Here is a 144,179-nt window from a genome sequence, read left to right as displayed (position 1 = left end):
AATTATTTGAGAACGAATAATGTTACATACAGTTATAGAGTGAGCAACCGCCTTGCAATCATTTAAAAAAAAAATAAGATTTATTATTAAAAAATTATTTTTTTCTTTTATGTAAATCTCATATTTACTCACTTTTTTTTAAAGAGATTGCACGGCATTTGCAGACACGACAATAAATATCATTTCTCTTTGACGAAATTTTAGTTTTGCATTTGTCTCTTTCCATACTAATGCTCTTAGACGCTATGTGACCAAAAAAAGCCAAAAATCATGTTACAAAAACGCACAGCTTGATTATATTTTTTGGGGTCTTGCACGCTGGTCTTGATGTGAGGGATGATTTGAGAATAACTATGAATCTTAGCCTCTCTAAAGTTGAAAGAAATTAATATCTAGCAGAGAACCAGAATCACTCTAAATAACATATTTCCCAACTAAAAGAATATTAGCTACCACAATCAACGTGACAGCAACAACATCCGGTCTAGAACTGTTCAATTTGGCTGTAGAGACCTGTTATATGCCCGAGATATGGACCTTGTCACAGGTCTGTGAGTTCGATTAATGGATATGTCTCTCCCCTGTTCCCCCAATCCCTATCTTGGAACAGAGGAAAAACTAGGTAAAAAAAGTTTAAGCCTCTCCCAGGCAAATTTTACCAAAACAGCTTCCAAGATAAATTTGCCTTGCATAGGTTTACAGACCCAGACCGATGGACACTCCAAAACTGACTCAAACAAGGACCAAAACGGAAACTGAAAAATAACAATCTAGACACCAACAAACTCAACTTTAAACAAGCTCAAACTCTCAGTACCACATGCAACCGACATTGAACTCAAATAGGAAACAAAAACTTCAACTAGATAAAACCACGTGAAAGAACACCCAAAGCAAACCACGCATGCAACACCATCGCACTCGAATTGCATTGAGGACAATGATATTAGGTTAGATATCAAGAGAGGTCATATTTAGCTCATTAGAAAGGTGAATTTAGAAATTAGATGGTAGAGAAAAAGCCCAAAAATTTTGGTTATGAAGAGACTCAAACTTGGAACATGAGCTTAAGCCTCGTTTGGTTAAACAACACAAACTATCTAATTTCATCTCATTCTATTTAATCATTACAACTTTCCCAAACTTTCACACAAAATACAATAAACAATTCAACTTTTAACTTTCATCTAATCTCATCTCATTTGTGTAACCAAACGAGGCAAGTTAGAAGAATTCAAACTACTCTTACTTCTTTTCAAGTCTATCTCCAACTCTAAATCTGAACTCCAAAATTTTTTGACTCCAACTATAGCATCGTCGGGGCAGAAATCAGAGTTAAATTTTTTTGGGGATTTGGTCCAATGCACATGAATCAGCAGTATGCGATCAGTGATGAAATATCAATAATAGAAAAATTGTCTTATCACTAGCAAATTTTGACAAGAGTACATGGGGGTAGAAGAAACCGTCATGGAATGGTAAAGTCGGTGCAACAATCAATCAATCTAGGCCATCACTGAACATCAATTTCTAGACAAACCCATTATGATTGAGTTATTAACACATAATTTTGAAACCAAAATTAACACAATATTTGGCCAGAAATCTGCATTCAGGCAGCCATAAACAAAACGTAAATGGAAGTCTAGCCCAAGCACAGCCCCAAATTCTTCACAGATCTAAAACTTTTATACTTAACGAACACCTGTAAATGCCAGCATACAATTTCAGACTTGTAATATAGGAAAAAAGAACCATCCACGAACAAACTTCCATAGATTCCAATTTAGAAATGCATACCCAAAGATCTGGGCCGTAAAAATACGTAAACCCAGAGAACTGAATGAATAAATTGGTATCACATTATATCAATTAAAGAAATATAGAGAACATAGATCCGCCCCTAAAAGTGTCACATGCTATCTAAAATCGAACAAAAGTTCACTGATACAGATACAGATACAGATACAGATACAGAGTATATTGGAAATTAATGAAAATTAAAAAAAAATTGAAACATATTTATTTGTGTACCAAAGTGAAACTTTTAATTGATCCGGATCCATCGAATCAGACGCGTGCAGCGGCAACGACGGGTGCAGCGGCGACGGCAGCGTTGGAGGCGGCACCACCGAGGAAAGAGAGGAATCCGGTTGCGGGATTCTCCTGCTCGTCAAGGAAGAGGTCCTCGGGAACCCTAAAAGCGCCGTGGGCGCAGACAACGGCAACGCCAACGAGGAGTGCGGAAATAAGTAGCGATCCGACGGTAGTGAGGAAGACGACGAAGAGGCTAGATACGGTTAAAATACCGAGGGTTTCCTTGTCGGAAAACGCGCGGCCGAAGAGAACGAGTGGCTGATCGGAGGGGCGGAAGAGGTAGAGGAACAGCCAGGCAGAGAGGAGGCCGAGGAGGACGAGAAGAGAGAAGGGATGGGAGACGAGCGAGAAGGCGAGGATGACGGCAATGACGGAGAGGTAGTTGACGCGAAAGTAGGAGTAGTTCTTGCGGACGCGAAGGGTGGCATCGGAGAAAGACTCGGGCTTGGAGAAGGCGGAACGGTCGGCGAGTTCGGACCAGGGCCGGCGCTGGGAGATCCCGTGGCGGACGGAGTCGGAGATGTGGGTGATGAAGGAACGGAAGGCAGGGGTGGCGATTGGGGGTTGGGACTGGGATTGGGATTGGGATTGAGATTCGGGGACGGAGATGGGGAGCACGGGAGGAGATGTAGTGGACGACATGGGCGCAGGGAATGAAGATCCGGAAATTTTGGTATCGTAAAGAAATTGAACGTTTTATGTTATGTTTATAGAAGCCGAAGGCTTCTTTTACAATATCCTATTCCTATACTCTGAGAAGGCATAAATAAATTTTATAAATTTAAATATTTTTATATCATTCGTCCCTTAAATTTATTTTTATTATAAAATAGATTAAAAAATCACATAAAATTACTTTAAATTATAAAATTATTTTTATATAATTTACTGTAACAATCTTCTTTCATAAAATATTTTACGAAATTATTTTTTAAAGAGTAATATTAGTTAATTTTCATAAAATCTTTAAGAAGTTTATTCCTTAGTCGCTACGTTTACAAACTGAAGTAAAAAAAATAAAAAATAAAAATTCTGGATCTTTCGAGGAAAACTATGCTTTCGGAGTCAAAGACAACACAAGTACGCGGCGTACTTAACATTGCGCAACAAGTCAGCCAAGAAACAAAAAAAGAAAACGAGTGATATTCTATGTGCGTTGTACAGTCACTTTTTCATATTTTTTTTCTATTTTATTAATTTAATTGATTATATATTTTTTTTAATATAAAATAATTATTTAGACCAATCAAATCGTAAGAAAATATGTAAAAGTAAATATATATAAAGTCTTTTAAAATTCAATGTCAAAAAGCCGCGACTTGTTTTCTCTCAAAGAGACAGACCAATTGAAACCGTAGAATTATTTATTGTTTATTACATTTTAAAGTTGGGAGTTGGAAGTTTTATAACAATATTACTACAAGGAAGAAGAAGGGAAAATCCAATGAGGAGGACAGCGTAATTAGTAAGTAGGGCCATCACATCACACGTTTGTCTGCGTCAAACATGATAATGAAGCCCAAACGAACATGAAGACAGAAGAAATAGGCAATTTGAAAATGAATCATTTCCTTTGGTAGACATTAGAACAAGGAAGAGAGTCTAGAATCCCGCATTGACTTGTCTACGAAGAAACAAAAAAGAAACGCGTAAGAAACAAGCCAAGAAGATGCATACAAAGGTTGTCTTCTGTAGATGGTCGACCCCTTCCACCCAGAAAAGAAAAACAGCACTGCTAGAAGGGGCGGCATATTAGCATAAGCTAGACTGCTATTGTGGACATAATTGGGGAAATGGGATTCAGTATGGATGGATTCTTTGGGGAAATTTAGTAAGAGTTTTGCAGGAGGTCTGGTGTAAAGCATTGCAGAAACTGAGCATCATCTTGGGTTTGACTTGCCTAAATAGAAAGAAAGAAAAAATGCAATGAGAAGAAAGAAAGAAGTGGACAGCAAATGACCCTTCTTCTGCATGACAACGAGGGAAGTTGGAGACAGCTTGGCTTGGTGTAATTGATTGAAATTGAGGAATTATCAAGACTTGGGGACATTCAACTTCCTCTCAAGAAATGTGGCAATTGCAGCACTTAGCTTCTGAATTTTGTTTGCACCATCAGGGTCAAGGCCACCAATAATAATGGACACCAACTCTTCAGAAGCTGCTTGGCTGCATAGTATCACATACTGCATATTAACAAGTACCAAATGCTCAAAAGTACCACAAATAACAAAAACCCAAAACTAAAATGAAGAGAAAAGGAAAACCAAAAAACAAAAATATCCTTCGAGCTCCATCAAGCGTGATGATACTCGGAGAACAAAAATTATAGTCTTTCTTAGCAAGCTAAATTGGTTGAGACGAAATCTTCTTCTTCTATATTTGAACAAGAGCAATTATGTGAAGCCTCCTTGACCTTCCACATCATGACTGCAAACAATGGCTGAAGTGAAGCACCTTTTCCCAAGGGCCTTTGTGTGGGTTTCTTGCCAACCCTGACCATCCTTGTAAGTTTCAACCTGTGCTTATATTGCAAATGAAAATTGGCTGTTAAAAATCGGATTAAAAAAAAAAAAAGTAAAAATTGTTCGTGAGAGAAATCATAGCAAAACGTAACTATCTCACCGTGTCAATAACAGTACCGCACATTTTAATTCCTCCAATTACATAGATAGAATCCTTGATAACACCAGCAGCAGAATATCCCCTAGGGTTTACCATTGGTTCACCACAAATCCATGATCCCTGACGTGGATCAAATATTTCAACACTTGGAACCATCGTATTTCCATCATATCCACCCAGAGCATATCTGTAAAATTCATAATAAAAACACATATGCAAAGAAATTGAGTAATGCTGCATGCCACAGTCCCATCCTACTTTCATCTCATTATGTAAAATATAGCACTTTTATCACCCTTGGATCATCCTTTATTTTTTTGAGGAACTCATATTACGAATTATCCTTTATTTATTTATTGTCAAAAGGGAGGGGTTGGATACTTTACTTCCCCTCCCTCTGATCGAATTGACATTTAAATTTCTTTGTATTTGTCTGTATAGCATTACAGAAAACTCGAGTTTGATACAATGATATGTATCAATATGCCCAAGACTCGAAGAAAATCTACTGCATCATCTGCATTTCCCGAGATAATCCATGTACAAGGTCATTGATAGAGTAAAAATAAGTAAATAACAAGAGAAGAACTTACAATTTCTCATTGAAAACAACCAGGGAATGGGAGCCCCTCTTTGTATTCATACTTGCAATTCTTGTCCAAGAATGTTCTCTAGGGTCAAATCTCTCAGCAGAACTGAAGCCAAAAAAGGTTTCAGAAATTCCATGTAACGATCATGTAACAATATAGAAGGGAAAGCTTCCAGATGCATTTATTCTTTTTTAAAAGGATTAGATTCTTCATTAAACCATCATGGGGCATATTCAGTTGTGTAAATAACCCCAAAAAAAAAAAAAAAAAAAATCCACCCTGTTTTGTTCAAACTGCTTGCTTCCATGGTTCATGTCAGCAAGTATTTTGCTGGCCTGAAAACATGTAGAAATGCTCTTATGAATGCATCTAACATTGTACACTTAGATGAAGATCTGGTTACATCTACATAGGTGCAGAAAGAAATGAAAGTAAAAAAGCGTTATCTTACTTCAAGTAATCATTCCCATCATATCCGCCCGTAGCATAAAGCACACCATTCAGTTCCGCTGCAGCAAGAGCAAACCGCTGGAAAAATAAAAGAAACACAACCAAGGACTAAGTTCTGATGAATTTATATGAACATGAAGCACTTGAAAAAAAAAAAAAAACAGAGATGTAACTCAAGGACAAGAAACACAAAATTATGAATGAGGCTCAACTTCAGCAACACAAGTAACTTGACTTGAAAACAAGCAAGCTAAGCAAGATATATTACCTTTTCTAGCATTGACCGTGTTGATATCCATCTTCCAATGTCTAAATCAAGCATTTCAACTTCTGAAAAGCTTTTCATGCCATTCCCCCCACCAATGGCAAATATTTTATTATCTATAGTAGCACCAGCTAGACTACCCTTTTCCTGATTTAGTGGAGGTTGCAAAGTCCACTCATCATTAGCTGGGTTGTACGACTCAACTTCACAGGAGGTGATAGAAATGTTAAAAAAACTTGAATATTAGTAGAAAACATTTTTATAAAGTCAGTAGCAGCGCATACCTGTGTCATACCATACATATCCGTTTCCCCCACCAAATACATAAAGTTCACCATTCAACTGGGCAGCTGAAGAGTATGATCTGACAGAGCTCATAGGCCTCAGAGATTTTATCATGTCCTGAGAAGGATGATATGAATTCAATGATGACAACCATGATTCACCATCATATCCTCCTATCAGATATATTGACTCATTAGGGTCCAAATGGAGCTCATCCAATGAGTCAATAACTGTCTCATTAACAAGTTCCTCAGAAGGATTTGACACAGATTGATCCATATGGAGCTCATCAATAGCCTCAATGATTGTATCATTACCAAGTGTGTCAGAAGGATTGGACACAGGTTCCAACATCACACGATGATCTTTCAAAAGCAGAATTTCCATTTCTGCCTCCATCTGAACAACCAGGGTAAATGATTTTCATTCCATGAAAACAAGCAAAACAGAAAAAGAAGTGTACACCCTATAAACAATTCATAGGTGCATTGGAAGTTGCAAGAACAAAGAGCCATAGCATAAGCTTGAAGCTGCTGGCATATGGATTGTAATTCTAATTTGAAATGAAATAGTGCGGGCATATGATCTGTAAGTAACCAGCATTTCTCATTTATTTAGTACCTAGATCCTGACATATGAAACTTGGTAGACCTGTATGTTAATAGGGCAAAATGTACACATCAACTGCTAAATTAAAGCTCTCAAGATGAACATAAATTTTCTTTTTCTAATTTCGTCACAAAGCTTCTTCAATGTTCATGGGCCTGGAAATTTCATTTAATTGCCTAATCAAGCAATCACTGCAAATTTCTTCCATTGGAAATTATATATATATATATATTAATTTAAAAAGCCATACAAAACCAACTTTAAATTCAATATCATAAATTTCGACAGAACATATGCATAATTGTCATTTCCCTTTGTCTAACAAATTTTGTTCCTTTCTTTGATCTTTTCATTTTTTTGAGTCAAAATTAGTAAGTACAACAAAAGCCAGATACAAGAAGAAAAATCAGGCCCACCATAACAGGAAAAACTACACAACAAATGAAAAAATTAGATCAAACTGAAAACCAGGAAAAAATTAAACTCAATCCCTTTTAAGGTGCATGTGCAGGGCAACATCAACAGATTTTTACAGTGAAATATCAACAAAAGCTTCAAATGAATTTAAAAATCCCATGGAAAGTAAACTCTAGTATTAATATGTACACAACTTCATGAAGAAACTCATCCTTCTAAACAGGGCTATTCTGAAGAAGCAATCATCAAAATCACAAATATTCCAAATCTGAAATGGCAACATTATGTGAAAAGTTAAAACTGCACTTCTGCCATCGATCTGACTAATAACTGCAGTTTTCAAAAGGCCATATATATACTTCTTTAAGTGTCAATCAGAATTGGATCGAGCCGCTAAATTCCCATGGGCTGATCAAACAAACCCTCAGTGTCTATTGAAATTGCTTTATACTTTTTTTTTACAAGTACTTTCTATTTTGCTTATTTAACTACCCAAGATATAAGGGTCTAGAAACAGTTATAGAGAATGGGAAACTTTCACATTAAAAACATAGCAAGGAGTACCAGCTTCTGCTCCAAAATGCCAATCTTCTGAGTTTGTTCTGTGTTAAAAGCCTTTAGCTCTTGCACCTCTTGAATCAACTACATATACGCATAAGAAAATATGAGAAATTTTGTACAAAACCAGACCAAACAGAGTTTCCATGATTAGAATTTATAGAATGTGGAAAACTGGCTTCCTCAAGTACCTGAGTTATGATGGACTGACACTCAGATGATGACTGAGGATTATCTTCATTCTTGTCCTCCGCACCTGTTTGCTCCCTTTGAAAATATTTGTGTTCCAATTGAATACCATTCATAACAGCAGTATCTTCTACATTACGCAATGTAGGCAAGTCTTGATGCTCACGGCAACGAGCCAATTCTTTCAGTTTCATGACAATTACTTCTTTCTCATCTTGCTCAACTAACTTTACATCGGAGTGAGCTTCCGATATCTGGTTGTATCCATCAAATGCATAAGCAACATCCAATTTCTGACTTGAGTGATTAGAATGCTTGATTTCCAAAGTAAGTGGCTTAAACCCTTCACCTTTCTCTACGACGTCATTCAGGGGAAAAGCCTGAAAAATAGCTCTCCACTTTGCAGTATTCCGTGGTACAGAAGTACTTGGAGCAACTGCTAAAGGTGCAAATAAGGACATGAGTCTAGTTGCTTGAGCGTGGTCTAGCTCAAACCAGAAATGTGTCTCAGTGTAGTAGTTGTCAGAAATTATTGGTTTAAACTGATTTTCAGGCAGTGGCTGGCAATGCTTGCGGACAAGGATCTGAACCTAGTAGAATGAAGAAAAATATCAGAACCAGACCCCGATTGTTGATAAAACCCAGCACGTAACTCAAAACAATTATATTACATACAAGAAACTTTCATATGATACCTGTGCAGGATATAATGTTCTCTCTGAACCATCAGTGGTCCAGCCGTAAGGGTTAATATTCATTTGGCCAGGGCTGGCAGCCTCAAAGATTCCACTAAGTTTTCTGTTACTGTAGTTGAATAGGAAGAGTGGTAAGCCAGGATCAATATTCTTCACATATGAAAAGTGCTGAGCTGGTAGGCCTGTCAAAATTGAAGAACATATTTCCTTAGTTCTTGGAGCCAGAATTATGAATGAATTGACAAAGCAGCATTAAGCACACTGCTGAAAAATTATTACGACTAAAAGTTTGTAGTTTACAGAAAATATGTGCTTCACTTGTTCTTCTGATCACGATGCTTTGGTGCTTAGAGAAGCAATGGAGATAGTAGTTGCCATTGTAGCACAATTAATAAATGAACATAGAAAGAAGAAAGGCAAATGCAAATTGAAGTTGCTAGATAAGAAACAAAGGCAGATGACTGACCAAAGAGTTGTTTAAGGAGACATTCCTTAATGGTATTGTTGTTGCAACCAAATATGACCCCGCCCAGGTGATTCTTTCCCAAATTTCTTACAGATGAAGAGCTGCTCACCAGATCTGGAGATGAAGGTATACTTTTGCTAGCAAAAAATGTCTGTGTTTTCCTCCCTGCAGCCATTCTGTAATCCAAAGAGGCAACAAAATAAATAAATAAACAGATCATAAATGAAGATTAATGCCTGCCATAAGATCCGTATTTGTGACACACTACAAAGCTACCACCAATGAATAGAAAAGGGTATGAGGGAATTAAGCTACCACCAATGAATAGATTTTCGTGTCAACTTATCCAAATTAATTATCACTTTGAAGGGAACGAGCTTAGTTTAATTGAGTTCATGAAGAACAACCCAGAAACATATCGCATGCATCAAATGTAGCTCATAAATAATCAATCGGAGATGGTTCAGAACATGACACATAATATGAGCTTGAAGGTTCATCATTTCTCCGACAAGGCCACAACAAGCATTGAAAGAAAACTCAAATACTATGAATCACATCATTGCTTAGATATTAGCCACTGGAATATACAAAAGCACAATTCATGAAAATAAACAACCAAAACTCATCATGTAAAAAATTTTTTAACATATTAGATATAAGACACAAACATCACATTCATATGAAAGCAAATAAAGAACCAATAGATAAGAAATATTCTATTTATAAGCCGGTGTGGATTACACACTTAGTAAAGTACTTGCATGGTATAATTTGATTTGGAAAATAAATTTTAAAATTTGAATATTACAAATAAAATCTTACCATATAAGTGATGTGGATTGTGTGCTATACACACTAGCTTGAAAATAGAATAACTCATAATAACTCAAAATAGGCAAAATAGCATTTAGTACACAGTGGATCAACACCAGAAGTACCAAATGGCTAAAATAATATTACTCATTAATATCAGAGAATGGATGCATCAGAAACAAGGAAAACGCAAGAATATGATAAAAGAAAAGAATGTGACTAAGACAATCAACGAAACCCAGTGGACCAAGACACTAAAACCCATAACTCTGCTACTTGAAAAAAAATGTAAAGGAAATCTAGTTCATCTTCTTAATCAAACTAATCCATTTAAAGAATTCCTTGCCCTGTTTTACTTGTGCAAAAACATGAAGCGAACATAATGAGAGAGAGAGAGAGAGAGAGAAGCATACTCTGAGCGGGTGGATTTTGCCTTTTTGGGAACCATGAGATTCGACAGGAAGACACACAAAGCATGAAATGGGAAAAAACGAGAGCAGAAGTTATATGACAAACAAGGCAAAAGTGAGGGTGGAATAGCCGAGGTTGATGCATTTTTAAGGTATTTAATAGACAGTAATGAGATTAAAGGATTACTAACCAAAAGACCATAGGGTACAAAAGTTAAATCAAAATTATAGGCTTCCCTTCTATGACTAGTAACTAAACCACATTAATGGGATTCGAAATTAAACAATTATGAAAGAAAAAGTTGTAATTAAATTCAAGATTGAGCCTATTTACCTTATGATAATGAGATTACTGATCAAAAAGTTAGAAGGCACAAAAGTTGTAATTTAGTTCAAGATTTTCCTTATATGACAAGTCACTAAACCACATTAATGGGCAACCATAATGAGATTTTGAACAATAGCATGACAAATTTCGATATGTTTTCCATGTTCCCAATTAATTATGACTTTTAAGGGTTTGAGCTTAGTTTGAGTGCATGAAGCACAATCCTGAGACACATAGCATGCAGCTAATGTAGCTCATGAATATTAATTCAGAAATGCTTGGGAACATAGCATGTATTATGATCCTCAAGCTTCAGCATTTCTTATGCAATACAAGAAGGAGCATCATTTCATATACGATTCACAAAAAAAAAAAAAAAAAATACTATGATGCCTTTTGTTGCTGTAGAATATCAGCCACCGGAAAACTCAAAGCATGAGAAATTAGAAAGCATGAAAATCATTAACATATGGCATAGAATGCACACCCCCAGGCCCCATCACATTGGTAAGTAGCCACATAATTAACCAGTATATATGAAATGCGGAATAGGAATATAGCATTCAGTATCCAAAAGTACCAAATGGATAAGAAATTATAACTCATTAGAATCAGAAAACTGACATATTAAAAAATAAAAATAATAATAAAATGAAGGAAAGGAGAGTAAACAAGAATCACATAAACCCAGTGACGAGACTCTAGAAACCCACAAACTTGGACACTTAGAAAAAACAAAGAAACCAACAAACCAACGAAAAGAAACCAAAACAAGTTAATCCTCGTAATCAAACCAATCCATCCAGGAAACTCATTGCATTGTTTTTCTTACAAACCAAACAAAATTTGAGAGAGAAAAGGAGAGCGAGACGTACTCTGAGACTACGGAGAAAACACGCGAAACGCGAAATGGGAGGAGAACAAGTGCAAAAGTAACATAACAAGTACAGGGTGTTTCCAGAGTAAACGAAGTGTGGTGTGTGTACTGCCTTTTCTATTGGGTTTATAGAGAATGTTTCCTTGCTCAGGAGGTAAATTGATTGTGTTTTTTGGGGCATCACACAGAATGTCACACGGTATGTATGTATTCCTGCCTGAGAAAGAATGATTGTACGGATGAATTCCACTTAACTATATTTATAATTGTGAATTGTATAATTTTTATTTAATTATTTTAAAAAATTAAATAAAATATAAGAATTTCATAAAAAAAATTAAATTTTTTAATAATAAATTTTATCCTCTTTTAAAACAATCACATCATACTTCATAATTACACGTAGAATTACTCAAGCTGAGGTACCGAAACAATTCGTATTTGAATTAACACAAGTCTCATTGTCATTGACAAGGGTTAAAGATTCTTTACAATTTTTTCGTCAGTACGCTTGTTCGACAAGGGTATATACACTTATTTCTCTTGTGGCCTTGTCAATGGCCATAATTTTTTTTTATTTAAATACTTCCTTGACAAGGTTCTTTGAAAAGCATTCTTTTCTTCTCGGACATTGACAAGAGGGATAAATTTTGAGGGCGAGTTTAGATCTCAAACTCTTCTCAATTCATCTCAACTCATCATTACAATTTTTTCAAATCTCAATACAAAATATAATAAACAATTCAATTTTTTCAAATCTTAAAATAATAATAATATTAAAAAATAATATTCTAATAATATTTTATTATCTCAACTCACTTTAACATCCAAACTCAACTCAGCTCACTTTAATATTTTATTCTAATAATATTTTATTCAGATAGAAGTGTTACTCACATTGTATGGGACGGAGACACCCCTCCCCGTCCCGATATCGAGAGTGGGGTTGAAATCGTACCCGGCTCAACTCTATGACATATCGGGTATAAAAAAAAATTAGGTCTAAAATTTTAGATCCAAATTATAATATAATTTAAATTATAAATTAAAATTTATACATTAAAAAAAATATATAAACTGGACTTACTATTAACTTGAATTTAACTTCAAATTTTTAACAAATTGTATATATCTATATATAATATATTTATATAAATCATAAAAATCATAATTTTTTATATTAAAAAAGGGAATGGATACGGAGCAGGAGGCGGGGCCCTGCTAGGATCAACCCGCCCTCGCCCCCGCATGGGGTGTTCCATGCCCGCACCACCCATGCAAGGGTGGGGTAGCAGGGGCGCCCCTATTACCCACCCCTATAGTGAGATGAGATGGTTTTAAATGAGTTGAATAAAATATTATTAAAATATTATTATTGTTTTGAGATTTGAAAATGTTGAATTATTTATTATATTTTGTATGAAAATTTGAAAAAATTGAGATGAGTTGAGATGTTTCTATATCCAAACGAGTCCTAAATTTTATTTAGGACTGTTTATTCGATGCAACTCAATTTCAAAGGCCCATTTCTAGCCCGACCCGAAAATTCGAAATTTTCAAATCGCAACCATTTAATCACCTTCCACATTTTTTTTTTAAAGAAAGAAAATTCTTTCTTTTTTAAAATATATAATCAATGATGTATAACTCTGCATGGCTTCCATCTTATTGCTTATGTATTAATTTCTGAAGAATTTTATTTCCAGTCTCTATGACCCTGGAGCTTAGCATCTGAGTGCTTGCATTCTTAACACACACCAATTTTATATTAATTCTTTTGGCAGGTTTCTTTCTCAAGATTTTCTGACGCTTCCTTATGCCTATATTCATCTAATATTTGACTGTCGTTTCCCACTAATTGAATACAAAGATATGGATAAGAACAGAAAGCTACTGTTACTTGTATCTCTTCTCCACTTCCTCCAAGCTCTGAAACTCCTCGTGATACTTCAAAAGACAACATATATAGGTCCAAAGGCTACAAAAGTACAAATTATCCGTACTCAGAACTAGTTTATGCCATTGGAAACCTGGGAATGGAGATGGCCTGTAAATCAGATCTGCAATCACCTTAGAGCTAACTGTTATTCTATTTACTAATGTTTATTCAATCACACGTTTATTGTGTGGATCCTATGAAAAGAATTAAATTGAATTGATCCGTTCTATACTTATGAACCTAAAACCAATCGATATTCGGTTCAATTCGATTTTGGGTTCGGACTTATGTACTTGGGCTGGTTGGAATGTTGTCCAAATGTATAATATTTTAGCTGAACTATTATTTATAGCCCAATATCAATTGTATAATATATATTGTATATAAAAAGAGTTGTACTATACAGAAGTCTTACATTCTGTACACCACTTAATAAATATGTGATTTTATTCTTTCATCCTCATGTTTTATATTTCATATTTCATGAAATACGAGGGTAAAAGAATAAATTCACATATTTTTAAGTAGTGTGAAAGAGTGTGAGGCTTATGTATAGAATTTTTTATATAAAAAAGAGAAATGTTATGAAGAGATCTTACATCACATACTTCCATCTAACTAATATGTGATTTGTCATTTTTATTTTATTTTATTTAAGAGTTTTTCTACTCATCATCATTATACTACATATCTGTTAAACAAAAAAATAAAAAATAAAAACATGTGTTTGATGTATAGATGATGAGTAAAATTTTTCTTCATTTAAATACGCATTTAAACATTAATGAAGAATGAGAAAAATGATAAATTACATATTAATTAAATAGAGATGTGTGGTGTAAAGCTTCCATATAGAATTTCTCTATGAGAAAATATTAAAACCTAACCAATTGTGCATGGTCTCGATTCCCTTCAGTCTGATCTACGGTGAAAAACACGTACTCAAGAACAAACCCAAATTTAAAAAAGAGAAGTAATATAGATACAAAAAAAAAAAAAAATTCACAAAGTGACGTGATTTCATGCAATTTGTTAGATATATTTTACGACAAAAGTAATTTTATAATTTAAAATACTACAACAAGCCACATCAATTTGTAAATTTATTTTTATGTAATTTCTTTATGACGAAAATTATTTCTCTCACTATATATATATATCCTCCTAATACTTAAAAGCATGTATAAGATCAACAGTAGTGAATAGTTCTTAATAGTCATCTCCATCCAGCGTCCTCTTTTTGATTTCTCGTTGCCTTCTATGAAATTTCTTTCTTTTTAGTCAGGATTTTACTCTTCTTCGTTGAGTTAGAAACATCTTAGCATTGATTTATTTTCGTGGTGTGACAGTTAAAATATCTGGCCTCTTCATACAAGAGATGGAATGCAACTTCTCTTGCTTTTCCACCATATGCAGAACAACTTTCAGACTCAATTGGAGGAAGAAAATTCCGTGCTGTTTGAGATTTCTCCTCGCCGTTGGTATGCAATTCTCTTCTGATTTCACCTTTGGCTTCTGCATCTTGTTTTTCTTTTTCCATTTCTCGCATGGCTTTTTTCTTTCTACACCTCAACAACGTAAATTTATTTCTTCTTCCTTTCCGATTTTTCCCGTGCGATTGCTTCTTCATTTCAGATTTATTCTTCAACCTCTGTTTTGTTTTTCGATTTATTTTCGCATCTCTATTTTTTTTCTTCTTCATTTTTTTCTTATTCGAAGACAAAGAGGGGGAGAGAAGTGCCGTGAGAAATGGGTTTCTAGGTACAAATCGCAGTGTGCGACGGAGAGGGAAAGGGAACTTTGTGGTGGCTGGGTCCGCTAGAGGTTGTCGTCGGTGTCAACTGGTGGAGGTGCAGTGGCCTGGGTGGCTGCCTACGGCCTCAGAACTGCACACAAATGGGTCAAACCCATTTCGGTTCGGTTTCCAAGGGGGAGAGAGAGGGCTGCGCATGGGGGACTTCGATGGCGGCTGGGTTGGTCGCCGGCTTGAGGGGGACTCGTCGGTGGTGGTCGTGAGGTTCGGTGGCCGCGTACAGCGGCGCAATATGAGATAAATGGGAGAAACTCATTTCAGTTCTGTTTCCGCGGGGGAGAGCGACGGCTGCGCGTGGGGGACATTGGTGGTGCTAGGGTTGCTCGTCGGCGTGAGGGGAACACGCCGGTAGTGGCGGTGATGATGGCCGGGGCTCGACGGCGCCGGGCTGCACTGGAGGAGAACCGGCCGAGGGGAAGAATCGCGTAGAAGAGAGAGAAAAATTAGGAAAAAAAAAATTTTCTACAAAATTACTATAAAATCACTTAAATATATATATATATATGTTCCTATATTTTACAATTTCTCATCTGAAAAAGATTAAATAATAGTAAATTCCTTTTTTTTTTTTTTTTTTTTTACAACTTTGCTTTTGTCTTTACTATAATATTACATTGTTGAATTTTTTACATAGGTTGAGCTCCGTGACGTTGAAAGTGGAAACAAAATATCCCAACGACTAGCTACTTATGAGAGTGTTGAAAGTATGGATCTTTTAACTTTTTAGTTTTGTACTGTGAATTAATAACTCAAAATTATCAACTATTATTGTTGGAATATTAATAGTTGATGCTTGAAGATCATACACATTTTTTACTTGTCTTAAATAATCTAATTTGCTTCTCTGATTTTAAGATCTTTTAAATTAATTATTTAATGTTAACACTTGAAGAGATAGTAGATGGTTGAATACTAGCTCAATAATTGTTTTGCATGGACTTTGAGTTGTTTTTAACTCATAAAGGATTCAAATATAAATTCTAAAAGAGGATCTACCACATTTATCTTCTCAAAAATAAATAAAAAAACAAACCATCTCATCTCACATTTACATCCAAACATATGCTAAGATAAATCATATAAATGCAAGATGATATTTGTTATAACTTATATTGAACCCACAGGTATATACACTTGATACCACATCTAAAATTATAATTTCGAATTAATCTAAAAATAATACTATATTTTAATTAATGAAATACCATTGCTTAAAACATTCACTAACGATATTTTATTTAATTAGTTCCACCTGTCTTAGTTGATTTTACACTACAATTTTGCTTCTTTTATAATTCCAAAATAAACATAATAGGTTTGCCATTTGAAAAATGACATCAATACTTACAGTGTTACCCATATAATTATACGTAACCAATTATTGAAATGTTGAAAATTTTAAAAATTGAAATTTGAATTAAAGAATTTGATAAAATAGAGTACATACTCAATAAAAATAATATTGTGCATAAAGTTATACTCTAAAAGATGCTTGAAAAATAAAATGAAATAAAAATTTTGTGAATAGTAGTAAGAAAGTTTGTGAATAGTAGAGAAGTAGTTTTGGATTAAGTAATTATTGGATTTTAAGAAATGAGACATAACAGTTGAATAAAAAATATTATAAAATTAAAATATTTTTAAAGTATAATTTTGTAATTATACCTCTTTTACTATTGTTTTACTACTAAGCAATTTTTTTTTCCTTTTGCTATTTATATTTGGATTATGTGTTATATCTTATTAGTTATGTATGCATGTTTATCAAAAAATATTTTTTTACAAAATTGTTATAAAATTGCTGATAAAATTTTATCAACAAAATTATTTCTGTATGTATGTAATTTTACTACAAAATTACTATAAAAATTTTGTAAAATTTTTTTTACTAGATTACTATAAAAGTTTTTTACAAAATTACTATAAATGTTTTAAGATGTTTCCAAACATGTGTCAAATATAGTTGCTTTATCTTAAAGCTTTAGAGAACATATTTCAATTGGTGAGGTTTCCTGCAATTTTTCAAATACCAAACATAATATTTTCCGGAAATAATTCTCAAGCTTTTAGAATGTAAATAATGAAATCCATTTGATTAGTCCATTAGGATTAATTACAACCTTACCATTGCCAAATTTTGTTCTCTATTATTCCAAATATTATAAACATCTATACTAAAACTTACTGTTTATAAACACTTAGGTAAGTAGAAATTTTTATTGCCTGGGAAATTCTGTTTTATTTAATTATGGGCTTCTCTATTATACTACCCTTCCCTAATTGAACACACAGGAAAGGTAACCAACTTATTAATATTCTTATTTGTATTTTAAAAACATTAGATCTTAGATATTCAAATAGGGAGTTACATAAATTTTCTTTTTTATACTCTAAATTCAACAAATATTACAAATTACCATTAGAACATATTTAAAACGGATCTGAAATCGTATGGTTTTCTTGTTTAGTTGTTAATTTTAATATATTAATATATATGGTTTTGATATTTCATTTATTTAGTCAATTAGAAATAGAAAATTCTATACTCACAATAATATCTTTTATATAAGCCAGTACTCTTTCAAATTATAAACTGGCTCATTTTATAAATTAACAATATTATTATTAGATGTAAACACTATATTTATATTTGTTCACCATACTTTATTTATTCTATATTAACATGCTTCTAAATCTTTCATAACCATGCTTAGATTCCAAATTTATTTCATGCAGGAACATTTACCGTATATTCAAAATATTGTAAAATTATATTCAACCAAAAAATAGATCATACAATTGGGTACAGATTTAGATCAACTCCAAAACCAACGTCACAAAAACTTCAATATTCTCTCCATAAATGCTGTGAATGAGGAGAACACACCACTTTGAATCCATAACCCGCAAACTTTACTTTCAGTAACGAAAGAAACAATTATGTAATATTTAGTCGTTTCAGAAACAAACTGTAATATAAATTCGAATGTGTACGTAACAAACTGTAATATTTAGTCGTCTCTCTCACTATATATATATATATATATATATTTGTCTATGTGTACGTAAGAATGTGTGTTTCCGAATAAAAAAAATATTAGGACTAGAAAATTATTTTAAAAAAAGAAACTACAATCTCATTGAAAAATCTAGATTGAAGATTTGAAGCTCAAGACCTGGGTTATGTGACTCTAGGGTTGCATCATCCGTTTATTTAAAGAATGACATTTACGATCCAAAGTTATCTGTATGACTGTATCCCTTGTATATCTTGGTCTCTGCTCTTGTATTTCTAGGATTGAAAAGATCATGATATTCTTGTATGAGACTTGAACAGCTCGTAGTCTAATTCCTTGTGACAAAGCTCATGTATTTCTTCGCATAACAAACCAAGCCAAACTTGGAAACTTCACAGCAAATCTGGAATTAGAGCAGCCCTGCTCTGCCCTGATCCAAACTGCATTATGAAACTTTTGCGTGCAAGTCAAATTTTCTGGAAGATTTTTTTCTCTTCTTTTTACAGGTTATTCGAGAACAAAGTTTTAACTAATCTCAAAGATGCATAGGCTTTCGGCAAGAAGCATCCTGCAAGTATACATCAATTAAGTGTAAAATTATTTTAAGAGACTCTCATAGGCCTCTTAAGTGACGTAAAGACGCAATCACAACAAAAGTATGTGTGTTATAAAACGATTAAAGATCCAGACTTGTAAGAATTCTACGATAATTCGAATTAATCTCATTTAACATATTGTATATAAACCCCAATTCAGTTACGACCAAACAGCCTCCTCATGCCCAACTCCACCTCCTGACTTTTGCGGCCACCTCTTGGAGCACATGAGGTACATCATACATGTAAGGTTGCTTTCTGCCTTATGCGGGCGAGCAACCATGCACCACCCCCCTCATGACCATGCCTACAAGGAATGTTACGACTCTAATGAAATGAGATTCTTTCTAATCTTCTAATATATTTTTAAATTTACTCATTGTCAATAAAATGTATAGAAAAACAAGATCTCGTACTTGTTCATTCACAATTAACAGTTTCCTGCAAAGGGTACATTTGTTCATTAACACTGAGGGCAGGTTTGGAGAGTGAGACAAAATATAAAATTTTCATCTCATATTATCTCATCATTACACTTTTTTCAAATCTCCATACAAAATATAATAAACAATTCAACTTTTTCAAATCTTAATACACTTTTTTCAAATCTCAAAACAATAATAATATTAAAACATAATATTTTAAACTTCAAAACAAAACATAAAATTCTCATCTCACCTCCCAAACCTGCCCTGAGTATCACTTAGTGTGTTTAAAAATACAAATATTTTAAAGTATTTTTAGATATTCGCAAATATTTATTTTTTAAATATCACTCAAATATAAAATATTTTAAATTTTAAATTGTCAATTGTCAATTTTTTCATCTAATCATTACTTAATAATCATTATAATTTTTTTAAATTTTCAAATAAAATACAGAAATTAATACAACTTTTTTAAATCTTGAAATAAAAATAATATTTAAACAATTTTTTAACTTTAGAATATTTTTCATTCAACTTTTTATCTCAACACCAAATAAAACATTTTAATTCAAACTATTTCAATATTGTTAATAGATATTCTAATATATTCTAAGTATCGAAGGAGCCCTTATGGTTGATTGTGTACTAGAATAATGTTTTTGTGTATTATTTTGTTGCTATTATTTGTAAGTGCTTAGTGACTGCGAACCATAGAGAAGTAGAAAATAAGAACATAAACTACTACTGAACAATGCATCAAATATGTCCCTTTTTTTTATTATTAATTATTTAACATTTTGGCCGAAAAAGTCTTCTCCTTTTTTCTCTCAAGGAAAAAGGGGTGAAGTGTGAGTGGAGTAGTGGCACGAGAAGGTAGTTACAACAGAAAAAGATTCTGGTGGTGGTCCAGGGCGAGGGAAAAATTTTCAGTGGGGGAACGTAAGCGGAGTGGAAAAGAACCTGCGAAGGCCACGACGGCGTGGGGTGGTTCATGGACTCTCTGGAGGAGAAATGGAAGGGACTGAGACTTCTGGAAGATGAGAATGCTAGCATTGAGCTCGATGAGGATACCACGACTGAGTTGATCTACAAAGAACAGAGAACTGTGTTGGGGAAGATCTTTTCATCAAGAATAATCAGTAAGGAAGTTTTGGGGTCGACAATGGCAAAAGTCTGGAAGATTAGCAAAGCAGCGAAGTTTACAGAGGTATGCCCGAATACCTTTGCTATTATCTTTGAAAATGTTGCTGATAAAATGAGAGTTTGGGAAGGGAGGCCTTGGTTGTTTGATAACCAGGTCCTAGTGATGAAAGAGTTTGAGGGGTACAAACCGTTACATAGTGTATCCTTTGACTCTGAATGCTTTTGGATTAGAATCCATAACCTGCCTATTTCCTGTATGACAAAAGTTAAGGGTGAACAAATCGGGGGTACGGTAGGGAAGGTAGAGAGGGTGGATGTTCAAGAAGATGGGAGTGGATGGGGAAATTTCTTGAGGGTTCAAGTCCTCTTGGACCTAACAAAACCTGTAGCAAGGGGGAGAACTTTAACTGTGAGAGGGAATAGATTCTGGGCCCCATTCAGTTATGAGAAGCTACCAAAAATCTGCTTCTCATGTGGATGTATGGTTCATGGAGTGAATGGATGCAGTGGAGGTCAAGGGAACAATGAGGAAATGGAAGAGTAATACGGCTCTTGGCTGAGGGCAAAGCAAACTCCTAGACCAAAAAGCTTTAATGGTGCTAATTGGTGGAAGGATGATGATAGCAAATGGAAAAGAGAGAGTGAAAAAAAGGAAAATTTAGAGACTAGGGCTGGAGCAAAAGAAGGAAAAAATGGTTTGGGGAGTGATGAAGATGAGGGACAAACTAGAAAGAAAGAAAAAGGAAGGGAAGAGAGTGAGGGAGGAAAAGATTTGGAGGAAGAAAATGGGGATAGAGAAGATGAAGGGATGATGAGAAGGGGAGAAGAGAGGTGGGATAAGCAGGCAACAGAGGAGGAGTCTGAGAACATGGTGGACAAGGCTTTAGAAGAGACTTATGGACAAATGGTGGAGGTTTCATCAGAAGGTAAAGGGGGGATTGGGGTAGAGGACCATCCAAAAAAGAAGGGAGAATGGAAGAGGAGAGCTAGAGCAAAAGGGAAGCAAGTGGTTTCAGACTATCCCAGTAAAAAAAAAAACAAGAAAAAGGGGCTATGCAGAAAATGAGGAAGATGAGACAGGTAATCTGAAGAAAAAAGGAAAGGGGGGCAATGAGGATCTAGAGGGTTTCTGCTCTGATTTAGTGGCGGTGACTGATTTTCAGTCCCGCCAAACATTATGAAAATCCTCAGTTGGAACTGCCGAGGGTTGGGGAATCCTCGGACAGTTCAAGATCTCTACAATATGGTAGAGAAAAATAAACCCAGCTTAGTTTTTGTGATGGAAACTAAGTCTTTAAAAAAAAGTTTTGATAGTTTGAGGAGAAGGCTTCAATGTGAAGGCTGTTTTGTGGTTGAAGCAGTTGGAAAAGGGGGTGGTTTAGTTCTGTTATGGAACTCAGATGTGAGGGCTGAGATTGTGAATTACTCACAAAGCCATATTAATGTTTGGATCGAAGAGGAAGGGGAGAAAAAATGGTTACTAACCTGTTTCTATGGGCAACCAGATACCAATAAGAGAAAGGAATCTTGGTCCTTGTTGAATTCTCTTAAACCAGCAGCTAATATTGGATGGTGCATAGTGGGAGATTTTAATGAAATACTTACTAATGATGAAAAGTGGGGGGGAAGAGCAAGACCAGAAGGCCAAATGGAATTATTTAGAGAGGTTATGAATGAAGGCAATCTTTATGATCTTGGTTGGAAAGGTGATAAATTTACATGGAGTAATTCTCATGGAGATGACACCTTCACTAAGGAAAGATTAGATAGGGCTGTGGCAACCCCTGAGTGGATGAACATATATAGAGAAACGTGGGTGGAAGTTATGGTGACAAGCACTTCAGACCATAAACCCTTACTATTGCATGTTCTAAAGAAGAAGGGCAGAAACTGGAACAGTCAGAGGGCTTTTAAATATGAGGCAAGCTAGGCTTTTGAAAAGGAATGTGAAAAGGTCATAAAGGAGGCCTAGAAAGGAAACCAGATCAGTCACATTTCTGTGCTATTGCAGAAAAGTGGGGCTGCTTTACAAAGGTGGAGTAAGAAGAAGAGAAGGGGGGTGACAAAGAGATAGAAGAAAAGTCCAAGCTACTACAAAGATTACAAGCTGAAGAGAGCAGCAACAATATCGAGGTGATTAAAAGCTTAAAAGCAGATTTGAACCTGTTACTTGAAATGGAAAATATTAAATGGAAATAAAGAGCAAAGTGTAATTAGTATAAGCATGGAGATAGAAACTCAAAGTATTTCCATGCTTGTGCTAATCAAAGAAGAATGAAGAACTTTATTAGAGAAGTGGTTGATGAGAATGGTAGAAGGGCTGAGGGTCAAAAGGAGGTTGAAGACACTTTTACAGCTTATTTTGAGAAACTTTTTCAATCTACAAATCCTGCAAATGAGGATTTTCAGCAGTGTTTGGTTGGTATGGAAAGAAAGGTTTCTTCTGAGATGAATGAGGCCTTGAGCAGAGACTTCTTAAGGGTGGAGGTGGAGGAGGCTTTGAAACAAATGGCTCCTCTTAAAGCCCCAGGACCAGATGGGTTTGGCCCATGTTTTTTCCAGAATCACTGGGAGATTGTAGCAGATGATGTTTGCAGTGCTGCACTTTCAGTTTTAAATGGAAATCCCTTGGAACATTCATTGAATTATACTTACATAGCCTTGATCCCCAAGTGTAAAGAACCAAAAAAAGTCAGTGAGTATAGACCTATAAGCCTTTGCAACGTTATGTACAAAATAGTGTCCAAAACCATCTCAAATAGATTTAAGAAGATCCTGGCCAGCATCATTTCTCCAACACAAAGTGCTTTCTTGCCCGGAAGGTTGATTAATGACAACATAATGGTGGCTTTTGAGTTGCTTCACTCCATGAAGACTAGGAAAAAAGGAAGGGTGGGAAGCATGGCGATTAAATTAGACATGTCTAAGGCCTATGATCGTGTAGAATGGGGTTTCTTGGAAGTGGTGATGGAAAAGTTGGGCTTCAATGAGAAATGGATAAAGTTAATCATGAGCTGTGTTAAGTCTGTTTCTTACTTAGTTTTGGTTAATGGAATCCCAGGGAAGAAATTTTGGCCTAAAAGGGGTTTGAGACAAGGTGACCCTTTGTCTCCTTACTTATTCATTCTTTGTGCTGAAGGTTTAAGTTCCTTGTTGAATTTCTGTGAACTTCAGAAACTTACAAGAGGAGTACAAGTGGCCAAGGGAGGAACTAGTATCAATCATTTGCTCTTTGCAGATGATTGTATCCTGTTTGGTAGGGCTAAGATAGAAGAATGGAATAGGATTCAGGAGGTGTTGAACACTTATGAGAAAGCATCAGGGCAGTTTTTAAATAAGGATAAAACCTCAATCTACTTCAGCAATAACACAAGGGCAGAAGACAAGAGCAAGATCTTGGAAGTCAGCAACTCAATAGCTTGTGGAAGCTATGAGAGGTACTTGGGTCTTCCTGCTTTTGTTGGAAGATCTAAGTTCAATACTTTTAGAAGCTTGAAGGAAAGAATTTGGCAAAAAATAACAAGCTGGAAAAACACTTTTTTATCACAAGCGGGTAAAGAGATTTTGATCAAGGCAGTGCTCCAAGCCATACCCACTTACACCATGTCTGTTTTTAAGCTTCCTAAGAGGCTGTGTCAAGAGATTAATGTGCTTTTTTCGAAGTTCTGGTGGGGTAAACAGCAGGAAGGTAAGGGTATTGTATGGAAGAAATGGGAGAATCTGGGTATGCAGAAAGGGAAGGGGGGCTTAGGCTTTAGGGATTTGGAGAGTTTCAACATGGCTCTTCTAGCTAAACAAGGATGGAGACTGCTCAAAAGCCCTGAGTCTTTGTCTGCCACGATATTTAAAGAAAAGTATTATAGGTACTCCAGTTTCTTGGATGCAAAGCTAAGTTCCTTGCCCTCTCTTATGTGGAGAAGCATTTGTTCAGCAAGGGAGCTAGTTATTGATGGGATGAGATGGAAAGTGGGAGATGGTAGTAAGATAAGCATCTGGGGTTCAAAATGGCTACCCACCCCTACCTCTTTTTCTATACAATCTCCTGTTTCTTTATTGCAGGAAGATGCTAAAGTGGAACAACTTATTGATAAACAAAAGGGGGAATGGAATGAGGGAAGGATCCGAGAAATTTTTTCAGAAGAAGAGGTGGAATTGATTCTAAGTATACCTCTGAGTAGAGGCCAGGCTAAAGACAAATTAATATGGGGTCCTTCCAAGAAAGGAATCTTCTCGGTGAGCAGTGCCTATTTTCTGCAACTAGAAAGGCTTAAGAAAGAAAAGGGAGACTGTTCAGTAGGGGCTGTTATGGATGAGAGGTGGAGAAACATCTGGAGCCTGGAAGTTCCAAGTGTAACAAAGATGTTCTTGTGGAGAGCTGGGAATAACTTACTGCCTTCAAAAGAGAATTTGTTTAAAAGAAAGGTAGTTGAAGATAAAAGATGCCCAGTCTGTAATGCAGATACAGAAACCATTATGCATGCTTTGTGGGATTGCCCAGCAGCCAATGATATATGGGCTGAGGTTGAAGGTTGTGTGCAAAAATGGAGAAGAACAGAGGAGGATTTCCTGATGTTATGGGGGAAGTTAATGGGAAGGTTGAGCAAGGAGAAGTTAGAAGAGATGGCGGTTCTATTCAGGAGGGTTTGGTTGCGCAGAAATGAGTTTGTTTTCGAGAAGAAGCTAAGCTGCCCTAAGTATCTGGTAAAAGGCAGCTCAGAGAGTTTATTTGAGTTCAAGGCAACTCAGAGTCTCACAAAACAAGGGGTGAAAAAGAACAACACCAATGCAAGAAATGCTATGAGATGGGAGAAACCAGAGAATGGATGGGTGAAAGTGAACTGGGATGCAGCACTAAACCTGAAAGAGAGAAGAATGGGGGCTGGGATCATAGTGAGAGATGAGAAAGGAGAAGCTTTAGTTGCTATGTGTGATCAGAAGACCAATGTTGACAGCCCAGTGATAGCAGAATGTTTTGCTTTGAGAATGGCGGTAGAGCTATGCAGTGAACTCAATATACACAAGGCTGTTTTTGAAGGAGATGCAAGAATTATCATAGAGGCAGTACAGAGTGTTGAGGAGGAAAATTCTGTTTTTGGTTCCTTAATTGATGACATTAAATTCTTATTTCAAAATAGATTAGATTGGAAAATTCAGTTTGCTTATAGAGAAAGAAACATAGTGGCTCATACCTTAGCAAAATCAGCTATAGATCTGTTAGAAAAAACAATTTGGATAGAGGATGTACCCGACTTTGTTGTAAGAAGTCTGGATAGTGACAAAAGTTGTATTACTTGAATGTTATAAATGAAATACAGAGGAATTGTTTTCAAAAAAATATGTCCCTTTTTATTGCTATAATATGGTCAGAAGAAAGTTGGGTGTAGTTCAAAGCTGGTACTTCGTAAATGCAACCACTGCCCAAATGTTAAACCCATTTTATCTAAGTTAACTTATAAAATAAAAAGAGAATCTTACGTGGTTATAAGTATCGTGTATTTATTTTAAAAAATAATTAAATTTATTATTAAAAAATTAATATATTTTTTTATAAACCTCATATTTACATTAAAATATTTTATACATTCGATTACGAAATATCAATTTCCAAAATAAAAATGTCAATATCTTATCAGGACCAGAGTTGAAGAAATCCAATGTTCGATGTAGAGGGGAAAGCAACGTGCCAACATGCATTATGTTGGTCACCTAAACCAAGTTGTGTTTGGTAAGGAGTAGTTAGGTCTAGGCGTCTATGAACTTGGAATGACTTGGGTCCCGAAAACGTTTCCCGCGTCAATCAATCAATTTTCGGCTCCCTTTCAAATATTATTTTATTTTATAATATTTTTATTTAATATTTTCTCTTATTCTTTTTAAAACTTATTAAAATATTTTAATTTAAATTATTTTTATTATTATTTACAGAATTGTAAAATATTCTAAACATCTAAAAAATAATGTTACTATACCGTCTAATTTTGCCCCTTTATGCATTTAAATTTTTATATATATATTTTTACTTATTGATTAAGGAAGTGATTATTAATGTATTAGTATTTTTTTATATTTTTTAAAAATATTTAAAAATATTAAAAATATATAAATTAAAAAAATTAGAAAGGAAATTTTGTCTAGGAGCACGCACGCCCAAGAGTCACTACTGGCCGACATCCTAGCAGCACTCATATCTAAATAAGCTCTTAAATCGTTTTATTTAAAGATTGTTTAAATACTAAGAATATTTTAAAATATTTATGAGTAGTAATGAAAAATTAATAAATAATTTATAAATAATAATAAAATAATTTGAAAATATTTAAGAATAATTGTATTTACAAACACAAAAATATCCCAATAATGACTAGATCTAGAGGTGATGTTTCATAAGCTATTCTTGTGTTTTTGCTCTACATAGGAAGAATAAAGACCCATTTTTCTGGTGGTATAAAAAGTCGGAACTCTTTAACGAATTATCATTTTCATCATCATCTTCTCAATATTTTATAATGTGGTATTAAATAATTATAGATTATTTATTATATTTTCCTTGTAGATCTATCATATTTTTTTATTTTTGGCCAAAAGAAGGAAAGCACCTCTGGCACTTTATTAATAACTTCACTTTTGGTAGAAAAAAATTGTGGTTACAAAAATCCAACTTAATAAACCAGCCAAATAATTCCCAACCATACTACCTACATACTCAGCAAGCCAAAACATCAACAAGACTTCCTATGTCAGACAGAAGTTGTACCCATGCTATCCAACATATACAGTCCCTTGATAGACTGTGGTAATTGAGCAACCTCAGAAAACAAAATACTCATTACCCATAGCACCACCTCTAGCAAGCTCATCTGCTACCTTGTTACCTTCTCTATACAAATGAGATATAGAAAAATCAAAACCTTCCAAAAGAGATAATAAAAGATCCCAAAAATTCCAAAGATAACAAACTATACAATATTTACCCACCAACCAAGAAACCACAATTAAATAATCACATTCTATATCAATGCAAAAAAATCCCAACTGCCGACAGTATTTTATTCCTTCCACGACAGCACATAACTCAGCTTCTTTGTTAGTAACCGATCAAAAAATTTTGAGAAAGTAGAAATTAACTTCCCCTCATGATCACACATAATCCCCTCACCTCCCCCCATACCAGGATTACCAAGGCAACTACCATCTAAATTTAATTTCAATCTACCTGAGGATGGCCTTAATCACCGAACAACCTGCAAACAACCATAATTCTTCATAGAAATTCGAATCCCTAGATTCTGCAATACCCGCTAGTCACCATTCTCCATATTCCTTCCTTCAAAACCTTTTGCAATGACCCTCACCCAGTTTTTAATCGAAGTCCAGACTTCCATAATGAGCTAACTAGCTAAGTCAAGCATGAAAGAGCAAGCCTTAACGAGCCTTAACCGAGTCGAGTTTAATCTAGTATGTGTAATTTACTAATCGAGTGGGTTTCTGTTTACACGATTGAGTTTTTTTTGTTTTGGTTTCACGAGTCAAGCTTGGTTTGAGTTTAGCCAAGCAAGAATCGAGCGAGCAATCGTACGGACTAGTTTATATACAGCCCTAATTTCGAAGCATAGTAAAAGTAGAAAGATTCATCATCGTTTTAGCTAACCACCCGACCTCTTTTATCAACAATTTTGTCACTCTACAATGGCAGCTTAATTGATGCTCCCTCGATGGCAGTGGTCTACCCGGTGTTGCATCCTCAATTATGATCACATGATTTGTAGTCTTTTTGGTCGTTGTTGTTATTATAGTATATTGACAATGTTGGTGCAGTTTGTTTCACCCATTGCCCACAGGCAAGATAATAGACATTGACTTTGAACCTAAGATTGTCATACAGGCCAGGTTTTTTCCCGGCCCTATCCGGAACCTGGATACCTGGATTCTGGTTTCGGGTTTCAGCCAGCTTCGTCGTCTTCTTCTCTCTCTCTTTCTCTCTTATGCTGAAACATTAGCTCATGTCACTCTTCCTCTGCTGATCGAAGATCTATTCCTCATGGCTATCGTCTTCTACTTGACAAAAACCAAATTATATTCTATGTGTTAGTTCTTCTTGACAAACCAAAGGTTCGTATTTACACTTCCAAATATGTTTTTTTTTTTTACAGTGTTTTAGATTTGTAAGCATGTGGGAAAGGATTAGGGTTGTTTTGGGTTTGTTTCTAAATGTGGGCTTTTTTAATTATTTCGGTATGTTATATGTTGTTATTTTGCTAAATCTGCTATTTTTTCTAGTCTTGGCTTGCTTTATGTGATTGGGTTTTTTTTTCTCTGTTGATTTTGGGTTTATTTTTATGTGAATGTTTGCATGGTATAATCTTTGTGTAGTGTTTTTATGGGTTAGATCTTGATTTATGAGACCTAGAAGGGATGAGTGAAAATATCCATAACCACAGAGTCTCCTAATAAGATATGGATCTGGGTTTGTGAGATCTAGATTGTGGGCATAAGTTTTAGATGATTTTGAACCCATTTTCTTATAATAGATTTGATGCTAAACTCGTATGTATAAATTATTGAGACATTTCATAATAAGAACTTGTTTGTGACTTTCTGGTTGGATTTTTCTTTGTGATTTATATGCACACACAATGTGTATGAGAAAGTAATAGATAATTTCCTCCCTGGTTTACCCATGGTTTCAGATGAATTCACTGAGTGTTGATATCAAATCCAATGATTTCACAAAAATATACTACAATTTAAGTGTGATGTTTGGACTCTGAACAAAGTAGGATAGGATAAGCTGAATGTTGTTCTGGCTTTGACTATGTCTATGGTTTTTGGTTTGGTGTGAGATTAAAACCTTGGGATCAATGTTTTGAGAACTTAAATGACATATTGTTGCTCTGCTGATGGTTTAGATATATATTTGACATCATTTTAAGCTAGGCTAATCTTTCATAAAGCTTTTGTTTGTTGTTTTGCAATATATTGGACACAATCTCAATTAGAATAAGAAAGAAAATTATGGCTGTGAAAACAGGAGGTTTTATACTCTGTGAATTAAATGCATTTACTTGGTCAATTCTAAACTGAGAAAGCAAGAAGTTATCTTATAATTAATGTTGTCAAATATAGTTTCCCCAAACAGTTTTCTCAATGGAAGATGTAACTATTGTGGGGAATCATTTGGAAATTTTTAGATATGGAATAATTTTGGACAAGCTTAGTAAGATTAGACATTGCCTTTCTGTTGTTATTGTTTCTTTATATAAATGCACTATGATTGTCCATTATTTGCAGCCTAAAATATTTTTATTGTATAATTTGTTAATATTATACTGTTGAAGTTGTCAAAAGTGCAGCATTTGAGGTATGCAACACTCTCTTTCTTTCATTTGGCATATATTATACGGAGTAATAGAATCTTATACTTCTTAATGCTTTGTTACTCTATAACTTAAAGAATTTAAAAGCACGAGTGATGAAGAAGCTGCAGTTTTAGCTGCATCCACTATTATTGATACTTCTAATTTAATTGAAGTTTCAAGATACGTACTTTCGTATCTAAGCATGCAATACAAATATTGAATAACAATGTGCTGTTTATGAATGCTAGCATCATTTATTAGTTTGACAATAGTTTAATAATACTTCCATGTGATGGTTTCAGGAGTTTAATAGCATCAATGATGAGACAGTGAATCCACGTTGTATAGATACAGAAACTAATGAGGATGAAAAAACCTTTCATGAAATAATGGAACAAGGAGTATAAAAAATAGAAGACCAAGCTTTGTAGTTTATTGTTGTGTATTGGAGTTTGATTAAAGCAATGAATGTGTTTTGTAATATTCTTAACAAATTAATTCAAACAATGTAATATGTAGTGGATTGTATCATGAATGTCTCATGCATTTTGATTTTATTTTATAAAATCATTGTCATGCTACATCAATATCATATAAACAAATATATATATAGGCTTTTCTTTTAAAAAAAAAAAAAAACCAGAATCTGTGTTTCAAAAAACTTGGATTCATCCAGGTTCCGGCCCGAGTCTGACCCACCACTTCTCCCAACACAATCCTACTGCTAAACAATTAGTAAAGCTCAGTGTGTGCTTACATTTCTCCATAGCTCTAGTTGTCAGACTTGTTTCTTGTTAAAACAAGAGATCAGGATCTTCCTTCTTGACAAGGTCGCGATGTGTTTGAATATCCCATGGATTTCCAAACCCACGTGAATTCCACCTAAGTGTTTTCAAGGCTCCTGGCAAGGCTGGAAACCAGCCACTGCCGATATACTAGTTTGATTCTCCATCTCCTGATCATCTTGCTTCTTCTGCAATTGGCTTCTTTTGGTCACTTATTGTTGTTCATCTTCAATCTCAAGCAATCCCTTCCTCTTTCTTTGTTGGAACTCGTTGTTATTGTTCTAAGCTTGTTTTCCTAAGACACAGACACTTTTCCATCTTCTACTTTCCTTTGATCTTGGTTTGCGTATTATTAGAGAGGCTATTGGGTTTTCGACTCCATGCTCTTTAGAGTGGGCCATCACGCCCAATTGGTTTTTTTTTTTTTCTTATTTTTCCTCCATTATTTGTGTTAAGTTCATCTTCTTGCCCAGTTTGAATGTCCATTTATTGATCATCCACTCCAGATTTTTCGTGATCTTTGGGATCAATTTCAGCCAAATTTTTTGCCATGTCTTTTGTTGAGTGTTCAGCAGTTACCCCATCCTTCTCATATGTTTTCGACAAAGCCTCCCACTGTTCACACTCTCAATAACCATGGCCCAATCTTCTGCAGCAGTAGCAAAAATTCGGTAGGCGTTCATAGGAGAAACGAACCCAACAAAGCTTATTAGAGCCAATGTTAATATTCTTACCTCTGAGAAGAGGTTTGGAGACATCTAAAGCAATTCTAACTCGCATGAATTCTCTCCAAGCCATTTCTCCCTTTTCAATAACCACTTCTTCCACTCTGCCAATTTTATTACCTATTAGATTACCAATATATTCGTTCCTGGCAATCAATGGAAGATTATGAATTATTATCCAGAACAGAGCCTCTGTAAGTTGTATTTGGTGCACTTGTTTGTTCCCGTCAATCTCTTTTATCATTACAAAAATTTCGTCAAATGACCATGGACTCTCTCTTATAACCCAATCTTTATCTTTAATATCATCAAACTCAGACTAGTATTAGAATAGATCCCAGATCTCTGAATTTGATAGGCTTTACTGATCTCCAAATCTTCTTCATTGTTTGTTCGAATGCTTCCTTATAATCAAGCATTTCCCTCCTCGAAGCATTGCATCTTCAAGCCTCTTTGTGTCCACAAGAATTTCCTCTTGTTCTTGTTCAGTGAGAGACAACCTCTCATACAATTCCTCCATATTTCCTTGCATTTTATAATGAAATCGTAGGAAGATAGACCAATTTTCTAATAAAATCGCAGTCTATTTTCCCAGTACTGTGACAGTAGGAAAGCCTCCTACTCTATCTCGAAATTTCAACTATAAAACTATTTTTCTTTTAATTTTACGGCTCACTTTTCATTCATTTTATATTCTCAGTTTTGTTTTCTATATCCTCTTTCATTAATTTTACAAAATTTCAACTACGTTTTCAAAATTTGAAATAAAAATAATATTAAAAAATTTTATAATAATTTTATTCAATTTATCCACATTCTCAAAATTCACTAAAATATTTTAATTTAAATTATTTTACGAATATTTATTAATATATTAAGATATTCTAAATATTCAAGCTGACCCTACACTACTAAATCTGATTTGACAAAGAAAATTCTTTTGGTGAAAATAAAATTTAAAATAATATTATTTTATTAGATATTTCTCTTGTAAACAAGTTAGTAATTACATCCCTTCTCATCCATATTTATGCGATTGCTAGGCATAAAAAATAAAAAATAAATAAAAATAAAAAAACCTCTTATTATTGTGTGTGTATATATATATTTCAAAAACAATTAATTTTACACGAATCCCGCCACAAGTAATAATTCTGTCTTAGCTTACTATTTATTTGTGTAATGTATTTCTACGAGCATGCCCATATTCGAATCTTAGGCACTATCTAGATAATTATTTATTCTATAAAAATTTAGTATTATTGACTTGGAAAAGTTTTTAATATAAAAACAAATTATTATTAACTATGAAATTCTAAACCAATAAAAAAAATTAAAAACTTTATGTATAATTATTTTTATATATTTTACGTGATTAGTTGTGTAACTCTTTTTTAATATAAAATAACTGTATTGATTAATCATATTAATAAAATTTATAAAAACTACACAAAAATGAATTTAGTTAGCAAAACTCAAACAAAAAAAAATTAATAATAATAATAAATAATAACTTATATCAACAGTGTTTTTACGGTAGCGCGTGTAGTCACCTCTTGCGTTCAAATGCTCAGGAGTGAGGAGTCTCTTCTTTTCCTTGTCTTTTCTGTCTGTTCGATTTTCTAAGCTGCTTTTGAATATTCAAACTTCAAAGTAGAATCGCTGCTCAAATCTCTCACTCTCGTCTCCCCTTGATTGTTTATTTGTTTCCTCTGGTGCCTGTCTTTTTCTCTTTCTCAATATAAAGAAAGCACTGTGCTTTCGCAGAGAATCGAAAGCAGTGCTGCCTCTGCGCCCTTAAAAAACCTCCGTTACAGTCTAGTATCAACTGAGTTCGCTGGTTTCCTTCTTGAATTCTTTCTCTGACTCTGCATTTTCACAAAAAGAAGCCATTCGGGTCTCGCCCAAAATTAACTCCATTAATGGAAGCCTCATCGCCCATCTCCATCCAAAACACCCCACTACAAGACTTCCCAGAGGCGTCCCCAAGACCCTATAAGAAAAGCTTCGTCACCACACTCATGGCGGCCGCCACGCTTCGCTCTCCTTCATTCAGAGAGGACACCTACTTCGTCTCCCACCTCAAGTCCTCGGAAAAGAAAGCTCTCAAAGAGCTCAAGGACAAGCTCTTGGCATCTGATGCCTCTGATGCTTCAATGTGGGGCATCCCTCTCTTAGGAGGTGACGAGAAGGCCGATGTGATTCTCTTGAAGTTCCTGCGAGCCAGAGACTTCAGGGTCTCTGACTCCCTCAACATGTTGCTGAAATGCTTGGGATGGAGGAGAGAATTCGGAGCGGATAGTGTTATTGAGGAGGATCTGGGGTTCAAGGAGCTTGAGGGTGTTGTGGCCTATATGCATGGTTATGACACAGAGGGGCACCCTGTTTGTTACAACGCGTACGGGGTTTTCAGAGACAGAGATATGTACGAGAGGATCTTTGGTGACGAAGAGAAGCTCCAGAAGTTCTTGAGATGGAGGGTTCAGGTGCTTGAGAGAGGGATTAACCTTCTACATTTTAAGCCCGGTGGGGTTAACTCTATCATCCAGGTCACTGATCTCAAGGACATGCCCAAGAGAGAGCTAAGGGTCGCTTCTAATCACATCCTCTCCTTGTTTCAAGATAACTATCCTGAAATGGTCGCTCGCAAGGTAATATTCCTGTTTTATTTCATGAATTTAAAGAATTTGGTGGAGGGTTTTGGGCCTGTGTGGTTGTTCTAGAGACTGATCTTTGTTTGTTTTTGGCCGCTACTTTTCTGGGCTCAGATTTTTATCAATGTTCCATGGTACTTCAGCTTATTATATTCCATGTTCAGTCGATTTCTAACTCAGCGAACTAAGAGTAAGTTCGTGATCTGTAAGGAAGGGAATGTGGCCGAGACACTTTACAAGTAAAGTCTCTTACTCCCTATCTTTGTGTGTGTGTTTTATTTGGTTGACTACCGGTAATTTATTCAATACTGCCTATGCCACGTTCTTTGTCTATTCTCTGCTCTTCTTTGCTCATTGGAAGTCTTTCCTGGGTCGTTTGGTTCATTGTTTCAGCATCTTCTGCAAGAGCCAAGAGTTTAAAGATTTGGAGACGGTTTTTTTTTTTCCTTGCCCACTCACACATTACCCCTTTTGGTTCTTGTTCCCTTGTTAATGAAAACTTGGTTCTTTCTCTCTGTTTTTCTTTTTCCTGTTTCTGGACAACTCTGTTCCTTATCCCTTTTTTTTCATCTATAGGTAGTAATTTCAATTTCACCTTCATCTTTTGTGCTGCTTGGAGTTATGTTTTTGAGGTGGGTTTTGCTTTTGGGGACAGGTTCATTAGGCCTGAGGATGTTCCTGTTCAGTACGGTGGACTAAGCCGACCCAGTGATTTACAGAAAGGTCCCCCAAAACCAGCCTCCGAGTTCACCGTCAAAGGCGGAGAGAAAGTTAATATTCAGATCGAGGGAATCGAGGTTCATTTACTATATCCTCTATTAATTTGTTTTGGTACTAATTTGCATCTATTGGTAGAAACATTTCAGACATTAAAGTTTAGTGTAATTTCTAACCACATGGTTCGAATTTCAAACTTGGGTTTGATCGTACTGTTTTTGGTTAATTAGGCTGGTGCAACGATAGCATGGGACATAGTGGTGGGGGGCTGGGAGTTGGAATACAGTGCAGAGTTCGTGCCCTGTGCAGAAGGCAGCTACACCATTGCTGTGGAGAAGCCTAGGAAGATGGCAGCATCAGAAGAAGCAGTTTACAACTCGTTCACTGCACGTGAGGCAGGTAAAATGGTGCTATCAGTAGACAACACTGCTTCCAGGAAGAAAAAAGTTGCTGCTTATCGTTACGTTGTGCGCAAATCCACTGCCATAGTACCATCTACCTTCGACTATGCTAATTAATATTAAAATGTGCTTTGGATTTTTGTTTAGTTCCTTTTTGAGGGGGTTTAGTTAATGGTGTCAGTGTTGTGAACGAACTTAAAAGAAACTCTACTTGATAGTACTAGTGTAATGTATAAAGAAATGGTGTTATTATATTGCCTTGTGTAGAAGAAAAGCAGATAAACTTTGGTCATATCAGTGCCCAAAACTGTTTGTCCGTATCCGTGGCTGTTCCACTAGAGAGATTCCTTTCTGGTACAATTAGGGTTTTGATAGAAGAGATTAGCTGCTTGCACAAAGCACCAAGGAAATCTGCAGGGTGCCTGGTCTTGAAAGGGATTGCGTAATGGGTTGCAATCTTTTGTGTGATAAATCGCTATTGTATCTTTTATGAGTTGTGCTACACAGAAGCCTCACACTCTGCACACCCACTTAAAAACATGTGATTTTACTTTTTTATCCTCATATTTTATATTGAATTCAATATAAAATATGAGGATAAAAAAGTAAAATCACATGTTTTTAAGTGGGTTTGCAGATTGTGAGGCTTATGTTTAGAATTTTTCATCTTTTATTCAGGGTGTTTGGGGGGTTAGCAAAAGGAGGACTCTCTGGGTGTCATTGCATGGTTATGTTTTCTTTCTGACTAGTAGATAATTGTATTTTTCCAATAAATTCTTTTTTTTTTTTTAACTTTTTACATCATTAAACATCGTGGATTCCTCTCTCTCTCTCTCTCTCTCCAGCGATAAAAAACCTCTCTCCACCACTTAGGGATTCCTCTCCGTTCACTTGGGGTTTGGAACTTTTGCTCCACCCACCCTCCCTCTTCGCTGGACCTGTTTTTTGTTTCAGGTTGCCTTTTTATTTTTTCTCCCTTTAGTTTTCCGTCCATAACACCGAAATATGCCGATCTATTGTCTTCCGGCATCCTTAGACAGACACATGTCCCACCATTAGACTCTTCCTATCTACTATAAGGCAAAAGAAAACAGTTCAAAAGTGCGACGTGTAGTCTCACGCTACTTGGAGAGCCTGATGCTGCCACGTGCGGCACCCTTGTGACTAGCGACATCAGATCTTCTAGGTCTAAACTATACTTTCACTCCTAGAGTGGCGCGTGAGCTGCACGCGCCACCACAGCCAATGATGGTCTTTCGTCGATAATTCGACACAGTTTCTAATTGCTACTATCATATGTTCTCGCTTTCTCCAACCAATAATCAAGTTGAAGTAGTCATAAAAGTTTTTTTCAGCCAGTCCAAACAAACAAAATGTAGCACACAACTCTTCACTGCGGCTTTTAGCTATAGTATTATAGTCTGTTCATCAGACTATGTAAAAACTGCTTCAAGCTTCCTCTTGCGGAAAATAGGTGAGAGCCAAATTTTTTACTCCAAATCTTTCTTTTCTTATTTCTCATGTTGTATCTATTGACTTTGAAAAAATTGTAGGGAACTCTCACCCCATCGAACTTTGTAACCTGTTATCTTTAAGTTCATCTATAATATGCTTACTTGCTTTAAAAAATAAATAAATCAGGGTACAAAAATGATCCAAAAGTCTTCTTCATATGGGCTTTAATGGTACTAGAAGTATGCCATGGTGGAATATTCATCATGGTAAAAAACAAGCTCCTTTTTTCTTATTCTTGTATGTTATTGAAGACTTCTAAAGCCATAATGCGGACTCAAACGCCAAATGATAAAGAAGGTGCATGCTCGTTGCTTTTATGTATCGTGTACCTTCCAAGGGGCCCTTCTCTGGTTTTTTTCTGCAACAAAGAAAAATTGGTGGAAAGTACTGTCCAAGCTCTATAATTATAGCCCGTGGTGTTGGAGATCAGGGTGGCACAATGGCAGTCTTTGTCTGATTTCTATAATTACAGCATGTTGCTGGTTTACATTTGGTTTTATGATCAGGTTTTAGGCCTTCAGTTGGATACTGATGCAAATAGTCTACCTGCATAAACTCAGGAAGTGGAATGGCATGCCGAGAAAAATGAACCTTTTGGAGATATTTGTCCTGTATGAATCGAAAATGTATCAACTAAATTTATTTCGATAAATATGAGTAAATAGCTATAAAAACTTACTTAGAGTAAGGCCTCATTTGTTTTCAGGAAATTTCTCAACTCATCTCATTTAATTATTTACAATTTTCTCATATAAAATAAAATAAACAATTCAATTTTTTCAAATTCCAAAACAAATATAATATTAAAAAAATATATCATAATAATATTTTATTCAATTTTTAACTCTCATCTCAACTCATCTCATCCAAACGAGACCTTAACTTCATCATTCACCAATGAAAGGGTGTGGTTTTCTGTGTCTTTGGAAATTTATGAAGGAAAAAAAATAGAAGATCTCATAAAAATTGTAAACTGTTATGCTAACTTAACGAGTAGGAGATTGAAGAAATTACAAATGAATATTGTTTTATAGCATTTGTACAAAGTTTCCAAACAAATTTAACAGGAATCATGGTGGATATAATTCTCTCAGATATAATGAAAGGGATAATTTACAAAATCATTTAATGGGGTTCAACTGCAAGAACATGAAAACCACTGTGCAGCGAGCTTCAGCCACTTCAAACGCTCTGTTTGTTCCCAACCAACTCATAAAGCTGTAAACTTTACAAATCTAATCATTTGAGTGTGTTCTACTCAGTTTTAGGAGAGCATTGCACTTTTTGGTCGAGTTTATTACACTAACCTTGCTATTCACAGATTCAAGTCTACCTCAAACCTAGTGGATCTAGAGCCTAGAGGCTAGAAGTATCAAGTTATGAGGAGCAGTTCACACTTCCTGGAGTCACTTCAGAGATGGGCTTGGTTTTGAGGAACAAGCATATGACTGTACAGTCATCAACCTTGGAACTCGGATATTTACATCTCCAGGTTGTAACAGCATGATTTACCAACAATTTGGCTGCCATTGATGGTTTCTTTGCAGAAGAAACTATTTTTATAACTTCATCGTTTGTTAACACATCCCATACCTGCAAAAAAAGGCAGTCCATCCAATGGCTTTAGTTCTTGAAAGTCTGAAGTTTTGCAAGTGTGATAGTGTCCCTGAATTTAACATTGTTTGGGTGAGAACAACAGATTTAAACCTTTTAATTTGTCTTTCACTAATGCACACTAAACCAAGCTTAATTTTTCTTTTTGAATTGTGCTTTTCTAAAACTCTTACCCCATCGGTTGCTAGAACCACAAACTCATCCTTGATAGTCAGGTTCCTATAAGAAACTTCAGGAACTGATATCAGACCACAGTCTTTGAGGCAGAAATCTCCAAAAGCCCTTGACATGGCAAGACCAGGGCAATCTTCATCAGGCATCCATATCCTATAAACATCAGGCTGTCCTTCCACTGCAAAAACTCTGCCTCGACAATTCATTATTCTTTCAGCTTCACCTGAGTCAACATCAGAATTAAAAACTGTGATTTAATTAGACTGAATTTATATAGTTTGCTCATGCTTTGAGGAGAGGAAGATAAAGATGCTAGGTAAAAAAAGACCCACTTGGAACATCTGGTTTCAAGTCAACTGTGAGTTGAATGGGTAGAAGTTGATTATTGTCTCCTCTTGTACAAAGAACTGCTCGAGAATCTCCCAAGTTGGCAATTATCAAGTGGTGACCCTAAAAATAGGGAAATTAATTATATAAAGAACACTCTACTAGAATATGTCTCCGACTAGCTAGGTATGACTGAGTTTGGTTATTTTATTCATCATTCATATACCACATATTTGATAAGAGAAAAAAATAAAAAAATAAAAAAAATAAAAAATTATGTGTAGTGTGTGGTGTGTGAATGATGAGTAAATTTTTTATAATAAAATTGGGATATCGTTATCTTTTGAAAAGTAAAGGTAGTCTCGGATTCTCTTTCTAACTTTGTATCTAACTTACCTGTTTAACTATAGTCACGGCTGTGGTACCACTGCAAAAGCTATCAATGGAGGAATTTAGACAAAGTTCTTCGTCCGTTTCTTTGAAAGATTTAACAAAGGTGCCTTCCCATGAAGCAAGAGATATATTCTGACTAGACGGGTTCCTAGGACGATCTTTGATGTCGACGCGACTGTTGCAATTACCACTAGAATCATCGTCGGTATCGGTAACATCAACATCAAGCTTACTATATTTTTTTTGATGACGTTGTGAGATTTTAAGTGCTGCAGAGAGCTTTGAGGGTAGATTGTCACGTACATGGTGTGCAACTCTGTGACCCTGGGGACCATGACCATCGAAAACACCACAGAAGAACATTTCTTTCTCGCCAGACAAATCCTGAAATATATATCTTGTTTAACAAAACAACATATGTATATATATATATATATATGTTGGAAAAGTGCTAGAACATATTTAGTTTTCCAGAAAACATGCTTGAATACACAGCTTAATGATCATTGTTTCATCAACATTTGGATATATATATATGTATATATATATATATATATATATATATAATAAACACAAAGGATGTCTGAATCAAATTTAGAAAATTTATCAATCACCACAAACTTAGACGACCCAAAAAGGCAAACAAAACTACTTTATAGTATAGATCGTCAGAAAGAAAGAATTTAATGTTACCTCCCAAACTGTCATGGCGTCTTGGTTGATCCCTTTTCTTCCTTGCTGGGTGTACATTGATGTAAAGCTAGAAGATCCTTTCAACCTTATAAGGTCTCCAGCATCTGATCCACGTCGAATGTCAATCTCTTCACCCGCCTCGTCTTCCTTCCATTCCACAAGATCCCCCATGAACCCTCTACACCTACCATCCTTAGTACAACAGGCGCCCATGATTGGAACCCCACGATACAAAAGCACCCAAAATCCAACCGATAACGCATAAACTCTCGGAAAGAACAAGCAGAACAATGGAGGAGGAAATTTCTCAAGGAACTTTTGAATGGATGATGAAGAGTAAAGGAGGAGAGAATTCTGTGGTGAAGAGTTTCATAGTTATATATAGATTAGAGCCAAGAAAACCAGTTTTTATATAGAGGGACGTACAAGAATGGTTGACAAAAGAGCCAATCATGATTTAAATGTAAAAAAACATGTACAATTTAACAAACAAGTGGATTTTAAGAGTGAAAAGCGGCCAGCTCCTCGTTATATGAAATTAACACACAAATGATCTCGACGTGCATGGTCCTCTAAACCCATGGAAAGTTCAAGATCAGCTCTTTTTGCTGACAAAAAGTTATATACATTTGGGAATTTCTAGCTATATCTAAATTTATACACTTAAAGGGTTAATTAATATTATGATTAAAATTCATTAAAATTAAGAAAAAAATATTTCATCTCAAACAATGTGGCATTATATATATATATATATATATATACCACTATTTCTTAATAAATTATCCTGGGTATATATTATACTTTCATAAAAACAAGATTTCCCATCAAACAATCTTCTTAAAATTAATCCATTGTCATTTTCAGGCATTACCAAAAATTCATTATAGTAATTGAAAATAAATTAATAGCTCAGAAAAAAAGAGGGAAGAAAGTAGAATAATTTCTAGTGAAGGCAATAGTTTCTGGCCTAAAATGGGCCTTAATTGCATAAGAAAAATTCATCTCATCAGTTACCATTTACCATCCCACATCTCACACCTTATGAAAAACACCTCCACATCCTATAAAAAACACTCACACACCCTATGAAAAAGTTATAGATGTGAAGTGTAGAAGTAAATAGTAGCTAGTGCATAGCATTCCTCATTGCATAACCTCATTAATTTGATCCCATTTTTTTAATAATTTTCTTTTTCTAAGCAAGCTACTTTAAAAAAATATTAAAAATGCTAATAAAAGATCAGTTAGCTACATGAAGAAGTGGAAGGGAACATTTCCAACAAAAACAACAAAATTGATGAAACGTTAATATATATTGTCGCACATGATTAAGATGAAGAGAGACGAGCCATTTTTGTTCTTGTTTGTTTTTTGTGGATCACACAAAACCCACTCTTTTTCGACCTTTCTTGTGAAAACAACCCCTATATAAATATATTGATTTATCGAGCCTGCATGCCCTTCATATTTCACTGGCATTTTTGTCTATAGCAAGAAGCAAGCAATAAAAAAACCAACTCCCATCAATGCTAGCTTCTCTTAATCGACTGGTGTCGATTGGACAAAGATACAATATTTTTGTCCAATCTAAGAAGGCCACGTAATTGTTTAGCCTCATACAGTCATATTTCAACCATCTAGTACCATTTCTAACTATGATGTAATTGACGAGCAGTGGGCATGGTCAAGTTTTATTCATTTAATATTTATTTAAGCACTAACCAAGCTCGAGTTTATTATTGAGTTACAATATTATTTATTTCAAAACGAGTTTAAACTTTATCACAAACTACTTAGTTTTAATATAATAGATTATTTATATTATATCTTATAACTTTATCTACAATTTTTTAAGAACTAACTTTTGCTTTTGGTAAATATGTTTGTATAGTATATATATATATATATATATATATATATATATGGGTAATGTGCCGCCCAGCTTTGACCGTTCGGCGTGCCTACTAGTATAAATTTTATTTTTTTTTATTTTTTATTTTTACATTTCTTTACATTTTTTAAAAAAATAAAAAAATACACTAATAATCACTTCTTTAATTAGTAAGTAAAAGAAAAAAAATTAAATATATGAGTGGTCAAAATGAGGGGGAAAAATTAGGCAAATAGTAGCATTATTATATATATATATATATATATCAAGGATCATATTCACAAGAATTCAAACAACACTAATAGCATTATGAATATCATTTCCTCTTTTGTTTAAATACTTAATATACTCTTATTATAAAGTTAAGAAAATGCTATAAAAATGATAAAGTTATTTAAATTATACAAGTCAAGCCGAGCAATATAAAACTATATCGTTTAATAACCGATCTTAGTATTGTATTGATAAAAGACTCATTTAATAAACAAATAGAATCAAATTTGAGTTTGGTCAAGTCCATTTTGAATGATTTATTAGTCGTCTTTGTTTGTTTACATCTCATTCCACCAATATACAAGACCCATCCCATTGAAAACGTTGTTGTGAAAGGCCTTTGCTCACTTATCACTTATTTTAGCTTCTCGTAGTTTTTTTTTTCTCCTAAGCAAATAATATCTACTAAAAATGGAAAAAGAGGGGGTGGGGTGTTCCAATATAAAAAAGAAAAAAAGAAAAAAAAAGTGAGAAATGAAGGCAAATAAAATTAAAAATGGTTCAATCTATAAGCTTTCTTTGAGTTGGAGAAGGGTAGCGAAGGCAAATTTCATAATATTTGAGATCAGGGAAAGTGGATGGAATGATGCGTGTCAATGTTGGACAACATGCAGTGGTGGCGCATGAACTTCGTACTCTTATCTTTTTGAATCCTAGCTGGCTCCTCCAATTTTGTAAATCAGTAGCCCACATTTTTCTCAATTGGAGAGATTTTTTTAGACGGTTAAAATAAAGAGTGTTGCTACTTTGCTCCTAAATTATACCAATGAATTTTCTCCCTTGACGTGCCATTGCCACGTGGTGGCCACATTTAAAAAAAAAAAAAAAAAAACTAAAGAACATACATACCCCATTTGAACGAAACCCTAAAACCACTCCCCCACATCCCTCACCCTCCCTCCATCACTCATGTCCCAAAACCAGTGACTTGAGGCACCATCCATTAGTGATCCTTCCATCTGCATGGCATAGTTCCATTTTCAGCAGAGCTCCAGCACCATCCATCGAACCACAAGAGCTCGTTTAGGGAGTGAGATAAGATAAAATTTTTGTAAATAATAGTAAAATAATTTGTGAATAGTAATGAGATAGTTTGAGTTAATTATTTTTTGGGTTTTGGAAAATGAGAGAGAAAAAGTTCAATAAAAATTATTATAAAGTTAAAATATAGTTTTATAATATTATTTTTGTTTGGAAATCTGTAAAAGTTGAATTGTTTTTTTATTTTTTGTTTGAATTTTGAGAAAGTTGTAATGATTAGTTTGAAAATGTTTGTATTTGAATTATGTTTGGAAAGGAGATGAGATGAAATGAGATGATATAAAAATTTTAAGATGAGATCTCTTTCCAAACAAGCCCATAACTAGTACCTATTCCGAAATGAGGATCACTAAGACCTTATGTGGAAGTTTATGTGATGCTCTTGGCCCTTGCTTTCTAAGTTTATCCATTTCGTTCTTGGCTTAAATACCTTTTTTATGCTAATAAATGAAATATCAATACAAAAGGATGCCAGAAAAGGGTGATTCTTCTAGGTGCAAGAGGAATATCAAATGGAAGATGAGCCGGTTATTTACACTTTCTGACCATTTGTAACTTAGAAGTAGACTACGTGCAGAACTGTGGGCTTCATAATGATATGGAATGTAGCCTCTATTTTTCAAATCTATAGAAGTTTTAGCCCCATTTGGATAGTGAGATGATATAAGATAATTTTATATGAAAGTTGAATAAAATATTGTTAAAATATTCTTTTTAAATATTACTGTTATTTTGAAATTTAAAAAAATTGAATTGTTTATTATATTTTGTGTGAGAATTTAAAAAAATTATAATGATAAGATGAAATGAGATGAAATCGTTTCTATATCCAAACGGGACCAAACCGAAAAATAGAAAGTAAATAGCAGTCTTGAGTAAGAGATATGTTATTGGATGGAATCACAGAACCTAGGGTTTCTAGGTCGGGGAGAGGGAGACGTAATCACATAACCTACCTTTGTGTCTCATTTTTTTTGTAAATAATTGCTTAGATGGCCTCCACGTGGTAAGGCCACATCAAGGAGGCAAATCCATCGGTATAGCTCAGGGGCACTGTAGCTTTTTCCTAAAATAAATTTAGCTTCTTGTAGTTACTTGCTAGAGGTATATGCTCATTGCTCACAACAGGGCAAAAAATATGTCCGCCACCTTGACTTGATCATGATTAGGGTTGAACAAAAAGCCCGTGTACCCGACCCGACTTGAAAACTCGACCCATTTGCACATAAAATCGGTACCGGAATTAGCCGACCCGTTTCCTTCTTTTTCCAGGTATTACCCGTTACCCATTTTAAAAACTCAAAACCCTCTCTCACGTCAAAACCTCTACCCTTCTCTCACAACTTCGAAGCTCTCCTGCTCTCACTCTCTCTTGCAACTCCGGCTCTCTCTCCCAACTCGCTCTCTCTTGCAACTCGCAGCTCGCAGTTTGCAGCTCGCGCTCAGTCACTCTACGACCATCCAAGGTAAGGTTACTGTGGCCTGTGGGTGTTTTTGTGAGATTTTTGGGTGTTTATTTCAGATTGGTTTTCATTTTTTTTTGTATACTTGTTTGAGTTTTTAGATTTCCTTATCTCCTGTTTTTGGATCGATTTGTTTGGGATTTTGTCACGGTGTGGCTGGTTTTTGAGTATTTCACTTATTTCCTCAAACTATTCAAAGTGCCTAATCGACACCTCAGAGTCAAAATGCAAATTCTTATTGAGAGTTTAGTTTTGTTGGACCCATTTGGGAGTGTTGGTTTTTGAGAAATTAAATTGGTCCTCAACTGTTTATTAAATGTTGAGGATAATACAAATGTTACTCCCATGGCTGTACAGGTGTTCTCTAGTCTAAAAAACAGTGTTTTTCATTCTTTGGTCCAGAATGTAATAAGAAAAGTTGGCATTTTATGTAGAGCAGTCTTAGGTGCATGTAGACTTGGTTAGGTTTTTAAAACCACGAAGTGAAAATGATTGAAGAAGAAACACAAGACAGTCACTATAATCTTACAACAAAAGGCTAAATTTAAGACCAAGAAAACTTTAGGCATCAAAATAAACCAATAAGCATACCACTCCTGGAACATCTAGAATTGTTGTGCTGGAATCTATGTGTCTTTTTGCAGCAATTGAACAAGCGAGAAATTTAATTGCAAAACTCTGTTCAAACCTCTGTACTTGGTATCTCACATATCTCACTAATATTTATCATACTCGGCATATCTATAAAGTATTAACATATATAACAATTGTTTTATAATTTTCCTTACCTTTTCTGATTCGTATTAAGAATCTCCTTTTTCCCTCATCATTTTTGTTTTGTCCTTTCATAAACTTGTATAAAAAGATAGCTAAAAATAGGGTTTACAATCAGAAAATGAATTAAATTGTCTTCCAATCAGTCAATGACAATGTCAAAATAATTTAGCTCCTCACTTACATGAAGTTTCATTCACGGAATATTCAAAGTCTTCTTTATACGCGTTCTTCCTTTAATGTGCCATTAATGTTTTGTGTCAATTCAGAACTTGGACACCAACTAATTTCGAAGACAACTAATTAATGTAAATGACTTGAGATCAGACTCTTATGAACAATTTTAGGATAAGCATCCAAGAATTTCTTTGTCTTCTTTAACTTAAGTGACGTACTTGTCTTGACCATGAGTTCATGTATGTGTCAGTTTGGGTAGAATTTGAGGACAAGTATCCAAGAACTTCTTTATGTCTTATTTAACATTTCCATAATAGGAGAGATCTTCATTCTCATCATTTTTTTTTTTTTTTGAAAAAAGGCTCCTTGTATTCATGAACAAACACTAGAGTTTTACTATTCTTCTTATCGATAGCTACCAAATTCTTAATTGACTCAAGACCCTCCTCTATCCAATATAGATCATCAGTACAATGAACTGCCAACTTTACGAGATGATGAGCCACTTCATTTCCATCGCGAAGAGTAAACACAACCCTCCATAATCCACTTTGTCTCAACCTCTGCTGCAGATCCACAACCACATGGCCGTGCCAAGAATCGTCATCCCCCTCTCTGTTAATAGCTTCAATTACCTCCTTAGCATCCCCTTCTAGGCAGACATCCCAAAAACCCAACTCTTTACACATTTCCATTACCTCCCACATAACTGAACATTCTGCAATAAAAGGAGAACTTCTGCACTTTCTGTTTGAACATTTTGCAGTCATCACCTCACCATTACAATCTCTGATAACTACTCACAACCCCATAGTCTGTTCTGACTCATTAATAACTGCATCAAAGTTTGCCTTTAACCTTCTCCCTTCAGGCCTCTTTCATCACATTCCTCTTCTAGCTATACTCATCGGTTTTGCTCCACCAGTCCCCTTCCTCAGTGCCAACGAGTATTCCTCTTGACTTATAGTTGCTATCAAAATAAACTAACAAGCATACCACTCCTTGAACATCTAGAATTGTTGTGCTCAAATCTATGTGTCTTTTTGCAGCAATTGAACAAGCGAGAATTTTAATTGCAAAACTCTGTTCAAACCTCTGTACTTGGTATCTCACATATCTCACTAATATTTATCACACTTGACATATTTATAAAGTATTAACATATATAACAATTGTTTTATAATTTTCCTTACCTTTTCTGATTCGTATTAAGAATCCCATTTTTCCCTCATCATTTTTGTTTTGTTCTTTCATAAACTTAAATAAAAAGATAGCTAAAAATAGGGTTCACAATCAGAGAATGAATTAAATTAGCTTCCAATCAGTCAATGTCAATGTCAAAATAATTTAGCTCCTCACTTACATGAAGTTTCATTCACGGAACATTCAAAGTTTTCTTTATACGCGTTCTTCTTTTAATGTGCCATTAATGTTCTGTGCCAATTCAGAACTTGGACACCAACTAATATCAAAGACAACTAATTGATGTAAATGACTTGAGATCAGACTCTTACGAACAATTTTAGGACAAGCATCCAAGAATTTCTTTGTCTTCTTTAACTTAAGTAACGTACTTGTCTTGACCATGAGTTCATGTATGTGTCAGTTTGGGTAGAATTTGAGGACAAGTATCCAATAACTTCTTTATGTCTTATTTAACATTTCCATAATAGGAAAGATCTTCATTCTCATCATTTTTTTTTTTTTTAAAAGCTCATTGTATTCATGAACAAACACTTAGAGTTTTACTATTCTTCTTATCGATGGATACCAAATTCTTAATTGACTCAAGACCCTCCTCTATCCAATATAGATCATCAGTACAATGAACTTCCAACTTTGCGAGATTATGAGCCACTTCATTTCCATCGCGAAGGGTAAACACAGCCCTCCATAATCCACTTTGTCTCAACCTCTGCTGCAGATCCACAACCACATGGCCGTGCCAAGAATCGTCATCCCCCTCTCTGTTAATAGCTTCAATTACCTCCTTAGCATCCCCTTCTAGGCAGACATCCCAAAAACCCAACTCTTTACACATTTCCATTACCTCCCACATAGCCGAACATTCTGCAATAAAAGGAGAACTTCTGCACTTTCTGTTTGAAGATTTTGCAGCCATCACCTCATCATTACAATCTCTGATAACTACTCCCAACCCCATAGTCTGTTCTGACTCATTAATAACTGCATCAAAGTTTGCCTTTAACCTTCTCCCCTTAGGCCTCTTCCATCCCATTCCTCTTCTAGCTATACTCATCTGTTTTGCTCCACCAATCCCCTTCCTCAGTGCCAACGAGTATTCCTCTTGACTTATAGTTGCTATCAAAATAAACTAACAAGCATACCACTCCTTGAACATCTGAAATTGTTGTGCTCGAATCTATGTGTCTTTTTGCAGCAATTGAACAAGCGGGAAATTTAGTTACAAAACTCTGTTCAAACCTCTGTACTTGGTATCTCACATATCTCACTAATATTTATCACACTCGACATATTTATAAAGTATTAACATATATAACAACTGTTTTATAATTTTCCTTACCTTTTCTGATTCGTATTAAGAATCCCCTTTTTCCCTCATCATTTTTGTTTTGTCCTTTCATAAACTTGTATAAAAATATAGCTAAAAATAGGGTTCACAATCAGAGAATGAATTAAATTAGTTTCCAATCTGTCAATGTCAATGTCAAAATAATTTAGCTCCTCACTTACATGAAGTTTCATTCACGGAACATTCAAAGTCTTCTTTATATGCGTTCTTCTTTTAATGTGTCATTAATGTTCTGTGCCAATTCAGAACTTGGACACCAACTAATTTTGAAGACAACTAATTGATGTAAATGACTTGAGATCAGACTTATAAGAACAATTTGAGGACAAGCATCCATGAATTTGAGGACAAGCATCCAAGAATTTCTTTGTCTTCTTTAACTTAAGTGACATACTTGTCTTGACCATGACTTCATGTATATGTCTGTTTGGGTAGAATTTGAGGACAAGTATCGAAGAACTTCTTTATGTCTTATTTAACATTTCCATAATAGGAGAGATCTTCATTCTCATCATTTTTTTTGTTTTGAAAAAAAAGCTCCTTGTATTTATGAACAAACACTTAGAGTTTCACTATTCTTCTTATCGATAGCTACCAAATTCTTAATTGACTCAAGACCCTCCTCTATCCAATATAGATCATCAGTACAATGAACTGCCAACTTTGCGAGATGATGAGCCACTTCATTTCCATCGCGAAGAATAAACACAACCCTCCATATTCCACTTTGTCTCAACCTCTGCTGCAAATCCCCAACCACATGGCCATGCCAAGAATCGTCATCCCCCTCTCTGTTAATAGCTTCAATTATCTCCTTAGCATCTCCTTCTAGGCAGACATCCCAAAAACCAAACTCTTTACACAGTTCCATTGCCTCCCACATAGCCAAACATTCTGCAATAAAAGGAGAACTTCTGCACTTTCTGTTTGAACATTTTGCAGCCATCACCTCAGCATTACAATCTCTGATAACTACTTCCAACCCCATAGTTTGTTCTAACTCATTAATAGCTGCATCAAAGTTTGCCTTTAAGGTTCTCTTCAGGCCTCTTCTATCACATTCCTCTTCTAGCTATACTCGTCTGTCTTGCTCCACTAGTCCCCTTCCTCAATGCCAACGAGTATTCTTCTTGACTTATAGTTGTTATTTGTACAACCTGTGTAGGATTTAAAAATTTAGTTTAAAAAACAAACTTGTTTCTTCTATACCATATATTTTTCATAGTCACAACCATTTTTTCAATGTTATTTTTTGTCAATTTTTCTGTGCATATCATCCCATAACTGGATGAAACTTTGTTCCCCAAACCACCACTTCTTTACAGGACTCCCCTCCTCTGCCCACACATTTGAAGCTGCAGGACAATTCCAAATAGCATGCATCACAATCTCCACATCCATCAAGGAAATAGGATATTTTGATTCCTTCACAATATTCCTCTTCCATAAATTTAGGTTTGTGGAAAGGATATTATTAGTAACCTTCCATAAAAATTGCTTAACAATCCCTGGAGCTTCCAGGGGATTGAGACAGGGGAATCCTCTTTCCCCCTATCTGTTCTTGATTTGTGTTGAGGGATTGAGCCAACTATTTTTAAAAGCTGAAAGAGATGGTGTAATAAGGGGGACAGTAGTTGTGAGAGGGGGTCTGAGGGTAAATCACATTTTGTTTGCTGATGATTGTGTGATATTTGGAAGGGCCAGAAAGGAAGAATGGGCTAGCATTTATGTAACTCTTGAATGCTATGAAAAAGTCTCAGGTCAGATGTTGAATAAACAGAAAACTTTTATCTTCTTCAACTCCAATAAAAATGAGGAGGTGAGAAGGGAAATCTTTAGAGAAGCTGGGTCTGTGATATGTGATAGATATGAGATATATTTGGGGTTGCCAGTTGTAGTTGGAAGGTCTAAATATAATGCTTTAAGAAGCATAAAGGAGTGAGTTTGGCATAGACTTCAAAATTGGAAGAATGGTTTCCTTTCTAAAGCAGGCAAGGAAGTGTTGATTAAGGCTGTCCTGCAAGCTATTCCCACTTATTCTATGAGTGTTTTTAAACTACCTCAGAGATTGTGTCATGAGATTGAAGCTTTGTTTGCAAAGTTCTGGTGGACACAACATAAAAAGGAAAAAGGGGTACACTGGTGGAGATGAGACATATTGGGACAGTGTAAAGGAAGAGGGGGTATGGGCTTCAGATTATTGGAGGATTTCAATAAGGCCTTGCTTGCAAAACAAGGGTGGAGATTGTTGAAGGAGCCTCAGTCACTTGTTGGGAGTATTTTTAAGGAAAAATATTTTAAGGATACTCATTTGCTTGAAGCTCCTCTGGGTAAATCACCATCATTCGTATGGCGAAGTGTTTGGTCTGCTATGGGTGTGATAAGAAGAGGGATGATATGGAGAGTGGGGAATGGAGAGGATATCGAAATATGGGATCAGAAATGGCTGCTTAAACCTAGTTCTGGTTGTGTCCAATCTCGAGTGAAGGTGCTGCATAAAAAAGCTTTTGTTTATGAGCTTTTTGATATGGATGGCAGAAGGTGGAAGGAGGAGCTGGTAAGGTTGATCTTTGAAGAGGAAGAGGCTAACATGATTCTGTCTATACCCATTAGTCGTGGGGGAGCAATGGACAGACTGATATGGGAGCCTGAAAAAAATGGAAAATATTATGTAAAGAGTGCTTACCTTATGGAGCAAAGGGAGAGAGGGAGAATAAATGGTGAATCTTCTAAGATAGATAAAGAGGCTAACCTTCTCATCATTGATTGCATTAATGATGGCCTGAGCATCCCGTTTGAAAATCACCTTATTAAATATGTCGAGTGTGATAAATATTAGAGAATGTCTCACATCAGTTTAACATTTTACAATAGAGATTAAATTGGGACATTCTTTTTACAACTTTGCAATGTACAACCGTCATTTGCAACCGTGGTGCAACCGACTGACATAGTTGGTCCCACTTTTTCTTTTTCTTTTTTCCCGTCTTTCTTCCTCCCTCTTTCTTTCTATAATTATGTTTACAGGCTGTAACATAATTTATCTCAAATTGCAGTTGAACCTTATGGAACATAGTGCTTCTATGCCTTCATCTGGGTCCGAATCAATGCCCAATGTGATTCATTTGGATAGAACTCTACCTCCAACTTTGGAAAGCTCTCTCCCAACAACTAGTCCTCAAGTTTGCCCTCCCATCATAAGAAAACAAGGCAGATCAAATGTATGGCAACACTTTACGAGGATTGAGGATGTCGAGGATCCCAATGAGCCCAAAGCTTCATGCGATTATTGTGATAAGATTTTATTATGTCATCCTAAAAAACAAGGTACTTCAAGGATGAAGTACCATGATTAGACATGTAAAGTCTTTAATGCTAGTGGAGTTGGAAGGGTTAACCCCCAATCAAAAACGACTGGGACTAGGAAGATGGGCATGGATGGTACAACTAGCAGTCCTAGTGTTGGACTTGTCAAGTACAATGAATAGAAAATACGATCGGCGGTAGCTAAAATGATAATCATGGATAAGCTACCATTTAGATTTGTAGAAAAACAAGGTTTTAAAAACTTTATGGCTGTAGTTGAGCCTAGATTTCCAATCCTCTCTCCCATTACTGTTATGCGAGATTGTATGAAGATGTACATGTTAGGAAAAGATATGTTGATGAACATGTTCATGGCATCTGATTATAAGATTACATCACTACTGACATGTGGACATCCATTCAAAATCTTAACTATATATGCATAACAGCCCATTTTATTGATGATGATTGGATCTTGCATAAGAGGATTATAGATTTTTAAAAAGTTCCTGATCACAAATGAATAACAATAGGAAAAGAGATTGAGTCATTTGTACTTAGATGGGGCATAAAAAAGATATTTACAATCACAGTCGACAATGCATCATCAAATACTACGGCCATCGATTATTTAAGGAAAATTGCCAAACTTAAGGATTGTATGGTATTAGAGAATGAACTTAATCATATAAGATGTTGTGCACATATTTTGAATCTTATTGTCCAAGATGGATTGAAAGAAGTTGATAAATCAATTGTCAAGATTCGAAATGCAGTTAAATATGTGAAGTCTTCCCCTGCAAAACTTAATAAGTTCAAGTTATGCGCAGAGAAACAAAATATTTTGGGTGGTGGGCTTCTTTGTCTTGATGTTCCAACTAGGTGGAACTTAACATATCTAATGTTGAGTGCGGCTCTCAAATATTATGCGGCGTTTGAGGTGATGCAAGATGAAGACAATGAGTTTGGCCCATATTTATGTTAGGTTGGACAAGGAATACCAACTTTACATGATTGGGAAACCATTAAAGTTTTTGTACAATTTTTGAAGCTTTTTTATGATACAACTTTACGGGTTTCAGGCTCAGTTTATGTAACTTCAAATTTGTTCATTAGAGAAATATTTGCAATCTATAATCATTTGAATAAATTTTCTATGAGTGAGAGTAATATGTTGAAAACCATGTCGGAGAGGATGTTGTTGAAATATGACAAGTATTGGGGAGATTTTGAGAAATTGAACAAAATGTTGTTTATTGCATCTATGCTTGATTCGCGCTTCAAGTTGGAAGTTTTGGAGTTTTGTTTTAGAAATATTCTTGGGGTTGATCGAGCATCTAAAATTGTTGATTGGTTAAGGAGGATGATTGAGCGGATGTAAAAGCAATATTCAAAATCCAGTGTAGGTTCAAGTAAGAGCCAATCAAGTATTGGTGAGACCCAAAGCAACACTTCTTATGATAATATGGATGATATATTAAGTGCGTTTGAACAATATCAAGCATCAAAGGGTGTGGTAGAGTCTAAATCAAAATTGGATAAGTATTTCATGGAAAGTGTTGAAGCATCGGCACCCGACTTTGACATTTGACTATGGTGGAAGGTGAACTCAATCAGATATCCGATCCTTGCCAATATGGCTCGAGATGTGTTAGCTATTCTCATATCTACTTTTACTTCTGAGTCGACATTTAGCGTTGGATGTCGTGTCTTAGATTCATTTTGTAGCTCATTAGCCCCAACAACAGTTGAATCTCTTATCTGCACACAAAACTGGTTAATGGCCCCCTCCATTAATTATGACTCTCAAGATGTAATAGAAGATGCTGAAAGCTACAAGTTAGAAATTGGTAAAATTATTTTCATATGGTCTTTTCAATTAAGTATATGTTTAAATTTTAACATAATTTTTCTTTTTTTATGTAGAGATAACTTTGAAGAATATTTTAAATGAGGTCGATTGAAAATTACTTGAAGTACTTTTGGATCAAAACTAGCTAATCCAAGAATAAGATCATTACATTTTTATCTTTGCTTGTCATTTTTGCTTGCAAGTTGTTGTGATCAGGATGGATTATTTATTAGAATTGGAATAAGTTCAAGTTGGTCATTCTCTCTCTCTCTCTTTCTGAATTTTGGTGCATCTTGAATTTTTGTAGGCAGAAGTGTGCTTTGGAAACTAGCAGACGCAACCTTTTCAAAGTGTAGACAAAACTTAGAACTATGCTCCTCATAATTCTTTATATTGATACCTGCACATCAAGAAGTTGACTTTCGGGATTGATGGTGGATTTCCAGCTTACATCATAATTGATGGTGGATTTCTATTGATTGCTGGTCCAATTGGTGAGGGATTAGTTATGGATTTTCCTTGTGGATCTTTCGGGATTGATGTAATTAAGATATTGCTCTTTTTGCCTTTTGGTATAACCAAGAAGTTGCCTTTGGTTGGATTTTTCTTTTTGATGTATACAGTTGTTAATTGTGTGTTGAATGTTTTAACAAACAGATTTGTAAATGGATTTTTTCTCATTGAAATGTACAAATGATGATTTGGAATCTATTAAAGTAGGCCAAGAAGAAACATGAATCATTGACCAATTATCTAGAATTTTGTGCATATAATTAACAAAAAAAATTGATTTTTAACCTCGAGAGACATGCAATGCATACAGATAGAAGTGTCCCCATTTGGGACTAGTGAAAGATGAGAGATTTCAAATACCTCTTGACCAATCCCATGTTCATGTCGAAGCATCGCATTGGGTGCTTCCAGACAATGTTATTACTGTTCAAAATCAAAATGTCTAGAAAAATGAAAAGCATTTGAAGATCTTTCTTTTAGTGATTCAAAATCAAAATAACTTCCTATTTTTCTAGATCATAAAGAATTTATTTACCAAAAAAAAATGGGAATAACCGGGTAATTCCGAAATCAGCTTCAGGTCGAGTATCGGGTAAACGGCTAAGCGGAAGTGCACTGTAGCGGGTCGGGTCGGAATTGCTGGTTTCAGGTCAGGTCGGGTGAACAATCCTAGATACCTAATCATGATAGTAAATTCCAAGAGTAAGATGACGTCCAGATTTGGACTCGAGTAGAAGCTATTGTACATGTGGCTTGTTACTTGTGACTCCATCCATATACATATCTTTTTTTAAACTCAATACCACATCTGTACTACTACTTCAGTTGCACCATTCTTGAGCTTCCTTATCACTGGTCAGATTCTGCAGCATCACACGCATTGCCTGCCATATATTGGAACTGGTTGCAGATTGCAACAAGATCAAACCAGATATGCACCTCTGCACTATAGACACTAAAAGAATGTAATGCATTCAACGGGAATCGGAAGTGCAGCATGCTGCAATCCCATAGGAACCTTCTTGTTCTAGTTCACATATAAGGTTGCAAAGCAATCACCCGATGCTTGTAAAGGAAGACAATCTTCATGATCTAATTTTGAATCCCATGTATAAGATCATTCTTATGGCCAAGTTCCCTATAGATAGTGAAGATATGACCAATTTAGGAAGGTCACTGTTGAGAGTGGCATTTCCCAATTGTTAAACAAGCACACACATCCATATAAACTGAGCGTCTTAGATTCGAAATCAGCATTCACACTCTTTGGGTCAATGGACTGAGAAAATTTCACCTGCAATTACCTAGGAGCCTGAGGTGCACTTACGGAAAATTCTTTGCAGAAGCCCCACACATTCCATGGATTAAGATCATTAATACTCGGTGCCAGTAAAAAAAAAAACAATATTTTCAAAACTCAGGCTTTGATTGCCACAACCATGAAACTAAACTGATTCACAAAGGTTTCTAGCTGTTCAAAACGCAAAAAAGCACACCAATGAGTAGTCTTATCAAAGGATATGTGACTTCAGATATATCTCATTTCCAACAAACTAAGGTGAGCAACGTAATACAGAATAAGTTACTCAAGCAAAAATAAACACGATCAGCATTCACCAAGGAAGCAAATATGGAAATTTAGGACTTGTTTGGGATTGTGGTAGAAATCTTAAAAAGCACTTAAATAGGTTTAAAAGCTCTTTAATAAAAAAATTAGGTTGTTTGGATATTACATATCAAAATACTTTTAATCTCAAATAAGCTAAAATGTATGTTTGACGAAAAAATATCATTTGATTCATTTTGATGCATTTCCTGAAAAGTGATTTTCTAGATAATTTGGAACGTAATTCGAATTTTAAAAAAACTGTCACCGGATGAAAATATCTATACAAATTTTAGATAATTACAACTTTCAAACTTTCAGGAATATGGTCATAATTTTTAAAAATCCAAATAATCGTTATTTTTACCTTATAAAGTATTTTTTTAATTTGTTTACAAACAAATATAACATGATTGGAATTTGGAAGTGCTTTAAACAGATTGTTACAAAACAGTAAATAACTTTTTAATAGTAGAATTTATTACTAAGTTATACGCTATAACCCCGCAATCTCAAACATCCACTTAGAGTTAAAAAGCACTTTGAAATTGTGTTTCAGCACTATTCGTACAATGGCTAATAGCCTAATAGAGTAATTTTTCTTTTTTTTAAGACAAAGGCACCCTTTAAAATCCAAGTTCACATAGACTGACAATTGAGGCCAACGAAGAACATTGAACAAATGAAATTTTCATTTCCAGCTACAACCCTCTCACATCAAAAGTAAAATTCTTGATACAATTAAATATAAAAACTACAAGTGTTTCATTTGTAAAATAAAGAAATTTAAAAAAAAATACTGTTAAATAAAGAAACAATTGTTATAAGAGGATTATTGTTCTTACCGGCTACCACCATTGATGAACAAGAACTCCACTTTGCCTGAGCGAAGTAAACAGCTCCAAGCACTGGCCATAAGTTTTCTCATATTTGGAACTCCTCTGACCAGGGCAACATCTCTGCCACCTATTGTAATGACACTCGAGAAATATCTCATCAATCAAGCAGATCGCCCCGGTCTCAAACAACCTCGGAATCAAATCGAATTCGGTCCCTTCGACGTCCATCTTCATCACCACAAAGTCCCTCTCTGTCACCGTGTTCTTCAACCAATTCGCGAAATCAAACCCCTGAATCATATTCACATCCCCACCATTATTACCACCACCACCAGAGGGTTGAATCCTTCCCATTCCTCTACTATTATGATTGCCATTCTTGCCCAGGTCTCGATTAATCTCAAACAACAATGTCTCATTCCTCACCCACGCAGCGTAAGGCAACAGCCTAACCGCTTTCTTCAAGCTATATTCTTCGTGAAATGCCTTATCAGCTTCGACGGCATATACTTCAAAGATCTTATTCTGTTTTGGGTATTGCTTCTTGAACCAACTTCCAATGCTAGACCCATAACTTCTAGCCCCAACATCCACATACACATACCTATTCTTAAAGCTAATATCAGCCATTGACGTTAGATATTTTATATTCCTTATGTTCCTCTTCAACGTGATCCACGGCTTCAACGGCTCTTCCATGATCAACGGCTCCGCGTTCTGAACTAGTTCTTGCTTATGCTCCGGAACCCAGCACTTAGTCTCCGAATCGTCATTGGGTTTGGGTTTCTCATCCCCTCGAAGGCCAAGTATTTCAATCTCCTTTTTCAGGACAATTTCGCGTATATAAGGCATCAACGAATCAAGGCCGTCTATATCGTGGGATTTGATTAACTTGCAAGAGTTGAATAACTCAAGGAAAGAATTCAAACTATACGAATCTTTGGCTTCAATGTGGACCACCGCAAACCCTTCGGGTTTCAGCGTCCGTTCGATCTCGGACGCCAACTCCAACGGCCGAGACACCTGGTCAAGACGACCCCCACCGGAGAACACGAAGTCGAAGGTATTGTCGTCGAATGGGACTCGGTTAGGAAGGGCCTTAATTACCAAAGGCCGTGACGCTTTCTTGAAAATTCCAATCGAGTCCTCAACCCCAACCTGTTTCAGAGCGTAGACGTCCTGTCCGGTAGGGGTCTGTACGCACAGGGACTTCGAGTCCTCCGATAGGTAGCCTTCAGATATCAGATCCTGGAAGACCGAGGAGTAGAAATTGACGGCCTTTATCCAACCCTTGCTGGTGTAGAGATCCGACCCGTTGGTCGTCTGTGTGGCGCCGTTAGCAGCAATAGCAGAGGCTCCAAGGCCGGCACCGGAGATAATGACATTGAAAGTCTCCGGCAAGGAGAAGAAGCAAAAGTCGACGACCTTACACGACTCGCCGGTAATCGTAACAACGTAGGCGAATCGAACGACAATGATGAGAACACCGAACAAGAGCAACCGGACCAGAATGCTCCTTAGGGAGCCGGGCTTGCCTGTGGCAGGCTCCATGACTGCTAATGTTGCACCCTATCTCAAAAAATAAAATAAAAAACCCGCAAAATCGAAGGCACTAGAGAGAGAGAGAGAGATAGAGATGATGAGGTTAGCGAGAGCAGAAGCGAGCGGAGGTGTGGTTGGCTCCGATTAAGGATCTTCGGTGGGAGAGGTGGCTACAGATTGAGCAATGGAGAGCAGAAAAGGGGGCGAAACAGCAATACATGTTTGTTGTGCAGTGAGAGCGGATTCTCTTAAGGGTTAGTGAGGAGGTCCGCGACCATGGCGCTTCCTTTCAGTCGCACTCCAGAAGACTCTGGTTCAGTGTAGGAATTAGGAAAGAAAAAGGTGAGTAGGAGCTGAACCAAGAAGGACACGGAGGGAGGGAGGGAGGGATGACCGGAATAGCCGGTTTCCACGCTTAATGTTCTATATAGTTGTAATCGTTTAAAAAAAATATATTATTATTATTAAAACTTTATTTTATTTTACATAAATTCTATATTTACTCTTTTTTTTAAATAATTACGCGCCGTTGACAAATGCAAATCGCATTCTCATATCAATACTACCACTCCACTTGCAAATCCTGATGAATAAAAAAGATTTTAAATATTTCGCCATTATTACTTCGCCAAGATTATTGGTATTGACTTCTTTAAAAATTAATACATCTTTAAAATTTGAAGAAATATAAATAAAATAATTTATATTGACTTCTTCAAAAAGTAAAAACTTAAACTATAAATTATAGTAAATTTAAGTATTGTTCATCTTCAAAAATAATATTTTATTATAAAAATTATCTCAATTATTTTAGTTTTCAATTTTCATTTTCTACGGTTTTCACTTCTCCCAATATCCTTTTATTTTTATTACTGTGTTCAATTTTGAAATATATGAAGGAATAAATATTATTATTAATTAATATATAGTTAGTATAATTGTAAAATATTAAAAAAAATAAAAAAATATTATTATATTATTATTTATCTAATGTAGAATTATGGTTAAAGAGCTTTTGGATATATGAAAAATATGTATTTTTTATTAAATTTTAAAGATGAATTTGATAAAACCAATAATAATGCTCTAATGAGAAAACGAATTAGCCATACAGATTCAACCACTTAATAGTTAATACTCCAATATATCCTATCCTATTCATGAATTTCAATAATTTAAATATTAGTTTGTGAAATAATCTTAATAGAAAAATATTGTTTATAATTATGATTTTTCAAATGTTGAAAATTGTAAAAATTTTAAAATTCAAATTAAAAAAATATTGATAAAATGGAGTTGTCACTTAATACTCAAATTGTACATACGTGTAGCAGTACTCATCTTAATATATAAAACTTGTTTTACGCTTTTCTTATTTCCCTTACGTCCCTCTCCACATTCTCAAAGGAAAATTACTACACAAGTTTCCAAACAAATTACAAAATCACCAAACAAATCACAAATCAGGAGTCGTCGGTTGGAGAAAAGGAGGAAATGGAGGGGTCGTTGGCAAAAAACGAGGCTGGTGGTGGTGGTGCGGTGCCATAGGGGTAGTTAACGGCGGCGTTACAGGGAGAAACCCGTGCGTGTAGAGGGACTGCGTGCATGGGATTAGGGAGGAGCTACAGGTGGCGGGTTCTATAAAAGTGCTCCACGGCGTGAGGGAAACTCGGTTGTGGTGCTTGGTGGAGTTGGGGCTGAGCCGCGGTGGCGCAAGGGTGGAGAACTTGTGCGTCGAGACCCATTTCGGGTTGCTTGCGTGCGACTGAAGGAGGAGCTGCCAAGAGGCTTCGACGGTGGGGTTTGCTCGCCGGCGTAAGAGGAAACTGGTGAGATGGTCAGTTACGCTGCAGGGTAGCGCACAGCAGCGTTGGGCTACTTGAATGAGGAGATCGGGCGAGAGAGAGGGAAGACGTGCGGCTGAATGGGAAGCAGAGAGAGAGAGAGAGAGGGAGAAAGGGAGAGTGAGGGGGAAAATGTTAGGTTTGGGGTTTTAAATCTCAACTATTCATCTTGAATCCTTATATTTAATCTAATGGTGGATGTTTAAATATTGATTTAAACTATCATAAAATAGATAATTAAAATATAAATATTATATCATATACTTAAAATCAACTTTAATTTATAAAATACTAATTTTTCATCATTAAATAAATGATGAAATTTTGCTGAACATTTTTAAGAGAATAACAGTATCTAATTAATTTGAATTTTCAACATAATTTAAATCTCATAATAAATTATGAACATGAATGAACAGTAATTTTACTCTTATGCATTAGACTATTTTTAATATCTGGAGTCATACTTTATTTTTTCCTTCAATTAGACAGATAGTTTTAAATGAAAATTGAGTAAAATATTATTTTTTAATATTATTATTATTTTAATTACTTTTTAAATAATTTTTTAACCTCTATAATTATTAAAAAATAATTGAGTGTTAATTTTGAACAGTAATTCTGAGGAGCTCCATTTGACAGTTACCGTTGTTTGGATTTAGGTAGACGGTAAACACGCCGCGCAGCTTTTAAAGCTTCAAACATGTCACGTGTATTGCTCTGGGATTGGCATCTTATACTCACCTTATCCTTCTTTTTTTTCATTTCAACTTGTTAAAAATAACAAGAAACTTTGCATACCTTCAACTTCAAGACCAACATTTAAGCATTTAGGCAGCAAATTATTTTATTATAATTTATAAATTATTTATTATTATTTATAAATCATTTCAATATCTAAACGTAATTTTAATTCCATTCTTTTTTAATATATAGAATTAAAAGTTTCTGAGACATCTACAACCTCATTGGAATGGGACACCCTTCCTTTTTATTTTTTAGAGTTTTTAATTTTTAAAGGATGCATTTGAGTTACAAACGTAAAGGATGTGGCAGACCAATGAGATTCGTATAGTGTGTCACTGTCCCTCCCTGGCCTCCTCCCTCGTTGAAGCCAGCTTTTGATTGGGACTTCGGCTTAGACGTAACCTCTCAACCCCATCCCTATCTTATTGCACTAAAATGACTCCTCTCCATTACTCGATCCGTATATTTATAATGGGAAATGTTATATCTCCCGCTGGGAGCTCCCGCTGGAGATTAGTGTATTTTTTATCTGTTTTTTTTTAAATTGTTTTTTATATAGATTTTTTTAATAATTTTAAATATTTTTAAAAAATAAAAAAATTCAAAATATTATTAAAAAATACTTTCTTAATCACGAAGTAAAATAAAAAATCATAAACAAATATTTTTTTATTTTACTTCGTGATTAAGAAAGTATATTTTAATGAATTTTTTTTTACTTTCTAATTAAGTATTTTTAATGATGTTCTAAATTTATTTTATTTTTTTAAAAATATTTTTTATAATTTTTTATTTTACTTCATGATTAAGAAAGTATTTTTTAATATATATTTTTTTACTTTCTGATTAAGAAAATATTTTTTGAATGATGTTTTAAATTTATTTTATTTTTTTAAAACATTTTAAAATAATAAAAGATCTATATAAAAAATTACTTAAACAAAACACATGTAAAATAACACTACACCCCCAGCGGGAACTCCAAGCGGGAGCCCCCAGCGGGGGCTGTAGCATCACCCATTTATAATTACTCAACTTTTACAAATACCACTACTCAATATTAGGACTCAAAACTCAATTAGATTACACCAAAATAAATTTTTTTTTTTTTTTTTTTATATATAAGAATATTATTGGAATGGAATTAAAATACATGAATGGATATGGTTTGAATTGGAACTTGATATAAGTAGTGTCTTTGATTCGAATAATTTCTTTCCAAAGCACGAAAAAAATGGATATTGAGTAACGTTTGTATTCACAGACGAGATGAGATGAGTTGAAATTAAATTTAAAAGGTAAATAAAATATTATTAGAATATATTTTTTTAATATTATTTTTATTTTGAAATTTAAAAAAATTTGAATTGTTTATTTTATTTTATATAAAAATTTAAAAAATTTATAATAAATATATGAAATGAATTTAAAAAAATTATAAAAATAAACGAGACAATAGTTTTAGGGAAAGTTTTTTAGAATTTATGATTATATAGAAAATGAGGATGGAGTTGGTTGTAGAGCGAGGCCAGAAAAAGAAGGGAAAAGCCATGGTCCCAAAGCACTATTAATAACGAGTTTTGGCACCCAGCTGGTAGTGTAGGAAGTAACCCAAATGGCCAAATGCATGAAAAATGCGGCCAGGTCCCCACCATTCCCCAAAAATCCGTAAAATGCAGCCGGTTTCAACGGTCCAATTGATGAGATGCAAAGAGAGAAAAAACTCTGATAGTGGTGAATTTTTTCCTCTTCTTTTATAGAGTTGGGGCTCACTTTCCACTTTCTTTTATAATCACCACCGGTCACGGTTGACTTTTGACGAAGTATCATGTGAAGATTTTATTGGAGAAGTAATACATCCAAATAAAAATTTTATAAAAATAAATTTATAAATTTACATAATTTTATATAATATGTCATATCTATTTTATAATAAAAATAATTTTACAATCTAATATATTATAACAAGTCATGTCAATTTATATATATATTATAGTAGAATTTGTTTATGGTTAAGAAATTTCTCTTTTACACATGCAATTCCATAGCAACTAATATTTATATTCCAGGTACCTGATAAAAATGTTACAAATAAATACTTTTTTTTTTATAAAATGATGTCAATTTACTTAGCTTTTTTTTTTTTTTTTTTTAAATAAAATGACGTAAACCACCCCGTTCAGGATTAAGTTTAACTTAAAACCTAACCATCCGCCTCCTCCCCCATCTCTCTCTCTCTCTCTCTGGCACAGTGGCACTTTCGTTCTCTCATCTCCTATTCTCCTCCTCCGATGGGAGCACCTGCTGATCCTCAGGGATGGTGCCAGGTTACAGGGGCCCAAAATATCCCCCTGCCCATGTAGGGGCGGGGGGGGGGGCCCTATCCTCCACATGTCGACACAATTTCATGTCAACTATTTTGGCCACCACCATCCAAAGCTACTTATCTAACTATGTTGCCACTTTCCTTAACCAAATATTTTGAGATGGAGGAAGTTGATCTATCTTTTAGACATTTTAGAGTAGAAAAATAAAATTCAAAACTATCGACCATCATCTTCAGCAGTGGCAACATAGTTCACTTGGCGGATTGTTCATTATCGTCGCTTCAAAAAGCCCCCCATTTGGATCTTTCAAGAATAATGAAGATAGGTGGAGACCAATTTATTGGTCATACAACCTATATTTTATTTATTTTTTTTTTTTAGTACTGTATTGATTGTAATGAGGTGTTTTTTGGAGAAGTCTACCACCTCCTCATCTATCTTAACCCTTTTGATTAATGAACAACATGTTTAGAAAAGCATTATTCAAGTAACATGTTTAGTATTAGGATCATGTTTTCCTCTAATTTCTTTAAATATTCAATATATTCTCCTCATAAATATAGAGATAATACTATAAGAAATAAAACATATCAAGTTATTCAAGTTAATAAGAACTCATACGAGTTGCTAAACTTTAATTTTGTATTAAATTATTTCGTTTAATAATCAATCATAATTTTGTATTCACGATCGATTAATTTAATATACGACACGAGCCAAACTCGAATTTGATGGAACCAATCTTGAGTGGTTTGCTGAGTAGTCTTGTTTATTTGCGGCTCTAGTCCCGTCAACACAATAAGATATAAGTGATATAAGAATGTAGAATATAACATTTTCCTAACTAAAATCTCTACCGAAAGAAAATATTTTTTATTATTTAATTAATGTATATGCATCAAAACTAAAAATCTCTCAAAGAAAAAAAAAAAGACCAATTGGGATTCATCGAATGGATATGGATAGATCCAATGATGAGACCCCTACTTTCATACCCGCCGATAATGCATGCAAATAATTAAAACATATAATCATGAAGCTCATGAATAAGCTAGCATGTGCATGTAAGCATGTGATTACAATGATTTATGAAATGAAACCAAACCGGCCCTCTTCTACAACATGAAAATCATTAATGAATGACCTATTAGACAGGTAGAGAAAAAAAGTTCAAATATAACTTAATTCAGATTTGAAAAATTATATAAATTCTGTGGCCGTAGTTTAAAGCATATCATGATTGTGATATTAAATATGCATTTAAATTCCATAAATCTCATCTACTGCATGAATTGATGATGAAATTGATTAACATGATACTTATTCATATGATGTGGTAAAAAATCTCAAACTATAAATGTTTAATGGTAAATGAATCACTTAAATACCTTTCTTTGCAAAAGGTATCCATTGATCTAACCATCTTAACTACTATTCTAAGATGTATAAGTTTTGCACATTTTTTTAAAAAATTTTTATAACCCATAAGAAAAAATTAATTTTTTATTTTTTTTTATAATAAATCTCATTTTTTTTAAAAGGGAGTGTATAAAACTTACGTATATCTAATATTATTCTCAACTTTTATGATTAATAAAGAAAGATGAGAAAAAAATACAGAAAAGGCCCACTCTCAAGAATATGATTCTCAAATATTAAAGGAAAAACATGATGCAGTCTCATTATCTATACTATATAATCTTGAAGTAATTATTCGATAATTTTGGCTCAATAATTTTGGCTCATTATTTGATTTTAGAATAATATAAGTTTATCATATAATATCATGTTAATTAAGATTAGTTTATATATAAATAATTTTAATTACATAACATGTTGTAATTATCGGGCATGTTTGAGGGGTGAAATGAGAATTTTGTGTTTTGTTCTAGTGTTTAAAATATTATGTTTTAGTATTATTATTGCTTTGAGATTTGAAAAAATTGAATTGGGATTTGAAAAAATTGAATTGTTTATTATATTTTGTATAGAGATTTGAAAAATGTGTAATGATGAGATGTGATGAGATGAGAATTTTATGTCTCATCCCACCTCCCAAACCTGCCCTAGTCGAACCGATCTTGAAAGAAAGATAATTTAATTTTGTAGACATCATCTAAATAAAATTTGGAATTATGTTACATACAATCATTTTTATACACTCTATTGATATGATTGACTAATTTTTTTTTTTAAATTTTAAAAAAATGATGCAGTCAATCACATTAATAAAAGAGAAATGATAGTTGCAGTCGTGAGTGTGCAAGTGCCGTGAAATCACTTTAAAAAAAGTTAATAAATACGAGATCTACATGAAAAAAAATTAATTTTTTAATAATAGACCATACTTTTTTCAAAGTGATTACATAATATTTATATATTTTATAATTGTATGTAGCATTATTATTAATAAAAGAATAAATATAGATAGAAGTCATTATTGAGAGTATTCATTTTGCACATATAATTTGACATCATCTAGACTACATATGTCCCCAAGTGAGTATTAAGAACAATCAACTAAAAATAACCATACAGTAAGTATAAAGTGTGTACTGTTATAATAACTTATCTCTAATATTACTCTTAATAAAATACGTAAAATTCACTGCACCTAAATTTTTTTTTTTTTTGTAAAATTTGTCATTTTGGAAGCACCGAAACTATAAATGGCTCCACGTGAATGACGAGGCCGGGAGGGGCAGCTGTCGTTGTTAGACGCAGCAGCAGTATATATAGTACAGCTAAGAGCTAACATTCCTCTTGCAGGAGTGGTTGAGATGGATGTAGTTGTGGTTTGGATTACATACAGATTGGGTTGGATAAATCCAGGTTTTTTCTGGACCTTAATTTCAAGGGCGAAGCTGCCATGTCAATGTGCATTGCATTATTCTGGAGCTAGCGTCCAGGCAACAGCCATTGCCTAGCTTGGCCGGAAGGCAATGATATACACAAGACACCCCTGACTCCCTCAATTTGGTCTGCAGAAGTACGTGCACATGATCTTGTCAAGGAGTTTTGGATTTCTAGTTCTTATTGGTTGCTTTGGCTAACTTTTTTTGTCTGACCAATTTGTATGTAACCCATGTGGATGAACAACCCCATATATCTCTTGTTTAGCAAAGAGAACCATGAAAGTAATCCCTATATATGATGTCGTGTGAATAATTATAATAGGAAAATACTCTGACCACAAATAAATTATATAAAAATAATTTAATAAATTGATGTGACTTAATGTAAAATTATTTTTATTATAAAATAAATTTAATGAATCAGATAAAATCATATCAGTTTATAAAATTCTTTTTGTGAATGTTAAGACTTCTCATCATAATAACTTAATGTTGATCAAATAGATTTAGACCTTGTTTAGTTACACAGATGAGATAAAAGTTGAATAAAATATTATTAAAATATTATTTTTTTAAGATTTGACAAAGTTGAAATGTTTATTATATTTTATATTAGAGTTTGAGAAAATTATAATAATTAGATAAGATGAGATAAAATAATTTCTGTAATCAAAAGAAAGTTATAGTAATTAGATGAAATGAGATAAGATGGTTTGTGTAACCAAACCACGCCTAAGTTTCCATGCAAATTATGGTATGTATGGTGCTACAATCATCGGAAAATTCTATCGATTTGTCTCGATAAGGCATTTGGTATATATTTTTTATATCTTCAAATATTTAAAAAAAGATTTACAACATTATGAATATATACTTTCTTAATTATTAAATAAAAAAATCAAATAAAAAATAAAAATATAAAAAGAAGAAAAAATATCTAAATATGGAGACTCACTATGGAGATATGAGCAGCGATAAACACAACATTTTATACAATACTTTTTATAATATATATTATAAAATAAATATATTTTTATATAAAGTATTTTTTGATGAGACATATGATCATGACATAAAAGTTGACACACCATTTTATATTAGCAGCATCTTGAGCAGTTCTATCACATCAATCGATTTTACCAATCTTTGGGTGGGATATATGTCTTCTAATTGGCTATTTGGAAGGCGTATTATAATTGGTAAGGTCTGCAGTAGCAGTCGCCAGCGTGGCTTTCCCTGCACTCTTAACGTTGTCCTTGTCGGCTTTGATTTCGGGATACAAACTATCAACCCAACCAGAAAAGGACGATGATAGGCTTCAACTGGTTTGCAACCGCCAACAGTTTATAATTAAGGGTGCGTTTGAGTGTTGAAAAGTGTTGAGAAGTGTTAAGAATATTTGTGAATAGTTAAGAGTAGAGATTGGAGTGAGTTTATAGGTTCTATTGAGAATATTTTGAGTTGTTTGGATGTGTAAAGTATGTTGAGTTGTTGACTTTTGAATAGACAGTTGAAAAATATGTGAATCCCATAAATATTATAGTGATTTTATTTTAAGTAATAAATATTATAATGATTTTATTATAGTGATTTTTTAATATTAATAAATGTTGTAGTGATTTTATTTTACTTTTATATATAATAATGATAAATAGTATAATGATTTTATTTTTAATTTATATATAATTGTGATAAATATTATAATGATTTTATTTTTATATATATAATAGTTATAAATATTATAGTAATGTTGTTTTTTTTATATATTATAGTGATTTTATTTTTAATTTATATATAATAGTGATAAATATTATAGTAGTTTATTTTTTATTTATATATAATAGTGATTTTATTTTTATTTATATATTTTAGTGATTTTATTTTTTATTTATATATAATAGAGATAAATATTATAATGATTTTATTTTTATTTATATATTATAGTGATTTTATTTTTTATTTATATATTATAATGATTTTATTTTTTATTTATATTTAATAGTGATAAATATTATAGTGATTTTATTTTTTATTTATATATTATAGAGATTTTATTTTTTATTTATATATTATAGTGATTTTATTTTTTATTTATATATAATAGTGATAAATATGTTTTATTTATATATTATAGTGATTTTTATTTATTTATATATTATAATGATTTTTTTTATATTTAATAGTGATAAATATTATAGTGATTTTATTTTTTATTTATATATTATAGTGATTTTATTTTATTTATTTATATTTAATAGTGATAAATATTATAGTGATTTTATTTTTTATTTATATATTATAGTGATTTTATTTTTTATTTATATATTATAGCCATTTTATTTTTTATTTATATATAATTGCTATAAATATTTTTTATTTATATATTATAGTGATTTTATTTTTTATTTATATATTATAGCGATTTTATTTTTTATTTATATATAATAGTTATAAATATTTTTTATTTATATATTATAGTGATTTTATTTTTTATTTATATATTATAGAGATTTTATTTTTTATTTATATATAATAGTGATAAATATTTTTTATTTATATATTATAGTGATTTTTTTATTATTTATATATTATAATGATTTTTTTATTTATATTTAATAGTGATAAATATTATAGTGATTTTATTTTTTATTTATATATTATAGTGATTTTATTTTTTATTTATATATTATAGTGATTTTATTTTTTATTTATATATAATAGTGATAATTATTTTTTATTTATATATTATAGTGATTTTATTGTTTATTTATATATTATAGTGATTTTTTTTATTTATATATTATAATGATTTTTTTTTATATTTAATAGTGATAAATATTATAGTGATTTTATTTTTTATGTATATATAATAGTGATAAGTATTATAGAATGTTTGTGAATAGTTATGAGTAGAGATTGAAGTGGGTTTGTGGGTCCTATTGAGAGTATTTTAAGTTGTTTGGCATGTGAAGTATTTTCAAAAGTACGAGAATACTTGGAAAGTGTTGAGGTATCTCTGTTACCCAAACACAGCCTAAGACAATAGAAAATGAAAACACTAAAGTTAGGTTTGCACAGTAATTTAAGATGGAATGAAATGAGTTGAGATAAAAATTAAAAGTTAAATAAAATTTTATTATAATAAAATTTTTTAATAATAATATTATTTTAAAATTAAAAAAAATTAAATTATTTATTATATTTTGTGTGAGAATTTGTGAAAATTGTATTGATGAGATGATATGAAATGAGATCCAAACCGAACCTAAGTTTAGAGAGTGAGATGAAATGAGAGTTTTGTAAATAATAGTAAGATAATTTGTAAATAGTAATGAGATAATTTAAGTTGAGTATTTTATTGTGTTTTAATAAATGAGAGAGATAAAATTGAATAAAAAATATTATAAAATTAAAATATTATTAGAATATAGTTTTATAATATTATTTTTATTTGAAAATTTGAAAATTTGAAAAAATTAAATTATTTTTTATTTTTTGTTGAAAAGTTTGAAAAAGTTGAAATGATTAGTTTGAAAATTTTTATTTGAATTATGTATGAGAATGAGATGAGATGAAATGATATGAAAATTTTGAGATGAGATCTATTTTCAATCAAAACCTAAATGTACTTAAGAAAAATTTACAAAAATTTTACTTCTCTACATGTCAATCATTATTGATATGTTGAAAATTATGAAATTATGAAATTTAAAATTTAAATTTTCCAAAGCAAACTAATAAAATGAGTCGAAGCCGAATTGCCCCTCCGACTCCAACTCCGAACTTTGTCGGAGTCCGATTCCGATCGGAGGTCGGAGTTCCGAACTCCGATCGGAACTCCGAACGGAGGTCGGATCGGAACTCCGATCTCCGATCGGAACTCCGACTGAAGTTCGGAGGGAGTTTCCAAACGGAGGTCGGAGCTCCGACTCCGAATTAAATTTCCGAACTCAATAAATAAATAAATTTCTAGTTGTTGTTTTCTGTTCTTTTTTTATTATTATTATTTAAATTTTATTGTTCAATTTCGTTTCAGATAGTGAGCAACATATATATATTTTTTAAAAGTGAACCATCTACAAATATTTGGTTTATTCAAGAGTTTTCAATAATTTAAATATTCCTTCTGATTTTGTTACTGAATTTTGATTATATCTTTAATTTGTTTTATGTCCGCCTGAAATTTAGCATTAAAAGTGCTCATGACTCATGAGTTGAAAATTACACAAATTTAAAATTTTATAGAGAAGAATGATGGTACGAATTTGTATAATTCGATTAATTTCAGTTGGATAATAAATTATAAACGTTTGAGAGAAGATGGATAAGTACTAATAGAAATTATAGAATAAAGAGTACTTATCCCACGTCTTTGCTCGGGATATAACTACATAAATATAACTATATAAATAGTTTAAAAAGTAATAACATGTATGATGTAGCTATAAGTTATAACAGTCTCATTTATAACGTAATAACAATATGGCTCAGCCTTGAAATATAACTACATAAAAATTAAACACGAATTTCACTCAAATACTTTTTGTTCCATTGGTCATGCCTGAAATGAAGATAGAAAGTAGCAATCAATATATGAAAAAAAATTGATAATAAAAAATTGAATACGGTAAAAGAATAATTTGATTCTTACCAAGGAATGAGGTTCTCTCAACTCCATCCCAACTCTCAAGTAGCGTCCGTTCCAGACTCTCAATCATCGGTAATTATGTTAGGGTTCACAGTTAGATCTATAAAATCATAAAAAGTAGAAGTTAGAAACATTAAAAATAATTAAATCATCATTTAAAAGCATATAAACTTACCCGATTCAAGCCTATAGCTCTCGGCATCAACGCCAACGGTATCTAGTCCAATGGGCGTTTCACTTATCCAATTCTGTGTGCAAACGAGGGCCTCCACTGTTGACGGTGACAATGAACTTCGATAAGCATCCAACACGCGACCTCCAGTGCTAAATGTCGACTCTGAGGCAACCGTAGTGACAGGAATGGCTAGCACATCTCGGGCCACACGGGAAAGGACTGGATACTTAGTGGAATTAACTTTCCACCAAGTTAATAACTGAAATACATCACTAGGTGCCTCGACAGCTTCCATAAAATATCGTTCAACCTCAGATGTACAATGCATAATGTTCCTTGTTGACATGAGTTGATGATACTACCGTATAATACGATTGCCTCTAACCCCTACAGATGAGTCAGTATCACCTGAGGAAACTGTCGATCCTGTCGGCCTGGAATGTGAGGAGCTACCAACTGCGGATGAAGGCTGAGCACTAGTACTGTAGTGATTATATAAGTCATCAACATCACTTTTTAGCAATCTAATAAACTCTGCAGCCTTCACTTCCCCGATGACGGAATTTACCCAAAATTCTAGAACGGCCAACTTAACTCGAGGGTCAAGGATCACAGCCACAAATAGCAATCTATTTATCTTCTCAATATTCCCCCAATATTTATCATATTTGATCTTCATCCTCGTAGCCATAGTAGATAACAATCCAGTAGAGTCAGTACAACTATTTTCCAACTGGAAGTGAAGCTCCGAGAGCTCGCTGAAAAATGAGTTCGCAGTCGTATATTTGGATCCAGATAGCCGCATGGTTATCTCATAAAAAGTTCTTAAAAATTCAACAAAATAACTCACACTAGTCCAATCATGTGCGTCCGGCGCACCGAGCCCCTATCCTGCTGGCTCCAACAAAGCATACCTCAGGCCTCTATCCTCGACCTCCATCCGCTCGAATGCTTTTTGGTACTTCTGTGCCACATCCAACATCATGTATGTAGAATTCCATCGAGTCGGAACGTCCAAGCACAGCATACTAGAACATTCAATTTTCAGATCTTCTGCTATTGCCTTAAACTTGGCAAGCTTTTGAGGGGAACCCCTCACATATCGTACAATGTTGCGGACTCGGGTTATGGAATCATGAACCTCTTTTAATCCCTCAACAACTATGAGGTTAATGATATGAGCACAGCATCGAACGTGAATAAACTTGTGGGCCCGAATGACATCATCTCTCACCGTCGTGTTCCGTTTAAACCAATCAATTGCTGTTTCATTCGCACTGGCATTATCAACTGTAATACACAACACTTTTCGAATTTCCCAGTCCTTTAAACAATCATCCATCTTCGCCCCAATGGATGCACCTTTATGATCCACAATTTCTTTAAAACCAATAATTTTTTTATGCAAAATCCACTCACTGTCAATGTAGTGTGCTGTGATACATATGTAGCAGATGTTCTGTATGGAAGTCCATGTGTCAGTCGTAAAAGACACTCTCTGGCCAGTGGTAATAAACATCTTCCTCATCTCCTCCTTGTCCTTCGCATGCCTCTTCATACAATCTCGCATCACTGTATATCGTGATGGAATGGGAAATCGTGGCTCAACAAAATTTAGAAACTTTCGAAAGCCTCTTTTCTCGACTGTGGTAAATGGCATCTCATCAGTAATTATCATCTCTGCAAGCATGTCCCTCAGCATCTTCTCACTGTATTGAGGGATGACCAATTTCTTAGTTTGTGTACTATCAGTGGCTGTAGAAGTTTGGTAACTGAGGTTGGTTTGATCAGTGGCTTGCAATCCCTTCGCTATCTTATATCGTTGGCAACCATTTAGATGTGCTATTAACATACTGGTACCTTGCTTCTTTGAATGGCATCCACAAAGTGATCCACAGTAATGACATCTTACTACTGGGTTCGCAATATCACCAGAAATTTTGGTGAAATGCTCCCATGTCCACGACCTCTTTTTAGAAGGTCGTGGTGATTGATCTTGCTCAATGGGGGGCATCTCCTTCTCTTCATTGAACATATCCTCATCCTCTATATCAACTGGGAGTGGGAGTCGACTACTCGCACAAGATGTAGCTGCTCTAGATGTAGCTGCTCTAGATGTAGCTGCCCTAGATGTGGCTCTAGGGGTGGAAGTACCCATCGGTGTAGGAGTTGTAGCATTGGCATCCGCCACATCCCCTTGTGGACATGTATTATTGTATCATAATATATTATTGTATCGATGTATTATTACATCGAGGTTCGGTTGACGTTCGCTCGACTCAGTGGAACCCATCCAGAGAGGTTCGCTCGACGTGCACTCGAAGTGGCGCTCAAGCAGAACCCATCCAGAGATGTTCGCTCGACGTGCGCTCGAGCAGAATCCATACAGAGAGGTTCGCTCGACGTGCGCTCGAGCAGAACTCATACAGAGAGGTTCGCTCGACGTGCACTCGACGTGGCGCTCGAGCAGAATCCATCCAGAGAGGTTCGCTCGACATGCGCTCGACGTGGCACTCGAGCAGAACTCATACAGAGAGGTTCGCTCGACTTCCACTCGACATATCGCTCGAGCCAATGTTCAATACAACGTGCGCTCGACTTGCGCTCGACACCTCGCTCGAGCGCAAGTCTTCAATACAATGTAAAAATCAGGGTTTTGAGCGCCGTGTTGGGACTATATTGAATATTCAATACAACCAATTCACAAGAATCACAACTGCTGGCTCCAATTCATAAGAGACGTGCTTGAATTAAATTTAGGGCTCATAACCTTACTCTCTCACCACAAGTGGAAGCTGAACAGAGGAGCAACGAGGAATGGCGGCACGGAGGAGCAACGACGAACGGTGGCACCCTGGCAAGAAAGACACGAGACGTGAGGCGCGAGACGGCTTCACAGTTCACTGGTTCAGTGAGACGCGAGAGAGAAGGGAGAAGGAAGAAGGAAGCAGAAGAAGGAAGAAGAACTGAAGAAGGAAGAAGAAGGGGGGACGGGGGACCTGGGGCTGCGTTTTGGAGGGTTAGAAAATATGAAACGACGCCATTCCATATTAAGTGGAACGGTGTCGTTCAAATTTTTTTTTTAAACCCAGCTGTAAAACGACGTCATTTTATAGCTGAGTTTAAAAAAAAAATTAGAGTCGGAGTCGGAGCTACCAGGAGCTCTGACTACGACTACGACTCCGAATAGTTATTCGGAACTACTCCGAATTCCGACTCCAAATTCCGACAACTCCGATTTCGTCAGAATCGACGTCGAAGCGGAAGTCGGACGGAGTCGGAATTCTAGGAATTTTGCACACCCCTACTACATATAGAACTACTCATAAAAAATATCTTGCAAAATTATAACATACTTTTCATATCATTTTTATTTATTTTTTATTTTTTCATTATCTAGGTTGTAAACTGATTGCGAGTATAAGGCTATTATTATTCATCAGAAAAGGCATGTACCTGAGAATTAGAGTTATAATTCTGTATATAAGTCTACTATTTAATAAACTATTTAATTTATTATAAAATTATCTATTATATTTATAAAATAAAATAAAATAAAAAGCCAAAACAGCAATACTTTTTTATATAAGCTAAGGTAATTAGCTTCATATCGGCTATGTGTTTAAATATATCAATAAACGTAAATTACAACCATTAGTAATTCCATCGTTTCTTTCATTTTCCCTCTATTTATGTGGTCTTTCAACGGTGGAATAGTGAGTGTTCATTGTTACATTTTTCATAGGGATGTCAATTGAGTCAATTGGATTTGTTTCGGTTGATGCAACCCAATGTAATTATGTAAATAATTATACCCTAAATTGAACTCAACACAACCCGTTAATGTATACAGGTGGTTTTGGTTTAACCCGGCCTGGCACAACCATGTAAGAAGAAAGAGAAATAATAGTTGCAGTTATGAGTACGTAAATACCGTACAATCATTGAAAAAAAAAAATAAATACGAGACTCACATGAAAATAAATTAATTTTTTAATGATAGACTCAATTCTTTTTAAAATAACTACACAATACTTACACATTCTATGACTATATGTAGCATAACTCGCCATCTCATGAACTCACCAATTGATTAGACTCGTCTCAATTAATAATCGGGTCATATTCGAAACTTTAACCTCATTGTTGCTTGTTGGGCTTGCAAAGTGTGTAAAAAATTGTCATCCCTAATTTTTCATTGCTTTACATGCTATGCAGGTAGTTTTTCTTTATAGAGTAGTAGGATGATGACCAGTGAGAGTTCTTGTTTAAATTATTGATAGATAATATTGATCCATTTAATATAAATATGAGACATTTTTATTGTATTTTTAGAAATGAATGTTACCGCCGGTCTGCTACAAATAGATATATAAAATAATCTCATAAATTGATATGATGTTCATATTAATCTGTTATATCTATTTTATAATAAAAATAATTTTACAATTGAATTAACAATATCAAACTACATCAATTTATAAGATTATTTTTATATAATCATTTTATATTTAAAATATTTATCCTTTTAGAAGTGGTTAGTAACTTATATTGATAAAATCACTCGATATTTTGAATCGAAAGAGAGATACATTGTCCTCTGAGTGTAATTAATGAGGGGCATTGGGCTCTAGCTTCCCATCTTGGACTCTTCTGGACAAGGCCTGTTTCCGCTTGACCGAGAATGTTAGGTCGAGGAAGCCCACGGAGTATTTGTTTTGCTTCGCAATGTTAAAGTGCCAACATTTTATTTTGAAGCCAAAATCTTAATATCCGTTTGTACCTTTTTTTTTGGCTTTTATAATTAATTTGATTAAATAAGAAAATTGACCTAAAAAGAATTTGAGATTTTAAAATATTGATAAAATAATTTAAATATTGACGTTATTAGAATCTTAGCCGAGCAAAAAAGTTTAACACTTTCAATTTTTAAGATTATATTAAGAGTTTTGCTACTCATTATCTCCACACACTACATATCATATTTATTTTTATTTTTTTAGTTTTATTCTTCATAAACAAATTGAGTTCTTTTACTCATCATCTATACACTACATATTTGGTAAGAGAACAAAATTAAAAAAAGAGGAATGTATTCATCAGCCACTATTCACTCGCACATTCCACACCTATTACTTTTTCATAAGGTATGGAGTGTGAGATAGTGAATAGTGGCTGATGAGAATAGTTTTTTATTAAAAAATTAAAAAATTATGTGTAGTATGTAGTGTGAGGATAATAAATAAAAATTTTCTTATATTAATCTCAGGATACATTTTTAAAATTCAAACAATCATTTTTAAGCTGAAGCTTCAAATTTATTATTTTCAATGTTCATAAAATTTGTTTTTGTTTGTTAAAAATACTATAAAAATTTTATACACTTTAATTAAAATAAAATATGCTAAATATTATATCTTGCAATTAATCAAAAGTCCTTCGGCTCGGGCCGGCGGCGCGCAATGCACACAAGAAATAAATATTTTCTTTATCCGTCTTTGTACTTAACGGGGATGCCTCAAATATCCTTTCATGTAAAGCCGACCAACTTCATTGCAATCAACCATCTTTTCGCTTAGGAAACTCACTCATAGTTGTCATTTTAATAATTTATTTTTATTTTTGGGAAAAAAAAGACACAGTTTTCATCTTGTCGTCTCAGGAAGAGTAGCCCAATGGTTCTATGTTGTTTCGTGCAGTGCTCTCTATAAATTCTAATTCATTCTTCGCTGAATTATGAGACATTGATCAGATTGAGATAACATGTCGGATTCTGATCATGGAAACCAATTAACTACAAAACAACACGTGGGGTCGCCGACGATGACCCAGCCGGCCGGCCATGATCATCAGGATCCTGCTTCTGAATCAGACATAGGGAATTCGCGGACTGGGTTCATAGCCAATCCCGTCGACACTCCGGACGTTGTTGACGTGGAGAATCTGCACAAGGTCACGAAATCGGAGGTGTCGGATAAGATCGTACGGAGATGGAAAAGAGAGGATTTAATAAAGAAAGGATCTTTGGCTACGAGTGTAATGGCTTTTCTATTTTCTTTGCTGGCGTTTATCATCATGGCCAGTGACAAGCATGGAGATTGGAAACAGTTTGACAAATGGCCAGAATACAGGTACTGGAGTACTACTACTCATGATCATTCAACATATATCATAATTTTATTTTATTTTCTAATGAAATATCTATATATATATATATATATTTATATATAGGTACGTGTTAGCAGTAGCAATTCTGTCCACCTTGTACGCTGGTGGCCAAACTTTGCGACAAGTTCATGAACTTCGGACCAGAAAAACTTTGTTACAACAGCGTACCTCTGCCTTTCTCAACTTCTTTGGAGATCAGGTTGGTCTTTCCATCTTTTTCTCTACGTACTCATGTTTAATATATACTTCATTAATTGTTCATGTCATGTTGAAAGGAAGACAACTACGCATGCATGACATGCATGTGGCTGAAGTTTTTCATGATTTGGTTAATGATCTCCCCTTTCAAGAGACAATTTGGTCTGCAGAATCATGTGCACGTCATTGATCATGTTAAGTTAATGTCTAGCAATGTCTTATATATGCAGATTATGGCATACCTTTTGATATCAGCAGCATCTGCAGCAATACCACAGACTAATCGCTTGTTCCAATATTTAGATAGCGATGATGAGACATATATTGCTGATTATTCAGGAGGTGCATTTACAGAAGCGGCAGCTGCAGCCATCAGCATGGCTTTCCTTGCATTTTTATCATTGGCGGTGTCAACAATGATTTCAGGATACAAACTATCAACGTCTCAAGTACTATAAAAAAAAAAAAGCTTGTTTATTATAAGAATAAGAATAATACCTAACAGTTTGCAGATCAAATCTGTAACCCATTTGATATGCTTTATCTCCTTTTTACTGATCTCTTTAGGTGGCCCCCATCAATGGCCCCGAATAATTCTCAAACTTCAATTGCTGATATAGTTTTTCTTAATAGAATCATGGTGTGATTGTGATTTTGTTTCTAACATTTTCTTTGCTGGTGTTGATCATATTTTCATGTTTGAAGATAACTCGTGTCAGATTTGTTTGAATTTTTATACTTTTAACTATATATTTAGTATCCATGGGATATTATTCGAGAAAGAAAAATGATATTTGTAATTTTTTAAATATTATTTTTATCAGTTTTTGATGTAACACCAAATGATTGCATGTAAATAAAAAAATAAAATAAAAGAATTTTCAATTATTTAATACCACTGATGATAAAATGATATAGATTAATAGACTTCTAATTCAGGCAAAAATAATTTCATTATTGGATATCGACAAAAAACAAGTGAAAAGGTGTGAAAGAATCAACAATATGAAAGTTTAGATTATGTCACATCCCATGAAAGAAGAGTGACCAATCCTGCGCTCAAGAATTGGTAATGGCATGTTGTATGTTCCTTAGACGCAATATCTATTTCTATATAGGAAAATTTAATACACTATATTACCATTTTACTTTCATCATACTAAATAAGATGTGACACATTTATCACTATTAAATGATCATTTATTACATGCTTCTTTATCATCTAATGGTAATGAATGTGCCACATACTATTTAGTATGATCAAAATCAAAATCGGATGAGAGTGTGGTGTATAACATTACTCAAGTTAAAATTTGAATAAAATATTGTTAAAATATTATTTTTGAATATTATTATTATTTTGAGATTTGAAAAAATTGAATTGTTTATTATATTTTATGTGAAAATTTGTGAAAGTTGTAATAATGAAATGAGATGAGATGTGACACTTTTACTATCCAAACATGGCCTTAATGTGATATTCATTCGATAAGTAGAGGCTCTCTGCACTAGGCCGGGTGGGCAGCGGGGTATGAAACCGTCCCACCCGCATGGTACGGGGCGGGGAGGGGGTGCCTCTGCCTTGTAATCCTCATATGTTCTTTAAAATTTTTGAAAATTTCAATATACCTAAAAATGTCTTTCTTCAATTTTTTTGCCTATAGTACCAAAATTTTGTATAATTTTTATATATTATTTATTTTCAAGGATGTGGCCTCACTAAAATTAAATTTAGGGAAAATAATAAACATTTTAATATGGATCTCCAATTTTTTTTGTTATACAATATTAGACTTCTTAATATGGAATCTAAAGTTAAAATACAAGAAAAATCATTTATGATTGATGATTTACATGAAAAATAGTTGAGAGGTTTTATCTTGATCTAGACTTCATTGAGTAAAAAAAAAATATTTAAGGTCTCAATTATAGCGTTATATGCTTAATGGGACACCAAAATATTTAGATTTTGCATGAAATTTGATAAACTAGCTTACATACTAGAATGAAATATGGCATTTTAAAATATCACTTGATAGTTTTATGAAGAAAATAAATTCTAAATATTTCATTATAAAAATAATAATAGATTAATATTATTCCATAAAACATTATCGTCAGAAATTTGAAATATATATTAAGTTGTGTTTTTTAGAATTTTATTTCTATGTATATGTAACAAATTATTGAGATCTAATTTAATATATAGTTATATTTTTATGATTTTTTAGTTTTTATTTTATTTTATATAAATGTGTAATACAATAAAAAAGTTGGCCCCCTTATAAAAGTTCCTGGTTTCGCTACAACAGGTAGCACCCCTACTCTGCACTGCTTTATTTAGATTTAAATTCTTAAAATTCTTGACCAAATCCTAAAATTTAGAGTACGAGGGAAATAAGCATAATATTAGTGATGTCGTAAAGAGAATATAGGAAGCATTTCCTTGAAAATGTTAATGGAGCCACATTCAATAATTCTATTTAAATTCTTCTAAATTCAAGCACAAATTCAAGATATTAAAGAGAAAACGATAGATATAAAACAAGTTTTACACAACAATAAATACATTAAATCGTCCTATATATTTTTTCCCATCAAAATCCTTTCAGATTAGAATAAAAATTTGAGTAGATTTTAATCCTTAAATAAGTTAATATTAACAACCTTTTTGTTAAAATTTTTTTTTTAAAGATAAAAAGTACTGTTACATCCATAAATAATTTATATAAAATAATTTTATAAATTAACGTAATTTTATTTAATCTATTAAATTTATTTTACAATCGATAAACTACATCGTTAAATTTTTTTTTATGGCTAGAATAGTTTTAAAAATGAATGAGTCAACTGTCCCATAGGAAGTGCCAACCGCGTTGGTTGTTTGATGAATTCCAAGCTGATCCACAGGGTCCCACTCTCCAATTCCAAATGTCTCCAAACTATTGGCCACCACAGTTTGTCTCACTTTGCTTAAACCGCATTAACCGAAGTTCGTTACAAATTTTCACCATATTTGTCCTTTTAGGTATAATGATATTGTATAACAAAATAATTAAATAAAATAATAATAATTTAAATAAAATATAAAGTTTTTCAGATGGATAAAACTAAAAGATAAAAGATGCTGTGAGTTGTCATTTTAATATTATAATAATCTTTTGAACAAATAATTTCCATTTTCTTGACCCTTGGGAATTATATACTTTCTTCCTTAGCTCCTACGTAGGTTGTTTCTTTTCACCCGATCCAAAAATTCCTTACTTTTCTCTGAATTCGGAGGCATCGAGTTTGACAAAACATGTCGGGATTCGAAGATCACACGGCCAAACAACACGTGGGGTCGCCGCCGACCGGACCCACTGCCCCTCCCTTGGCCGGCCCCGACGTTGAGAACCAGCACACGGCCACGGGGTTTGGGGTGCCGGAGATATTACGGCGATGGAAGAGAGAGGATTTCGTAAAGAGAGGGTCGTTGGGTTTGAGAGCACTGGCTCTGTTGTTTTCTTTGCTCGCTTTTATCATCATGGCCAGCAACAAGCACGGCGATTGGGAACAATTCGACAAATACGAAGAATACAGGTGGAGAATTTGAATTGAATCGAATATATGTTAGAGATGATTGTCTACTGGAACTTTGATTTCGTATTGAGATTTTTAATTTTTTTCTTTTTGGGGAATGTGTTGAATTGGAACAGGTACGTGCTGGCAATAGCAATTCTGTCTACCTTGTACGCCGGCGGCCAAGCTCTGAGACAAGTTCATGAACTCTGGACCGGAAACCGTTTGTTTCAAGACCGTCACTCTGCCTTGCTCGACTTCTTTGGAGATCAGGTTGCTCTTGTTTTTTTGGTTTATTCTTTCGTTTGAGATTGTCTTTGATTTGGTACGGTCGGGTCTAAGAGCATTCTTATTGGTTTGGCTAAATGTATTTTTAAAATTTAATCAATATCACATTTTTTTGTATTTGCCTATTCTATTTAAATTCAATATCTACATTAGATTAACTATTCACTCTCTATATTTGGTAAATCAATTATGGTTCTCTATATTTGGCCAATCACTATAGTAGAAATCCAAATTATTTTGGAGATGCCCAATCTAATGTGAAGTGTTTTTGGTACAAGTTATCTAAATTTTAGCCATCCTTCAATTTTGACCAAGCCAATGAGAATGCTCTAAAACCAAAACCGTTATTGAAGAAACTACTATTTTGATGATGGTATGTTTTTGGTTCATGTAATCTCTATAGAGTAATAACAATTAAACCTCAGCTGATAATTTTGAAGAAATTTATAGGCTTAACTTTTCTCATAAAACTGGTTCTATAAGAGATAATTGTTAATTTTTTATAAACATATCTAAGACATTGTCTATAGACAATGTGAGATTATTCTTCAACTACAAGTCCGAATGTTAGAGGATACATTTTGTTTTCCAAGATTCTTCCTTGATGTTTTTTTACTTATTACTCGAGAAAGAATTTTTAGGAACCCTTTTTTGTTGAATAACTGTGTTACTCTTTTCTATGATTGCCTATGTTTTTCCCATTCCATTCTTGCGTTTAAAGATATATATGACATGTTGCCAACCTTTACAGTCATGTTCACAGCTGGCTTTAAGATACGAACAGAGGAAATTTCTTCTTTTTCTTTCTTTTTTCTTTTTTTTTTCTTTGGAAAAGAAATCGAATTCAAACTTTCGACCATACATTTTGGATTGGATAATCAAAAGAATAGAAAGAGACATGTCCTTGGCACTTCAGGTCTCTTTCTAGAATTAAATTGGCCTGCAGAACGTGCCTTGCCCGCTATGTTTTACTGGTTTATTTTTTATCCTCTAAATTTGTCTTTCTTACTTGTGTACCAAGTGAACCAATAAAGCTCAGTGTCTAATTAGCAAGTGGCGTTGTCAATTCAAAGATTCCAACCAAAAATAATAACGTTTTGATTCCTTTATGCATAAGATTAAAGGGTTTCCCTCGTTTGTTTTCACAATCATTCTCAATTCATCTCATCTAATCATTACAACTTTTTCAAATTCTCACACAAAATAAAATAAACAATTCAATTTTTTCGAATCACAAAATAAAAATAATATTAAAAAAATATATTCTAACAATATTTTATTTAGCTTTCAACTTTTATCTCAACTCATCTTGATTATGATTTCATATCACTAATTATAATTGAAAGTTGAGATTGATAAACTGTTCCTTGCAGATTATGGCGTATCTTTTGATTTCATCAGCATCTGCGGCAGTTCCCTTGACAAATAATATGAGAAAGGGAGCAGACAACATTTTTACAGACACTTCAGCAGCAGCCATCAGCATGTCTTTCTTTGCCTTCTTCGCGCTGGCGTTGTCTGCAATGATTTCAGGATACAAACTATCAACTCAATCTTATATTTGAGGTGGAGGCTTTTCTTTTTTTCTTTTTTGTCCGCCAATCATTCTTTATGCCGTATGGTTCAATTTGTTGTTTGCTGATCACTATGCTGTGTGTACATTTATATCTTGAAAGGGGTTGGGCATTCACAGGCCTTCACTGGTTGTTGGATGTTTGAATTGGTTCTGAGTGGTATAAGCCATTAGTTGTATATGTTCATACGTGAGATGTATTTAAACTCTGTATATGAATTACATTTGGTCATGCTTTATATTCAAATAAGAGTTTTTTTTTTTTTTTTTTTCTTGGTGGTGTTTACCAAATTCCCAACCTGCATGCTAAATCTTGAAGATATTATGCTCCAAAGGGAGAATGAAACCATGGTAACTGTAACATGGCTTCTGTGAGAAATCACCCAGGGTAAAGATCAGTTCTAAGTTCTTAGGAAGAATCATGATGTATACATCTGTTTTACAATCAGCCAATATGATATTGATTCTTTCGTCTGATTTATTTGAAACCGAGTTGTAAAAAAGGTTGTATATGTATCAGTACTCTTTTATGAAATCCTCGCAACGTTTATATAAGTAAGCAGGAGCGAAAATATGAAGAAAGGGACTAGAATGTTGTCTAGCAGGGCAGAATGTTTCATTTCTATATTACTGGCGAAAAGGGTTGAGACCAGTTATCTGAAAATACAGAAATCTGATAGATTGCTAAAAACAGGAGAGGAAGACAAAAAGATAAAAAGAAAATTGAACTATAAAGAAAGTAACGAAGAATTCTTTAAGAGCAGGTAGTTGTACAAATTAAAACTTAAAAGAATCAGTGTCATATTTCACATTGTTTTCACTGTTCTATTACAAAAATCAATCAAAACGAGGTATTTTTTAAGTTTAGAACGGCCTCAAGGCTCAAATCACTAAAAAAGATGGAAATGCAATCTACTCTACTTATTCCAATCCCTAATATTACACAGCTAATGCCTTCAAGACTATAGACAAAAAAAAAAAAAAAAAAAACAAAATCAGATTCCTATCTATTCATAGTTTGTAATCCTCAGGTAAGGACTCGAGGAATGTGTTTCGTCCTTCCTTGGACCTAGAGAACACACCCTCTGAGAGTTGTGTTTGATCCATGTAGGCATGATTTTGGTTTGTGTATCCGGACAATCCGATGCCTCCCGGGAGCTGCAACATTTGTGGGGTATATGAGGATTGACTCCCTGCTCTTGACCTTGCATTCTGAAAAGAATCCAAGTAAGTAGTCTGGTTAAGATGGGTGGCCATGGCTGAGGGCCTAATTAGCATGGGTGCGTTGCTGGTATTGTTATTAGATGGAGGTCTTGCAATAGCATAATTGCCACTACCCCGAGCTGCAGGAACATCATGGTTGTGTTTCCCTTCATAAGTGGTGATCACAGCCCCCGTGTCTTGGGAGGCTCGTTCAACGTGTTTCCTCACTGGACAACCTATAGTTGTGCATTTGTAGTAGCTCCTACAAATAAGAGAAATGCAGAGTTAGCATCAAAGTTCAAAAAGTTCGTTTTAGAAAGTCAGAAATAGCCAAATTCTTTAGTGACATATGATTAGACTAGCAATTAATGCAACATACTCTATAAAGAACGTGCTGGAAAGTCAAAGGAGTTCAATACCTTGGATTTGGATTTCCCTTGACTACTTTCTGTCCATATTTCCTCCATCTATACCCATCATCAAGAATATCAATTTCACTTCTTGTTTGAACTACAACTCTTGGTTCCCTCACAGTCTTACTCCCAGAAGTTGAAAAACTCTCGTTTTCATTTTCTCCCTTCCTGCAAAAGAGATATCATTAGTATCAGTAGAACCAAATTCAAAACTTTATCTTAAACAACAAAAGCAAGCAAGGCCCCCAGAATAGTACTTTCTGACTTACCATCTTTTGGCCTCAGGCTCATTCTCATTGTCATCACCAACCAGATTACTCGTCGGTGACCCTTGATCAAACTCATCCTCTCCAACTGAGACAGAAGATTCCTCCTGCGTTGTGACAGACTCCATTTTTGTATTGCCAAGAGTTACAACTGACTGATCAGAAATCCCTGAATTAGTGCATGATGAAGGCTGAATTGACTGAGAAGATGATCTTCTATTGGACTGAGGCTTGGGATGATTATGATTTCCTTTATATATTATCTCAGTAATCTGTCCTTCCAAGGATGTCTCAACTTTTTTCTTCATGGGGCAGTTTCGATACGAGCACTTGTAATAACTACGCGGGTTTTCACTGCCTTTCACATTTTTTTGACCATATTTTCTCCAGTTATATCCATCATCTGTTTTTCTCTGCTCTCTGATATATTGAGGTTGTTGAGTGTACTGATTGTGATCAGATGAAGCATTAATACTATGCATTGTTTCTTGGTTTGTAGCCATTTCTGAAGTAAAGCTCTTAACTGGGGCAAATTCTGAATCTACAGCTTCCACCTTCTCCGACGGAAATACTGTTTGATTGCTCGGTTTAATGAAGCTCCATGATGCTTCTTGTCTTTTCAAGGATTCCTCCTGTTCAAGTAGTTCAGCTTAGAGCCAAAAAATAGAACCATATATATATATATAGATATCTAAAAGCAAAAAACAAGAAACCAAGATATATTTGACACCTAACATACTCGCAGCCTCCAAGATTGTTCTGTTTATCGGTAGGGGAATAACATATTTAACTCTCTATATGTTTAATTGCTTTGACATATTTTCTACCTTCTTTCTTAAAAGGGTGAAATCACAGCTTGTCACGAGCTTTGAGCTTTGAAATCAATGTAATTCCTAGATTTTGAAAAGTAAGATTTTTTCCACAAAAAATCATCTGAAATGGTCAATCATGCACAAAACTATGGGCTCGAAAGTATTATTGAATTACGACGCAACTTTTCTTTTTTTTCTTTGCTAGAGACGAGTCACGTCTATTACGACGATGGTCGCGTCAATTATACCTTGATTCTCGCGGCCAAAAAAAGAAAAAGAAAAAATCCATATTAATTAGGAGCACGTCAATCCGCTTATAGATTAAGCAGAGATCCCATCCCACTTTGGCATTTGCCAACTGTCCACCCTCCTATTTCACACTTTTCATTTTCATTACCAGTTTTTTGGCACACGAAAACTACGTCCAATCTCTTGCCGTCTAGATCAATTAATGAACAGTGGAAACTCAAGGTTTTTGAGGAGAAAAACGATCATGGAGAACAGAAAATCGAAAGAAACCAGAAGAAATGGGTGCTCTTAAATTCCTAAACAAACCCCAAAACTCCTTATATGTAAGAAATAAATGAAGAAAAATTGAGACATATATACCACTGTTGAAGAAGGTTGAAAGAAGGATGATGATGATGTGGTAGCAGGCCAATCTGTTTGTGGTTGAAAAGAGAAATCAGAACTAAATTTCTCTTCCTCCTTTATCCCTGCAGCTAGCTGGTTGTAACCAGAATCGGTCATGTTTTGGAATATTGCTTGACCTGAAAAAGCACCAGTGGTTGGAGATGGCAGATTCTGCAATAACCGAACAACAGAAACGAAAAAAATTAGACCCATTAATAACTTTTTGGCTAAAAGAAGCCATGACTAAACATGATATTGAGCTAAAAGAAAAACACTTACAGTATAATTGGAAGCAAACAAAGGTGAGTTCAAGAAATCAGTTGGGCTGAAAGCAGCTGGTGGGAAAGACAGATAAGAAGAAGGAGAAAGGGGCAATGAAGAAGGTGGGAATGACTTGAACTTTGGGATTTCATTACCAATTCGATGATCAGAATATCCCCAGCTGAGTGCTGTATTATTACTGTTAGTATTTTGGCTAATACTGTGACTGTCCATGATGATTTTGTTTTTGCTGCAGTTGTTGTTTGCAAGGAGGTCAGTGAAGGAGTTCATCATGAATTGGGTTTTGAAGAAAAATAGAAGTTTGGACTGAGAATTTATAGGAGTCTTAACTGTGTGCTGAGGCAGCCATATATGTCTGAGAGAGAGCGGGTATTTAATTAAAGTGAAGGGGGAAAAATGCTTGTTGGTGAGACTTGAGCTTTTTCTTGTACGGAGGGCCACCATGCTCCTTCGAAGAAGGTAAAGAAGTTTGACCGTTGAAAACAAGCCCTGGTCAAAGCTTGCGGCTTGACTTGACTTGGTCTTAATTGCCCACGTATTCCTATTTTGCCATTTTGCTTTGTTAAAATCATAAAAGCCCATAATAATGCTTTGGGCCGCTCTATTTTAATTTAACCATCGGGGATTAAGAAGTCCAAGCCCTTCCTTTATATATTATATATACATCAATTTAAATTAATCCCCAGTTTGAATCGAAAATTCATCTCATTTTATTATTATAATTTTTTTAAAATTTACATACAAAATATAATAAATAATTTAATTTTTTTAAATTTTAAAATAATAATAATATTAAAAAATAATATTTTAATAATATTTTATTCAATTCATCTAAAACCATCTCAATTTATCTCTGAATTCAAACATCCCTTTCAGTTGTCAGAAATTATCAACTATGAATTATAATTATGAAACATTACATGCATGGGTGGATCGATCGATCGATCTTGTTATGAAGATGAGTCGGTTCGTAAATGATTCATTTCTGACAACAAAACATCTTCATTTTGTATCATTTTCTAGTTTTTATTTTTTTTCCTTTTACCAAAAGAGCTGTTTGAGCAGGTACTAATATCTGACGATTGACACATCTTGCTTTAAGGGCAAGAGGTTTTGATCGTTCGTTTCTCCATGGGTCACTGTGTACAATGATGTATCTTCTTGATTAATTGAAGCACTAGTAGAATGCCAACGGCCGAACATTAAGCTAGAGAAAAGAGGCCCATCTCAATGTCGGGTTTGAACTTGGCAAAGACCGATATCAAATATCTGGTATATATAAATTGAAAAATAACAAATAGATTTTCAATCATTTGATGTCATATAAGGAGATAATGAGAAAATTGTAATTACAAAGATTATGAGTAGCATTATTCTAGTAAATACCTTCTTATTAAAAAGATATGGTCCCTTTTGATTGTAATTTTTAAAATAGTGCTTCTTTGTTGTTAGTGTTGGCATTAAAAGATCGATCGTTTTAAATGAGGGAGAAACTCAATGGAAAATCCTTAAAAGTTTGTGACTCGGATGAATGTTTTTTGAGCTGATCATTCGAAAACTACAAGACAAGAAAATATAAGATTAAATAGAGATTGTACTTTTTTGTAAAACGGTCAAATTGGTTCCACCCATTAGAGTTCTATGAATAAACCATTACAAAGATTGAAATGGCAGTAGATATGAAGAAATATAACCAATCCAATGCTCCAAGTTGGGCAATATAACAGTAGGAGAGCATGTAGAACATTCACATTGGGGTTGCCTAAAATAGCCATTTCTTTTTTATTTTTATTTTTATTTTGCAACAGTGGCTACTTCTAATTTGATTGGTACAGCACTTGCACACTGAACCTCAGCTGTTATTCTTTACAAAACAATTGACCCAAGAGAAATTGGGGAAGAAGGGGAAGGGGGAGTGCTAGTGAGGGGACTACTATACACGAGCGTGGAGCAGAAAGAAAGAACACACCAGATCACATATATTTTCTATTAACTATAGCAGAGAGAAAAAGAAAATCTCTCAAAACCATTTCAAGCTGGTAATTAAAGTAGTGAAATGCTGTAGTACCGTCGACTTAGTTTTTCAAGCATCACCCCAACTGTCTGAATCATCATCTTCATCACTTCCAGCGAATGCCTATTTCAAGAGCCATCATTTTAATGTGGCGGATAAACATTCAAAGTTCAAACACAGAGAGAGAGAGAGAGAGAGAGAGAGACCTGGCGAATTGTTTTTGCTTTCTCCAAGATAGCAGCAACCTTCAGGTTGGTTTGAGGGCCATGAATGCTGGGTCTCGTCACCGCTGCTGGCTTCAAGTTGAAGGACTGAAAAAACAAACAAGCTCAGCCATTGGTTCATGGAATTGTAAAAGAACAGAAAATGAAGAGGGAGGAGTGCGATGTAACATAACAGAAAAATAAAACATCTGTTGAATCTAACCTTCCTTCGTATCTGTTCTAGCAACGAATCTCTTTCATCTACCTTTTGCCCAATCTCAGGCCGAACCCGTTCAACTACCTTTCTCAACTGCAAAAGGTTCAATATTTCATCAAGCAATTACTTTCCTAGCAATGGAGGAGAAAATTGTGAAGAAAGGATACCAGAAAACGATCATTACCCTGCTTTTGTCATGAGCAGCAACAGCATCAATGAGAGGTTTTGGGGGACGAGAAAGCTTAGTTGCAGGATTTCCATTTGGCTTTCCTACTTCAACGTCTGGTATTTGAGGGGTTTCTCCATCTAGACTCAATAAATCACGCTGAGGCTGTTCTCCTTCCACAGTTGGTGATGGCATGGATGTGTTGCAAGAATTTCGTGACTCCCCTTCAGAATTATAGTGTGGTGTGGGTTGAAGTTTTTGATCCACTGATCCTGTTTCTGGTTCTGGTTGATAGAAAGGCTTGATTAGTTTCTCTTGGGAAACTTCAAGATCATGTCTAGAAGTTGTGTAGTCGATGGTTGGTATTGGTGTGAATGGGACTGAACTAGAGTGGGCATTTTCTCCGTCCAAGGCTGGGAAACCAAATTCTGGTCTTTCAGTTGGTATCAAAGGTGATACTAAGAATGGATTCACGGTTTTAGTTCCCTCAAAAGAGTGGCAACTGGATTGACTATTTGAATCACTAACCATGGTTGGGACTGAACTAGAGTGGGCATTTTCTCCGTCCAAGGCAGGGAAACCAAATTCTGGTCTTTCGGTTGGTATCAAAGGTGATACTAAGAATGGATTCACGGTTTTAGTTCCCTCAAAAGAGTGGCAACTGGATTGACTATTTGAATCACTAACCATGGTTGGAACTGAACTAGAGTGGGCCTTTTCTCCGTCCAAGGCAGGGAAACCAAACTCTGGTCTTTCAGTTGGTATCAAAGGTGATACTAAGAATGGATTCACGGTTTTAGTTTCCTCAAAAGAGTGGCAACTGGATTGACTATTTGAATCACTAAACATGGTTGGGACTGAACTAGAGTGGGCCTTTTCTCCGTCCAAGGCAGGGAAACCAGATTCTGGTCTTTCAGTTGGTATCAAAGGTGATACTAAGAATGGATTGATGGTTTTAGTTCCCTCAAAAGAGTGGCAACTGGATTGACTATTTGAATCACTAACCATGGTTTGCAATTGCAAAGAGAATGGGATCAGTTGTGACAAATTAGTCATCAATCGTTCTGAAACTTGTTGGGATTTCTCATCTTCTATGGCCATGATGGGCAAAAATGGGTTCTGAAGCCGCAAAATCCCTGTCTGGGATGCTGGAAAACTAAACTGAGCTTTCTCATCACCAAAAAGATGCAATGGCGGGAATGCATGCTGACTAGATTCCACCAAATCTCTTGGGGAAGCTAGGGAAGCATTTGGAGCCTTTCCCATCCTCCATTGCATAGGAGGTAGAGGTGGCAGAGGTGGTAGCTCCTCCAGATTAACTTGAGCTGCCTGAGGGAGCATGCCAGAGATAGGAAGGGCAGACTCCAGTGGACCCATTGCTTGCTTAGAACCATCAAGTTTCCAGCCAGCTGACAGTAGGTCAGATTCAGGAGAATCAAAGCATCTTTCCTGTAAGTGATTCGAAGATTGTATCTGTTCACATCTTTCCTGATCTGTGTGGTTCAGAGATCGTATCTGTTCAGATTCAAGTCTTGAAAAGTTATAAATTGCTTCATCTTCTTGCAAACTTTCCACATAAGCTTCAAATTGCATCAAACTCTTTAAAGGAGCCCCTGGCTCTGGGGGGCAGCCAATAGGTGAACACACCTCAGCTTCACTATTCTCTGAAAGATGACTCTGGTTGGGAGTTTTTGATTCCAAATGTTGATTGCTTGGTACACATCTTGGGGCTGTGCTGGCATCATTGGCAGATAAACCATATTGGGTATTATTGGCTGTAGATGATTCATCATCATCACCAGCAACAGTTTTAAAATCGGAATGATTAGAAGAGACTGATTTGCATGGGGTATCTGCACGAGCAACTTCCAGTCGATTCACTATATTTTGTGCCTTGGTTTCTTTAAGATATTCTAGAGAAACTGCATCATTAAACTCCATCTCTTTTGGATGGGGTTCGGCAAATTCAGAAGAAACATCTTGCAAATTTATATGATTCTTGGATGAAAAGCAAGCTCGATCTAAAGATGGATCAATAAAATCACTGGAAACATCATTTGCACTAGTAACAGCAGCGGATAAAGCCACATCTGGTATAATTGGTTCAATTACTACAGCCTCCATGTTTATATAATCCTCATGGCTTGTGTGATTTTGACAACTGTACGGAGGTTCAAGAGGAGCAGCATCACCTCCCACTGCATCCACATTGCAGGTAGATGTACCTATTTTATCTGTTGCCCTTGGAATCTCATCACAATCGGATTTCTCGTCAGAGCACTGGACACCCAATTCTGCAGAAGCAAGTTCAAGTTCTGGAGCAATACAGGTTAGAACTGAGAATTTCTGCTCCTCTATGTTGCATGTCTTTTGAGTTTCCACCACAGGAGTCAAGTATTCCAAGTTGATTCCATTTGCCATAAGAGCATTATTGGCTTTGGAAAATATTTCATCTGTCCCTACAATGTCTGAACAAGTAGCATGTATAACATTTGAACTCGCTTTTACTTCTGGCAAGACCGAGCAAAGTTGCTGCTTTTCTGTAGGTGAAATACTTAAATCTGTTAAACCAATCTTTGCATTGACCAAATTTTCAGAATAATCTTCACCTGCAGATTTTGTTTGAAGCACTTCATTACGAGAATTTTCACTTCCTTTATTTTCAGGAGTCACCTCTGAAACATCTGACAGATGCAGCAAAGCATCAGAAACATTGGGATCTTCACTAGGCGAATGGCTTTCGGCAGAACCTATAAGGTGAATATCATTCAGAATCTGGGACGGAACATCATAACTGACAACTCTATCTTCAGCTAGATTTGTCCCATTTTCATCTATTTCTGATAATTTGGAACCAAGCTTAATTTCGTCAGAGGTTGCTCCCTCTACTTCAGGACCTACCAATGTAACTAGTGATGAGTGTACTCCATGACCTGAAGGTAGTAGGGCAGGTTTGGAATCTGTAAGACATGAACTACATGATGCTTCTCCAAGATTGGGGACCTTGTCTTCCTCAATGCCTGTATCATACAACACTGCAAGCTCATCCGATTTGGCTCCCTGAGACTCATCCATTACCTGGCAGGATGGCATATCCACAGCCTCAGCTGCACAAGTTTCAGTCGATGGGGATACTTTAGCTGATCCATCACCACCAAATGCTGCATTCTCAATCAAACTGCTTAATGTATCAGAGTCGGAGAAACTGGATCTGTTACACTTTAATAAGCCATTCCCATTATCCGATGCAGAGGAGTTTCCAAATGATTGAGAATCAGAAGATCGAGCTTGGAACCCCAGATTTACTTCACCACTGCAAGAATTTCTTAGATGTATACTCATTTTCTGTTTCCATTTCTGACTTCGGTCTATACCCATTTTAGGTGTATATTCATTTTCTGTTTCTATTTCAGACTCTATCGTGGTGAGTGCATCCATATAATTGTCCATATCACTGGTCAAATCTTCAGAATGGTACCCGTCTACACAGCCTTCTGTTTTGACTTCTCCATCAACGGCTAGTTCCTCTTCAGCCGCTACCTTATGGAGGGTGGAAGAAGAAATATTATCTGTATCATCATCGGCTAGTTCCGGCACCTTCACAGTTTTTCCACCAAGGACGTCCTGATTAAACTTCTCTATACATGGTTTTAAAACTACCTCCCGTGCGTTAGGGGAGGAACATGAACTTTCTTTTCCTTGTGATGACTTCTTTGCAGGATTCACAGCAGTGATTTCAAGAACTTCAAGCCCTGATTCACTATAAATATCCCCTTTCAATTTCATGGGTGAAGTGACAGAAATTTCACGAACCTGCTTTGGGGGAGACTCCAGAACTTTATCTAGGTAACTTTTCCCAGCGCTTGAGTCAAATATAGATCCATTCAATTGCCTTCTCTTCAGTTTCACAAGTCGTGCAGGGTTACTATAACCATTCTCAACGCATTCCTTCAGAAACAACTGATGCAATCTGCACTATTTGAAAGTAAATTATGGTTGCCAATAAATCATCTACACAAAAAAAATATGACTCAAACAACCACAAGACAGCCAGATTGCCAAAATAAACCAAATATGGGATTAGAGTCCTCACTTGGCATGTGATGGGGGTAGTACTTCAGGTGTTTCTCCATTCCTCCAGCGCGATCCTTTTTTCTGCAGAAGATGAAATTACATCTCAAACTTTGTAACTACACAAGTTAATACTGTATGGCGATGAGTTGCTGTAAACAAGATAAGAAGCCAATATGCTGATCTGCAGAATTGCTAGCCATGGTGTCTTCATCATCAAAAAGAAAAACGCCCAAAAATAACTGATATGCTCTTGATACAATGAGCATGGAGAAATATATGTAAGCCTAATATTCACCGGTTTCGAAACATATATGCCTACCAATAACCGGATATTAAGCTTCTCCATCAGCTGGTTCCAGCACCTTCACATTTTTTTCAAGAGTGTGATTCACTGAAGAATAATCACATGATCCGTCATCCATATCACCTACACCTGGTTGCATCTTACAGCATTTTTGAGATCTAATAAAGCCCATTACCCAAAACCAATATTCATATATGCCTTAAAACCAATACGAGCCAGCTAAATATTGTGAAACATACTAAGGGGTCATGTTTTGAAACTTTTGATCTCAGAGGAAATGTAATTCATCACATTGAAGGCTACGAAGGCTTACTGTCAAAGCAGTGAATTTCATAATAACTGAGAGAAAGATGAGGTTATGGATTCCATATCTCTATTTATGCCTTAAAAAGGGAAAAATAGCAGAAAACTCTATGACAACTTCCTTGATATAGGTCCCAAGTAGGTTCCCCCAGGCCAAAGTGAACACATATGGATAGATTGGCAGCAAACAGGTTGGCCTTCAAAACTAAAAAAACAAAGGTAAAGAAGAAAAGAAATAATTGACAAATTTCTATAGTTAAAACAGTTGCCACAAGAGAAGTTCATAATATGATGATCAGCTTTTCAATGCAATACCTTCATTTTGCGGATTCTTTTTTCCCTTGGAACTTCTGCTGTTGCTGCTCCAGAGGATGCTGATTCCACTTTAAAGAATGATGGATCAGTATAACGCATTAAGCAAGCCCCAGCGCCCGCAACATCAAACCTGTTATAAGCCATCCAAACATCCTAAATTTCAAACTTATATACTAAAAAAACACATTTAACTTCCTGTTACAACCAATTAAGCCAATGATCAAAAAAATGGGGGAAGGAAAGCCCAAGTAAATAAGACAACCATACTTGTCTAGCAGAAATAACTGTGGAGGGCCCCTGCATTCTTCATAAGAGTCCATCACAAAGCGAGGTAAGTCACCCTGAGTTATCAGATTCTGTTCCGTACGCAAATTAGGATGCCAATCAACACCTGTAATAGAATTGTGTATTTACTTAGCACTTAACTTTGGCATTCATTCTAGGAGCCAAGACTTTAAAACATGAGAATTCTCGAGATTCCAAGTTTTATACAAATTTCTACAATGAAGGAAGCTTATGTGCAAAAGGAATGGAGAATTGGTGGATCATCTCTTACTCCTTTGTGAGATGGCAAAGGCCTTAAGGGATGAGATTTTTTATAGGACTGGTGTTGCTTTGGTGATGCCTACAAGAATGGTGGACCTGTTGGCTTGTTGGAGAGGTACCAGGGTAACAACATTACTGCTGCCGTTTGGAAGATGATTTCACTATACCTAATGTGGTGCATTTGGCTTGAAAGAAACGGCTGTTGCTTTCAAGATAGAGAATGTTCAATGGAAGAGATTAGAGGCTCTTTCTTTCAGACTTTATTTCTTTGGACTTCAGCTATTGTTCTTGATAGGGTTGATTTTCATGATTTCGTTGTTGCTCTTTCTAGTTCCTAGCTTGTAATTAGGTGTTTTCTCTTGTATAGTTCTTGTGTACTTGGCTTATGCCTAATTACTTGGTTTAATAGAATTTCCTTTTACTTATCAAAAAAATCAAGGAAGCTTATGTGATGGATCGCCAACTTCCTCGGCATGATTCTAGTTGTCACCTTCACCAGGGAAGCAAATGACTGTGAGGAGGATCTCTTTTCATCTTTCTTTGTCAAGTTTGTTAGGTTATACTCTTGTAGGGTTGGACAAGATGGTAATGATAATAAAATGGTTTGGATCCCATCCAGGAGAGGCTTTTTTTTTTTTTTATTATTATTATTTTTTAATAAGTCAACGATTATATTGCTATGAATAGGCATAGTCCAAGTACACAAGATGGTATACAAAAGGTCACACCTATTTAGAGAGAAGTAATAGAAACAAGAAAATCATGAAAATTGAGGCCACGACAATCTACAATTGTGGCCCAAAGAAAAAGAGTGCTAACAAAAAATAATCTAAGTTCTTCTAGTGAGTGCTCCTTGTATTCAAATGTCCGGTCATTTCGCTCCTTCCATAGGCACCACATGATACAAATTGGGACCATTTTCCACACTACTGAGATTTGTGAGAGACCTCGTAGATTTATCCAGCTGGCCATGAGCTCTGTCACTGTGGCAGGCATAACCCAAGCTAACTCGATTATATTAAACACCTCATTCCATAACGTTCCAGCCAACTCACAATGCAACAGTAAATGATCCACATTTTCACCATTTTTCCTACACAAACATCACCAATCTAATATGATCACGTATGTTGCAAAAACATCCAACACTGACAAATCCAAGAATGTCGGGTCTTCTCCTTCTTGGGCTGTGCTTGATGCTCGGATCATGTTTTGGCTTCTTGGTTCGATGGAAACACATATTGTCACCAATTTGCGTCCTCATCGCTCTGCTCAATCCATGTGGACTTATTTGAAGAAGGTTTATCATCAAGATAATGATGCTCGTCGCTTTCAATTAGAGCATGCGATTGCCATTTTTCAACATGGCAGTCTTTCCATCCAAGACTATTACTCGGCCTTTCTGAATCTTTGGAATGAATATACTGAATCTTGTTACAGCGGATGTTCCTGTTGCCGTTCTTTCGACCATTCAGCATCTCCACGAGACTAGTCAGCGTGATTAGTTTCTTATGAAACTACGCCTGAAATATGAATCTGTTTGCTCATCTCTACTGAATAGATCTCATGTTCATTCTCTTAATGTTTGTTTTGGTGAGTTACTTCATGAAGAACAACGTCTTAGTACTCAAGCTATTTTGGAGCAATCTCATGGTAGTTCAGGAATTGTGGCTTATGCTGCCCAAAGACGAGGACCGCCTATGCATTCTAAAAATTTGTAGTGTTTTTGCTACAAAGAATTTGGGCATATTGCTGCCAATTGTCCCAAGAAGTACTGCTCTTATTACAAGAAGGGGGGTCACATTATCAAAGAATGTCGTATCCGCCCCCAGAATCGTGAGGCTCAAGCATTTCAGACTTCTGTTATTGCACCTCCAGTAGCACCTTCTGTGGCCAATGGCTCTTCTCCAGGTGATTCCTCTATTCCTGCACCTCATGCAGTGAATTACTGCACACCCGAAATGGTGCAACATATGTTAATTTCGGCATTATCCGCAATGGGGTTCCAAGGTAATAATTCTACTACACTTTGGTATGAGGACTCAGGGGCCTCTAATCACATGACAAATAATCCCACAGCTCTGTGTCATGTTTGGCACTACGCTGGAAAATCTGCTATTCAAATTGCCAATGGCAGTTCCTTGCCGATCGTTGCTGTCGGCGATGTCTCTTCTTAGTTTACTGATGTGTTTCTTGCTCATCAGCTTTCTACGAATCTTAAATCTGTTGGTCAGTTAGTTGATAACAATTGTGCTGTTCATTTTTCTGGTGATGGTTGTGTTGTGCAGGACCAGGTAACGGGGAAGCTGATTGCGAAGGGACCTAAAGTGGGGTGCTTGTTTCCACTATTTTTGCCTGTTCCAGCATTTTCTTCAATTCCTCCTAGTTTTTCCTTTGCTTGTAATAATGTTCCAGATCTTAGTATTGTGTGGCATCATCGTTTAGGCCATCCCCATACTCAGATCTTATCTCATGTATTGAATTCTGGTTTACTTGGTAATAAAGAACATTGTTCTTCCTCTCTTGAGTGTGCTTCTTGCAAGTTTTGTAAAAGGAAAACTCTCCCATTTCCTTTGCATGCTAGTCAAGCTTCTCACTGTTTTGATTTTATCCATAGTGATGTTTGTGGACCTTCCCCGATTAGTTCACATGAAAAATTTAAATATTATGTAACTTTCATTGATGATCATAGCAGATTTACTTGGATGTATTTCCGTCGCTCTAAATCTGAGGATTTTCATACTTTCACTGTGTTTTTAGCACATGTTGAAAATCAATTTTCTACTTCTATCAAAACATTATGCACCGATTCCGATGGTGATATTTGTCTAATGAGTTTCAGGACTTCTTGGCTTTTAAAGGTATTATTCATCAACGTTCATGTCCAGCTACTCCACAACAAAATGGAGTAGCCGAATGCAAAAATCTCTATCTTCTGGATGTGGTACGTATTCTCTTGTTAGAATCCTCTATTCCATCCATGTTCTGGGTCGAGGCTATGAAAATTGCTACTCACTTAATTAATCGTTTACCTTCCCAAGTTCTACACATGAAGTCTCCCTATTTTCACTTGTTTGCTAAGCAGCCTGGTTACGATAATCTCCGTACATTTGGTTGTATATGCTTTGTTCACTTACCTCCTCATGAGCGACATAAATTATCTGCTCAAGTTGTTCGATGTGCGTTTTTGGGATATAATGTGTCAAAAGGGCTTTGTTTGCTATGATCCTACGTTACATCGTACACATTTTTCGGAATGTTATTTTCTTTGAAAATCAACATTTTTTTGTTGTGTCTTCTTTGTCCTCCTCTTCTACTATGGTCTTCCCTTCCTTTGAGCAGCAGTTCTCGGATTATCCTTCTGTCAGCTCTCGCTTTAAACTAGGTATGCTGTATACTAGAAATCCTCGCCCACAGCCTCTTCTGGTGGCTCCCCCGATATCGGATTCTACCACGCTCCAGATTTAGTTAGTTACAATACCTCCAGTGCCTTTGGTACGTTGCTCTCCTCGAGTGTCGGTACCCCCGGATAGGTATGGGTTTCCTTTTTCCAGTTTTGGCAATTCTATTTCAGCTTTTACTGTTGTATTGTCCAGTTTTGATATTCCTACATCCTACTCACAAGCTGCCAAACATGACTGTTGGCGACAAGCTATGCAGGAAGAAATTGCCGCTCTAAAGGCCAATCACACTTGGGACATTGAGCCTTGTCCTCCCACCATTGTTCCTCTAGGTTGCAAATGGGTTCACTGAGTCAAAGTTCGATCTGATGGAAGTTTAGATCTTTCCAAAGCTCGGCTTGTTGCACTTGGGAATAATCAGGAAATAGTGTCAATTATGAAAAGACCTTTGTTCTTATGGCTAAGATGACTACTGTTCGTACTATTCTAGCTCTTACTGCTTCCAATGATTGGCCACTACATCATATGGATGTCAAGAATGTTTTTCTTCACGGGGATCTTAAAGAATGTATTTATATGAAGCCACCCCCAGGATTGTTTCCCTCTCCGACTTCACATATTTGTAAATTTCATCGTTCTCGTTATGGTCTTGAACAGGCTCCGAGGGCCTGGTTTGATAAATTTAGAATCACTTTATTACAATTTTCATGTAAGCAAAGCAAGTATGATATTGCATTATTTCTTCGAAAATCAGACATGGGTATTGTTGTTCTTTTGGTTTATGTTGATGATATTGTGATCACTAGTTCCGATTTTGCTTTACTTGTCCAGCTCAAGACTCATCTCTCAAAGTCCTTTCATATGAAAGATCTTGGGTCTCTTAACATATTTTCTTGGTCTTGAGGTGCATCATAGTCCCTCTAGTATTTCACTCAATCGACATAAGTATGCTAGTGACTTGGTGGTTACAAGTGACCTACAGGAGGCTACCTCTGTTGATACTCCCATGGAATTAAATGTCAAGTTTCACAAAGAGAAGGGTGACTTACTTGCTGATTTCAGTTTACACCGGAAGTTGGAGGGTAGCCTTGTCTATCTCACCATTACTAGATCGGACATTTCTTTTGTTGTACAACAAGTCAACCAGTTTCTTCAGACTCCTCGTCATCTTCATTTGGCTGCTGTTCGTAGGATCATAAGCTATGTTTAGGGCACTTCTGCCTGTGGCTTATTCTTTCCTGCAGGCAATTCTCCTCGCCTTACTATATAGCGATGTTGATTGGGCTGGTTGTGCTAATACATGTTGCTCCATCACTAGTTGGGCTGGTTGTCCTTAGGCGATGCGTTGATCTCCTGGAAGAGTAAGAAGCAAGATAGAGTTTCTAAGTCATCTACAAAATTTGAGTATCGGGTAATGTCTCTTGCTTGTTCTGAATTATTTGGCTTCGAGGTTTGCTTGCTGAGTTAGACTTCTCTGAGGTTGATCCTACACCTTTACACGCTGATAATACAAGTACTATTCAAATCACGGCCAATCCTGTCTATCATGAGCGCACAAGCATATTGAAGTCGACTGTCACTCTATCCGTGAAGACTTTGAAGCTCGTGTTATCACTCTTCCACATATTTCCACTGAGCTACAAATTGCTGATATCTTCACCAAGGCTCTCACTTGCCATTGACATTGCTTCCTAAGTAGCAAATTGATGCTTGTCGGTCAACCCGCATCAATTTGAGGGGGGCTGTCAATGGACAGGTTTGCTGTCTATATTTCTTTCCTCAGCTGTCCATATTTATTTCCTTGATTTACTCTTCTGTACAATTAGCATAATATTTGACAGATTGTATAGGGATAGAATTAGCATATACTTATTTCTTTCCATGTATAGAATTCTTAGTATAGTTTATATAATAAAATAGAAATCTCAAGGCTAGATAATTTGGCCAATTCATACACTTTGATAGCATGTGCATGACATGTGAGGAAACAATGGATCATCTTCTTTTACATAAGCATCCCATGGAGCACGATCTTCGATCTCTTGGGGATCAATTAGGTGATGCCTTCTCGGGTGGTGGGACTCTTGACATGTTGGAAAGGCAACTTAGCCACATTATTGCATTCCTTTGTGTAAGAAGAGGTCCCTTTGGGCATATTATGGTGTCTATGGAAGAAAAGAAACCAGTGGAGCTTTGTGGAGTGTGAATGAATTAAACTCTTTTTTTGTTCTTAACACCTTGTATAATTGGACAAAGGCTCATTATCATGTTCCATTTTCTAATTCTAATTTCCAGAACTTTTTACCCCTTTTCCCTTTTGTTTGTTGAGCGGATCCATATATTTTGTGTACCGGGATAATATCCCTTTTCTATCACTAAATAATTTCACATGTTAATAATGTGAAATCATGATGCCTCTGCATGCATGCATAAGGATCAAACTAAAATCTACTTGCATCTTCACTTGTCAGAGTCAATGCCATCACTCAATCAAACTTACTAAGATCCCCTGATTCATCACGGGGACAATCTCCTGCATGCTTAACCCCATACATATGATACCAAATTAATATTCTCCGGCAAAAAGATAATTATAAAAGTCTTCTCTTTGCTAACTAGTGAGGGTATCTCAGGATGAAAATTGGCCATGTAGAAGAGAATTCAGTAGGCAGAACAGAAATAACTGCAGTTCAGCAACCCAAGGTACCAGAAGCAGACACCGATATTCTAGGACTGAAGCAATGCATTTCAAAAACCATTACAGTGCTGCTTATTCAAAATCCCGTAAAGCATAGTACAGAACATTAAAACTACCATTTTTTATATTTAAGAAACAGAGGTGAATATAACTGGTACATTATTCCTATAAGAAGCATGTTTTAAGTACCAAATATATTCGATTCGTTAAGTTGATTATGGATTATTGACTTTTTTTTTCTTCTTTACTTTCACTCAATTAACATATTTCTATTTTTTCAATCCAAATGATAAAATTTGGTTTCTTTTTTGAGAGTTCTTTTATTTTTATTTTTCCAGAAATAGAATGTTTTTTATGCCCAATTTTTTTTCTATCGATACATTTAGAAAAAAATAGAAATGGAATGCTTTTGATGGCCCATTATTTTTTCTTTCGATAACGATACATTTAGAAAAAAGAATGTTCTTTTTTTAAAAAAAAAAAAAAACTCTTAGAACTAGATTACATTTTTTAAAAAATTTAATTCATTTATACATGCCATGCTATTTTTTTATTTGTATAGTGGGGAAATCACAGCAAAAGAAATTCCAGAACTTAATAATTGGCTTCAAAAGAAAATTTTAAAATGCAAAAAAAGTTTTTACCATTAGTTTGCTGCAATACGGTAACAGTTACAACATCACAGTAAGAGCAAGAAATAAGGTTTAACTAAATTTCATATGCTTACTATCCTATCAAAGTACACTCAAATTTCATTCAAGTTTAACAGGGCAACAAACGTACTTGGCAAGTAATCTAACCTGCATTTGAAAAGAAGAATGAATCACTTGTTTGGGACAGAAATGCCTTCTCAATTGGAGGAACTTCTGCCTCAAGCTGTTGAACACGAACCATAAGATCATGGCCTCTTGCAGCAGTTGTCATTACTTCTTCATGCAAGTCATGGAAAATCTCAGCAGCAAACCTTTTAACAATGACAGAAAAGTATATTATTATATGCAGCTATTATGTGAGAACTTCAAATGATATGTGGAAGCAAATCAAAATACAGTCAAGTGAGATCAAGCGGTGAGTACACAGGACAAATGATAGTAATCTTTTAGTCACCCTAGCAGCATTAATGACCTTGTATGCCAAGCTTGGAGCATATGCAGGGCTCTAATTGTGCGCTCACCTCAAGCCCAATATTAGAACTTCTTCACTCAACAAGCTAAATAACCCAGAGTCAGCTCATGCCAATGACAAAATTTCAACAAAAGTCGGAAAAAAAAAAAAAAAATGAAGATCAAGCAAGACATCAATTCTTCCACACATTATCCTAAAAATTATGCCCGAAGTCCCAAAACCACCACTAGACCATAAACGACAGACTATAAGCTCAATTTCTTTTATAAAATAAGAAATAATATTTTTAACAGAAAAATCTAGAAGCATTCAAAAGTAATCCGTCCATCTTCATGGTCCATAGGTTTCGGTCTCGATTGAAATTAAGTTTCCCAATTCGTCATCTAACTCAAATGCCTGATTAATAATTCAAAATCTATCTTAAGAATATCGATCTCAGCCTCAGCCGGGTCATTTGCCATTCTGGTTAACTCCAAAATTTTGAACTCAATCCTAATAAAGAATAACAAACTATAAAAATAAAGAAAAAAAAAATCACAAAGCGATGCCAATATCAACATAAATTAAATTAAAAATCAAAGGTCACCAAGTCTCAGAGTCAAATTCCAAACAAGCTTCCCAAATTCAGCACAAAAAGCAATCTTCAAAGCCCACTCCATTTCCATGGGGTCAATCCGGTCATATAATCGAATAAAAAGACAGGTTCCATATAAAACCCGCCGCAATTCGACCCGTAGTCGAATCATCAACACAGGAAAACGTTCAGAAACCCCAAGTTCAAACCCCAGTGGCTCAGCATTTCTTATCACCACCGCAATTCACAGCCCAAATCACCCGAATGGAAAACTACACACAACAGAAAAAGAAGAAGCGAAATAACTAAAAACGAGATAGGGGACTAACTCTGCAAGGTCGCCAAGCTGGCGCAAGACACCGACGAGTCCAGCCATGGCCACGCCTTCCAAGAGAGCCTCGGGATCATCTCTATTGGCAGCTTTGTAGAGCTCCGGATCCGCCAAGCTGTACTTGTCCCTTATCTGATACTTCAACAACGGCATTCCTCGTCTTCTTCTTATCCCAAGTCCGCAAATTCAAAACCCTAATTCTTAAGTTATTCGCATTTCCCAGCTCGAGAGCGGCTTAGAACAGGAGCGGATTTTCTTTTGGTTTTGGGAATAATGAGTGAATGAACAAACTAACGAATGAAGAATATACGGTGCTCAGAATGTAGAGAGAGAGAGAGCATTTAATATTACTGAATGAATTTAACAGATCTTTTAAAATGGAAACTACTGTTTATCCGGAAAATGTCCTTTTCTAGTGCTCATCATCATACCCATTTTTATGTTCGACTCCATTTTCGGTCACGGGAGTATGTTTTGGAGGTGGGAGAGTGTTTCTCTCGTTTTATTATTATAATTTTTTAAAATTTTTATATAAAATATAATAAATAATTAATTTTTTTAAAAAATTTAAAATAATAATATTATAATAATATTTTATTCAACGTATATTTAAAATTACATTATCTTTATCTTACTATCTAAACCGGCCTATATCTATTGCTGCTAAGACATCACCACTTTCTAGCAGATCCACTATTCCATCTACAAGAAAATACCTGCAACTCTTCGTTTTCATGTGAAATACTGTGGCTCGGTTTGAATTCACAATTTATCTGAATTTATTTCATTATTATTCAAAATTATTTATCAACTTTAACTTACAAATTTCACTATTATTTACAATCTATTTTATTACTATTCATAACTCATCTCAACTCATCTTCAAATCTAAACGAGATCTTTATCTTCTCTTGTTTGACTCGGATTTTACCTTTTTTTTGACAAATTTTGTCTTGTAAGGTGTACTGTCTAAATAGAAAAAATATATATAAAAGATAATACCAGAGCCACCGCTGGCTCCCGTTGGAAGCTCTCGCTAGGCTCTTTTATGTGTTTCTCTTTTTGTTTTGTTTTATATAGATTTTTTAAAATTTTTTAAATATTTTAAAAAATAAAAAAATTCACAATATTATTAAAAAATAATTTCTTAATCATAAAGTAAAAAAAAAAAAATTCCTAGCAGAAGCTCCAGTGAGAAGACTAATATATATATATATATTTTTTACTTTGTGATGAAAGAAATATTTTTTAATTATATTATGAATATTTTTTATTTTTTAAAAATATATAAAAGTGTTAGAAAATTTATGTAAAAAAAGAAAAAAGAAACATAAAAAGCCTAGCGAGAGCCTCCACAGTAACTCTAGCATTATTCATATATAAATGGTAGTGCAATAGTATTAAATTATTTGTAAATAATAATAAAATAATTTAAAAATATCTTAAAATAATTATGTTTTCAAATAGATTCTATAATTGCATTTGAGTGTTGAGGTGACTTTAAATGATCTGAATTGATCTGTAAATAGTAGTGAGTTAAGATGTTTAAATGAATTTTGTAAATTTATTAAAATGTATTTGAATGTATGAATTAGATTGATATATATATTTTTTGAAAAAATAATAGATCCAGCAGCCAAAGTGTCGAGACAATAGAACCTGTGAAACATGCGAGCTAGTTTTTATTTTTTTATTTTTTGTTGACAGCACCATGCGAGCTGGTTAGATGTATCGAGAGAGTTTGTAAGAGATTCTGAAAGAGATTTTTTAATAACTGTATTAACAATTATAAAATCTACTGACGACATCTTTCTTTCTACAAAATAACCTTGTAATTTAAACACAAGAACGAAGATGACCAATTTTAAGAAAAAGAACTTGATTTTCGGTGAAAAATGCTTTAATTATAAAAGATTTTATATAAATAAATTTATAAATTGATATAGTTTGATGTGATACGTCATATTATAAAATTATTTAATAAAAAATAAATTTAATAAATCTTATGAAATCATATCAATTTATAAATTTATAACTGACTTATTTCAATTACGATATACCTGATTTTTTGTGTTCTTTCTTGCTACTAGGAGTAGGAACATCCAAAGCTTCTTCTTACCTTTAATCGGTTCTTGCAAATATTTAGGTTGTGTTTGGATGTTGAAGTGAGTTGAGTTGAGTTGAGTTGAGATGATAAAATATTATTAGAATATTATTTTTTAATATTATTATTATTTTAGGATTTGAAAAAATTGAATTGTTTATTATATTTTATGTTGAGATTTGAAAAAATTGTAATGATGAGTTGAGATGAATTGAGAGGATTTTTGAAACCAAACGAAGCCTTAGATTTTAATGAGAGGAAAAACATGGTTTGGTAGAGTGGTAGTTAGTGAAGTAGTGGAGAAGTTCTTTCCTTTTAGGTGTCCTGTCTTGCTTTCTGGTAAATGCCTTTTGTTTATCTGCTCCTTCGATTTTCCAAGGAATATGTTGGCTGCTTTCCGAGGATGCTTGTCAATATCATTGACAAACAATCACAGGAGATTTTAATGATGGAACGTTTCTAAAATCTCGTTTAGATAGTTAAAATAAGATAAAATAATTTTTTATAAAAATTAAATAAAATATTATTTTTAATATTATTATTATTGTGAGATTTAAAAAAATTAAATTATTTATTATATTTTTTATAAAAATTTAAAATAATTATAATAAAAAGATAAAAAAATAAAATTATTTTTATATCCAAACAAAACAGACAGTCTAATTTTTTAAAGTCGTGTTTTTAATTATTATATAATTAATATTTTTACGTGTGTTTGAAACATATCTTAAAAATTATATCCCGTGACATAGGCTGATAAATACTTTTATGAAATATAAATAAATAATAGTTCGTGCACTAATATTTGTCTCTATTCAATTGGAGGGATTTGTTCCTATTGAGACCACCCTGCTAGGCAAGTCAACTGTTGGAACTATTATAAACTGAAAAAAAAAATGAAAATCGTGTCCAAATTTCAAAATCAAGACATGATTTGTTCACATGCATGTCACGGATTACAGATTTTAAATTCTGTATACTATAATATAAAATTCTACGTTACATTGACATGTACTAATATTCATTATTACAGTTTTTTTTTTAATTTTTTTTTTCTAAATTTGCGATTTCACGTGATTCTTTTGCTTTATTGATACTTACCTATCATTAAATCTAAACGAATCTTTAACAGTGTACTAACAAAAGAAGTAAATTATTAAAACTAAAGCATAAAAAAACTGAAGATTTCAAAATCAAAATATAGAGATAAATAAGATTAGATACTGAGTTGAGTTCAGTTGAGTTAATACGACAGTTAAAAGTTGAATAAATATTTTTGCTACTAATCATTCACACACACTAATGACTCCACACACCATATTTATTTTTATTTTTAAAATTTTATTCTTATTAAACTAATTAAATTTTTTTACTCATCATCTATACACTGCATATTTAGTAAAAAAAAAAAGTTTGGTGAGAATTTTTCTTAAATAAAATATCGTTGGAATATAATTTTTTAATATAATTTTTATTTTAGAATTTAAAAAAGTTAAATTATTTATTATATTTTATTTGAACATTCAGAAAAATTGTAATGATTATATGAGATGAAATGAGATGATATAAATTGAAATCAACTCATTATCCAAACGAGCAAGAATAGTATTGTTAGACTATTTGAAACTTATCGGTGATATGAATTTTTTTTTACGTGGCACCACTATGTAGTGTCAAGTGGTTGATTAAAAAAAAAAACAAAGAAAATATATTTAAACCAAAAGGGCATTCGAAAATATAAAAAGAGAAAAAATTGAAGCTAAGTTTCCTCCACTCCTTTTGTATTTATGTTCTTTTATTTTTTATAATAAACTACGTGGTGGTGCTACGTCAAGTGCGCTTGAGCGGTAAACTTCAGATGGCCTAGTAGTATTATTATTAAAAAAAAAAAAATTGTATAAACTATTTTAAAATCTAATCTTAAAAAGAAGTAAACGATGGGGTTGATGATATACACGCATATATATAAGCCTAGCTAGGACTATAAGAGCGATGGATATAATGATGTAAACTTACTTAGCTTTAAAGCTTTGGTTGATTGGTTGGTGGGGGTACTTAATTATTTCAACAATCGAAATCGTTCTTCTCTTCCCAAAGTTAACATCTAGGCCAACAACAACAACAACCATGTGGAGAGCGTATGAGCAGCTAATGCAGCAAGTGCATTATATTATACGCATCATTCTGCATAGTGGACATTGAAATTTAAGCACCATCTTACACTATAATGTACCTTCTCTTACTGCTAAGCAAAGTCAATGTGTTATCTTTGGTAATTTTGTTGGGTGATGGATGTAGTTATGGAGCCGGCTGGCTCGTTCTGTTGGTGTGTGCCCCCCCATACACCAACTGCATTGAGTGCCATGATAAAGATTACCCACACTCTTTCTAAACCAAAGCATGTAATTGACATTCTTTTTCTTGGTTGATAACCAATCGATCTACTTGTTGAATAAAAACAAATCGCATTAGGTAATTTCTTTCTTGACTGAGTCAAGGAACCTATGGTTCATTATTGATTTATTTTTATTATTTTACTCATCTCCTTCCGAATACTTTATTCCTAGCAAACCAAATCTCCCATATATCACCTGTGACTATACTTTTCCAGTTAGTAAAAGAAGTGGGAATGTAGCAAAAAATATTATAAAAGTAGCACCAAATAGTCTCACTATGAGAGTAGTAAGAAAATAAATGAGAAACAGCTTTCGAAAAACTAAGTACAATAGTTGCATTTAGAAGCAATAGAGATACCACAATTCCGAATATTGTCATTGTAAGGGGGTTTTCCCCCTATCGGCCCTTAAAGCAAGCCCACAAGGGGTCACTAGGGAAATAAGTTAGAGAGTCCAGCCAAGCCCAATCGAGACCTACGACCTTCCTCCAAAGGAGTCACTGAGTCTCTGCAGAGTACTTGGTCCATTAGCAAAACCCACCCTGAAGTAATTCATGCACAGAGAAAGCGGACGGTATGGGGCAGATGAGACTTGCCTCCTTGACACCATCTCGGTGACACTCTGCTCTCTGGAACCTGCACAGACAGGTAGCCGGGAAATATGGAGAATTCTTGATCTCCTGACAGCAGGTATGAAGAGGCTTAACGGAAAACACCCACAGGATAAAGTGAGTCAAGAAGCCATGCTGTATTAATGGCATCACTGCCCAGACTCCATGCCGCATTAATGACGCCACCCCAGAAGCCATACTGCATTAAAGGCTTCTAACAAATAAACAGTAGAAATGATACTGACTTTGGCATCGGAGACTCCTTGGCCACCACCAATGCCCCTTATTCTTCGTGTTTGCTTAAGTGTGCAGGTGAAAACTCGAAAATCCGAGTCGTTGGAACCCGGCCCAAAGACATGTGAGACAAAATGTTAATAGTGGCGCCGTCTGTGAGATCTCTAAAGACTTCGTGTGTCCTTCTTATACCTGTGACAACCCGTTCTCAGACAATTCAAGGACAAGAAGAAGCAACGTCGACAAACATGGAAGCAAGGCTTAGTGTAATGAAACAATTGGTGGGAAAACTAACTACTGAGGTGGAGACCCTTCAAAAGGAGAACAAGACGCTCAAAGTAACCACCAATGATCCAAAAAATGAAGTGAAACCCAGCAATAGCGAGCACGTGGGATCTAGTAATGCAGGAGAAGGAGGTGACGCAAAGGAAGAAAGAAAAAACATACAGGATGAATTGCGTAACCTCAAAGGGAAGTACGAAGAGATGGCGAGGAAGATGGGCACATTGTCATCAGTAAACCAATTGCTCACCAGTACAGGCCTACCCTACAATAAGGAGGTGATGGCCACGTCCCTACTACAAAATTTTCGAGTGCGTCTCATGGACATATACAATGGGACTAGAAATCCCCTCGAACACCTATAAATCTTAAGAGCCCACATGACTTTGTATGGTTTCCCAGGAGAAGTGGTCTGCAAGGCTTTCCTGCTAACCTTAAGGGGGCCGACGAGAGTATGGTTTAGGTCTTTGACACCCAGGTCCATAAAAGGCTTTGGGGAGATGGCTCGCTTGTAAGCAAGCTAATGAATTGAGTACATTGTAGGGCTTGGCGCACCTGCCCTCTGCTATTTTTGTAAGCAAGCTTGGCTTTCAGTAGCTCCACTTCCAGCCGCTCCTTCTCCTCGCTCTCTCTCCTGATCACATTGCAGGGCTTGGCACACCAGTGAGCGGAGGACCTAGTTCTCTTCTTCAACAGCTTCCTGGCTGTCCACAACAAAGGTGGCCAGTCGAAATGCACCCTGTTGGCAACAAAAACAAAAGCGGGAATAGTCAGCGTATGAATCCTAAGTAATAAAACAATAAAAAAGAACAAACCAATGCGAGAGACCTCAGAGAAGAAGCCCATAAAGGATTCGATCACCTGTTCGAGAGACTCTACTTGAGCTCCCCCTTGTGATATGTGGAGAGAGGACTGACCTCCACGAGGCTCTCTTCCAGGGATGGCCTAGTAGTTGCCCCCACATCTCCAACAACACCCATGACCCTCTCGACAGGGATGATGGAGGGATGGGAGAGAAGGTTTTCCTCAGCTGCAAAAGGAAGTTCTTCGCCAAGACTTTGAGGCCTCCTCTCTCATTGGAGCTCCGCAGACTATCTCCATCGCTCCTCGCCTCCACGGCCACCTTAATTTCCACAGCTGGTGACCCTATGACAAGCATGAGAGAGAGAACATCAATCGTCTTCTCCATAACATGGTTAAGAACCACAACCAACTTTGGCTCCACCCCTTCCCCTCCAGAGGTTCTCCTGACAGGCTCCTCGGTCGGGGCCACTGGAATATCAATGGCAGGGGTGGTAGGAGCGGGGCCCCCTGGAGGCGGTTGGATGCGAAGGGACTGGGGGAAGACATCCCCCCTAACACCTGGACTAGAACCCCCTGTGCAATCCTCAGTAGGACCCTCGATGGCAGACTGTGCCGTAGATAGAGAAAAGGGGACCATCTTCACATTCACCTCAGGAGGAGGCTCCACCAGTTTTGACTGAAGAGAAGTTGGTTCCAAAAGTGCCCCATAGAAATGCGTTGATAGCATATTTACCCCATGGGAAAACCTGCAAGGGCCCTTCGGTGTGGCTGGCACATCTAGGACGGTCGTGGAAGGGGGGCAGCCGGTGCCTCCAGGATGCATGCCTTTTTCCTCCCTAGCTCCTTGGTGGATTTGGTTGACGAATATATGGGGTTGGCCGTGGGGGAGGCACAAATGGCGAAGGACGGCAGCTCTGAGGACTGTCTTAAAGGAAATTGAGGTGGGAAAACTGGGTTGCTGTCGGCACTAGCAACCTCCATGTGAACTTTCTTCCCATTGCCTAAGGGAAGAGGGCTTGTCGAACGCTTCTGAGCTGGGGTGGCTCTAGGCTACATGGGAATGGTGCGGTCATTGAAAACGGTGTTGCCAATAGGAGGCAATAAGACCCTTATGTTTTCCTCCCCAAGTAGAGCCTCTGAGAGGGCATCGACCGAGTGTTTCTATACCCATTCTCTGACTAGAGCAATATGACGCAACTCCTCAGGAGAGGCCTTTGGTCATACCTCTTTGTCGTTAGGGACACTCCCATATGGCCCAAACGGGGAACTCGTAGCGATTCACTTGCCCAACTGGAAATTTCCACCCATAGGTGGACACAAAGAAAAACTTGGGGGTCCAATCCTTAACTTTTCGATAGCAGGGTTCCAAAGAAACAAGGGTGTGCATCGCCCTAAAACTGTAAATATTCTCCTCATGCTTTATAAAGTTATGAGTCAAGAGAAACTCGTGACCAATAAGGTTAGCATGCTCCAGATTTGATTATGACAAAGCTTGCTGCCAGAGGATGCAATAACACATTAAGATCCTCCAAGCATTTGGGTAGAGTTGAGAGAGGGCCAATGCAAGGCGATCTAGTAGGTCATGAACAGGGCGGGGGAAGGATAACTTTATATGCTGAGGAAGAGGGCGGCCTTCAAAGCATAACCTTCATCTTCAACAGCACCCTTACGAGGCCCAGGGACCTCAAAAGCCACATTTTCTAGGACATGAAAGGTGGAAGCTGGTGACGATAAGAACTTGGGGGGGGGGTGACGTTTGAATGCCAATTATTTCCAATGTAGAATTGCTCCACAGTGCGAACCTCAAGTTGGTCCAACTCCCTTGGAATCTTAGGTTGAACGGTCTTCTTGGGAGCCATAAGATTGAAGTTGAGAAAGACAATAGAAAGGAAGAAGAGTTGAGCAAAGGGAATGAGAAGGCTAGAAAAGGAAGAGATGAGGATGTGAAAAAGGTGGAAAAAAAGGGGTAAAGCCATGTTTATATAAAGGGGAAGTGACGGTTGCCCTTCTGTACTCACGTGACAGAACGGGGGATACGAAGGGGTTCAAATCCCATGAAATGTGCGAGACGATGTGATGTGGGAAACTAAATGGCACCTTGAAACATGTCTGAGGAATCTAAGTTGCTAGGATATGAAGGATAAAAACGTAAAAGAAGGCCCCAAAGACAAGAGGGGAAATTTAAATAAACGACACCAACAATTAACATCCTAAAGTCGTGGGAATGCACGTGCCCAACAGAGCTGGCAAGACATAGATGCATCCCATAGCACGTATTGTGCGATGCGACGTGGAGAGAATGAAGCTTTTGACACCATCAATGATGAGATGAATGGAAGGACGCGATCAAGTACGAAACCCAACCGTCAGAAAACATGCCAACGAAATTGGGAGGATAACTATTGCCCGACATCATTGAAATAACGAAAAAGCCATACGGGCATAATCTTGAGCTGGGAACCTTACAAGTAGAAGAGTGGGGAGAGTAATAACTGCCCATTTCTAGGGAAGAGGATCTTAACAACAGAAACAACAGGAAAGTATATAGCGTGAAGATCAAGATGAAAATGAATTCCCATTAGACTAGTCCGATAAGAATTGGAGGAGTAACTATAAGGGAGTTTTTTTTCCCCTATTGGCCTTTAAAGCAAGCTCACGAGGGGTCATTGAGGAAGTAAGTCAGAGAGCCTGGCTAAACTCAATCGAGAACTACGACCCTCCTCCAAAGGTGTCAGTAGGCCTCTATAGAATACTCAACCCACGAGCAAAACCCACTCTGAAGTAATCCACGCACAGAGAAAGCAGATGGTAAGGGCAGATAGGACTCGCCGTCCTGACACCATCATGGTGACACTTTTCCCTATGGGACCTGCACAGGCAGGTAGACGGGAAATATGGAGAATCCTTGATCTCCTGACATCAGGCATGAAGAGGCTTAATGGGAAACACCCGCAGGATAAAGTGAGTCAGGAAACCACGCCGCATTAATGTCATCACTGCTCGGACTCCACGCTGCATTAATGACGCCGCCCCAGAAGCCAGGCCGCATTAAATGATTCTAACAAATGAACAGTGGAAATGATACTGACTTTGACATTGGAGACTTCCCGACCACCACCAATGCCCCTTATTCTTCATGTTTGCTTAAGTGTGCAAGTGAAAATCCGAAGAGCCGAGTTGTTGGAACCCAATCCAAAGGCGTGTAAAACACAACGTTAACAGTCATTAATGGGAATACCATTGTGCCAAAGTTTCCAAACAAAAATGTAAAGTTTGTGTCTTGTGATGCTAATTAAGGAAATGATAAAAACATGAATTTTCGTATATAGTTAAAATATAAACGGTGATTTCACTGTTTATGAGTATGTTCAAGTGTACATAAAATTATGTATCCTTAGCATAACTCTACTAATAGGTCTGTAATCAAGTCGAACCAGTCTTTGGATTGGCGAGCTCAACCCAAAAACAAACTAAAGCTGAGTCGACTCAACTTAAGTTGTTTATTTTTTGGATACGATTTAGTAATTAAAAAATTAGAGAAAATGAAAAAAATTCTAAATTTAATGAAATTTTTACAACTAGCAAATAAACCCTTTATCAAATTAGAAAATTATAAAAATTTATAAATAATTAATATGCAACTAGTTGATATTTATCCACAATAACCATATATTACATGTCTACATAAATTACTAATACAATACACGATATAATAATATATTTCATCATATCTTATATGGTTTTTACATACTAGTATTTAAAACTATTATATCCTACCGACTAACTATCATACAAATTATAAGATAGTTACTATAATTTAATAACTTATGTACTTAAGTAAATAATATATAACTATGGAGTATATTCATATGTAGGTATATAAGTGACTAGGTTGTATACTATATATTTAATTATAAAAGTCACTTTGCTTATATTATTAACTTATATATATATACATACACATTTACCGATGTATGGACAAACTTTAATTGACTCAAGTTAATGAATTGAGTTGGGTATAAACGAGTAGGGCTGAGCATTGATAATGTCGGAGTTGGAATGCCCTACCTCTGACTCCGACTCGGATTTGCATAGCTTCTGATTTGACTCTTACTCCGACTTGGAGTAGAGTCAAATTTAGACTTTTTTATTGGATTTTTTTTCTTAGTCCATTTGAAATTTTAATTTAACAATTTTGGACTCTCACTAATGGCTTCTAGATTTCAATGTTTTTTAAAAAATATTTTTTCAAATTTCAATTTTATTAAAATATAACCAAAATCGAAAATATAAATTATTGTACAAATTAATTTTATTATAAATTAGTATTATATGTTATTATATATTAATGTTTATATATTAGTATTACATGTTATTACACATTGATTATTATATATTACTAGTACATGTTGTTATACTTTAGTTATTATACATTAATATTACATGTTATTCGAAATTTATATATTTGTGTTTATACATAATACATTAGTATTAAACGTTATTATACATTAGTTATTATATAATTAGTATTACATGTTATTATACATTAGTGTTTATACATTAGTTGTTATTATACATTAGTGTTACATAGTAGTAATAGTTAATAGTATGATGTTTACTTATACTAAACTATTATTAGTCAATTTAGTCTATTTACAGAGTCTGAGTCGGAGTTGGATTTTCAGATTTTTGCTTAGTCCTATAAACGAGCGAGCCTTAATGAATCTTAGTCGTGTTGAGTCAAGTTTAACCGGATATATGTCATTTACTAATCGAACATGAATCTACTTTTACAAGTGAGTTTTTTTTCATGAGTTGAGTTCGATTCGAGTTTAACTGACTAAGTATCGAGTGGGCTATCGAACAAATTGATTCATTTACGGTCCTACACTCCTATATACTAATTAACTATCCATAGTTTCATAATTATTTTACAATTTTGGAATTAACTATTTCACACTCACAAATGTGTACTCTTAACATATGAAAAAACTATTATGCATTAATATATAAAATCCGAAGTCAAAGAAACCAAAACTCGTTTTTTGTGCACATTTCTTTTATGTAATCTCCATGTGGGGAGCCTTTGTATTTGCGGTATTAATTTCAAAATTGGGTGTTGATTTTTTTCCATCGTATTTTATTGGGTATCCATAATTATTAGATCTGTTTTGAATAGTAAGTTGAGATGAGAGGAATTGAAATGAAAATTAAAATAGAATATTATTAGAATATTATTTTTATTTTAAAATTTTAAAAAATTAAATTATTTATTATATTTTATTTAAAAATTAAATTATAATAAGGTAGATAAATTAATATGATTTCTGAAAACTACCGATGCCTTAGAGATTTGATGAGGTAATTAAGATAAGTCAAAGCGGCCAACATTAAGGTTAATTCATCTTAAATTAATCATTGAAGAAATTTACTATTTTTTTAATTGTTCATAAAAAAAAAATTAAACTCATATCAATCTATTCCATATATTCTAATCTAAAAATTTAAATTCATTTCAATTTAAAAAATTTAAATCATCTGGATAAAATTTATAAAATATTATAATTCATAGTTTAAATTCACCTCTACACTCAAATGTAATCGTTATCGTCGTGCTATTATCTATCAATAAATAGCTCATTATTGGTGAGGGATTCTAATCAGCAAAAGAGTAACGAAACAGTACGTACGATGGACGGATATTGCAAAGAGAGCTTCTGCACAATTATATATCGATGATTAGGAAAAGTGAGGTACGGAGCAACTTTCCGCTCATTGCGTTCGAATTCCTCTTCTTTGGCTGTATCTTTGTACTTGTTTCGAATCTTTTCTTTTCTGAAAGCCACGCTTTCTTCCTTCGGCCTTTGCGCTTGAGCTTGCACGCATGCCGCCTGCTCATCCCAGAGTGACTCAATTTGCCAAAGCACTGCATGGCGAAGGAATTGTTCCAGACTTTTGAGGTGGCCTCATTATAACTCAAAAGCAAGCAAGTTCTTTAAAGAGCCTAATGCTTATAAGGACTTGGCCCAATGGCATGTGGGTTAGGTTCGGATCACATTTACACGAGGCAGAAGACAGAGAGGGCTTGGAGAATTTAGGGATCGAGCCGCTCCAAATTAAAAATCCCCCACCTTGCTTTGCAAGCTTGTGCTATGTACAGCTTAGTACTTGCATGTGTTTTTAGGCACTCGGGCTGTTGGGCCCATTTTACATTTGCATCCTAGTTTTCCCATATCCGCTCGTTTCTCGGTCTTTTTTTCTGCAAAACGATTCCTCGACAACAAATGAGATTGGAAAATCAGCACCAAAAAGAGATTAACGACAAAGAAATAGTGTAGATCTATATGTCATTGTGATCCACGTACAGTCGGCATTATATCCCATTTTGAACAGTCAAGATACTTATCTATATATGAAAAATGATACTTACAGTCGTGAGTGTGCAAGCGTCGTACAGTCGTTTTGAAAAAAATAAATAAATATGAGACCCATATGAAAAGAAATTAATTTTTTAATAGTAGACCCTACTCTTTTTCAAAACGACTGCACGATATTTACGCATTCCACGACTGTATGTAGCATTATTCTCTATATTTTTCTATCATGCATTATGCACATTTGTATTCAAGAACAATTCTGCTACAGGTACTCGTATTCGGGTACCCGTTGCAGAATCATTAGCCACGTGGAAAAAAAAAAAGAAAGGATGGAAAACATTTGCGCAGAAGAAGACGAGTTCCGTTCTTCATCGTGGGGGAAAGGAAGAAGATTGGGGTGTAGCAGTCTGAAAATGATACTAGCTTCCCAAACTTGCTTTCCGTCCGTTCTCCAAGCAACACAGAAAAATACGAGTTCCGTTCTTCATCGTTACCATTTGCGCTGAAAAGAGAAGCACCAGAAATGTTCTAGCACTGAAAACAAAAGCACCGGAACCCATTTTGCGCTAAAGAAGAAAAGCACCAGAACCCGGCTTGTACTGAAACCATTCTGCGAACCGCGGGTTCATCGTTATTCAAGTGAGTGCCGTCGTACCCATGGCCTGAGCAATTTTTTTTTTTCTTGATTTTTCTTCATCGTGTTCATCGTGTTGTGGGTATGCTCTGTTTTAGTGATGTTTTTTTTTTTTCTATTTTTGTATATTTTTCGCCACCCAATGTGACAAAGCCACGATAGCCTTTCTTCTACTTGTATATTCCTCAAGAAACGACACCATGAGGAGCTTGGATGAGGCCGTTAGCGTCCTGTTGCCGCGGAGTCCCGAGAAGATGAGGGAGTTGATGTGCCTCACGTTTGTTAAGCCCAATTACAGGCCGTGCCCTCTTGCTTTCTCAACGATTTCATCCAAGTAAGTGGTCTTTTATATTGAGACTTGGGGGGATTGATTAGAATTGGAATTTGTATCTCGAGATTACTTCAACGTCGGTTCAAATTTTACAAAAGAAAATTAAGCGAAGAAAATTACAACGTTGGGGGTATTTCATCCAAAGTTGTTTGAGGAGAAGCTTGTGGCCACCCATTGTACCTCCGTGGGGAATCATCTTCGTAGCAAGGGAAGCTTGGAGGTGTGAAAGGACGAAGATTGGGGTGTAGCAGTCTTCCATGGATGTTTTTGTGTTGAGTTCAGTCCTAATCGTCTGAAGATAGTCTCGTCTTCGTGGGTCGATTTCATTCCTCAAGTGTTGATAACAAGCAGAAAAAACGATGCGTTTAACTTAGGATGCAAACGTACCGTTTAAATAAAGTTGACTTGGAACCCGGGTACGCGGCGTGTCCCCGTCCCAGGTGCAAGTAGCTTTTTTCATTCAAGAAATAGTTTTTTACTTGTAAGTTGGTCATGCGGATGGTTAGTACACCTATTATGAACCAACTAAATAAACTCACCCTTAAAAACCGGCTTACAAGGAAATGGTGCCTATGGACTTATAAACCACCAACAAATTTCATACTTAGTCGATGTGAGATCGTAATAACACCTTCCAAACTACTAATGCGATGGAATTTGATAGCAATAGAAATTTAAAACGAGACTCATTTACAAATTAATTAATCGTATCATGTTAAAAGTGTTGATGCGTATTTTCATCTACATGTAAATCTAAGGATAGTAATATGTGCATAGCTAGATAACAAATGGGATTCAATATATATTAGCCTAATTTACACACACACACACACACACACATATATATATATATATATATAGGCAAGTACATATGATCAAACACCTAAACTTAATTAGTAATAAAATATATAAAACTACAAAAAAGACAGTTGAAAATTGAAATTAGTACTAAACATATATTTTTTTTTTTTTTATATAAGAGCCGGAAACCACCTGTCCATTAGCGGCCCCGTCCCAATTTTATAAATCAACCTCACTTATGGCGGAGGAAAACCGTGGTAACAAAACTGACACTCAGGATACAGACCATCCCTTGTATCTAAACCAAAACCCAAAGACAAAATACAAAACCAACTAAAATACAGACCCATACTGGTAAAACGAAAACTGAAAAGAAAACAAAACCTACTTAAACCCACAAACAAAACCGAACGCTGAGCCATGCGAGAAGACACTCCCGCACGGAACGAAACATCTCCGCTCATGACGAAACCCAGAAACAAACCCAAAACTCATTTTATCTCTTCCGCCTAACAGAAGGTAAACCCCATTTATCAACTCTAAGCAACCCCCGAAACAGAGGAGAAACATCCCCCATGCTCTGCCACACCCCATCACCATCAGTTACCCCTCTTTTAGCTAACCAATCCGCAGCCCCATTTCCTTCCCTATGAATATGCATAAACCGTAAATCCATATTAATACTCTGAAATAACAATTCCTCCCAATAATCCTCCAAATACCAGCTACCACAACGTTTATTATCTAACCATGCCAGAACCACTTTCGAATCCATTTCAACATCTACCGCACTAAAATTTAAAATCTTACAATGTTTAATACCCTCCAGGAGAGCTCTCAACTCCGCATAATTACTGGTACCATGACCAATACTTTTTGAAAATGCTAACAACAGATTCCCATGTGAATCCCGGATCACACCTCCTGCCCCTGCCACACCTGGATTCCCAAGACTGCTTCCATCCGTATTGAGCTTCACACGACCTGTCTCCGGCTTAGACCAAGCTATGTAATCATTTTTCTGTTTTTTGATTGGAAGTTGCTGTAAATTAAAACATTTAAGAATGTAAAGGTCAGTCGTATTAAATCTCTTAGGCTTTGAAAACCCTTGACAAATAATGCCCACCCACTGTTTGATAGATTGCCACAAAACTTGACCAGTTTCAGATTTCCCTTCCATACGGGATTTACATCTCCTTGTCCATACCCTCCACGAGATCACAGTAGGTAAAATACCCAAAATGACTCCAGAATGCGTTGCATTAGCAGCTCTCCTAAACCAACTTAGACATGTTTCATACCAAGTCCTACCAAGAGGTAGCCCAAGCATAACTCCAATTTTCTTCCAGACTTCGGCAGCCACTTCACCAGCAAATAGAACATGGTTTAAGTCCTCATAATTTCCTTGCACGCAACAATTACATCTCGAAACTAAAGGAATACCAATTCTTCGAATTTTATCATCCACAGCTAAAGCTCCATGCCAAGCCTTCCACATAAATACCGAAAATTTTTTAGGAAGAATGCTATTCCAAATCCACTTATTCCCCTCAAAATTCTGACCTCTAACACGAACACAATCCCAAGCTGATGTTGTTGAGAACTTACCACTTTCAGTAGGAGTCCAAATTAACAAATCACTGCCTTCTTTGCAATTTGCAAAAACCTCTAATACCCTCTCTGCAACTTCAGACCCGAGAAGCCTCTCTAACCTATCCATATCCCATCCTCTATCCAGAATACAATCTTTTATCTTCAAAAGAGGTTGCTCACTTACCAAAACATTATCAGCAAGAGGCCCCTGATCCAACCATTTATCATACCAAAAAAATACATTTCCTTCTCGAATTTTCCATTTAGAATTACTCAAAACTGTAGGGATGTTTCTAACAATCATCCGCCAAAAACTTGTCCCCTTTTTAGGATCCAACAACATCAAAGGTTTATTCCCCACATATTTTGATCGGAAAAAATTTATCCAAAGAGAGTCTTCATGCAGCAATTTCCAGGCAAGCTTTAAATGAAGAGCCTTTTGCATATCATCAAATGATCGAATACCTAAACCTCCTTCTTCTAAAGGCATACAAATATTCCTCCAAGCAACCCATTTTTTCTTACCCTTACCATCCGTTTCTCCCCAAAAGAAAGCACTCATTAACCGATTTAATGATGAAATAATTAACTTTGGAACTTTTAAAACAGCTAATTGATGCAATGCCATACTAGCCAAAACATGTCTCAATAAAATCACTCGGCCCCCAGCTGAAAGTAACTTCATTTTCCAACCACTAATTTTTCTTTTAACCTTGTTCTCCAACTCTTCCAAATCACTAATTTTCATTCTCCCTGACACAATAGGCACCCCCAAATATTTAAAAGGAAACTTACCTTCTGAAAATCCTGTCAATCGTTTAAGATTCCTTCTTCTAGCCATCGAAAGATGTTTAGAAAAATACATTGCAGTTTTCTCTTTATTAATCAATTGACCAGACCACTTTTCATATGTATTCAAAATATTTAGAAGACACCGAATTGATCGGCAACCACCATTAGTGAAAATAACCACATCATCCGCATACATTAGATGAGATATTAAAACCGTACCTCGAGGTTGAGAAAATTGGCCAAAACTTTTTTCTTCCACCTTTTGTTTTATAAGACGAGACAGAACTTCCTGTAAAATAATAAACAAATAAGGCGACAAAGGATCACCTTGCCTCAATCCTCTACCACCTTTAAAAAAACCTTTTGTAGTACCATTCATTAAAATCGAATACCAAGGCGAAGTAATACACTCCTTAATAAGACCACAAACAGCAGAAGAAAACCCAAAAGAATGAAGTACCATCAAAAGAAAATCCCACTCAACCCGATCATAAGCCTTAGCCATATCCAGCTTCAATACCACGTTACCCCCATGTATTTTTTTATTAATCGAATGGACCATTTCTTGTGTTAGACTAATGTTCTCAAAAATACTTCTACCAGGTATAAACGCACCTTGCTCAACAGAAATCATTTTATGAAGCAAAACAGCCAAACGGTTAACAATCACCTTAGAACAAATTTTATAAAACACCGAGCAAAGGCTTATTGGTCTAAATTTATCAAAACCATTAGGCTTATCCATCTTAGGAATTAAGACCACATAAGACGACGAGTAAAATCTCGACCATTTACCACCTCTAAAAAACTCTTCCACCGCTTCCATAATATCTATCTTAATAATATCCCAGGCACTTTTAAAAAAACCCGAGCCAAAACCATCCGGCCCTGGCGCACTATTAGAAGGAATGGAATCCAGAGCAGTTTTCACTTCATTAATTGAAGGAATAGCCCCAAGAATCACATTATCCTCCAAAGAAATAACAGGAGAAATAATATGAGATAAATCCGGTAAACTATGTTGACTTTCAGATTTTAAGAAATTTGAAAAATAATTGACAGCGCTTAAATGAATCTCCTCAGGGGTTCCCAAATAAATACCATCTTGTAATCTCATGTCCGAGACTTTTTGTTTCCGTTTGTAAGACAAAATCGCATGAAAAAAAGAAGAATTTTGGTCCCCCTCCGCCCGCCATTTAATTTTAGCCAATTGAGCCAATCTAATTTCTTCCCTACGACGCCAACTAGCTAACTCCATATTAGTACTAACAAGATCCTGCTCTATCACCGGATTCCAGTCTTGTTGTAAATCAGATTCCAAAACCGCAATTTTATTTTCTAACCCCTGAATATGAGCTTCAGTTCTACCAAAAATACCTTTATTCCATTCACGTAAAGAAACTCTTAATTTTTTAAGCTTCAAAGCCAGCTTCAGAAGACCAAAACCACCCACCTCCTCTGTCCAAATCCGACCCACAAACTGTAGAAATTCTGGATGCTCTATCCACATCTGCTGAAACCGAAATGGAGAATGTCCATACTTAAAAATATCGGACTGAAATTGAATAAACATAGGCGAATGATCGGAAGTTGATCTCGATAAATAACAATTGATCATATTAGGAAATCTAGTCAAGCAGCTGGCATTAATTAAACCTCTATCCAATTTTGCCCAGCTACGAGCTAACCCTCTTTGGCCATTACACCAGGAAAATCTTCTACCCGACGACTTCATATCTATTAAACCACAACTATCAATCCAATTATTAAAATCCTCCATAGCACTTCTCGGACGCGATCTACCACCTCTACGCTCCGAATCTTCCCTAATAATATTAAAATCCCCTACCACAAGACAAGGTTCATTACCTATCAGTTGACCATTTAGAGACTCCCACAAATCTCTCCTCTCACCCAAATTACATTTTGCATAAACAAAACAACAAATAATTGCATTATTTCCCACACCAACGCGAATTAAAATATATTGTTCTTTACAAATAATCTGCTGAACTGAAATATCATCATGCCAAAACACCCAAATCTTACCAGACTCCCCATCATTCATAATAAACTTATCCATATGGAGGAGCCGAGCGACCTCCTGCGCCTTATCCGATGAAGCAAAAGGTTCCATTAACGCAACAATTTTCGGATTTAATTTCCTAACCAAATTTTTTAATCGACCTCTAGACGTTCCAAATCCTCTAATATTCCATGACAAAATAGGACCAATCATAAAGAAAATTTATTAGGCCGAGAACTTACCCGATTCGAACTACGAACTTTTTGAAATATTTTCCTCGTTCCTTTTCGCTTAACATTAGCTCCCTCATTTTCCGAAGCATAGTCTTTTTGTTTCGAAAAATGTTCCACATGAATCTCCGTATCTGGTTCAGAAACTGTATCCTCCATACATTCCGTATTCTCCTCAGGAATTTTCCGTAGCTCCGGATCAGAAACTATCGGCTCTAAAGCCTTGTCAAAAATCAAATTACTATCCAAATTTTCTGTAACAACATCCCCAGCAAACCTCTCTGCCATCGATCCCTCCCCTACCAGATTTACCAATGCATTCCTTTTTAATCCCTCTGTATCTTCTTCTACTATCTCTTCTACATGATAATTCTTACTAGAGACTTCATTGTCGTCACTCAACCTAACCTCTATTTCTTGACCCTTCAACTGATCCATATCTACCCCCTCCTTTACACCCATTTCTTGAGCACCATAATCCTGAGTTTGGTCCTGCAACAAAATTATCTTATCTGTATCACCTTGAACCATACCAGCTTCCATCATCATCACTCCCTTACCTTTATCCAACGCAACATTATTTTCCACTTGAAACTCTGTCTTTTTTCCTTCCGAATCTTTTACATTCTTTCGAATCCAAATCTTTTCTCCATCACTCCGATTATGCAATTTACACGTACGAGCATTGTGCCCTTGTAGTTTACAATGATTACAAAATGCTGGAAGCGTCTCATAAATGATTTCTTGCTTACGACCCGATCCAGGCATCCCAATCCAGAAATAAGAAATAGGTTCTTTTGATGCGTCCATCTCCAAACATAAACGAGCTCCATCCGTGCGAGTGGCACAAATGGTTGTATTATCTCTTTTAATGAACTTACCTATCGGAGCAGTTAAAATCTTTAGAAAAGCTTCATGATAGAAATTTGGAGGAAGCCCCGGCAGCACAATCCAAACTGGGACCAAAGACGGTTCCTCATCTTCATTAAACTCTGGAGTCCAGTGAAAAACGCGATACGGATTCCCATTAATTTCACAAGATTCACGAGATATTGCTTTGATGAAATCTTGCTCGTTAGTCATACGAATAAAAACATTTCTTGATCTCCGCATAGCTGTAACCATCGGCATGCAAGATAATCCCCAGCGGAGGTGTATAAACGACCGGATCACATCCAACGAAGGTCTCTGTCTTATAAACTTCAGCACAATAGAGAACCGAAAAGGTTCCGCAGATCGAGCGATTTCCTCCTTGGTGAACTGAAAACACATTTCTCCATCCACATACTTTGGCCCACGATGAGGCACCAATAATTCTGGAAGTGGTTGCGGAACCACAGATACCAGATCAGCAAAGGAACGTCGACCAGAATCCTTGGCAGCCATGGCCCCCTAAGGGAGACCACGAAGCCTATCTCTCGTCAACTTCTCAAAATCTTGAACCAATCTTGGAGCAACAAATAAAAAATTATTATTTGGTATACATATTATTTGGTCTCAAAGATGTAAATATTAAATAAAAAGAGAATTTGTACTTTGTAAAGCGGGTTGTCACTAGAGCAACAAAATGGGTAAAGGCATCCTGTCTTGTTCTATTTGTTGCCTACAACATTTTCCCGTATTGGCTTTTTTCAGTTATTTTACAGATCACGATCTTTCATGCAGCTTCTTGATCTTTTGGTCCCTTAATTGATTTCATAATCCATCATTTGCTTAATAAAGAAAGTCATGATCGATCGAGGAGCCTTGCATTGATACCAATGATTTGACTTATAATTGCGTACGTTGATCTTTACATTTTGCACAAATCTTCATGTTATCTGTGCACATATTACTATCCTTGGATTGTCCCTCTCCTAAAATGTGGTAAATATCATAACTAGTATTTTCAAGCCATGCATCGAGTACTTAGCCATCACTCATGATGAGTAAACTATATACGATCGTTCGATTGCAATATTAATTGTAATTCAGAAAGAGGAGATCAGAGAAGTATACATGATAACGATGAAAAAGCTGATATATATATATTAGTCAAAATTATAATTGAAATTTCTAATGAATATTAATAGAAAAATGCTATGTGTAACCGCCTTGGGGAATCCTTGAGAATCAGCGCCAACGTGTATAAGAAACTCACCGTTTCATTTGATTATTCCCTCTCAACCTCTTCCTTTTTTTTTTTTTTAAACTCTATTTCCATTCCCACGAATGACACTTCACAATCCATCATTTGATTAAATGTTGTTTGCTCAAATTTGAGCTCGTATGAAGTAATGCCGTTGAAACAAAAACTCTATTTTTGGGGTAAAATCTAAAAACTTTTGGATCCAAGATGCGTTTTCGTGGATCTTATCTATCATGATAATAATCCTGATGATATTTTGTGTTAAGAATCTCGATTCTTGTTCGAAAGTTTTTGTGTTATGCCTAAGATCTAACAACATGAGGAAGAAGCTCGATGCTCGATTTCTTGCCGCTCAGATTAAACAGATAGTGCAAGCTGATGAGGATGTTGGGAAGATAGTGTTGGTGGTGCCTATTTTAGTTTCTAAGATACTCAAATTTTCTTAGCAACCAGAAGTGTAGAGGAGAAAATAATTTTTTGCATATAATTGTATTGGAAACTCTGCAGTGGAAATGAGTTTGAACATTATCTTTCTCAGATGGTCTTCTTCTTGAAATGGGTTTCATTCGAGGTCGAGGTCGAAGAGCTGTTTGAGAGAGTCGAGGTCCTTGGAACACTCCAAAGAGAAGAACGACTGGTGGGTGATGAAGCGCAAAGACTTGGAGTCCATCTTGTTAGAGAGAAGCACTAAATCAAGTTCCTAAGTTTTTCATCGATTGACGGAAAAATGAAAGAGGAGAGAAAGAGGGAAGAAGAAAGGGAGAAAGTGAGACCCAACTGTGTTAGCCGGTTACACACAAAGGTTGCACACGCCGATTGTACGTAGCAAAATTCATATCAATATAATTAGTTATATTAGTTGCAAGAACTTTATGATCATTTTAAGCAACGTTATAAATAGTGTATTTTTTGGTTAATCTTAATTAGATGACGGCACAAATCAAGTCATTACAACCCATTTGAACTATTTGCGACGACTTAGCTATTGCAAGTAGTCTAGTTTTTGGTTACTAAAAAAGTTTTGCTACTATTTTAGATCTCTTTGTTGCACAAAGGTAAGAGTTATTGCATCATGACAAGTAATTAATTAATGTGGGAAGTTCAAGTTTCATCGCAAATAAAGTATTAATATTTGTGCCAAACAATATTACGTGATATATTGCAAATATATAGTCAAGTTTTTAGCCGAAACAACTTTCTTAAGTGGCCCAAAATTAAAGTACTCGTCAAAGATAAATCTACGGTATTTTTTAGAAGATCAACAAATTAATTAAGCTAAACTCAAACTATATATTGACGTTTACAACCTTTTCAAACTCTTAAATAAAATATAAAATACAATTCAATTTCTTTAAATTAAAAAAAATATTAAAAAATTATATTTTAATAATATTTTATTCAACTTTCATCTCAACTGTATAACTAAAGGAGCTCAATCATACAAACCAAGTTACTTATGATCACCCTAATAATTAACAATGTCGACTTATAAATTTGTAATTTATATTATATACAAGCATACAAGCTGGACACTAAAATAAAAAGGAAGAGCAACGTACGTACGAACTACTTGACGATATTAAACATTAATATATGATGATGAAGTATCAAAAGGGATCGAGTTAAAAATTTTGAATTGAGTTCATTATACATTATATAGTAGCCAATATATATAATAATTAAGGTGAAAGATCTGGAAACAAGCTGCCAGATTTGGTCGTAAACCTGATGCCTTTTCTTCGCTTTGAACACCTCGACAGCCGTATATTCAATTCAAATGCCTAAGGATCAAGTCAAACTGGTAGCTAGCTAGCTAAGTACGGCATTTTTTTTTTTTTTGGGCCAACGATATTTCAGATATATACCCTGATTATTAGAATATTTAAGCGGAGATTTGGATTCTGAGTTAGATTATGAGATGATATGAAAATAAAAAATTATTAAAAAATTATTTTTATTTTAAAAATTAAAAAAATTAAATTATTTATTATATTTTATAAAAAAATTTAAAAAAATTATAATGATTAAATAATGTATATAAAATGAGATGAGTTGATTAATTTTTTCAATAACATCATGTACGTGATTCACTCCATACAGTTAATTTTATTTTAATTAAAACCGCAAATAATCGTATATAATAACTCTCTCTCTCTCTCTCGCTCTCTACGACGGCAGCACTGAATTAGAATCATTGCTCGAAATAATAAAGGTGTCGTTTTGTTTTATAATCAATGGTGGAATGCAGCCTAGCTTGAATTAATGCACGCCACACCACATCGAATGTTTACTGTGTATTTTGATGTTTAGTTAAATTGAATTAAATTGAATAGTGAAGAGAGTTATGTAAGATCTATTTAAATTGAATTTAAAATATATTTTGGATATTAAGATAAATTTAATTATTTTTAAGAAAATTTAAAAAAGATTATAGGTCTTACGTATAAAGATGTTTTAAGTTGAAAAAGATTGTGAGTCTCATGTGTGAGAATGTTTTGAGTTGAGATGAGTTTAATAATTTAAAAGTTAAATATTTAGATATTAGACTCAGTTTAAAGTTAAACTGAGCTCAACTGAATTTGTGATCTAAACGAAGAGACAAGATGATGACAATTATATATATATATATATATATATATATATATATATTTATATATTATATAAACACACACATACATATAACGCCAATATGCGATTAAGCCACCCATTTTTTATCTCTCCTTTCGGCTTAATTTGTGTACTGAATTATTAATCCCACAATTATACAGAAACAAAACTCGTTTGTTTATGTAATCATGTCTATATATGTAGAGGATAGAAAATAGAAAATATAATAGAAATTGAGATAGAGAAGAGAGAAAGAAAGAGAAAAGACATTTATATTTGTTTTATTCTCAATTGTTATTGAATAAAAGGTATATAATATCCTCTTTATAAGGAAATTATATTGAGATAAGATTAAATAAATATCTTAATCATAATTATAAAAATTAAATTAAGATAATATCAAATTAAATTCTTGATTTGATATAATTATTTCCAAACTAGAGAATTCCATAAAAAGTGTGTCCAGATTCACTGAACATTTTGTGGACGGAATCTTAATCAGTATATATGAAATTATAAGAAATACGAGATTCGTAGCAATTAGCTGGGTTTTGAATTTTCTACGTACAAACAAAAAAGTTTTATAAAAGATTTCATTTCCACTGAATGGTGAACTTATACAATTACAAGCTGAAAAGTCATGAATAGCTGGAACTGAGGGACTTTGCGAGGAAGGTACCTCGAAACACAGTCAACTCGAGGAACCCCACTTACCTAACTCATTTATCAGGCTACTAGCAAGCCCACTACTGCCTATAAAACCCCTTCCAATCTCATTCAACGCCACAGCGGCCACACTCTTCGTTACCCTCTCTCTCTCTCTCTCTCTCTCCTCTCTCTCTCTCTCTCAAATTTCTTTTTGTGATTGAGTATGACTGCCCAAGTGATGCCTGACAAACCCCTTCAGGGGATTCATGCTTTAGGAAGGGAAAACACTTCTCCTCCTCCCTCTCATAAAAGGTACTTCCTCTCTCACAACTCTCTTTCTCTTCAGTTTCATCCAACTCGTTTCCTATATATACGTGATATATATCTCACAAAGCTGAATTGTTGGTGAAAACAACGAATACAAAACCAACTAATAAAGTATTTCTTTTGTTATGTTGGTATAGGTTGGAGGGAAAGATTGCGATTGTCACTGGTGGTTCTAGAGGCATTGGGGAAGCAACGGTGAGGCTTTTTGCCAGACATGGTGCCAAGGTGGTCGTCGCCGACGTCGAGGATACCCTTGGAAATGCGCTCGCCGATTCCTTAGCTCCTTCAGTAACCTATTTTCACTGTGATGTTAGCTTGGAAGAAGACATTCAGAACTTGATTGAGTCGACCATTTCTCGCTACGGACAGCTTGACATCCTTTTCAACAATGCCGGCGTTCTTGGAAACCAATCCAAGGCCCACAAGATTATCGTAGACTTTGACATCGATGAATTTGATCGTGTAATGCGTGTCAATGTGAGAGGGGTAGCGCTAGGAATCAAGCATGCGGCTCGCGTGATGATTCCCAGACGAGTTGGGTGCATCATTTCGACGGCCAGTGTCGCCGGAGTCATGGGAGGGCTGGGACCGCATGCTTACACGGCTTCAAAGCACGCAATTGTTGGGCTTACGAAGAACACAGCGTGTGAACTGGGGCGCTACGGGATTAGGATTAACTGTATTTCTCCATTTGGGGTGGCCACACCCATGCTAATCAATGCATGGAAAAGTACTAGTAGTGATGAGGAAGAGGATTTTATGGATTTTGGGAAGCCTCGCGAGGAAGAAGTAGAGAAAATGGAGGATTTTGTAAGAGGGCTTGCCAACTTGAAAGGTCCAACCCTAAGGACTAAAGACATAGCCGAGGCTGCTCTTTACCTTGCTAGCGATGAATCCAAATATGTTAGTGGCCATAACCTTGTTGTAGATGGTGGCATTACCACCTCAAGAAATTGTGTGAACCTGTAACCAATCTTATATAATTTTGTCAAGAAACTAGCAGATCAAGTTGGATCCATTTTTCTAGGAGGCCGGATGTAAATTAATTTCTACCAGCTTTATATTGAGAATCAAGACACCAAAAATGGCGTACTGTTTCTAGATTAATGTTATAATTAAGTTTTGATCTCTTTCTTTCTTGCTTTAATTTCTAGTGTAAAAAATCTTCATTACATATGAAATATTCTTGTGTTATATATCTGCTGCGTACGTATATATGGGTGGAAGTTCTACAAGTTTAAAACCTTTTAATTACCAATCAGTACTGTTCATGCTCTTCCTGAAGATGTTTTATTGTCAGCTTAAGGACAAAAAGGCTGCTTATCTATTTTGTACGGTTGAAATTAAATTCGTGAGGCTGTGGTTTCCGGGTAGCCTTTCTCCTTGTCTGGTTGGCTGAGGTCCAAATCAAATTTCTAAGTTAAATTTTGGCTTCCCAACAAAGTCCTGCCAACCAAAAAAGACTATAAATTATCATATTAAGTTTCATGTCCTATATAATATATATCCGACTCGGACGGGATTAAGTTTCATGTCCTGTAATACTCCCAATTCATCTCAACTCATCATTACAACTTTTTCAAATCCTAATACAAAATATAATAAATAATTCAATTTTTTCAAATCTCAAAATAATAATAATATTAAAAAATAATATTCTAACAATATTTTATCATCTCAACTCAATTCAATTCAACTCACTTCAACATCCAAACACAACCTAATTGCCGACCATTCGAACAATAATCCGAAATAAATATAGTTAATGCGTTGTTATTGGTATTTAGTGTGAGAAATGATATTTTTAATTTTTAAGTTTGAAAGTCTTGCATATTTATTTTAGAAAAATTAGATAAATCTGATATCTACGTAAAAAAAAATTATTTTTTTTTAAAAAAGTATTTGTGATTTGCACTCTCTAAAATTTTTAGATATTTAACATTGCTTATTTAGGTGCTGTTTAAATATTGAGATGAATTGAGATGAAATTTGAAAAAAATATTATTATAATATTATTTTTTTATATTATTATTATTTTAAGATATGATAAAGTTGAATTATTTATTATATTTTATTTAAAAATTTTAAAAAATTATAATAATAAAATGAGATGGTATAAAATATTTATTATATTTTATATGAGAATGTAAAAATATTATTTATTTATTTATTTGATACATGGGAGAGGAAGATTGAATTTTTGATTCTTTTAATGATAAATTAAAGTATTGTCAATTGATTTAAAAGATTTTAAACATTTTTTAATATTATTAAGTATTGATTCGTAACCAACCTTCTCAAGTGGATAGTCTTTAATTAATTGCTTGAACAGTAAGCTTTAGGCTTTAGACGCGACCACTAGCAGCACCATTTTTCCTATTTGAATATGAATTATTCCGAGGAAGAAGGGGAATACTTTGTTACGAAAAGTTGTATAAATGAAGCTGCCATGGTCCCACAAGGTCTTGACCTCTAAATAATAATGGGCTTTAGTTATTGTTGACCGCATTAAACCATTAAAGCCAGGGTTCAGAAGCATGGTCTGCAGGTTAGGTCGACACTCGACAGTACTCAGCAACTCAATTAAAGCCAGGGTTAAAAAAGTTGGTTGAGATAGTCAGGAAACGCATTCATGAACAAAGACCTCTAGCACCTGGAAATTGTAACCTCTGCGAGCTAGCAGCTTCTGGTTTGAAAAAGACTTAGATAGGACGTACATAGTCCGAAGTCCAAGGCCTAGTTTGAGAAAACCCTTAACGTCTCTTCGACCAATATCATTTTGCCCGACAAGTTGGTTGGTTCAGGTCTATCTACCGAGATCTTGTTTGAAAAAACTCGCCGACTTGTTCAAAACTTTCCAGAGCTAAAAAACAAATCAAATCAACTAGTGCACCGATCATCTCCTTTTGAAAAGGGAGGTAAGCAGCCGTTTGAACCGTGAAATGGAATAAAAATGAGTTGAAATAGTTTATAAATAATAATAAAATTATTAATTAAATTAGATAAATGTGAAGAAATTTTCGGTGTTACACTGTTACTATTCCCTGCTGTAATTTTTTAGTCTGCCATGCAAAACTTTAATTAATTACACATTTGATCGGTATGTTTATTCCCACTAGTATTAATAAATTTGAGTGCATTTCTTGTGTTACAATAAAACAATCTCTCCCAATTAACTGGAGCTAGCGAGAGAGATACAAGTAGTCATTGTTTAATGTTTACAAGCCATAATTGGCTATTATTATTGTAGTATTCAAAATAGCAGATCATGTACTATATAATATGTTCTAACTTATTATATATAAAGGCCATGCAACCTTCCGAAGATGATGATCTCTAGCTTCCTCCGGCCTTGCCGAGTTCACGTGACTCAGAGTTTATAGATCAGAATTCATAAGAGTACTTGTATCTTCTAAGGCTGAAATCTACAAGGAAAAAAAAAAGAAAAAGCAAAAGATCTCTAGCTCACTCCCTCGATCTGTCTCTCTACTGTCGTGCAGTACTACTGTACAGACTTAATATAATTACATATATATATATATATATATATATATATTGAAAGGTCTTATGGACAGCTCGATATATCAAAGTATGGAATTCAACAACATCGAGTAACCCTTTTGGATTTGGAAGCTGTCAATGTTGAAATATTATCGTGGCATGATGCATGAGTTGTTCTTGTCTGTCTTCTTCCAATGCCCAACTGCATGGTTGATTAAATTTGAATATATCCAATTAATAAATTAAAGTACTGAACCAATGGTAACGTACATGAGTTGGCTTCCATACATACCAATTAAGTGGAAGACACCAAAGATCCAAACCGGCATACCCAATATTAATAATCCTTCACCGCGTCGGAACAGTCATGTGGTCAAGCGCGCATCGAGTTGCACGAAATTAGGGCAAGTAGCCACGTGCATGCAAGACATGCAAGTATCTTTTATAGTATTGCAATATGCAAGATTACCCAAGATATTATGCCTCTTTTTTTCCACACCTAGTGAATAGGGGCTCATTGACAATATTTCTCTAAAGATATGTTGTAGTCCTAAACAAATTAATTAATGCATGTCTTTGGGTATTTCGAACCTAAGGGTATCTAAATCTTGATTGTACATTAATAATTTCAAGTTGACTAGAAGATATATATATATATATATATATAATGATTGGATGTAATATTAATGATACTGATGAATCTTGTACACGGAAAACCCTGCACAGAAAACGTACCAATAAAGTTATCGATCTATTGCAAAATTATATTATGATCAGCCTAGCTGTTGCAACTTAGTTGGAACAACTAGGCATGGGTCTTTCGAAACTAATGTAGAAGATACTCGTATCATGAAGATCATCGATCATGGATACTGTCCAGCAAAGTTCGTTGGGTACGTAGTCACTAGATTAATACTAAATTTCAACCTACCACTACTGCTAGATCATATTTTCATTTTATACCTCTGTTTCAATCGAGAAAGATTTAGAGGTTGAACGTAATCGGATCGGTTCAATATTAATAATTATTATCATGATGACGTAAATTGTAAAAAATTATTGGCTTCCCCTTCCAAAGAGCCAGATCTGATCTCCAGCTGTAGTACCATTGGTGCAGTTATTTATTTGTGTTGTTTCAAGTTAATTTATTGGTCTCGTGGAGTACCACTACCGGCAGTGTTCGACGGAGTTTTGTGATGGGCTGTACATGGAGTTTGATTTGTGAGTAGAAAAGGTGCAGACAAAAATTTTGCTCAATTGTTGTTCGACTGAAACTCAACTCGTGAGTTTGCTTGAGATGCGCTCGAGTCCACTGCCCAACATTAGACAAATTGTTTACTCGATGTGTGCATGATGTTGGGCTCCAACGAATTGAAGTACTAATCCTAGTATTTGCTCGAGTGGCACTTGACAGGCCACTCAAGTCAATATTCGATTACACAACAAGAAATTTGACATTTTCTAGCGATTTTAAAATTGTCGCAAAAAAAATCGCTGCAAATATAGGTTATTTCTGGCGATTTTAAGTCGCCGCTTAATTTCAGTGCGATGTTGGGAAATCATGGAGGAAAAATGTACAAATTACTTTTTGCGGCGACATTCGTAACTGTTGCGGCGATTTTTGTCGTCGCAACAATGTTGTATTAACTATAGCCTCATTAAATTTCCGTCGATTAAATAAAATCGTCACAATATATACTATTTGCGGCGAAGATTGTCGCTGTAAAAAAAATGCGCCAATTTAAAGTTATTAGCGGCGAGTGAAAAGTGCCGGAAAAGCTCATTAAATTTAAAACTCCCGAGTTAGGTTTTCCCCTCATTTCGTTCCCTCTAGCTATTTCTCCCCCTTCGCCCTTTCTCTACCCAGTCCCTCTTCTCCTTCAAGCCTCCGCCGCTCACAGCCCGTCGCCAACGGCCCCAGCACTCCACCGCGACCTCACCTCGACGACCACCCCCTCCTTCTCCCCCAGCCCCCATGCCAATCTCTTACTGGCCTCACCCCTCTCTCTCTCTCTCTCTCTCTCTCTCTCTCTCTCTCTCTCTCTCTCTCTCTCGGATTTCTCTATATCGCCATCGCTAGGGGCGCCGTTCGCAACCATCCACACCTCGATGCCGTCACCAGTCCTCCGTTGGAGCCCCTCCTCCTCTACGCCTAGCCCAGCAGCCCGAGGCCCTCCCTTGCTCTGTTTGCAACCCACTGCCACCAAATGAGGAGGAGGCGCGGGGAGTAGGCCAGATGAGGCAACTGAGGCTTGCCAATTTTATTGGGTATTGCTGTGATGGAGAGGAGAGGCTGCTGGTTGCTGAGTACATGCGTAATGATACTCTTGCGGAGCATTTGTTTCACTGTATGTACGGTTTCTAGCATGGGTTCTTCTTTTCTTAATTCTTGATTTATTGTTTTAGCTGTGGCAAGAGTTTCCATGCGGGAACTTACTCGACTCAGAAGCTCCGTTCTCTTTCAACCCACCTCCAAAACCAACCTCTCTTGGCCCAGATTTTGCTCTGGGCAGGCAGAATTCTACAGTGCTCTTCGGATTTCGGGGATTTAGATTACACTATATTAATTTTCCAATATATAAATTGGCCAGATAGGTTATGTATTAATACTGTCATCAAGGCTTACTCTAATAGTTGTGTTCCGTTCCAGGCTATGGTGTTCTATTTTGAATGTTTGAGAAATGGATTTTTGCCTAATAGCTATACTTTTGTACCACTTGTTGGGTCTATTGCGAAGATGGGTTGTTTTAAATCCGGGAAGAAGTGTCATGGGCAGGCCATTAAGAATGGAGTTGATAGTGTGTTACCAGTTTAGAAAGCTTTGATTCATATGTACGGTTGTTGTGGGGCCGTTGACCTTGCTAGTAATGTGTTCGCTGAAATGTCAAACAGGGATTTGGTGTCGTGGAATTCAGTCATCGATGCTTACTCTAGACTTGGTGATTTGGGCATTGCTCATCGGTTATTTGATATAATGGCTGATCGAAATGTGGTTTCTTGGAATATTATGATCAATGGGTATTTGAAAGTTGGGGAACCCTGGGTGTGGATTGAAGTTGTTCAGGGAAATGGTTAAGTTCGGATTGAGAGGCAGTGATACAATCATACAACTATGGTTAGCATGCTCATTGCTTGTGGCTGGTCAGCTAGAGTAATGGAAGAAGTTTTCTATAAATCAACCTCTTTATCTGTAATGGAAGAAGCCTTACCAACTTTAAGCCTATCACCTGCCATGTCATCATCTTCTCTATTCGATTCAGTAGAGTTTGAATCCCTATGCACCTTCTTCCCTTTACTATCCTCTCTAGCACCAACATGGAGAACTTAGAGGTTGATGCTCGAAGCCAAGCACCATATTGATTTTGACTGGCCGAATGTAAGGACATATTAGAAACAGCCTTTAGACACCTTGAATTCATTGAAAATTTAGTATAATTCCTCTCATAAAAGGTCTAGTTATATCAATATCAACTTCCTTTACTACGTCTATCTTGTTACCAACCTGAACACCAATTCACCTAGTCATCCCACATAATGGCAGATTATGGAGTTGAACCCATAACGTTTCTCTACTAAAAGGTAAATCTCTAGGGTATAAAGAGCCATCAAACATATGCAAATAGAGTAGGTTACGATCAAAAGACCATGGTTTGCCTCTTTTTACTCATATAAGATCATTCTCATTCTGGAATTCAAATAAAAATAAATTGGCACCAACCTCTCGAAAGTGCACCCATCCTTTTGGTTTCCAAATACTCAACATTGTTGATCTAAACACTTATTTGTTCACTACCTTCTTTGCTATCAACATACCAACCAGAAAAATTTTTCCAAGTTCCATGACCATTTCTTCACCATGGTTGACTGCCTTTATCTTGAGTTTTCATCTTCCGTTAGTTTAAGATTGCCCCAATGTGCTATGATCTCCTCCGACTTGTCTACATGAAAATGAGACCGTGATAACCAAAGACAAAACAAAAATCCTTCTCAACAGACGCCAGAAGACCCCCCTTGCCAAAGAAAGAAAAAAACTCCTCAGCAAGCACTAGGAGACCCCCAACTCAAGACTATTTGTGAGTTAAATGAACTCATTTTGTCAAGAAATAATCATTTTGATAGAAATAACTCAAACAAATAAGCAATTTTCTTATAGTATATATATAATATTTTTTTTATCACTTATCTGAAATAAATGTCCTAGATCAGTTAAAAATAGAAATATAGTTAAAAGCATCAATTTTGAACCTATCAGTCAAAAGCTTGGATCTTAAAATTAAAAAGTTAAAAATATCTTCTAACGTCTTTTCTTTATTTTCACCCACAATTTTTTGTGCCATTAATAGAATGATACGACAAGGCATTACAACAAATTAATTGTTCTCTTTTTAATTCATGCTCTCATGTACATTTTTATTTTTATTTTACCTTGAAATATACTCGAATATGTAATTATAAGTTGAATAATTATTAGATGTGGAATGGATGAAATATTACTGGCCCAAAGTGGCTTTGCTATCCTAACCAGAGGTGGGGGCCTTATCTGAAGGGAAGAAAGAGAGAGGAAAATGGGGGATAAAAGGCTGAGGAAGTAAAAAAGTTTCAGGATGTCTCGAGAAAAATAGGGGAGGGGACATAAGGAAGAGGTGATGCGACATATAGGAAAAAGGAGCAAAGGATAAAAGAAAGGGACCAGATGACTTTAAGGGGGCTTCGAGACTTCAACTTCTTCAACCTTGCGACCAGAGCACCAACGACAGGGTCTCCTTCAGAAAATAGATTTATCCTCATTGTACAATGAGGATGAGAGACCATGAGAGAGTTTAAAACAATCATATTATAGTAGATTCTGATCCCCTCTCCACACCCCCGTGGACATAAGAATTATGCCAAACCACATAAATATGTGTGTCTATGTCTTTATATTTTTCCTGTATTTATTTCCTATTCACTATCATGGATGTACGCACATACACCGTACAACCGCATTGGACCACTGCGGGGGCTCAACATTACATCGACGCACTAGATAATCATTGAACTAGCAGATGAAATTTTTTAGATAAGTATTCTCAGCCTTTCAATTTTTATTTTTATGAACATCACTATTGCAAAAAAAAAAAAAAAAAGGGTGAGTGAACCTTTTCTCGCCCAGGCAGGAACCCAAGTTACTCTCCACTTGAGCTACAAATGCTTAGTGCAGTTTGGGTGCATTGTGCGAAAAGAGGGGGGAGTACATGGGCAAGTACAATGCACTTAAATGCACTCAGTGCACGCACATGCACCTCCCAAGTCATTGGCATTGTACACCTGCACATGTTAGCCATAACATTGTGCACTTAACACATCCCACAGTGCATGTCTCACATAGAGCACCACAGGTGCACGTTGCCAAGCACCCAGAGGCTCGCGGCATCCCGCTGCAAGCCTGGTTAACCCGTTGGCAGTTTTTGACTCCGCCGTGATAGTACCCATCCACGGTGGCCATGAACAGTGCATATGGGCACACTACGTGTGCACCTCACCGTGCATATGAGAGAAACGCTTGGCATAGTTGTGGCGCAACCAGGGGAGAGCACCGGCAACCACCATGTGGCCCGTTGGCGTCATCTATCTCCTCCAGTGTGGTCCTTGACCATTATAGTGGGCATGCGGTGGCGCATGACCACACGCTCTATGCATGCGAAATACACCCAATAGCTTATGGTGAGCAACTGAGAGCCCACTATGGCAAACGACGGTCACCACAAGGACCGTCGATGTCTTCTACCAACTCAGAAGTGGTGCTAACCATTTCGACGGGGATGCGGTGGCCCACGACCACGCATCCCGTGCACGTAAAGTGCACCCGAGACCACATGGTTAAGAGCCATGTAGATAGGTGTCCTTCCCAGCCATGCACGCGACCACAAACTACTGAGACATCACTTAGCCGTGGCCAACATCCTAGCCTAAGAAACTGCTCGGCCACATGCATGCAGTGGACATCCATCCCGTTTAGTCTCACAGACTCAATTGCTCGACTCCTAAACAATTGCTCAGCCACACGCACGTGGGCGGCCACCATCTCAGCCATGTGGAAGCGAGTATCTTGGCCACCATGTGGGCAGCCACCATCTTGGCTAGGTGCAAGCAAGCAGCCAATGTCATGCAGCACCAGCAACACCGTCTTCTCCAACGCCATGCACCACCAGAAACACCAACTCGGCCTGGACAACTGCTCGACCTTAGCCTCTGCAGGGACACAACTCCTCACCCACATGGTCATTTGAACATGAAGTTCCTCGGCCGTAGTGAGTTACCTGGCCACCCAAAGTCCCTTTGCCCCAGTGAAGAAGCCTGACTCATTGTGGGTACCTTCCATGGCACGCCAACAGTCAATAGTTAAAAAAAAAAAAGAGAAAAGAAGAAGGAGAAAAGCAGAGCAAGGAAGAGAAGAAACAAAAGAAACAATGACTAGTAGCGGGCAGTTTCAGTCAAGCAAAAATTGGCTACAGTAGCTAAATCACCCTGGTATGTCTCCCTCAAAATTTGTGTGCATTTTATTTTTCCTAACCTAATTGTTTCCTGTGGCGTGAGACACCGGCTACATAACCCCTCTCGGACACCTCAATATGTCTCCATCGAAATAAATTAACATGCATGTAGGCACCCCGAACCTTCATCATCGCTGAAACATGGCTGCCCATAGGACTCGCTTGCATGCCTCAAACCTTCGGCACACTCCACCAAGACTATTCATGTATGCAAATTTCACATTTGTGATTGGGGATTATTTATGCTAACCGATTTGGCTTTTGTAGCATGGCCAAACATGAATACCCAATATCTTACCTCTAGTGAGGCTTAAAGGGTCGAGTCTAGTCTCCAGGCTGCTCTAACTATCTCACAGAGGAGCATAGGTCTAGCCCTTGGCTACCCAAACAATTTACCATCCCGTGGAGAGTCAATTGGCGGGTCCAGCCTCAGACTGTCCAACCTCCCTCATGGTGAAGCACGGGTCCAGCCCTCTTGGTTGCCCGACCTCCCTCACGGCGAAGCGCGAGTCCACCCCTCAGGCCGCTTGACTACTTATCATCACGACCACTCAGGTTTTGATCGTTTCACATTTGAAGATTGAATTGTCTATGCTAACTAACCCAGTTTATCTTAGCATGGTTACGCACCTCATCCCAAACGAAAGACAAGTCGCAACCCTTCTTAGGGGCAGAGCATGGGTCTAGTCTTTCGACTGCCTGGCTTTACCCTCAGGACAACATCTCCACTAGCAGACGTTGAGTGTTTACACTCGCACCATAGTTGCTACCAGCAGGTTACCTTTAGGAATGAGCTTGTGAGATAATAAGGCCTCAGAGCTCCACAACCGCTTGGCGCAGGTTACGATAAACAAACTCTAACACTAACAGAAAATGTAAACACCAACACAATTCACATCGGAAGGGAAAAATCCACCAACACCATTGAAAACAAAAATGTCGGAAGAATGAACGTTTTTCGATAAAATGAACTCAAAAGCCTACTTACCTTACCCGTGAGTGTCAACAGATGGGAAAGGCCAGGGGCCGCCCGACCTCCCTCATGGCTAGGGGCTGGTCCAGCCTCTCTGCTGCCCGACCACTTTACCTTCCTGTTGGAGGTCAATAGGAGGGCCTAGTCTTAAGTGCAGCCTCGATCTGCCTCACAGCAAAGCGCGGGTCCAGCCTTTTGACTGCCCGACTTACCATCATCTTCATAATGAGTCGACTGGAGGGAAATGTCAGGGACTGCTTGGCCTCCCAGGCTCCCGAATAGGCGAGAAAGTCACTTAACTGTCTGATCTCTCTCGCGAGCATAAAAGACAAGCTCTGCGCTCGCATCGAATGCAGTTGAGCAAGCCTTCTGCTTATCTTGACAAGACGAGCTCAATGCTCACACTTAACGCGGTTGAGAACCCATCTCCTGCTTAGTCTCTTGGGCTTGAAAATCTTCATCGCTTAATGCAAGTGAAACGGATAACCAGAGACTCACTCCTAGGATTTATTTCTCTACGGTTAGACTATGTCATTTACATATTTTATCTTTAAAGATTCTCAAGACCTTCTTTTGGAGCAGATTTCCCTTAAGAATCGTGAAAAATTGGAGGGGATAAAATATCACAAGCCCAAAGTGGCTTTCCAAGCCCTGCCCAAGGTGGGGGAGCCTTATCTGGAAGGAAGAAAGAGAGAGGGAAGGAGGGGACAATAGGCTGGGGAAGTAAAATGGTGTTTGGGTGTTAGGAGAAAAAGAGAGGAAAGAACACAAATGAGAGGTGATGTGACATAAAGGAAGGACGGGCAGAGGATAAAAGAAAGGGACTAGACGACTTCAAGGGGGCTTCGAGCCTTCAACTTCTCCTTTAGCTACTTCAACGTTGCGACCAGAGCACCAACAACAGAGTCTCCTTCAGAAAATAGATCTATGATCCCCATTGTATAGCGAGGATGAGAGACCATGAGAGATTTTAAAACAATCATATCATAGTGGATTCTGATTGCCTCCCTACACCCCCATGAACATAAGAATTATGCTGAATCACGTAAATCTATGTCTCTGTCTTTCTATTTTTCCTGCATTTATTTCTTGTTCACTACGATGTACGCACATACACCGTATAGCTGCACTAGACCACTATGGGCCGGGCTTCACACTGCATCGATCGAGACTTGAATCGTCGTAACGGATCGGGAATGACTATTTCTCCTCTTCCAACCTGTTGTGTAATTTGTAGGCATTAACAAGATATATAGTTTCAAAATACAAATATCAGACACTCTAATCCAAACACATGAAACGATATGATTAAAATTATAAAATGCTTGTACAAAATTATTCAAAATTGTAATATATAAGATAGAAATATCAGGCTATATATTCATATTTCCTTATTGCGACCTATTGATTAAACTTGCAAATGATTAAACTGGGCATTCATCATTCGGTCCATGCATGTCATTATCATCACCAACCAGCGTGCGTGCAGTTTAATATTATTCGTATATATGATCAATACTTTGGGAATATCGATGAGCTAGCGAGCTTAACTATGGTCAATGTCTTTGCGGCCATTTGCGGTACTACAGTAGCTAGCTAGCAAGAGTATATATATACACAGTTACGTGACGAGCTCGTCCTCTTTGACTAACCACCAAAGGCTTTGAATCCTCGCGAATGTATTTAATTTGGATCGTCCCAGCTAGCTAGCATCTCTAATGGCAATGGCCCCAACCCTTTGTGGCTTTGTACGAGTAGATAGATTAGCATATATGCATTCAACACCTAACACACTGATTGGGTCACTCCCTGACCCCATCCATCTCATTGATAAGATCATCCTTCCTATAGAAAGAGACTGAACGTCCAAACTCATTCATTCACTCCAATTTGGATTTTTCTCGCTCTTGCTGTCCGTCCTTGAAAAACCTTACCCTCAGGCCCCAATGATCGGTTCCCAGGTCCCAGCCCTAAGAGTCTAATTCTTAAAGTTCGCTCTCACAAACACCATGCAATTTTGGCAGCACAGTGGAGCCATGGCAGCAAAGCCTTAATTCGTGCGGCTCAATAATGGAGGAGATCAGGCAATCCTTAATTTCTTTATAAGGAAAAATCAAAATTGTGGTGAGTCAAAATGGATATATATTGTTGATATTTTTAATAATATTTCTTTTTACCTTTGCTTTCCTTTACATAAATGGCAGCATTTATCATTAATAACTTTACCGCTGGAGAGAGTTTAGTGTTCAAACCGTTTTTGGATTTCAAGCGGTTTTATGCCTAATTAGACGTTGTAAAGTTAATTTCTTTTAACGTTCTGAAGGTTTTAATTTTTTTATTGTTCAGTTCCCGTTTGTTTCTTTGAAGAACGTTGGGCTTTAGTGAGTATATATTTTTTGAGAGTATTTTCGGATAAAAGAAATGTGTTCTTTTGGTGGAGTTTTGAGGTTAACCACTTATGTAGAGTTGGTTCGGACTATATGACGATCAGTTGAGCTATTGTATCCTAGATGAGTCAAGTCAAGATCAGAAGTTCTGCTGCACCGGTTAATTAATTTTGAGACTTTGTACACCATAGATGGCTTGAATCTCCTTAAAGAGAGCGATATTTCCGTGCTTCAGTCCAAACTGACTTCGTTTTAATTTTATTTTAATTGTAATTTTTATTATATTATTGTGTATTTCACCAACATATATAAATATATGTATATATTTGTTTACACCATTTAAATCATGAACAACTACTTACATTTCATATATGTGCCATTTTAGCAGGTACTGTGTCTAAAATCTCGATCTTTTTCATTTCAGAAGTTTTGGATAAATTATGACAACCATATATATAATATGCAGCATGCTCATGATCGAATCTTGAAGTCAAAAAAGTTTCCACGCCAATCTAAGATTGAAAATGATCCACCTCCTACCGAGAATTCCTCTCAATGATATAGAATGGATTTAGTGGATGAAAATCAAGCTGAGAATGAGATGCGATAAATGCCCCATTAATGCACATCTTATCATTTATGAGATCTTCCACACATTCTACCAGACAGGAAAACTAAAAAATCCAGCACTGATCCGTAGAAGCATGCATGCATGAAAGTGCATGGCCGCAACTACTCATCCATATATATAAGCTCTCGGTTCATTGTACACTCAATAATTCCGTTGTACGTGTGGCCTTTATGCATACTCAGGTCTCGAGTATTAATGTCCGAAATCCATATACACGAGCGAGGGACTCCTGGTTGGATCCAACTGTACAGAAGCTCTTAAATGCGCATAGAAACCGCGCGCGTACCGAAGCGCTCCTTCAATATCAAGGCTTGAAAAAACAAATTCGATTAAGGCGTATTTAAAATTGTATCGGTAAGAAACATGACCCATTTTAATTATGAACATTTTGAATCATTCACTAAATTGCTTCAATTGATCGATTCAAACCGATTTGAACCGATCCAAAACTGTGTTTATTTTTAAGTTGTCGCTAATAACTAGGTTTTTTTTTTTTTTCTTTTAATTTCTTGTACAAAAATATAATAGATTTAAACATATATTAACTTTTCTATCATTGTATTCAATAAGAATCACATAAAAATTAAAAGAAAAAACATTTAGTTACTTATTTTGTTCAGTTGAACAAAAAATTAAGGAAATGAATGAGTATTTTATATTAAATTTATGGTTGTGCATAAAATATTACATTTACCATGTGTTTATAACTTAATGGTTTTTATCTTTTTCTTACACGCGTAAGGCAAAATAATGTTGACAATTGAGGTTAAATACATAAATTTCATATTTATTGAAATTATTTCGATTCATATCATATTTTTATTGAAACTAGTTAATGAACTTATATTTTATACTCTTTTATACATGATATAAAATGCTTAATTGCATCAAATATGATTTTTAATACTTTTTTTTAACATTGAACTATCTAATTCAAAATCGTCATGAATCGGCCGATTCATTGAATTCGTCCTTAACTAATTCTGTAACTGATGTGCCCTAATTGTACGTGTAGCATGCCCAAAAATTGATTGAAAAAAACCAATTAATTATGAAAAGAAACCTAGAATATGAATCCAATTCGAACATGATGTCTATCTTCCATCTTAAATATTTTCGATATTCAAGCCCTCACAACAAGAAACAGGGCCTTTCCAGATGCAAAAAATCACGTCAAATAATCTCTAAATTCGCTGCAAATAGTCTTTTTCGGCGATTTTTACTGTGCCGCATGTTCATCGTAATTGTCTGCTCAGTTATAAGTTAAACCAACGAACTGCAAAAATTGCTGCAAATAGTTACTTTTTCGGGCGATTAGGAGTATTCCATCTTGGTGATCTTGGATTTCATGCAATTCATTTGGAACTGAATCGCTTGGATGAAAAAGTGCTTAATTCGCTTGTGTCTTATTGCACGATTTATTAATCATTATAGATATTGATGCCCAATATCTACCATATTATAAATTCATGAATGTACGTTATTATTGCAATTATTCATTTGTTTGATTAAATGACAAAATTTTGATCAATGTAGAATTTTTTTGTCGTCATAGAAAATAATAAGGGCTAACATTAGAATTTTTTTATTTTTTAAAAAAAGAAAAATTCAAATTTAGTCTCTTTCACATATAGTTCGATGGGGGCAGCATGTATGTATAATACAGTGGGGTTCCGAAGGCGCCGATCATCGAAGATACACGCACGTTGAAAGTGATGTGGTGCCTACCCTCCAATCCGGTCATGTGTTACTTTCCAAAAAGACCAGACATTTCAAACGGTCAACGTAGCCACCCTGGCCTCTTTTGAGCCGCAGCCATAAAATGTGTATATCTGCAAAATGACGAGCTTCTTCCTCACTTTTTCCACTAAATAACTGTTAATTATAAATCTAATTATAAGAAAAATGATCATTTGTGACGGATTATTTGTTATAAAAATGATTATTTATAAAAAAAACAGACGCATTATTTTAACAAAAAATAGTCATTTTTACAGGACATAACTGATCATAAATAAGTAGTTTTCTTGTAGCGTCTACTATTTCTCTTGTAGTGTCTACTATTTCTCTTGTTTTGTTTCCATGGACAAAAGATACCCTTTTTAAGTGTGTCAAAATAATTTGTAGTAAAGAAGGTCTATATTAATTATTAATATTAACTGATATATACACACCAATAATATTGTTCATTATCAAGCCGAACCGATCAACCTGATTCTACCTTCATGAAAAGTGTCAAAAGATTGAAGACAACAATTACATGTGTACCTGAATATGATAGCAGATTCAGAATACGTTATATTTAACCACAGAGAAGCAATTTCGAGCACGAGATACACAAAGAACGAAGGAATATAAGTATATTTCTAGGATAATACGTGAGCAATAAGATCTGTGAGTTTTGGGCTAAAACAAAATGAATTTCCTTTAGAATGTGTATGTGTGTGTATATATATATATATATATATATATATATATATATATATGAGTCATTCCATATACAAATTTTGACTGGAGATGATCTTGTATGTTGTATGATCTGTCCATTTCCTTAACAAATCCAACCCTGTCGATCGATCGTCCGTCCCCAGAAGAGCACTGAGCTTAGTATTTGTTTTTTTTTTTGTGGTTATTTTAGTGTTTGTTGGGAGTGTTATTTTTAGCATTATATATTAATACATGATCTCTGTCTTTGGAGTAAATGCAATCCGTGCGATCTCCATGTGATTGGAAACAGTCGATCGCCACCACTAACGTCTTTTTTAATCATAATTAGGAGCCGCCACCATTTAATATTCTCCATTCTCCACCTTATAAGATATTCTATAAATAGGATCAACTGGCCATACACCATGCACAAGAAGAGTAAGCCAATTGCAACACTCTCCTACTCCTAGTTTCCTACAGTACTACTACACTCTCTCACTTTTATTATCTAGCACTAGTTTATAATTTCAGAAAACATGGCAGCTGCCTGCAAGAATTGCGTTGAATCTCCATTAATATTGGAGTCCAATTTAGAGCCAGAAATGCAGATCAACAAGGCAATCGTTGAGGAGCTTTACAAGGCATTGGCACAAGGTCAAACTGAGACAGTGGCGGGGCTCCTGGCAAGTGACCTTGAATGGTGGTTCCATGGACCTCCAAAATGCCAACACATGATGAGGG

At 35.5% G+C, this 144,179-nt stretch overlaps 12 protein-coding genes across 20 annotated transcripts in view; 6 read left to right on the top strand and 6 right to left on the bottom strand.

The window, feature by feature from the left end:
- Positions 1-1,757: 1,757 nt before the first annotated feature.
- LOC108995191 (PRA1 family protein B4-like) lies at positions 1,758-2,808 on the bottom strand. Its single transcript, XM_018970702.2, has one exon. It carries the CDS (start codon positions 2,737-2,739, stop codon positions 2,071-2,073), a length of 669 nt encoding a protein of 222 aa, XP_018826247.1. The 5' UTR covers positions 2,740-2,808; the 3' UTR covers positions 1,758-2,070.
- Positions 2,809-4,247: 1,439 nt separating this feature from the next.
- On the bottom strand, positions 4,248-11,842 carry LOC108995102 (kelch-like protein 4). Of its 2 annotated transcripts, XM_035689549.1 has the most exons (12): positions 11,673-11,842; positions 10,473-10,492; positions 9,244-9,419; positions 8,778-8,959; positions 8,085-8,672; positions 7,900-7,977; positions 6,309-6,708; positions 6,028-6,227; positions 5,761-5,837; positions 5,313-5,414; positions 4,720-4,906; positions 4,248-4,613 (listed from the first exon to the last, which is right to left on the bottom strand). In XM_035689549.1, exons 3-12 carry the CDS (start codon positions 9,416-9,418, stop codon positions 4,491-4,493), a joined length of 2,112 nt encoding a protein of 703 aa, XP_035545442.1. In that variant the 5' UTR covers position 9,419; positions 10,473-10,492; positions 11,673-11,842; the 3' UTR covers positions 4,248-4,490. The 2 variants fall into 2 exon arrangements, with proteins under 2 accessions (XP_035545442.1, XP_018826149.1); XM_018970604.2 differs by lacking the exon at positions 10,473-10,492.
- An 8,616-nt stretch (positions 11,843-20,458) lies between these two features.
- On the top strand, positions 20,459-22,540 carry LOC108995141. The gene is made up of 3 exons (XM_018970641.1): positions 20,459-21,150; positions 21,235-21,635; positions 21,774-22,540. The coding sequence occupies exons 1-3, from the start codon at positions 20,459-20,461 to the stop codon at positions 22,538-22,540; spliced, it is 1,860 nt and encodes a 619-aa protein (XP_018826186.1).
- A 10,537-nt stretch (positions 22,541-33,077) lies between these two features.
- On the top strand, positions 33,078-35,514 carry LOC108995107 (patellin-6-like). Its single transcript, XM_018970607.2, has 4 exons — positions 33,078-34,127; positions 34,245-34,369; positions 34,786-34,927; positions 35,078-35,514. The coding sequence occupies exons 1-4, from the start codon at positions 33,399-33,401 to the stop codon at positions 35,363-35,365; spliced, it is 1,284 nt and encodes a 427-aa protein (XP_018826152.1). The 5' UTR covers positions 33,078-33,398; the 3' UTR covers positions 35,366-35,514.
- A 2,250-nt stretch (positions 35,515-37,764) lies between these two features.
- LOC108995145 (probable protein phosphatase 2C 73) lies at positions 37,765-40,560 on the bottom strand. 2 transcript variants are annotated; one of them, XM_018970645.2, is made up of 5 exons: positions 39,965-40,560; positions 39,275-39,655; positions 38,884-39,001; positions 38,551-38,774; positions 37,765-38,356 (listed from the first exon to the last, which is right to left on the bottom strand). In XM_018970645.2, exons 1-5 carry the CDS (start codon positions 40,175-40,177, stop codon positions 38,141-38,143), a joined length of 1,152 nt encoding a protein of 383 aa, XP_018826190.1. In that variant the 5' UTR covers positions 40,178-40,560; the 3' UTR covers positions 37,765-38,140. The 2 variants fall into 2 exon arrangements, with proteins under 2 accessions (XP_018826190.1, XP_035545441.1); XM_035689548.1 differs by having other exon boundaries at positions 37,825-38,356; positions 38,551-38,798; positions 39,965-40,286.
- Positions 40,561-54,354: 13,794 nt separating this feature from the next.
- LOC108995184 lies at positions 54,355-58,170 on the bottom strand. 6 transcript variants are annotated; one of them, XM_018970694.2, is made up of 2 exons: positions 56,263-58,170; positions 54,355-54,711 (listed from the first exon to the last, which is right to left on the bottom strand). In XM_018970694.2, the coding sequence occupies exon 1, from the start codon at positions 57,805-57,807 to the stop codon at positions 56,266-56,268; it is 1,542 nt and encodes a 513-aa protein (XP_018826239.1). In that variant the 5' UTR covers positions 57,808-58,170; the 3' UTR covers positions 54,355-54,711; positions 56,263-56,265. The 6 variants fall into 6 exon arrangements, with proteins under 6 accessions (XP_018826239.1, XP_018826242.1, XP_018826241.1 ...); XM_018970697.2 differs by having other exon boundaries at positions 54,355-54,695; XM_018970696.2 differs by lacking the exon at positions 54,355-54,711 and adding an exon at positions 54,734-54,949.
- Positions 58,171-76,157: 17,987 nt separating this feature from the next.
- On the top strand, positions 76,158-77,218 carry LOC118343754 (CASP-like protein 4B1). The gene is made up of 4 exons (XM_035689598.1): positions 76,158-76,525; positions 76,626-76,761; positions 76,991-77,066; positions 77,103-77,218. The coding sequence occupies exons 1-4, from the start codon at positions 76,158-76,160 to the stop codon at positions 77,216-77,218; spliced, it is 696 nt and encodes a 231-aa protein (XP_035545491.1).
- Positions 77,219-79,931: 2,713 nt separating this feature from the next.
- LOC108995108 (CASP-like protein 4B1) lies at positions 79,932-82,670 on the top strand. Its single transcript, XM_018970609.2, has 3 exons — positions 79,932-80,342; positions 80,459-80,594; positions 81,983-82,670. The coding sequence occupies exons 1-3, from the start codon at positions 80,062-80,064 to the stop codon at positions 82,172-82,174; spliced, it is 609 nt and encodes a 202-aa protein (XP_018826154.1). The 5' UTR covers positions 79,932-80,061; the 3' UTR covers positions 82,175-82,670.
- Positions 82,671-82,967: 297 nt separating this feature from the next.
- LOC108995192 (probable WRKY transcription factor 33) lies at positions 82,968-86,132 on the bottom strand. The gene is made up of 5 exons (XM_018970704.2): positions 85,789-86,132; positions 85,486-85,680; positions 84,068-84,696; positions 83,805-83,966; positions 82,968-83,647 (listed from the first exon to the last, which is right to left on the bottom strand). Exons 1-5 carry the CDS (start codon positions 86,062-86,064, stop codon positions 83,194-83,196), a joined length of 1,716 nt encoding a protein of 571 aa, XP_018826249.1. The 5' UTR covers positions 86,065-86,132; the 3' UTR covers positions 82,968-83,193.
- A 1,285-nt stretch (positions 86,133-87,417) lies between these two features.
- Positions 87,418-102,457, bottom strand: LOC108995174 (protein SCAR2-like). Of its 2 annotated transcripts, none has more exons than XM_018970678.2 (9): positions 102,061-102,457; positions 100,833-100,996; positions 93,655-93,778; positions 93,388-93,517; positions 92,485-92,546; positions 88,410-92,361; positions 88,232-88,318; positions 88,012-88,116; positions 87,418-87,928 (listed from the first exon to the last, which is right to left on the bottom strand). In XM_018970678.2, the coding sequence occupies exons 1-9, from the start codon at positions 102,213-102,215 to the stop codon at positions 87,875-87,877; spliced, it is 4,833 nt and encodes a 1,610-aa protein (XP_018826223.1). In that variant the 5' UTR covers positions 102,216-102,457; the 3' UTR covers positions 87,418-87,874. The 2 variants fall into 2 exon arrangements, with proteins under 2 accessions (XP_018826223.1, XP_035545440.1); XM_035689547.1 differs by lacking the exon at positions 102,061-102,457 and adding an exon at positions 101,158-101,223.
- Positions 102,458-126,796: 24,339 nt separating this feature from the next.
- On the top strand, positions 126,797-128,087 carry LOC109018923 (short-chain dehydrogenase reductase 2a). The gene is made up of 2 exons (XM_019001118.2): positions 126,797-126,971; positions 127,124-128,087. Exons 1-2 carry the CDS (start codon positions 126,883-126,885, stop codon positions 127,953-127,955), a joined length of 921 nt encoding a protein of 306 aa, XP_018856663.2. The 5' UTR covers positions 126,797-126,882; the 3' UTR covers positions 127,956-128,087.
- Positions 128,088-143,886: 15,799 nt separating this feature from the next.
- The window catches only part of LOC109018926 (senescence associated gene 20-like), a 767-nt gene continuing 474 nt past the window's right edge, over positions 143,887-144,179 (top strand). The window contains exon 1 of the mRNA XM_019001119.1: positions 143,887-144,179. This exon is cut by the window's right edge and continues 474 nt beyond it. Within this exon, the coding sequence (XP_018856664.1) occupies positions 143,975-144,179 (205 nt within the window). The 5' untranslated portion in view covers positions 143,887-143,974.

This window comes from Juglans regia, chromosome 4, assembly GCF_001411555.2.
Source record: "Juglans regia cultivar Chandler chromosome 4, Walnut 2.0, whole genome shotgun sequence".
Classification (NCBI taxonomy): Eukaryota; Viridiplantae; Streptophyta; class Magnoliopsida; order Fagales; family Juglandaceae; genus Juglans; species Juglans regia.
The sequence above is the reverse complement of the archived record's forward strand: the minus strand, read 5'-3'. Positions and strand labels throughout refer to the sequence as shown.

Excerpts from the sequence above, each read along its gene's own strand:
- LOC108995191 (XM_018970702.2), bottom strand. The coding sequence starts at position 2,739 with ATGTCGTCCACTACATCTCCTCCCGTGCTCCCCATCTCCGTCCCCGAA.
- LOC108995102 (XM_035689549.1), bottom strand. The coding sequence starts at position 9,418 with ATGGCTGCAGGGAGGAAAACACAGACATTTTTTGCTAGCAAAAGTATA. Across the intron at positions 7,978-8,084 it reads GTCAGTCCATCATAACTCAG|TTGATTCAAGAGGTGCAAGA; the intron begins GTACTTGAGGAA and ends GCGTATATGTAG. Across the intron at positions 4,614-4,719 it reads GCGGTACTGTTATTGACACG|GTTGAAACTTACAAGGATGG; the intron begins GTGAGATAGTTA and ends ATATAAGCACAG.
- LOC108995141 (XM_018970641.1), top strand. The coding sequence starts at position 20,459 with ATGGACTCTCTGGAGGAGAAATGGAAGGGACTGAGACTTCTGGAAGAT. Across the intron at positions 21,151-21,234 it reads AACAATGAGGAAATGGAAGA|CAAATGGAAAAGAGAGAGTG; the intron begins GTAATACGGCTC and ends GGATGATGATAG. Across the intron at positions 21,636-21,773 it reads AGTGGTTTCAGACTATCCCA|TCCCGCCAAACATTATGAAA; the intron begins GTAAAAAAAAAA and ends ACTGATTTTCAG.
- LOC108995107 (XM_018970607.2), top strand. The coding sequence starts at position 33,399 with ATGGAAGCCTCATCGCCCATCTCCATCCAAAACACCCCACTACAAGAC. Across the intron at positions 34,370-34,785 it reads GTGGCCGAGACACTTTACAA|GTTCATTAGGCCTGAGGATG; the intron begins GTAAAGTCTCTT and ends TTTTGGGGACAG. Across the intron at positions 34,928-35,077 it reads TTCAGATCGAGGGAATCGAG|GCTGGTGCAACGATAGCATG; the intron begins GTTCATTTACTA and ends TTGGTTAATTAG.
- LOC108995145 (XM_035689548.1), bottom strand. The coding sequence starts at position 40,177 with ATGGGCGCCTGTTGTACTAAGGATGGTAGGTGTAGAGGGTTCATGGGG. Across the intron at positions 39,656-39,964 it reads ACGCCATGACAGTTTGGGAG|GATTTGTCTGGCGAGAAAGA; the intron begins GTAACATTAAAT and ends TATATATTTCAG. Across the intron at positions 39,002-39,274 it reads CCGTGACTATAGTTAAACAG|GGTCACCACTTGATAATTGC; the intron begins GTAAGTTAGATA and ends CCCTATTTTTAG.
- LOC108995184 (XM_018970694.2), bottom strand. The coding sequence starts at position 57,807 with ATGGAGCCTGCCACAGGCAAGCCCGGCTCCCTAAGGAGCATTCTGGTC.
- LOC118343754 (XM_035689598.1), top strand. The coding sequence starts at position 76,158 with ATGTCGGATTCTGATCATGGAAACCAATTAACTACAAAACAACACGTG. Across the intron at positions 76,526-76,625 it reads GACAAATGGCCAGAATACAG|GTACGTGTTAGCAGTAGCAA; the intron begins GTACTGGAGTAC and ends ATTTATATATAG. Across the intron at positions 76,762-76,990 it reads TCAACTTCTTTGGAGATCAG|ATTATGGCATACCTTTTGAT; the intron begins GTTGGTCTTTCC and ends TTATATATGCAG.
- LOC108995108 (XM_018970609.2), top strand. The coding sequence starts at position 80,062 with ATGTCGGGATTCGAAGATCACACGGCCAAACAACACGTGGGGTCGCCG. Across the intron at positions 80,343-80,458 it reads GACAAATACGAAGAATACAG|GTACGTGCTGGCAATAGCAA; the intron begins GTGGAGAATTTG and ends GAATTGGAACAG. Across the intron at positions 80,595-81,982 it reads TCGACTTCTTTGGAGATCAG|ATTATGGCGTATCTTTTGAT; the intron begins GTTGCTCTTGTT and ends TGTTCCTTGCAG.
- LOC108995192 (XM_018970704.2), bottom strand. The coding sequence starts at position 86,064 with ATGATGAACTCCTTCACTGACCTCCTTGCAAACAACAACTGCAGCAAA. Across the intron at positions 83,967-84,067 it reads GAGCCTGAGGCCAAAAGATG|GAAGGGAGAAAATGAAAACG; the intron begins GTAAGTCAGAAA and ends TCTCTTTTGCAG. Across the intron at positions 83,648-83,804 it reads AAGGGAAATCCAAATCCAAG|GAGCTACTACAAATGCACAA; the intron begins GTATTGAACTCC and ends TCTTATTTGTAG.
- LOC108995174 (XM_018970678.2), bottom strand. The coding sequence starts at position 102,215 with ATGCCGTTGTTGAAGTATCAGATAAGGGACAAGTACAGCTTGGCGGAT. Across the intron at positions 93,518-93,654 it reads CAGTTATTTCTGCTAGACAA|GTTTGATGTTGCGGGCGCTG; the intron begins GTATGGTTGTCT and ends GGCTTATAACAG. Across the intron at positions 92,547-93,387 it reads AAAGAATCCGCAAAATGAAG|AAAAAAGGATCGCGCTGGAG; the intron begins GTATTGCATTGA and ends CATCTTCTGCAG.
- LOC109018923 (XM_019001118.2), top strand. The coding sequence starts at position 126,883 with ATGACTGCCCAAGTGATGCCTGACAAACCCCTTCAGGGGATTCATGCT. Across the intron at positions 126,972-127,123 it reads CCTCCTCCCTCTCATAAAAG|GTTGGAGGGAAAGATTGCGA; the intron begins GTACTTCCTCTC and ends ATGTTGGTATAG.